This window comes from Pipistrellus kuhlii, unplaced genomic scaffold (genome assembly GCF_014108245.1).
Source record: "Pipistrellus kuhlii isolate mPipKuh1 unplaced genomic scaffold, mPipKuh1.p scaffold_m20_p_2, whole genome shotgun sequence".
NCBI classification, from domain to species: domain Eukaryota; kingdom Metazoa; phylum Chordata; class Mammalia; order Chiroptera; family Vespertilionidae; genus Pipistrellus; species Pipistrellus kuhlii.
In genome coordinates, this window is record NW_023425515.1 from 49,764,618 (window position 1) to 49,908,796 (window position 144,179).

The window sequence follows — 144,179 nt, forward strand, 5'->3', positions numbered from 1 at the left end:
ACCCAGATTATAAAGTACATATTTCCCTTCTGAACAATTTGTGAGAAAATACTTTGAGAGCAGAATACCTTTTAAAATCTCATCAGACTTTGATACCAGTTATTCCTCAGTGACCCGATACTAACAGAGCCACACTAAGGCTATAACCAAGGAGTCACATCCTAAATGCATGACCCTCTTAAGGAAGGCGGTTCAGATGACTACCCTTGACTTTTTCATGGCTGCAATGGTCAGAGAGCATGCCATGCCTGCCCTTTCCCCTATCACCCTTCCTAATGGCTATAAGTAATCAATAACTATACCTAAAGCTTACCCAGGTCTTATTTCCGGTCTTGTTACTGGCATTAACCCTCCACCCCTGCATTTTTTTTTAAATTCTCACTTGAAGATAATATTTTCTCATTGATTTTTAGAGAGTGGAAGGAAGGGAAAGGGAGTAAAAGAGAGAAACACTAATATGAGAGAGATACATCAATTGGTTGCCTTGGCATGTTCCCCAACTGGGGCCAGGGATTAAACCTGCAAGCAAGACACATGCCCTTGACCAGAAATTTAATCCACAACTCTTCAGTCCCTGAACGGTTGCTCTAACCTCTGAGCAACCCAGCCAGGGCCATTTCTTCATTTTTTAGAGTTTCCAAAGTGCATCTCTATGTACTCAAGAACTTCTCTCCTGTTTTTCATCTCTTCCCCCACTTCTTTTTTTTTTTAATCCTCACCCAAGGATATGTTTTCATTGATTGCAGAGAGAGAGGATGGAGAAGAAAAGAGAGAGAGAAATTGGTGTGGTAGAGAAACATTGAGTGGTTGCCTCCAGTACACACTTGATGGGCCATTGAACCCTCAACCTGGGCCTGCGTCCTGACTGGGGATCAAACCCATGCACAAGATGATGCTGCAGCCCCCTGAGCCACACTTCTTTTACTCTATGACCACACCGACATCTGTGCCAAGGCGGGTGGCCCATGGAGCTTCCAAAGCTACAAATTCCCATAGTGGTCTTGTGATCCCGAGTCTTCGCTGGTTAAAGCCACACTGAGTTGATGTGAAGTGGGGAAGAAGACCTCTGTAGGACACATTCTCCCAGATGCCGAAGTGACACCTCTGTTTGGGCTCCTCTGTATACAGTATCAGTGGAGAAATCATATCCTTCCGTTTCTGTTTGAGTCACAGAACTTGGCTCATCACAAATACCCGGTAGGCACCTTGCTCTCTCAAGATGCCTCTTTTCTCCCTGGGTGCCTGAGCAAAAACACCTTCCCACTTCCTTTAGCCAAATCAGCTCCTAGCACCCATGCCCACTTTTCTCCAGAGGGCTATGAATCTCATTTAAGCTCCAGATGGGACAACCAGTCATAGTCTAAGGGAGAAACTCTCAGTAAAAATTACAGTACCTAAGGGAGAGACACAGTAAAATTTCCAAATTTTCTTCTATGTGTCTGTACGGCTGTAAGCCCAATGGCTATCATGTAATCAAAGGATTCCAGCTAGGTCTTAAGGTTTATTCCCATGATGGATAAAGAGAGACACTTCTGTTATTATAATAAAATTGGCTATATTTCACTATGGGTACTAGACTTACCAGGGTAATCACTTAGTAAAGTATATAAATGTTTAATCACCTGAAACTAACATAATATTTATGTGAACTGTAATTGAAAAATAAATTTTCTGCCCTAGCTGGTTTGGCTCAGTGGATAGAGCATTGGCCAGTAAACTGAAGGTTCCTGGGTTCAATTCTGATCAAGGGCACATGCCCAGGTTGTGGGCTCAATCCCCAGTAAGGGGCATGCAGGAGACAGCCAATCAATGATTCTTTCTCATCGCTGATGTTTCTATCTCTCCCTCTCCCTTCCTCTCTGAAATCAATAAAAATATTTTTTAATTTAATTTTTTTCTTAAAAAGAGATACTTTTGACCTTTCGAAGAAAAATCCCTGTATCTCACAGATGAAAGGAGGAAGCTGATTATGCACAAGTGGTGTAAAATTTTAAATCATACAATTTTTAGAAGGAAACACTGGAGAAAACGTGAAACCTTAAGTTAGGCAAATATTTAAAATTTCTTAATTACAAAAAAACAATAATGATTAAAAACTTAATAAATTGAATCTAATCAAAATTTTAAAGGTTGCTCTTTGAAAAGACACCATTTATCCCTAGCTGGTTTGGTTCAGTGGATAGAGTATCAGCCTGCAGACTAAAGAGTCCTAGGTTCATTTCTAATCAAAGGTATATGTGGGTTGCAGGCCCAATTCCTATTAGGGGCATGCAGGAGGCAGCTGATTAATGATTCTCTGTCATCATTGATGTTTTATCTCTCTCTCTCTCTCCCTTCCTCTCTGAAATCAATAAAAATATAATATAATATGAAAAGACACTGTTTAAAAAATGAAAAGTTATGCCACAGAATGGGAAAACATATTTTCAATATACATATCTGTCAAAGGACCTATATTCAGAATATATGAGGAACACTTACAGTTGAATTATAAAAATACAAACAATATAAATTTTAAATGGGCAAAAAAAATTGAAGAAACATTTCACCAAAGAAGATATATGAATGGCCAATTAGCACATGAAAAATGCTCAACATGTTGAGCATTAGTCATTCTGCTAATTAAAATCATAATGAGAAGGAGAATACAAGATAGCGGCATAGGTAACACCTAACTGCAGCCTCACACAACAATTTCAATAAAATACAACTAAAATATAAAATGGACATTAACCAGAACTACAGGAAAGTCAACTAACTGGAAAATCTACAACTAGAAAAAAAGAGAAAACCAGAAGGAAAATCAGAGGAGCTGTAAAAGCCTAAGGTATGGAGACATGTGCTCTGAGAGGATGGAGCCGGAGAGTAGGGGGAGGCTGAGTGCCAGGCTGGCATTCCCTAGCGGGAAGGAGATAAAAGCTCTGAACTGTGCAGATCCGACAGCACTGAACCCCAGTTCTAGGCAAGACCTTGGGGACCCAGGCTCATACAGAGGGCGCCCAGGCTGTAAGACGGAAACCCAGGGAAGCGGCAAAAGGAAGTCCCGGAGGTGCGCACATTGCACGCAGAGAATGGGCGGTTGACTGTGCCGCTGAATTGCCCTAGCGGGAAGGAGACAAAAGCTCCAGACTGCTCTGAACCCACTTCCAACTGAACTGAACCCCAGTTCTGGGCTCATTGGGGGAGAGCCTAGACTCTTTGGTAGCAGGCGAAACTCGAGGGCACCTTTCTCTCAGAGGTGCTTGCAACGAGTACTGAAGGACCCTGAGGAATACTGAGACTCAGGAGCCTCATAGGGCGTGGCTGATGGAAGCCAAGGCTGTAGGCTCCACCCTGAAACTCCGCCCCATCCAAGCTGAACACAGAGACTTTTAAGGCTACCAACTCAGGGAAACTGCGAAAATGCCAAGACAAGGAAACATATCACAAATGAAAGAAAGGGAGGACAAAAAGCAGCTGGATATATAGAGTTCAAAACCACACTTATAAGGTTTTTCAAGAATTTCCTAGAAAAGGCCGATAAGACATATGAGGATATAAAAAGGGATCAACAAGAAATAATAAGGGATCAACAAGAAATAATAAGGGATCAACAAGAAATAATAAGGGATCAACAAGAAATAATAAGGGATCAATAAGAAATAAAGAATACATTGTCTGAAATAAAAAAATATTATACAGAGTCCTAAAAACAGAATGGAAGATCGCAAGAATCAAGTCAAAGATTCGGAACATAAAGAGCCAGAAGACACTCCTCTACAGAAGCTATAATAGAAGGCAAGAGAATCCAGAAAATAGAAGATAATGTAAGAAACCGCTGGGACAACTTCAAGCGAACCAGCATCAGAATTATGGGGGTCCCAGAAGAAGAGAGAGAGCAAAAGCTCTGGACTGTGCTGAGCCCCAGTTCTGACTGCACTGAAGGAAATAGTGACAGAAAACTTCCCCCACCTGGTGAAAGAATTAGACCTACAAGTCCAGGAAGCGCACAGAACCCCAAACAAAAGGTATCCAAAGAGGACCACACCAAGACACATCATAATTAAAATTCCAAGAGCAAAAGACAAAGAGAGAATATTAAAAGCAGCAAGAGAGAAACAGGTAGTTACCTATAAAGAGCACCCATATGATTGTCAGCTGATTTCTCAACAGACGGGAATGGCAAGAAATATTCAAGGTGATGAATAGCAAGAACCTACAGCCAAAATTAATCAACCCAGCAAAGCTATCACTCAGAATCAAAGGCCAGATAAAGAGCTTCACTAGTAAAAAAAAAAAAAAAAAAAAAAAAAGCTAAAGGAGTTCATCACAGCCAAACCAGAATTATATGAATTGCTGAAGGGGGTTCTTTCAGAAAAGAAAGAAAATAAAGATAAAAATTATGAACAACAAATACATAACTATCAACAAGTGAATCTAAAAACCAAGGGAATTAAAAAACCTGATGAACAATATTAACTGGTGAATATAAGAGAATCAGAGGTATGGAAGGGGAGTGGACTGATGATTCTCAGGGAAAAGAGGAGTGGGGGAGTGCAGGAAGAGACTGAACATAAACTGTGCACCTATGGATGAGGACAATGGGGGGTGGGGAAAGGACAGAGGGTGGGGTAGGAACTTGTTGGAGGGGGGGGGAAATGAAGAACTTTTGTAATAATATAAACAATAAAGGTTTATTAAAAAAATCATAATGAAATGCCATTGCACACCCATTAGAATAGTAAAAAAAACTTAAAAGACTGACCATATACCTATTGTCATGGTTGTGAACCAACTGGAACTCTCCTGCAATGCTATTGGGAATGTAAAGTGGTACAGCCACTTGGGAAAAGAGTGTGACAGTTTTAAAAAAATTTTAAATATACACCTGTAATTTGGTCTAGTCATGGAACTCCTGTTTACTGGAGAAAATTAAAGCAAATACAAAAGTTGTTCATGGCTGAAACTGGTTTGGCTCAGGGGATAGAGCATTGGCCTGTGGACTGAAAGGTCCCAGGTTTGATTCTGGTCAAGGGCATGTACCTTGGTTGCAGGCACATCCCCAGTAGAGGGTGTGCAAGAGGTAGCTGATCAATGATTCTCTCTCATTGATGTTTCTAACTCTCTATCCCTCTCTCTTCCTCTCTGTAAAAAATCAATAAAAATATATTTTTTAAAAAGTTTGTTCATGAATATTCATATTCAGCATTAATCAGAATAGCCCCAAACAGAAAACAACTCAAATGTCTCACAACAAGTACGTAAACAAAATGTGATATAGTCATACAATGGAAATACTATTCAGCAATAAAAATGAATTATTGATATTTTTATAAGATGAATGAATCTCAAAATAATTATGCTGAGTGAAAAAAGCCAGACACAAAAGAATCCTATATAATAAAAGCCTAATATACAAATTGTCCCCTTTACCAGGAGTTTGACAGGGGGCGGGACCAGCCAGCCAACCACAGGAAGGGAGGCCCCGGCTGGCAGCTGGCAGCCGCTAAACATCCAACCTGTGCATGAATTTCATGCTCTAGGCTTCTAGTATCTTATATAATAAAAGGCCAATATGCAAATAGATCAAATGGTGGAACAACTGAACAACCAAACAACTGGTCACTATGACCTGTACTGACCAGCAAGGGGCGCTTGGAACATGGCAGGCATCAGCTGCGGTGGGATGGTGGAGCAGGTGAGCAGGGGTGCCAAACCAAGGTGGACCGCAGGTCACTATCATTGGGGCAAGCCTCCTGTGGTTATTGAAAATTCTTTGCTTGCACGCTCCATAGTCTCTTCCAGCACTTGCACCTGCTGCTGACGCCTGGTACCAACCCAATCGCTTGGTGCTGTCAGTGAATGCAAGCAGTGGTTGCCGCCCCGATCACCCCTCAGGGCTTCTCCACCTTCCCCTGCTCCTGAGGGGTGATCGGGCAGCAGCCCTCACTTGCACCTGCTGCTGGTGCTGACCCCAATCACTCCCTGCTGTCAGTGTGTGCCAGGGGGCCAGCACCATCAGTGTGTGGGAGCGGTGGTGGTAGGAGTGGGGCTGCCAGCAGACAGGAGACAGGAGGCCACAGCAGGATGAGCCAAGACCCACCCCTATGCCCACCACAGCCTTGCAGCCCACAGTTCCTTTCAAGGTGCACGAATTCATGTACTGGGCCCCTAGTATACTATAAAATTCTACTTATGCAGAATTCTGGGGGGAAATGAACTTCCTTATAGTTACAGAAAACTGACCAGTGGTTCCATGGGGCAGAGGGCAAGATGGAAAGCAAACATGTCCAAAACTTTGGGGGATGAAAGAAATTTTCTATGTGTTGATTACGGTGGTTAGTTCCTAGGGATATGCATCTGATAAGACTCATCAATTTTATAAATTGTATAAATGTACAAAGTGACAAAGAGTCTTAAAGAAGAGAGAAGATTGGGAGCCAAAAGCCCCTCAGATTCCCAGGGAAATTCAGAAAAGACGTATTTCCTTAGGTGGGAAGGTGAGTGAGAGGCTGGAAGCAGACTGGACTGAGTGCCAGAGAACTATGGCCTGAAATCTCCCCATCCATAAGGACCATTCAGTGGTGATTAGTCTGAGAGCCCGCGAGCCCTGCACACATCCTGCCTAAAAAGCTTTCACCTTCCCAGCCCATCTGTCACTTCTTGTAAGACTCACTTTCTCGAAGAATTATTTTCTAATTTCTCTCTGCCCAGTCTGCATTCACAGCATGATTTCCACTAAGTCATCTATATACTTCCTTTCACAGCTAGTTGTTGCCAACAGCTATGTGTGCTTTTTGGGTCAGATGTTATTACCAAATGTTGGCAAGGAAGTGAGGAAATAGGACCCCCATCCACTGCTGGTGAAGCCATTCTGAAGGACAATCAAGTACTTAAAATCCAACAAGTTGACCCCTGAGTGTACACCTGGGAAACTCTTTCTGGGAACACAACGAGGTGGACATAAGGGAGTTTAGTGCCACACTGCTGAGGGTTACTAAGTGTCCATCTCTAAGGAGTGTGCGAGTAAAACATGGGGCATGCACACGACAGGATTATAAATTAGATTTTTATATAAGCAACCTGAATTGATCTAAAAAACAGAGTTGAGAGAGGAAAGTAAAAACAAAGTGAGATTTATAATGCAATGTATTACATAAAACAGGCTTGTATGCTTTTGTACAGGTGGCCATATATCTAAATAAGCATCCATCAGATGGATTGAAAGGACTATATTAAATATATTAGAGTGAATTCCTATGGGAGGAGGGCAATGGAATTGGGAGTGGTGGAGGAAATAGGGAAGGAAAGGGAAGAGGGGAAAAACAATAACATGAAAAAAAAAATTTTTCTAAAAAAGAGAGAAGGTTCTTCCATGCATAGGTGATGAAGGTCCATAAACTGAGAATGGGACTAACTGAAGCATGGGCACCTGAATTCCAAAGGATATTTTAAAAATTAGATAGTTTTTTATGTGTCTGATTTTCATATTCAAAATAAATGAACTGTTTGCTAGTATCATGTATTAGTTTCCTATTGTGTCCATAACAATGTACCCCAAACTTAGTGGTTTAAAATAACATAAATTTAGCCGGGACTGGTTTGGCTCAGTGGATAAAGCGTCGGCCTGAGGACTGAAAGGTCCCAGGTTCGATTCCGGTCAAGGGCACGTACCTTGGTTGTGGGCACATCCCCAGTAGGGGGTGTGCAAGAGGCAGCTGATCGATGATTCTCTCTCATTGATGTTTCTAACTCTCTATCCTTCTCTCTTCCTCTCTGTGAAAAATCAATAAAAATATATTTTTAAAAAATAATAATAAAATAACATAAATTTACTGTCATACAGTCCTCTAAGTAAAAAGTCCAACCCAGATCTTATGGGGGGGAGGGAGGAGGAGGAGGTTGCAGGGAGGAAGAGTAGGGGGGAGGGGTGCATTCCTCTCTGGAGGCTCCAGGGCAGAATCCATTCCTGCCTTTTCCAGCTTCTAAAGGTTACCCACATTCCTTGACTAATGGCCCTCTTCCTCCATCTTCAAAGCCAGCAAGGGCAGCTCTAGTTCTTCTCACACTGGTTTCTCTGATTCTGACCTCTTTGGCCTCCCTCTTTGGCTTTCCAGAACCCTGGTGATTATAAACCAGAATAATCTCCCTGTGTTAAAATCAGCTGACTAATTCTCCTTTGCCAGGTAAGGTAACATATGCACAGGTTCCAGGGATTAAGACATGGATTTTAGAGCATGGCAAACAGTGAAAACTATAGATTCTTCATTATTGTGAATCACTTGTTTTTCAGCCAAATAACAACAAAATGTGTTGAGTCCTGCTATATGCCAGATCCTTGTGATAAGAGCTGAGTCTAAGTAGGGATCAGAGATTGGGGTTTGATGATTTGCCCCCCGCCCCTCCCTTTCAAATAAAATGCCCATTCTGGCTAAGGGATAAATGAAAAATAGTCTGATTAAACTGTAGTCATTACATTGTAAATGACTGGCCCATGGTAACCTTCTAGAAGAGACATTTAGATTCTTTTTAAAAGAAGCACCAGCCCTGACTGGTTTGGCTCAGTTGGATAGAGCATCGGCCTGCAGACTTAAGGGTCCCAGGTTTTATTCCAGTCAAGGGCATGTACCTTGGTTGCGGGCACATCCCCAATAGGAGGTATGCAAGAGGCAGCTGATCGATGTTTCTCTCTCATCAATGTTTCTAACTCTCTATCCCTCTCCCTTCCTCTATGTAAAAAATCAATAAAATATATTTTAAATAAATAAATGGAATACAAACCCAGTGCTTCTTAAACTGGAATGGACATACAAGCCACCCTGGAACCTTGTCAATGCAGCTTTGATGCAGGAGGGCTGGTGTGGGCCTGAGACAGTGTAGTCCCAACAGGCTCCCAGGATATACTGATAGTATTTGTCTAGGGCAGCAAGTAGAGGAGCAGCAAGTAGAGGAGCCAGGCCCTTACTCAAATAAAGCTCTAATCCTGAGCAATACTCACTCTGACTTTGCCATCAACTGATGTGTACAAAACGTTTGCCTCCTTCAAAGAAGTTATGGTAGTCAATCAGTTTGCCAAAACACCACATTTTGTCACTAACAAAACATTCTTAGCAGAGGGAACAATCTGCCTTGTGGTAATGGCCTTTGTTTTCCATGAGGACAGTTTCTGACCAAGACCCACATTCATCCCCAGAGATATGGAGAATACTTTTTACAACCCTAGATATAATAATGAGTCTCCTGCCTCCTAGACCAGGATTCCCAGCATCCAAGGCTTATACCCACTCAGACTCTGAGTGACCCAGTGACCCAGTTCCTGGCTTTATACCTCTGTTGGAAATTTGTAAGGTTTGAGCTATTTCAGAATTCCCCTAATGGACAAGGTAATAAAGGCTGATAACATTCAATTTATTTCTCTAATGGGGTTGGGTTTTGCATACTCATATTTTCAGGGGGGTGGGGGGAATAAGGAGGTGGGAGAGAGATGACCAGGATGGCAGAGCAGAAACAACAGAATCTCTACAATAATTTAGGTAATCTTTATAGGGATCTCTGGGCAAGACAACCTTAGTAATGCTCATGGGAGGACACATTGTTGCCTCAAGGTGAATTGAGCATGTAATTTTTAAGGAAAAGATAATGCAAATTATATATATAATATATATATTATATAATATATATAATATATAATATATTATATATGTTATAATATATATATATTATATATATTATAATATATATGGCTGTTCCTAATCAATGAGTTTGGACAATATTATGTCATAGTATAGTTGTGAACACTGATGTACTTGGTGTCCCTATGACTTCCCCAAATTCGTTTTCTTTTAATAAATATAATTTTTATTGATTTCAGAGATTAAGGGAGGTAGAAACATAAATGATGAAAGAGGCTCGTCAATTGGCTGCCTCCTGCAAGCCTCCCTCTAGGGATGGAGCCCACAACCAAGGCACGTGCCCTGACCAGGAATTGAACCAGAAACCTTCATAGATTGATGCTCAACAACTGGGCCCCAAATTCTTATTTTAGCCTCAGAAAGACCTGTTATTTCAGGTAAATGAAGCAGAACCATACCTACAGCTACATGCCTTCTACTTGGAAGATTAGGTACATCTCATCTCCTCTGAAGAGAGAGGGTATACTGTTTCTCTCAAGACCTCCTTGAAGAACCTTCATTTTATGGCATCCATAGGCTTCCCTCCCACTTTATCTTGGGTGGGTAGTTGCTAAAAACGCTCCTGCATGGCCTGACTCCTGGAACTCGCTGACACAAGTAGCATAGATCCAAACCGCAATGCAGAGAAGTGGTAAGAGGCATGAGTCTCTGCAGTACAGAAGGAGATGGACTCTGGCTAGCCCAGGATTTAAGGCTACCCATTTAAGGCACAAAGGTGGGGAACTTTTTTTTTTCTGCCGAGGGCCATTTGGATATTTAAAACATCATTCACTTACTATAATGTATTTCCTATAAATATATGTGGCTGTGAAAAAAAGCTTCTACATTTAGTGAATTTCAAGTCCCTCCTGCAGTTGATTCTAGAGCCTTCTATGGTTCCCCACCCCTGATCTAGCACTGTGGCTGGATGTTCTCCATGAGAGCTGTGTCCTATTGTAGAACAAATTAAGTGGGAGGGAGGGGTGTCACTATTCTCTCGCATCCAAAGCATTCACCCAAGTATTAAAAAGTAGAATTTTCAAATACTGAATCATTATGTTGTACACCTGGAAATGATATGTCATATGTCAATTATACTTCAAGGAAAAAAATGTAGAATTGTACAGCAGACAGCTGCTTTTTAAGACACAGAGCCTGATATCCATCACTGTTTGGAAAAGGAAAAGGAAATCTAGATAAGGAAAGTAAATAGATCAAGATCAACTAGGCAATTCATGGCTGTCCATGTTCAAATCCAGCTCACAGGAGGCTAGTCTGGTGACTTGTGGAAGGTTACCTGTCTGCTTAGTGGTGACACTGGGACTAAAACCCATCTTCAACTACCAGACTGTTTCCCTTCTGTAGCTATAGTTAGAAGACCCTGATAGAAGGACACCTCATTATGGATTCACTAATGTCTTTGAAGATTCTCACCTTGAGTGCTAAAGGTCACTGTCAGCCTTGGAGTAAATGGAGCTACCTGGAAATGCTAATAATTATATGAATTCTGGCCTTTCATCTCAGTCATATCAGCCTTCCACCTAATTCCATTTTTATGGCTTACACTTTTTAATTATTTTCCTCCTTAATTTCTCTTCTGGTCACATGTGATTACCATCTTGTCATTTCAAGTTTCTCTCCAGCGAGGTAAATCTTCATTCTTGGTTTTAGCACTGGCTTTTTCTCTTTGGTTTCATCTCATCTGCCATGGGGAGCCAGTCTATCTTCGCACCCCTCTATTCGTATCTCACTCAGTTCTTTCCGTCTCTCCACTTTCCACCATTTTCATACTTCCCACTTCCTCTCTCCCTACCACGTCTCTTGGAATGATGACTCCTGAATTTCTTGTCCTCACCAAAAGGGAATGGCTTTCTCCCTCTGCTTAAGGAAGGAAGAGCCGAGAAAGCCCTAAATGCCATCTTTCATCTTATTTCCTATTTCCAGCACACATGCTATTTATAATTCTGCCTCCTTCTTAGCAGATTGACACAGCACTCTGCTTGCTTCCCAGAATAAGGGCAATTCAAAAATGAGAGGCAAACCCAGGCTCCTGGGATTCTGTGCAGTCAAGCACTTGTAGGCGTTTCTCTGCCAGCATTTGAGACATGTCTCTGCTGGCGGCTGTGCTTCTCTGAGCTGTCCTCCTCTGTCCTGGGAAGTCCTTCCACACAGGATTTCCTTCACAGCAGATTTCCCTTCCTGGTCACGTGTGGGCCAAGTTTATATTGGTTTTTTATTCCTTTCGCATGCATTGACTATACCATAAAAGATAGTTAAGAAATATTAGTTGGGTAAATAAATGTTGGCATATTAATAATAGGTCATAAGTGAGTTTTTAGGAAGCCAATATGGAATTATAGCTGATTCAAATAGTGAAGAAGAAAAAAAAAAAAATATATATATATATATATATATATATATATATATATATATATAATTTTAAAAATCAATTTCACATTATACCCAATGTCTCTGATGTCCCCATCACTAAATCATTATAAAACCTGAATGAAGGAGCAGCATTTATAAAGCGACTTCCACTATTAGGAATTATGCTTTGCTTAAATGATTTCATTTATTCCAAAATCTCTGAAATAGGTTTTATTATCCCCATTTTGTAGGTAACAAAACTGAGGCTCAGATAGGTGAGTAGCTTGCCCTACGGAGCATAAATAGTAAGTAGATTCAACCCACATCTATCTATCTGCCTAAAGCTCACAAAAAAAACAAAACAAAACTAAAAGCATATTTGGAGCCTTTGAATACAGTATTTGGGTAGCACATGACGACCTTTAGTTCAGCCCATGCCTATTTCTTTCCTGCTTGGCATGCAGTAGGTGCCCAAATATTTGTTAACTTAAATTACTGAATGTACCACTTAGACTCAGTTTATTAACCTGGTATTCTTCTAATATACAGGGCTTGACACAGACACCCAGCAATACCCAGCATCGAGCTTCAGAAGGTTATCAGATGGGGACACAGGAGCCCATGTTCTCTGTCTTCACCAAGGAAAGCGGATCCGGGAGGAAACCTTAGTTGGCAGGAATGAGGTTAAAACTAAGGAAAACATTGTAAGACACTGGGCCAGGCCACTGGGGAAGACAAAATATTTTGTCTGCGGATCCCTATCTCTCCAGGATGAGCCAGACGCCTGCCTGCTGGGAAGGCTCTGCCTCTGAGGGTCTGCAGAGGCACCAGGAGCTGCTCTTTGGCATTTGTGGCCAAAGTGAGAAGAGGCTGCTGTAGAAACTGCCTGTTCAATGGCATCCTCTTCCCAGTAAAGTGTGGAGTTGTTAGTTCCCTTGATGGTTCTCTGATTCGTAGTTTTAATTGTATCCTTGCTTTTAGGTAGAGAATAGAAGCATGTTCTCAAGGGAATGGCTCTAAAAACCCACTGCCAGCCTCAAATACAAAGGGAGCTTGCAAAAACTCTGCTTCATGCTCACAGAGAAAGAGAGGTGGAGGAAGGACAACTGCCTCCAAAGGTTTGGGGTTTTGGCATGGAAGGACCGCCATCCATCCCCTTTGCCCTCTTCCAGGAGCATAAACCGGCAGCAACATTATTCATAGGAAACAGCCTGGAAATTGCATATGAAATTGCCTGCGGGGCTGGGTTTATATGGTGCTGAAAAGCTACCACCCCCCCAAAAAAAAAGCTCTCCCTCACCCACACGGGAGCTTCTTTGGACTAATACCACTGTTGACATAATTATCTATTACTTTCCTCAAATCTGTATGCATGTTTCTATACAGTTAAGGTCACACGGTATGCAAATGTTGCAATATGCCCTCTTCGGTTAAGATTGTAGTTTATAAGCCTTGAGAAGGGGGTGGTGTAAGATCCAGCCATTTAACAGTAGAGGGTGACATCAGGCAGAAATAGCAGCAGCAGCCAGTAGTCCTGGTTCAGCTCCCAGGGTGGTGTGAGTCACCCGTTTACATACCTTCATGGGGCAGTGGACAGTGGTTGGTTGGCTCTAAGGTTTTAAAAGGTTGTTGGGTTGGGTTTTGTTTTTTTTAAATCTTCCCTCAATTTCCTTTATTTTCACATTTTTATATAATGTTTCTGACTTTTATAGCCAGAACGTTTCAAGTGTTTCTTCTTTCTGCTGCCAAGAAAGCAGGAAGGCATTAGAATCAGAATTCGCTGCAGCAGAGCAAGCCACGCAGGCTCCTCTCACAATCCCTGAGGCTCTCCATCTGTGAAGTGGGACCATCACCCTGGACCTTCCGGAGTAGAGACTGTAACACCATCTGTATCACACAGAGAAGGTACTGAGATAAGCAGCCCAGCCCTAGCCAGTTTGGCTCAGTGGATAGAGCATTGGTCTGTGGACTTAAGGGTCCCAGGTTTGATTCTGGTCAAAGGCACGTGCCTGGATTGTGGGCTTGATTCCCAGTAGGAGGCATGCAGAAGGCAGCCAATCAGTGATTCTCATCATTGATTATATATATATATGAAATAAAGATATATATAAAAACAAACAAATAAAAGAAAGAAAGACAGGAAGGAAGGAAGGAAGGAAGGAAGGAAGGAAGGAAGGAAGGAAGGAAGGAAGGAAGGAAGGAAGGAAGGAAGGAAGGAAGGAAGGAAGGAAGGAAGGAAGGAAGGAAGGAAGAAGGGAGGGAGGGAGGGAGGGAGGGAGGGAGGGAGGGAGGGAGGAAGGAAAGAAGGAAGGAAGGGAGGAGGAAGGAAGGAAGGAAGGAAGGAAGGAAGGAAGGAAGGAAGAGATAAGCAGCCTTTATCTGGGAGGTGGTTGAGCTTCAGCTGGTCAACTCTCCATAGCCCTCCCATTTAATTCATTCACCTTATTTATGACTAGAGGCCCCGTGCATGAAATTCGTGCATGGTGTGGGGGGTGTCCCTCAGCCCAGACTGCACCCTCTCCAATCTGGGACTCCTCGAGGGATGTTAAACTGCCCAATGGGATTGGGCAGTGGGACATCCCTCTCACAATCCAGCACTGCTGGTTCCCAACTGCTCGCCTGCCTGCCTTCCTTATTGCCCCTAACTGCTTCTGACTGCCAGCCTCATCACCCCCTAACCACTCCCTTGCCAGCTTGATTGATGCCTAATTGCTCCCCTGCCACCTTGTTTGCCCCCAACTTCCCACCTCTGCCAGCCTGGCCACCCATAACTGCCCTCCCCTACAGGGTTGATCACCTCCAACTGCCCTCCCTTGCAGGCCTGGTCCCTCTCAACTGCCCTCCCCCTGCTGGCCATCTTTTGGTGGCCATCTTGTGTCCACATGGGGGCAGATCTTTGACCACATGGGGCAGTCATCTTGTGTGTTGGAGTGATGGTCAATCTGCATATTACTCTTTTATTAGATAGGATAGAGGCTTGGTGCATGGGTGGGGGCCAGCTGGTTTGCCCTGAAGGGTGTCCCAAATCAGGGTGGGGGTTCCCTTGGGGCAGGGGTGGCCTGGGAGAGGGGCCTGAAATGGTTTGCAGGCCAGCCACGCCCCCCCTCCCCCCCCAGTGACCCACGCAGAGGCTTTGGTATCTGGAATTTATTTACTTTCTATAATTGAAACTTTGCAGCCTGGAGTGGAGCCAAGACCCCTGCTCACTCCAGCTGCTGCCATTTCTGTTTGGTTTTATGTATCTTCTATAATTGAAACTTTGTAGCCTTGAGTGGAGGCCTAGGCCAGCCATGGTCTATGGAAAGCTTAGCTTTCATTGCCAGGGAAACCCAAGCCTCTCAACTGCTCTCTGTGGCTGCAGCCATCTTGGTTGAGGTTAATTTGCATACTCATTCTGATTGGCTGGTGGGCATGGCTTAAGTGGAGTGATAGTTAATTTCCATATTACTCTTTTATTAGGTAGGATCATACCCTCCCCCAGCATAGGCATCATTGAAAACAGATTGGGTCCCAGGTATCTTTAAACCCTGAGAAAAGGAGTCAAGTGACTTTCTTTACCCATTGTTTACTTACAGCTGACTTATACATTAGGCAGAGAAGGCACAGTGCCTAGGAGTCAAAATACTTTTGTTTACGGATACACAAAAATGTTTTAATATGCAATATTAATGTATTTGTTATATGTCAACACAGTTATAAAATACTAGGGGCCCAGTGCATGAAATCGTGTGAGACCCAGATCCAGCGTGCCACAGGATGCAGAGTCAAGGCACCTCCTAGTGACCGGTCGTTAGTCGTTATGGTGTTCTGACCACTGGGTTTTTATTTTATTATATAGATAAGTTTTCATATTCGCAATGAAAGAAGGGGTCTACAAAAGCAAAAGTGCCTCAGGCCCATGAAAGTCACATTGTGGCTCTACTCAGCTTATATCGGCTTCATTATCCCCAAGCCCTTCCATTAAACCATCAAGGTGACTGTGGACCAGAATGTCCACCACTCCTCTCTATTCGTCTTCTTTATCCTTCTAATACAAAAGAAATTGAACATTTTTAGCATGAAAATACCCAGAACCATGAGGTCACACTGAGACCCTATGGCAGAACTAGGCAGCTGGAGACATATTTAGCTGAGAGCAAAGAAATAGCTTTTTTAATTGCCCACACAAACAACCATTACAAAACAGGAAGGATAAGAAGCAATAACTCTAGGAAATGACTTGGCATTTCCTCCCCTTTTTAAATTTTTGTTTATTGATTTTCAAAGAGAGGGGGAGAGAGAGAGACAAGAGAGAGATCTGTTGTTCCACTTATTTGTGTGAATATCTGGTTGCTTCTTGTGTGTGTCTTGACCTCACTGGAGATGGAAACTGAAACCTTGGTTTATTGGGACAATGCTCTGACTGAGCTACCTAGCCAGGGCATCACCTCCCTCTTTCTTTTTAACAATGATTACCTTTCACCCTAGCTGGTTTGGCTCAGTGGATAGAATGTGGCCTGTGGACTAAAGGGTCCCGAGTTCATTTCCAATTAAGGGCACATGCCAAGGTTATGGGCTCAATCCTCAGTAGGAGGAGTGCAAGAGGCAGCCAATTGATGATTTTCATCATTGACCTTTCTCTCTCTCTCTCTTTGTCTCTCTCTCTCTCTCTCTCTCTCTCTCTCTCTCTCTCTCTCTTTCTTTCTCTCTGAAATCAATAAAAAATATATTTGGAAAAAAATGATTACCTCCTCATTCCTTAGGATAAGATTTCTGTAAGATGTAAACATCTTCATCCAGCCAGTGTGGCTCAATGGTTGAGCATTGACCTATGAACCAGGAGGTCACAGTTCGATTCCCGGTCAGCATGCAGAAGGCAGCTTATCAATGATTCTTTCTCATCGTTAATGTTTCTATCTCTCTCTTCCTCTTTCTTCCTCTCTCTGAAATTCTGTATATATATTTTTTAATATGTGAACATCTTCTTGAATAACTTGGGTCTTTCTTTTCAAATCAGAGTCATAAATATATAAGCACAATTGCAAACCATTTTATTACGTCCCTGTACTTTCCCAAGATTCCCTAAGGAGGCACTTACACCAGTTTTTGCATCATTAAATATTTAAATAAAAACTCCAGATGAATTGCGGGACAAAAAGGCATTTTAAAAAGCACATATTTGGACACAACACAGCACCAAGTTTTAGACTTAGGCAGCAATAGAACCTTTGGTCCCTGCAGACCAGGATTACAGTAATGATGCAGCAAAGAATTTGAAGGAAGAGAATGTTGATTTCAAGGGAGGACGCCAAAACAGAAACCCCCAATTTTACTTCCAGTCCTTTGTCCAGCAGCCACAAATACACAGAATGCCATCAAGTACCAGGAAGCAAGCAAAACAATGCAGCTGTGAGGCCAACCTCAAGTCCCAAAGCCCATGCCTCAGTCAGTTTTATAACATCTCGAAAAAGTTATTGAGTGTAAGTCACCCCAAATGCTGTGGTACCAAATCAAACAAGCCATTTAAATTCAGAAAACTTTGTTTATAAAATCAGGTGATTTTTTTTATAATTATCATTGGCAAACATTTACTGGGCATGCCACTATGCCAAGAGAATATAAAGGATGTATCAAATAGTCCCAACCCACAGAAGTCTGCAATGTGTTTGGGAAACATGGGAAATATTAGATGGAAATGGGTCACAGTGGTAAGGGGGCATACACATGACAAATGGCACAGGAGGGGTCCAGACTCTAAGCTCTGTATGAGAGCCCAGAGGAAGGCGAATCCTCAAGTGACAGATGTATCACTGAGGATCCACAGGAAGCAGATGGCACACTCAAATCATTTAACTAAAAGAGTTTAACTAAGAAAATACTGAATGAGCTAAGCCAACTAATTGTCAGTGGTGAATATGGGGATTGCAACACTGGGAAGCAGTTACCATGGTAAAGAAAATAAGACATTTTTGGGGGGAGACCAGCATCCTGACTCTGTACCTAGTCAGTATAACTAATGCACATTTGTATTAGCTTATAATCAAGTCACTGCCCCTTCCTTAATTATCTAGTCTCTCAATACCTATTTACCTAAATACTCACATTTTACAGAGGCCATAAACCATGAACAATACACAGCCCTGGAAGGGGTTATCAGCACTGGCGCCAGGCCAGGCCTTTAGGTGTGGTCTCATGTCCCCCATCCCAACCCAAGGGGCTTTTTGCAAAGCCCACAAAGGGTCCACAAGTCTGATCCATATACAATATGAGGGACAAAGAAACCAAAGGGTACAAAAAGAAAGTTTCCTCCATATTGGTTTGCTCAGGATTTGGAAACAGGCTCCCCTGAGTCACGGCACTAGTACATCTGGAAATAAATGGGGTTTTCCTGCATCTCTGAGTACTCCTGTGTGTGTATTTTCTGGTTGCCAGGTAAATTCTGTAACAACCACACTACCACTCTAGGGCCTGACGAGGCAGGACAAGGGATGATGTTACTGCTTCCCCACTGAGAGCTGGTGCCATGGGAGAGGGGGTACCAGACAGGAGCTGAGGCTTTAAAGGCAGAGCAGGATGCTCAGGATGAGAGTTGGGGAATAAATACCCAACTTCTGTTCACTGGCTGATGCCTCCCCTCAGGCCAAACCCAACCAGAAACTGGAGGGCAAGGGAACCAGAAGATGCAGTTTGGGGGCACAGATCAAAAGAGAGAAGAGCGGGGAGTGGGCATAGGGGGACAAATGGAGACGAGCCTAGCACACAGGCTAGATACCTTCCCATGGGTTTTAAGAGAAAGGAGATCTTTCTTGCCATAGAAATGGAAGGGGGAGGACAGAGGAAGGCATGTATGTTTGGGAAATGAGCAATAATGTTTTTCTGCCAGCTCATGTGTGCAGAGTACATTTTCCTAAGAAGGGGTAGGCTACAACATTCAGGAAGCATGGAGGATTAGCCATGGAGGAAGGTTTCTTAGTCTCATATAAAAGAGTATCGATAAGCTCTGAGCCATAATGGATACCCACAAAACCAGCATCCACACCAAGAACTAGACCACCACCAACCATATCTACCTATATGCTCCTCCTTTTCCACTCCCTTGCCTCTCAGAATTTTGTGATTATCATTTTCTTGTAAAGTTATTCTCTTCGTTATATTCTGTTGCATTTATTGACTGATCAAGGATAACCTCACCGCTGTCCCTCAACTTGGCCTCCTGCAGGCAGACATCAGACCACTTGGGTCAGATGGTATCATGAAATTCCTTTCTTACATTTAACCTGCCACACGAAGATTGTATTTTTCATCTTCCATCTCCAGCCGGCTATTAGTTTACCAGAAACACCCCTTTCTTCTATGTGAAGATGATTATTCATTCCTGTCTGCATCACTTACTCTACATGAAAGCAGAGAGAGACCAGCATACCTTCTTCCTTCATGCACACACAGAACAGACCCCACTGGCTTTTTTCTCCTGGAAGATACACCTGCAGCCCTCAAACCTCTGGCCTCCCTCTCTAGTCCTAAGGCACACCCTGCTGGATAGGTGCCTACACCACTTGGTGGCACCTCCACAGAAGGTGCTGGAAGGCAATTGGAGGGCCAGTGATTAGATTTCTTTACTCCCCAAATCGCCTGTGGGTTAGTGGCCATCCCCAGATCATCCAGAATTCTCCAGAGTTTGGCCTGACAACAGACTGGGCCCTTTACAAATGGATGACAGCGGGCTCTGAAAAGCCCTCTGCATACATAAACTCAAGACCCAGCTTTGTTCACTGATGCTTGAAATTGCTTTAAGGAGAGACAACTGCTTTCATCTCGCAACTAGAGAAACCTATGATGACCTTGGATGAACTCATTGATTTAGAGTAGTGCACGGGACTGTATAGATGGGTTGAAAGATTGGATGGGCCTGACAGCCTGTTTGGGAGCGAGCCTCAGGTAGCAACCCGCAAGGGGAAGTGGAGGGAGGGGGCCACACCACCGTTATCTTTAAAAATGAGCGTCAAGTAACAAAGGGTGTACCAGAGAAAGTTGGGATTTTTCTCGCCTCCTTGAGAACTTGAAAAAGAAAAAATCTTAAAAATCATTAGACCTGGAGTACTATTTGGCTCTACTGCCAGCTGTTCCTCCGTAGGCAAGTTCCTCGAAGTTTTGAGCCTATTTCTTATTTCTGCAATGAAAGTAAATACCTACCCCCAGAGTTACTGTGAGACATTGATGCCATGCTACACCGTGAATATTTTTCTTCTTTCTCTATTGCTTCAGGCATCTGAAGTTCTATTCCTATCCATAGTAACTCTGTCTCCTTTCTTAGCATTATAGAGAACAAGAGTGAGGAATCTAGAACCACCTAACTTGGGTTCAAATCCTAACTCTTATCATTTGCTAACTGTAATCTTGGGCAAGTTACTTGACTGCTCAGCTGTTTTCTCATCTGTCAATGAAGATGATATAAAATGTGGTACTTGCCTCCTGGTCGTTAGGATTAAGTTAATATGTGGTATGCACTTAGGACGTGTTTTGGCTTTGCCATCCCTTTTATTAAGATTCAAATGATAGAATACACCCATATGCCCTAGGCAGGAAACTCCAATAAAAGCCTATCAGTGAATTTAGGACTAACAGGTGGGGGCTTCTTCAACTACCAATATCTAATAATTAGCGCTGACCCTTTAGAGCAATTAAGGATGACCAGCCCCCCGAATTCCCTGTCCTCAGCTATTATTAAAACAATGCTTGGCGTTTTTGGAAATTTTATAATGTAATCTTGATAGCTTTTACATTTTAATTATATGTACTAAACTATGACTGCTTTAGATTCATTACATAAAAGCCTCCTATTATTTCAATTAAAAAAGGGGGTGACAGTGGAAGAATATCATGTAAGGAAAAATATTCTGCGAGTAAATTACATCTAAAAAATTTGTACTTTAGGAAATTAACCTCCATTCAAAATGCTAACAGCAAGATATATGCACATGGTGTCAAAACAAGCCAGAGGAAAATCATTTGGAGGGAGGAAAAATGAAAAAGGATCTCAAGTCAAATTTATAGAAAATATCCCTTTATTAACTTTTGGTCGAGAATTTTTATATGTTTTCAGAAAACAACTCTGAGACCATCCGGATTTCTGCAACAGAGAGAGGAATAGACAGAAGTGCTCCAGCCATGAAGACAGAAGAGAAACAATTCAGAGATGGAAGATGCTGATGACACCTCGCCATACCAGCAGACAGCAGCTGCTTGTTGCTGAAGGATGCCCAGGACCAAATCAGAGACAGTTGGACCTGCATCACCACCATTTGTCCACCAACCAGATCTGAAATATCATGGCTGACATGTACACATAAGGAACTCTTTAACTTTAAAATTGGGACTCAAAAGAACTGGTGGCTCAGAAAGGAACTCACTACAGACTGATTCATTGGCCTCTCAGCATAACCATTACGGCTGTGTCAGTTTCGGTTTTTACAAGGGTATTTCTTGTATATCACATGATTTCAGTTTTTACAAGGGTATATCACATGATCTCACACATCTAGAGGAAATAATGAACAACATAAACTGATGAACAAAAACAGATCCAGAGAAAGAGAAGCAGAGATCAGACTCTCAAACCTCAGAGGGAAAGTAGGAGAGTGTGGGGATAAGGGGAAAAGATCAACCAAAGGACTTGTGTGCACACATATGGGCCTAGCCAGTGGCCATGGACAACAGGGGGATGAGGGCATATGTGGGGAGCGGTTTCAGATAGGAATGGGGGGATGAGGACAATTCTGTGATACCATAATCAATAAAAAAAATTAAAAATTAAATTAAAAATAAAATAAAAAATAAAACGATTGGCTTCCGGCACACTTCTGCTCCCTAATGTACAAAATCCCGCTGTAAGTTGACACACATCCCCCCAGGTTTCTTAACGCCCAGGCCCCGTCCTTAAACCAGCACCCCACCACACACACACACACACACTCCCCTCTCAAAGCTGTTTTCAGCCTCCCAGCCTCGTCCTGGCAGGACTTTGGGAACCCTGACGCCGCCGCATTGCAGGCGGTTGGGCCCAGGGGGCGGAGCCAGGCGGTGGGCGGGGCGGGGTCTGTGACGCAGAGCCCCGCCCCTCCGCCGCTGTTGCCACGGCAGCGTAACCGGCGTCAGGGTTGCCAGGCGAAGGCTGCGCGCTAACAAAGCCCCGTCTTGCTCCACCTCTCCTTTCTCTCCGAGCCGAGGCCCAGTACGGCCTTAACCCACCCAAGTTCTGCTGCTTTCCCTCTCCAAGGGCGCCAGGCCCTGACACTCCCCACACTCCCAGCCTGGTGCCCGTCAGCTTGTTTGGGAGCGAACCTCAGGTACCAGCCCCGAAGGGGAGGTGGAGGGAGAGGGCCGGGACCAGCTCCCGATGGCTGCCTGGGTCTGAGGGAAGAGTCCTGCCCATGAGCCCACCTGAATTCTGTCTACAGAGCAAGAGGAAGGGACTATGATCTTTAAGAGAATATGACCATGGGTGATTCTTGCCCTCTGTCTATCCTATAGCTATGTTTTTATACCTAGAACTACCATTTTATGATTTCTTACACAGAGGATAGTGATTTGGGAACACAACATATTCTGAGACCAGAGCCCCCAACCCTACTGACTAACCAAACCTCTTATTTTTCTTCTGTAACATGGATATAAGAATACCTAGGGAGTGGTTGTCATGAGGACCAACGAGTCTGACTAGCACTTTATAATTGGCTATCATTGATCCATTTTCCTAATATTTCTCGAGCACTGAGTATCCCAGTCACCAGGCTAGGTAGTGGGAATTCTACAGTGAACAGAAACTGATCGTTCCTGCCCTCGAGTTTACAGTCCATCGGGAGAGACAGGTGTTAATCAAATGATCATGCAAATAGTGTAAAATTAGAGCTAAGTGCTGGCAGTGAGAGTTGGGTAAAGTGGTGCTCTGAGAAAATATAATGAAACTAACAGCTCAGAGAGAGCTGAGCTGAGATCTGAAGAATGGGTGGAAAGGTGGGGAGTGCATCCCAAGCAAAGGTAACCATGTATCTGTATGTACAAAACTCACCACCTCCCATTCCAAACTCAGACAAGTACCCACAGTTGCCTGATCTTGGGGTCCAAGAGCTGTTCATAGAAACTTACCTCTGGGGGTTGTGGTGTCTGGATCCTCTCATTCATGTAACTGGAGACCTCATTTATATAACCGAAGCCCTGTTCAGTCCACACCAATAAAACAAAATGAGAGATTCCAGAACCATCCCTATTCCATATAGGATAAGACCTATTTCCTTCAGCACTGAGAAAGTATGTGTTGGCCACAATTCCACATTGGGAAGCATATGAGTTTTTTAAAAAGGGAAATCTGTTTAATTTTAAAGAGCTGGGGGTAAGGGGACTAGAATGGATCATTGAGGAGGGCCTGCCATACGGACAGCTTTAAGAATGGGAAAAAATGTTACAAAAATATCACAATCGTGGAACAGTAAGGTGAAATGAGCCTTTCTCCACTTCCTTTATCCGATGTGAAGAAATGATCCATATTACTCAGAGGCATAAAGGTTGGGCTTTGTGGCCTCTCCAGCCTAAAGAGCCTATGACTCTAATTCGAGTATATGGAGCATGAAACAATTGGACCTGTCCCTCCTTCAGTCCTCTCCATTTCTGCTGTGATCCACCATCTACCCTAGGGGTGTCGAACTCAATCAGAGTAGGGGCCAAAATCTAAAATCCAGCCTAAATCGCGGGCCGAATGGTTTACTGAACAGTCATAAACTGTCATTGTGATGGAAATGCAGCGGAGTGCAGTGATGACAGCGCGGTGCGGGCCACATTGCAAGGCCTGGCGGGACGGATTTGGCCCGCGGGCCTTGTGTTTGACACATGTGATCTACCCAGTCACCCACGATTGAAAAGTGGGGAGTCACCCTAAATTATTCTCTCTCCTCCTCCTCCTCCCTCAGTGATTACCAAATCCTGTAGCTCCTGTCTCTCCTATCCCTTCCCACTGTAACTGCTTTTCAAGGCAATGATGCTCAAGAGTGGTTGCCAAAAGTGCTGCCATATTATCCTTCAGTCCACTCCCTTTAGCCCATCTACACAGCTGTCAATCAACTCATATTTCAGAGTCCAATGAAGAGGAATAAATAATACAAGTCTAACAAACAGAGGGTAATATAAAAAATTTTTTAACTATAATGGGATTGGAGTAATGGAAGATTGGCAAGACATAAAGAGATTTAAAGCAGAGATACAAGAAGCAACCACAATCCTCGAGATGGATTACTCAGAGAAAGAGCCTCCTAAGAACTTGTTGCAGAGGGTGTGCCCACATCTCACTGGATGGTAGAGAAATTGCTGAGATGCCAGGGAGACAAAAATCTGTCTGGGACGCCAGAGAAGCCATTCATGAAAAGTGACAGACTCACTGGCTGCACTCTGCTGCGAAGCTTCCCCAGAGAGGGAAATGCCAGGGGAAGCTAGGAACTGCTGTCAGGCATTGACTAGGTCACATACTGTAGATGCTGGAGAATCAGGCACTATGGGATCCCAGCACAGGAGAAGCTGCACACTCCCGCACCTAGCAAAAAGATACATCTGTGGCACCCACAGAGAAACCCCTTCCTCCTCCGGATCCCTCCAGCACCCTCTCCTGAGGAAGCTGTACAGTATGGCCACTGACAAAATGAGAAATATTTTAAGGGTTTAGTTCTGTTTTTGCTGAGGAGGCAATGCAGGGTGGATTTGGAGCATCAAGATAACACCAAAATCTGATTGTATGACTAGTGCTTAAATTCTCTAGTCACACCCTATTGCATTTAATATAAAGTTCAAAAGCATTACCAGGGAATATTTTATATTCTGATCTTGGGCTATATACTGAGTGGCCATATTATTATATGCTCTCTGAACGCATAATAATCTGGCCACTCAGTATGTATGTATATATATTAGAGGCTTGGTGCATGAATTCGTGCATGGGTGTGGTCCAGCCAACCTGGCCAGAGGTAGGGGACATAGGCGCTTGGCCTGCCTGCCTGCTGGTCGAAGGGAACAATTTGCATATTAGCCTTTTATTATATAGGATATACACTGAGTGGCCAAATTATTACGCATTCAGAGACCATAATAATCTGGCCACTCAGTGTATATTCAGCCTTAGGCCCAACCACTCTCCCTTTGTCCCCTCTAGCCCACCACATTTACTCATAGTTCCCTGAATTCACTATGTTCTCTCATACCTGCACACCATTGTCTAAGTACTGTACCAGTAGTCATAGCCACAAAGAACTCCCTCCTTGCTCTCATCAGTGGGCAGATGTTTATTAAGTAGCTTCTCTGTACTATAAAGTAGTTCTGGGAGATAGAATAAAGCAATGGACAAACCAGGTTTCCTCATGTCTCTGTTCAAATATCATAACCCTTTGGGAAGTATTTTCCAACCTCCTTCTCCTACCTTCAGAAGGGTTAAACTCCTCATCTAGAAGTTTCTAGTCACCAATATCTAGTGCAGACTTATTGACATTTATCATACCCTGTTTTAATCATTGATGTTCATATTAGGCTCTTCCACTAGCCTATGAGCTCTCTGAGGGCAGGGTGTGTGACTCGTGTGTTTCTATATCCCAGTATTCAGTACTATTCTTCACACATGAGTTTTGTTAGATTAATATTTGCCCAGGATCATATGACGAGTCAGAATCCTGCCTTATAGTCAAGAGTGCTTCTCAACTAGAGCCTAATCCTCCCTATGAGGTCTATTGGGATAAGACAAGTCAATGTTGAGCATCATCAGGAATGGCAACAGAAATAGGACAAAAACATAGCCCTGATCTTATACTGAAAACTATGGTGCATTCCTCCCACCCCTCAGAGCCCTTTTATCCTTTGAGTCCCTGGACATGTTATAATGAAATCAGAAGTAGGAAGGACAAGTAGATAGGTGAAAATGATGTGGGAGTATTCTGACACTTTACTCTGAAAAAATGAAGACTCTCATATACTTAGGAAAGACAAGGTTAAGGTGACCCCAGACTTGTATATCAAATCAGATTTCCAAATCAGAGGACATGCTACACAGCTGTAGGGAACACAGTAAACATGGCAGACTGTAAATGGTAGCTTGGGACTTGTGGACCATGATGTGAATATGAGGAAATCATTGAAATACAAGCATGCCTAAGTTAAGATAAATCAAAAGAGGTTCACTTGTTAAATAATAAATGTGGAACTCATAACTTCCAAGAGATGGTACTAGCATGATATACAATAAATTCTGGGAAATTTGCTAATAACAGCCAAAAGCTCTATTTAAAAAAAAAAAAAAAAGGAACAAGGTCAGGTAGGGCTGCTCTTAGCAGTTTTGTTGTTGGCATCCAAATGCTGGGTTTGCTGGATCCTGGATTGGCTGAGGATAGAAAAAAGATCCAGACTTCTGTGAAATAAACTTGGAGAGGCAAGATAATATGAATAAGACAAAGTATGGAGAGCTTGAAAGCCAGAGCATCATGCTGATAAGAAATGAAAATGTGTTATTGCTTTATTCAGAGAGGGGCAGTATGTCATAGTGTGGAAAGAGCAATGAAGTAGACTTGAGTTCTTGATTCTGCTCTAACATAATCTGTTAGCTTGCGCCAAACACCTCATTTATCTGTACCTCAGTTCCCTCATTTGTAAATTGAAGATATTGAACTATTGTAAGCCAAATTAAGTCCCTTAACATCGATGTTTCTCTCTCTCTTTCTTCCTCTCTTAAATCAATAAAAATATATCCTCAGGTGAGGATTAAAAATAAAAATAAAATTGAAAGAAATAGAATAGTGTTGTTGGGGAATGGCAGAGATCACTACAAAAGCAGGAGTGGAAGAGCTGGAGAGTAGAGGTGATGTAAGGTTGGAGTTTGTTACACTAGATGACACTGTAAATATTACTATTATGTTATTGTTTTACAAATTAAAAATAGAATGAGGTCTAAAGAATAACCTGCATCCAAATATGATTGCCATTTAAGTGAAGCCTCACTTGATATAAGCCTGCTTTTCTGATTCTTTCAAACTCACTCAGTTTATCTCAATCTTAGAATCATATGACCATCTTAAAATTTGTTTATGCTTTGGTGTTTTATAGGTATCAGAAATTTTAAAGACACCCTACACCACCACCACCACCAACCCCAGCAAGCAGCATCAATTCTCCTGAGGCAATCCCAGATCCTACTTTCCTATTATAAACTAATACCGTTACATTCCTTTATCATGCTGCCTCAGTAAGAGAGTTAGTGGTTAGCTCCCTGCTATTTCTATCTTAGCTAGATGTTCTTACTTCTTGCTCTTGGCTTCCGTCTCCTTTAGGAAGTACCAGGTGCCTTTGGCCTGTGTGACATTCTATGAACTCTGCAATCACAATTTCCCTGTAATCAAGAAGAAGTTCATCTGCTTTGCTAATTTGTCTCAAACTTTCTTCCTGGCTTCTAATCAATATCTTAGTTGAGTAATTTAAATTAGAAGTTAATTGTTTACTTAACAAGTTTCTTTATAGTTCACTTTCTAATTAATATTCCTTTTAAATTATGTAAATCTCAGATTTTACTGGAAATTGATTTCAATAACCACAAGAATCTCTTCTATAACACATAATCTTAAAAGGTTGAAGCAAAACTATTTTTCAACAGAAGTACTTGGCACTGCACTATACCAGCAAAATAGCCCCTAACTTTTTTTTTTCTTAAATAAATTTTTATTGTTCATATTATTACAAATGTTCCTTCCCCCTCCCCTTCCCACCCCACCCTCTGCTCTTTCCCCACTCCCCATTGTCTTCATCCATAGGTGCACAGTTTATGTTCAGTCTCTTCCCACATCCCCCTCTCCCTTTTTCCCCAAGAATCATCAGTTCACTCCCCTTCCATACCTCTGATTCTATTATATTCAACAGTTAATATTGTTCCTCAGATTTTTTTTTAATTTTCTTGGTTTTTAGATTCACTTGTTGATAGTTACGTATTTGTTGTTCATAATTTTTATCTTTATTTACTTTCTCTTCTGAAAGAACCCCCTTCAGCAATTCATATAATTCTGGTTTGGCTGTGATGAATTCCTTTAGCTTTTTTTTATTAGTGAAGCTCTTTATCTGACCTTCAAATCTGAATGATAGCTTTGCTGGATAGATTATCTTTGGCTGTAGGTTCTTACTATTCATCACCTTGAATATTTCTTGCCATTCCCGTCTGGCCTGCATTGTTTCTGTTGAGAAATCAGCTGACAATCGTATAGGTGCTCCTTTATAGGTAACTACCTTCTTTGCTCTTGCTTCTTTTAATATTCTCTCTTTGTCTTTTGCTCTTGGAATCTTAATTATGATTTGTCTTGGTGTGGTCCTCTTTGGATTCCTTTTATTTGGAGTTCTGTGTGCTTCCTGGTCTTGTAAGTCTAATTCTTTCACTAGGTGGGGGAAGTTTTCTGTCACTATTTCTTTCAGTATGTTTTCGATATCTTGCTCTCTCTTTTCTTCTGGGACCCCCATAATTCTGATGTTGGATCGTTTGAAGTTGTCCCAGAGGTTTCTTACATTATCTTCAATTTTCTGGATTCTCTTGCCTTCTAGCTTCTGCAGAGGAGTGTCTTCTGGTTTTTTATGTTCCAAATCTTTGACTTGATTCTTGTGATCTTCTGTTTTTAGGACACTGTATAATATTTTTTATTTCAGACAATGTATTCTTTATTTCTTGTTGATCCCTTTTCATATCCTCATAGGTCTCATTTATTTTATCGGCCTTTTCTAGGAAACTCTTGAAAAACCTTATAAGTGTGGTTTTGAACTCTATATCCAGTCGCTTTTTGTCCTCCATTTCTTTCGTTTGTGATCTGTTTGGTTTAGGCATTTTCGCAGGCAGCTTTCCTGATGGGGCGGGGTTTCAGGGTGGAGCCTACAGCTTTGGCTTCCGTCAGCCTCGCCCTATGCGGTTCCTGGGTCTCAGGGTCCTTCAGTAATCGCTGCAAGCGCCTCTGAGAGAAAGGTGCCCTTGATCACCTGCTACCAAACAGTCTAGTCTCTCCCCTAATGGGCCTGAAACTGGGGTTCAGTTCAGTTGGAACTGGAGTTGGAGGTGGCGTTCAGAGCAGTCTGGAGCCCCTGTCTCCTTCCCGCCAGGGCAATCCCGCGGCACAGCCGGCCATCCCTTCTCTGCACGCAATGTGCGTGCCTCCGTGACCTCCTTTCGCCGCTCCCCTGGGGTTCCGCCTTACAGCCCAGCTCCCTCTGGATGAGCCTGGGTCCCCAGGGTCTGGCCTAGAACTGGGATTCAGAGCAGTTGGAGCTGGGTCCAGCACAGTCGGAGCTTTTATCTCCTTCCTGCTCGGGAACGCCAGCCAGGCACTCGGCCTCCCTCCTCTCCGGCTCTGTCCTCTCCGCGCGCAAAGCGTGTCTCCGTACCTTGGGCTCTTACAGCTCCTCCGCTCTTCCTTCTAGTTTTCTCCTTGCTTCTTGCTGTATAATTTCCAGTCAGTCGACTTTCCTGTAGTTCTGGGTAATGTCCATTTTATATTTTAGTTGTATTTTATTGAAATTGTTGTGTGCGGCTGCAGCTAGGTGCCTACCCGAGCAGCCATCTTGGATTCTCCTCAAAATAGCCCCTAACTTTTTCATGTCATGGCGCACAGAGAAAATGTTTGTAAAGCACACTAGAGTAAACTATAGGGTATTAGTGGTACATATGGTGCTTACAAAGAAAGTCAACATATATATATTTATTATATAACTAAGGATCCAGTGCACGAATTTGTGAACCTTGAAAGGAACTGTGGGCCTCAAGGCTGCAGTAAGCACAGGGGCAGGTCTCGGCCCATCCTTTGCACCCTCACCCAGCCTCCGGTCCTCTGTCTGCCAGCAGCCCAGGTCCCGGCATCACCAAGTGATTGGGGCCAGTGCCGGCAGTGGGTTCGAGGTGGCTGCAGTCTGGATCACCTCTCAGGAGCAGGGGGAGGTGGAGTGCCCTCAGTGACAATCAGGGCCGGCAGCTGCTGCTCGCACCCACTGATGGTGCCCAGCGATCAGGACTGGCACTGGACACCAGCAGTGGGTGCGAGAGGCAGCTCTGGTGCTGGCTGTGGGTGTGAGTGAGGCCAGTGCTGGCAGTGGGAGCAAGAGGCAGCTGTCGGCCCCGATCTCCCCTCAGGAGCAGGGGGCGGTGGAGAAGCCCTGAGAGGCAACTGGGGCCAGCAGCCACCCTTGCACCCACTGATGGTACCAAATGATCGGGGCTGGCGCCAGGCACCAGCAATGGGTGCAAGTGGGCCTAGCACTGGCAACAGGTGCAAGCACCAGGTGGGACCACGATGCATGGAAGCAAATAATTTTCAGTAACCACCAGAGGCTCGCCCCATGGCAGTGTCCGGCACCCTGCCTTGGTCTGGTGCCCCACTCACCTGCTCCACCATCCCACCATGGCCAACACCTGCCATGTTCCACACACACCGCTTGGTGCTCATCAAACATCATAGTGACCGGTTGTTTGGTTGTTTGGTTGTTCTGGTTGTTCCGCCATTCAGTCTATTTGCATATTAGCCTTTTATTATATAGGATTATAATAAAAAATAAAATATATAGTAAAAGTGAGGATATTAAACATTAGGTTTAAATCAATCTTTCCCCCTCCACCTCAAATTTTTTAAAGGAGAAATCAAGCTTGCTTTCTTATCATGAGTTTGCTTTATACTGTTTTATGTTGAGATGACTATATGCAGTTCCTTCACATAAAGCTGAAAAGCAAACATTTTAATGCTATGAGAAAGGTGGCCTCACGGATGGATCTCTGCAAATGAGAGAAGGGTATTTATTGATTTTTCTCCAATTGGCAGAAACTCCTTTATCACTATTAACCAGAATTTGGATAATGTGATTTCTCCTTTCATTGAAATTCTTGTGATAATGTGAATGGATTTCTAGTGTGCTTAAACTTTTTCCTATCATGTATTTCCAAATAATGTGACACTTAATAGATGTTTTGCTATTAGACTTCTTTAGTCTTGAAGTTAGAATATCAGTTCAGCTCCCCACTGAAGTAATTCTAACCTCACATTCCTTTGAATTCATGAGCATTGTTGGCATACTTTATTATATTTTCACACATTCCTTGTAATTTTGATTAAATTCAGTCCTGTGCTCTAAAATTTCAAGTGAGCCAATTTTCTGAAAACAATAAATTCTCTTCACCAACTCTGCAAGAAGGATCACTGCCTTTTTTTTTTTTTTTTTTTTTTTTTTACACAATTTTACTTTTAGCTCCCCACCTTCAGAACACCTTTTATTTTGGTAGCACTTTGGTGGGAAACATCAGACTGTTTCTTCACATAAAGCTGAAAACAGATTGACAGAACCATAGCAGCCTGGATTTTATTAGTCACACCCTCTGATGTGGAACTCACATCTACAGGCGAACATAGAGACTAGAACTCTGTGCCAGCCAAACAATGCCTTGCTTGCCTCCTAGGTGTTTAGAACATGAAGAACAAATACTAGTAAAAACCTTCCCACCTTCCTGCCATCACAGCTTTGCCTTCGGCACAGAAACCATTGTATTAATCCAGAAAATTGTATTTGTTTTAAAATACATAAAGTGTTCCAAATACTTCATCCTGAGTAGTTTATTTTGGTAATTTTTGGCAAAATGGTATTATTAGCAAAACTAGTTTTGGCAAAACACATTCTTCCAAGCATTCCTTTCTAAGGATTCCAACTAGGGCTGTTAACCTGTACGCTGTTACTGACATCTGCCGGTCCACTCCTCTGCAAGGAAACGCTGCGATTAATTAGTCGTGTAGAGAGCGTCATCAATGCATCTTCCAATAGCATCATCCAGAATGGCACTTACAGTTCCTTTACTTCACTTAGTCCCAAACGTGCTAATTTCCCAGGCAGGTTGGTAAATGGTGAATCTATAATTGTAAGAGTCATTTTGGCTTTGGTTCTTAATTATGTGACCTTTCAGTTAGCTTCTTGAAGCCAGACCCAATCTGACGTAAACTCTTGTTGTAGTTGTATATACTGTTGTAAACAGTTCGCAAAACAGTGGTTTTCAAAGTGCAGTTTCAGGGACTCTGAGGATCCTTGAGACTTTGGGTAGGCAAGAGTCTATGAAGTTAAAACTATTTTTGTAACAATGCTAAGACATTATATGTCTTTTTCACTCTCTTTTTGCTTAAGAATGTACAATGGAGTTTGCCAAAAGCTACATGATGTGTGATATCATATCAGATTGAATGAAAAACAAATATAAGCATCTAGTTGCCTTCTATTAAGCCAGACATTAAAAAATTAGTGAAAATGTAAAACAATGTCTCAGTTCTCATTAAGGAATTTTGTTTCTGGACACTATTGCATTTTTCATAAAATTATATTATTTATGCAAACAAGTAAAAGATTTTATTTTAAAGAAATACTTTTAAATTTCTAAAATGATAAATATTGATAGATGTAACTCACATTAACAAAAGTTCTTTAAGGTCCTCAATAACTGAAGAATATAAAAGGGTGCTGATGCCAAAACCTGTCATAATTACTGTCATAAGAGGCTCTGTAAAACACAGACATTTTCTATTAAGCCTCTGGCATAATTTACCTGGGACCATTTTTTTTTTTTTTTTCATCTGATGCCCTTTCGATGAAAATAAGATATTTAGCTGAAACCGATTTGGCTCAGTGGATAGAGCGTCGGTCTGTGGACTGAAGGGTCCCAGGTTCAATTCCTGTCAAGGGCATGTACATTGGCTGCGTGGGGGGAGTGCAGGTGGCAGCTGGTTGATGTCTCTCTCTCGTCGATGTTTCTAGCTCTCTATCCTTCTCCCTTCCTCCTTGTAAAAAATAAATAAAATACATTTAAACAAAAAAAAAAAAGATATTTAGTCAGACAAAAAAATTATCAAGGCAAACAAATCCAAATTTGAAATAATCTTCGCTATATTACCTAATAAGTGACTTTATTTTTTAACTTCTGTATATGTCTTGTGAATCTCTAAAAAGTATTCAACAATAATTCAATATTTAAAAAATTATTAATATTTAGATTTAAATTATACTCTATGGTGGGAAAAATGAATACCATATTAAAGTACTTAAGGAAACATAGACCTTTTTTACTACAACAAATCAATATTCAAAGAAATAAGATTCATTTCCTTAAGCTTTTTTAACTCATTAAATTTTTGAAAAAGTAAGCATTTATAAGGGAGAACTTTGGAAATATTATAATTGAATTTAATAATTGAAATGCTAGCTTTTCCAAAAATTTTAATATTATTTATACTCAAGTATAGTTAAAACATTTTGAAAAATGTTTTCCATAAGCTATTAAAGGCCTAAGTCCCCTTTATTAAACCAATTAAATTATTTTCCATTATTTTTTGTTTTTAGAAGGAAACATTATTTCAATATAATTATGAAATCCATTAAGAATCAGATTTTGGATATTTTATATTAAAAGCCAAGAATAAAAACAAATATAAATCAAGGTACAACTTTAAAAGTGAACAAAATTAATTATGTTTTATTAGGAGTGATGATGATGATGATGATAATGATGATGAAGACATATATACCTTCTTAGTTGGGAGAAAATAAGGTTTTCAAACAAATTATTTCTTGAACAGCCTTCAGGAATGAATTAAGTTTGAGAAGCAAGGTTCCACAGTATATGCAGACAATCAACTTGTATTAGTAGCTTTTTAAGTTATTAAATATTCCACAATACAAAATCCAATGCATAATGTAAATATAGGCATAAAAATAATGAAATGAACATCGAGGCAGCCACCATTGAGCTTAAAATATAGAACATCGATAATAGTGTCAGGACCCCTATTTCATCTTCCTGATGACATTCCTTTCTTCCCAGACACAGGATAACAGCCATTCTGAATCTGGGTTTATTACTTGTTCTTTATTATAATACTAGAGGCCTGGCACACGAAACTCGTGCACAGGTACGGGCCCTAGGCCTGGCCTGGGACCAGGGCCATCTTCCCCAGCTGCCAGCAGCCGGCCCAGCCCCCTGCTGCCACTCTCCCCAGTTCCCCATTTGCCATAGGGGGTTCAGAGTCTGCAGACCTGGGGGAAGGACTGGGAGGTGGTCAGTGCGCCTCATAGCAACTGGTCAAGTGGTCATTCTGGTTGTTCAATTTGCACATTACTCTTTTATATATGTAGATGTGCTCCAATCCTTTGCGGGGGCAGGAGGGAATTGGGGGGGAGGGGGCGTGGAGGGCGGGGAGGAGCAAAGGAGGGCTGCTGAAAGGTGAGAGGCTCATTTGGCTGAGCAGCGGGCTCCGTGGGGCCAGGCCCAGAGTCCTCCACGAACCGAAAGCCCTGGGTAATTAGAGCTAATTACATGTGTGCAAACAGCCACAGGAGGCCTCTGGCCGGCCTCCCCCACCCCTCGGCCTGCCCCCTGCGATCTTGCCCCAGCAAAGGGGCTTTGCTGGCCAGCTGGGGCTGAGCGGGCCCTGGCGACATGGGCCCCAGCTTTTGAGTCCTTAGGTTTTTATTATCTTGGCCTCCTGAGCATTCCCGTCTCTGCGTCTCTGTGAAGATCTGAGAAGGTGCTTTCCTTGTATCCAGCCTCAGGGAGTGCCAGTCTGGAACTGAAGCTGCTGGATGAGGAAGGAACAGAGTTGGTGATCAATTTGTGCCTGCCTGGATGCACCATAGCACACCAATAGACTGACTTTTCTGAGCTTTCATTTGCAGGTCCGTACCGTGCAGGCCTCCTCTGAGACGCGGAGTCCAAGGAGGAGGAGAGAGGTGCGAATTCCTCACGTGTGAATAAGGCTTTACACTTTGAACTGCTAGCCTGAATCAGTGATCTATTTCATGGTTTCAGGAGCCTTTGGCAGGTTGGGTTGGAGTGGTGGTGGGGCAGCGTTTCATATTTCTATAGAGGCCCGGCGCACAGGTCGGGGCTGGCCGGCCTGCCCTGAGGGGGGTCCCGGATCAGGGTGGGGCTCCCGTTGAGGGGTGGAGCTGGCCTGGGCCAGGGGGTGGGGGTCCCTCCTGGGGGGCTGAGCTGCAGGCAGTTTGCATGCGGGCCATACCCACCCCCCATCAGGGTAAGGGTGCCTGCTAGGGAGCAGGGCCAGCAGGGGCGAGGGTCCATGGTCATTGTGATCTCTGGTCATTCTGCCATTTGGGTCGCTGGGCTTTTATTATATAGGAATATGACATAAGTATGTAACACTAAACAATGTATCGCCTTTCCAGCCAGCATCACGAGATTGACCCACGGTGACGTCTGCAGCATGCTCATGGAGGTCTCTGCTATCTTTCCAATCAATGAAGCTTTCACCACTCTGCAGTGGCCCTCTTTATTCCTAATAATGCACTTTGCCTTAAAGTTTCTTTTGTCTGGTATTAACATGACTACATCAACTTTCTTTTGGTTATTATTTGCCTATTTAATCATATTTTCTTTTACCTTCGGTCTTCCTGTGTCCTTAAGTCATGTCATATGTGTCTATAGTTAAAGTTATTTAAAAAATCCACTCTGCTAGCCCTGGCCACTTTGGCTCAGTGTTAGAGTACCAGCCTGGGGACAGAAGGGTCCCAGGTTCGATGCTCGTCAAGGGCACGTACCTTGATTGCAGGCTCCTCCCCTGGTCCATGTGCATGCAGTAGGCAACTAGTCAATGTGTTTCTCTCACATCGATATTTCTCTCTGTCTTTCCCTCTCTCTTTCATTCTCTCTGAAAATCAATGGGAAAATATATTTGGGTGAGGATTTTTTTTAAAAAATCTACTCTGATAATTTCTGTATTTTAAGTGGGACATTTATCACTGTTTCTTTTTATCATAATTACTGATATACTAATATATGGATTCTTTTCTGTCACGTTATTTATCCCTTTTTTTCTATGCTTTTCTCCTTTCTTCTTTTCTATTATCAAGTTGTTTTGCTGTTGGTGTTTTTAATTCCTATCTCTTCTTTATTAGTTTGGTGATAATATTACATTTTTAGTTATTACCCTTGAAATTTTACTGTGCATACTTGCATACTTAACTTTTTACAAAGTCTAAAATATCTTTATATTCTGCTTCCTCCAAATAAAAGAACATAAAGTAAAATAGAATGGAGTACCACCAACCTGAGACCACTTACATTTTTTTTGCCTTGGTATTCTCCAGCCAGGCTGGTGGATGGAATAAATTTAAAACTTAGACCTAGTTTGTGGCTACTAGGAATAAGAAGCAATAAGAAGCAGCAATGGAAACATATTTCCATGTCACTTCCCCTGCCAGTAATCAATCCCATTCTTTCACACTAAGGGCGTGTGAACCTTGGAGGGTCTCAGGCCGGGGAAGGGATTCATGATAGGAGAGTCCTTCAGTTCAGCTGTTTACATTATGGAGGCCCCAAACCTGGTCCATTTCCAACTTATTTGGTGTTTGTGTGAAAGCTTCTAGTTTCTGGCATCTACACTTGCCCTTCGTTTTGTCGTTTGTCATTCTGATTTCTGCTTTATTCCCTTGGCACTTAATTTCTCCTGCTGTCCTGCATCATAACAAGGTAATTTGAAAGGTACAGTTTGCTGGGACTTGCCTAACATCTAGGTGTTTTTTGAGGAGGGGCTTTTCAGACTACCTAGATTCTTTCTCTACTAAAAAGCAAACAAAATCTTTTAAACTGTTGTTTGTGCATAGAGCTTTATACTATGTATGGATTTTCATATTTTGTTTCAATTCATCTTGGAACTTTTTGAGTGAAATGTACCTATCTCCTTTTTTTTTTTAAACAATTAGAATAGATAAGTACACACATGTAAAGAGAGATGTTCATCAAATGCCTGCTTGGTGATTATTTTTATTTAGAAATAACTTAATGTCAAATAACAAAGGATTTACACAGTAAATTTTGCTACACTCTTACTTGGCCAATAAGAGTTGCATGATATGAAAGATGTTCATGAAATGCTGTGGAGTAAATAAGTTGTTTTGCATGACCCCATTTTTATTTATACAAATATATACTTTTTACATTGAAAAAATTCTGGAAGGAGATATCCAATATTTTGGGGTGACATCATTTTGTTTACTCCTTGTTGATCTCTACTTTTTATTTTTTTTAAATATATTTTATTGAATTTTTACAGAGAGGAAGAGAGAGGAATAGAGAGTTAGGAACATCAATGAGAGAGAATCATCGATCAGCTGCCTCTTGCACACCCCCTACTGGGGATGTGCCCGCAACCAAGGTACATGCCCTTGACTGGAATCGAACCTGAGAGCTTTCAGTCCACAGGCTGCAGGCCAATGCTCTATCCACTGAGCCAAACCGGTTTCAGCGATTTCTACTTTTTCAATGACTAAGTATTCTGTGTGTCTTTTTATGTTAAAGGATAGGATTACTTACAACAACAAATAGAAGGGTTAGTAAACCACGTTCCAGTCTCAGAGTTGTGTCACTATAGAATATATGTCTTGTGGGTGGTGAACTCCCCAGTATTGAGGGTGTCCAATAGACTGGGTGCCCTCCTGTTCAGGATTCCTGTCATTTTGTGACTCAGAGATTACCATTTTATTTATATATTTTTGTCTGCCAATAGGTCAACCAATCAATGCCTCAGACCGACAAGCAAATATGCATTCCCCCGGAACTGCCGGAATTGCTGAAGCAATTTACCAAAGCCGCAATTCGGACCCAGCCAGCGGACCTCATCCAATGGGCAGCGGAGTATGTGCTCCTCTCTCACCTTCAGCCGCCCACCCATTCCCACTGGAGGTGGAGAGGGGGGTGGAGGAGGGCGGGACCAGGAAAATTGTGAGGAGGTTGTCGTGGCTGCAGCCTGGGAGTTGGTTAGCATGATCTGTTTGATGTTCAGCCCTTACATTGCTTTGGTGCTTTAAACTCCATACATAAACCCATCATACTGGGTCTGAAGATGGAATGCCCTTAAGTGAACCAGACTGAACAACAGGAAGCTAGGGGAATAGGCAAAGTGTGCTGGGGCAATCAACGTGTTAGATTATCACCTCACATCAGCATACGCGCACACTACCAAGACCCTGCACCCCAGCTCCTATGCCAGGGAAAAGAAAAATTCAGCATCTGGGAGCTTGGCCTGCCTAACCAGCTGTAAACCAGGGCCTCGTTTCCGAGCCTCGCCGCTAGGTGGCAGCAGTGCACCGAGGGTGGGGCTGCCATCAGCCCATGCGGTGGGTAGCCTGGGACTAGTCCAAGCTGGTCCACTCCTTTCATGAGACAGCTTCCTCGTTGCTGCTAAAACTCTCGCCCCAACCAGTGACCTTTTGCATTTTGCCATTGGGGAAAATGTAATTTTCTTTCGTGTTTCTTTGACCTGACTTACCCATGCAGTACACAGTACATTCTAGAGACCTTAGGTAAAATAGCGATAAGGGCTGGAGAGCAGCTGGCCTGGCTGAAAATGTGCCTCAAACGCAGGTGCCCTCTGTCAGGCAGGTGCCCCAGAGGCTGCTCAACGGAAGGGGCTTACACAGCCATGGCTGCTGGCCCGGACTGAAACAGCTTAACACAGAAACCCTCTCAGCTTTGAAGTTGCTTTTTAGACCAAGTGCCTCCTTGAAACTGGGGAACTGGGACTTGAGGCAGGAGTTGGGAGCTAACCAGACCTCCCAGACCATTTCCCTGCTATTTTTACTGTGCCCGGGCCTCCTAGTAGCTGTCGAGTGGAGCTGGTGGGTTGCGGGAGGGAGGAGGTGAGTAGGTGAACTGAGCAGGTGGTGGGAAAGAGCTGTGGACACCTTGAGAAGGCGCACACAATCGAATCTAAGAGGGGCCTTCGAGAGGCGCTGAGCCAGTGCACTCAGGCTCTGGGGCTGGGCCACCATGACGCTTTTACAAACGGGAGGAAAATAAGCCAGTGGGGCTCATAAAGAGAGACAGAAATGTGGTTGTTTTGCTAGAAATGAGGCTCGTTTAGTTCTCCATTCTACATGTTACGTATGACCTCTACGTGTCAGAAAACTAACTTCTCTTAGGCATCACAGGCAGGCTTTGTTTTATACTATACAACAGTTTAGAATCTCATTTTATGATTCATGTGCCGCTGTTTTATGGCAAGAAAAATGACATTCCTTGGTATTGTCCCTGACATTTATGTAAGAAAACACTCCGCTGTTATAGCCTGCTTGCTCCCGTACTGTGCTGTGTGCTATAAACTTTTTAGCTCTCCGAGTGGAGTCAGTCTGTAGTTCCCTGCAATGAAAAAGGAGGGCGGGGCCTATAAGCGCACACTGTTCAGACACTGGAAAGCTCCTAGCACGTGGTTTTACGTGACTTACAAATCTGCAGCATTTTAGAGCATAGAACTCTACAAAATACACCTCTAATTCACCACAAGCAAGAGTTTCCTGCATATGTGCTGTCATTGAAAACACATTTTCCTTGCAGTTATTTTGGGGCGATGTGCCGCGGAGAGATTCCTTCAATGAGGGAGCGGGCTGAGCCATTCCCTTCGTCTAACTGGGCAGAGCTTACACCTGAGCTGTTGAAGATCCTGCACGCGAGGGTAAGGGTCACGCTGCAGCATCCAGCGGAAGGGTGGGGGCAATGTAGAGGCTGGGCGGGTCCGGATAGAAGCCCATTGTCCACCTGCCAAGTCAGCTGGCCACTCGGCAGCATCCTAAATAAAGTTCACTAAACCATGCACTGAAAGGAACTTTCCCTGAGGGAAATAGGAATGATGTTGAAATGGGCAGTAAGCTGAGTTGTCAGTGGGGTCATCCCAGATTTCCCTGGAGCTGGTGGGATGTCCAGGAGCTCCACGCAATGCTAATCCCTTCTCTCCAGAAAGTGCAGGTCCACCCCCACCCACCCACCCCCACCCCCACCCCCACCCCCGACAGTGTCTCCCTTGCTGATCAGGATCACAAAATGAGGACCATCGCAGGTTGGTGGGGGGGAAGGGAGGAGCATACTGTAGTTGCCAGATCTCTCAGGTGCAGCCAAAGACTAACTTTCAGGAGAGCACTGTCTCTCCTCTCTGCCGCGTTACCCTGGGAGCTGTCTGGTTTAGCTCCCTAGACCCTGCTTTAGGACCCAAGACGGAGCCGTTCGGGGTGACTCCGGACTGACTTAGCTTAGCATTTCACTAGAATCAGAGGGCCTGCGAAGGCATAGTGACACTTCACTGGGGCGTCTGGAGCCTTATCGCACTGTTGGCCAACACTGGCCATTTGTTCCTTTTCCCTCTTAACCACCCAGTGCCCTGTGCAGTGGGCATGGCAAAGATCTGGGGGACCTGGGGCCCAGCTACACGAAATATCTACACAGCACCCCAATGTTCTTCCTAGGAAAGGTGAGGGGTGCATGCGAAGTCTAGTGCAAAGAATTGAATGAAGTCTGGCAGCAAGAGACTTACCACCTAGTTCTAGTTTCACCACGAATCTGGGTCTCAAACAGTCTTCTGCCCCTTGGTTTCATTTCAGGCTGCCCTATCTGCCTTCTAGGGACAACGTAGGAGTGAAATAGCAGATAATAAAAGCATCAGAAAAAAGTTAAAGTATAATGTAAATGTGCATTATTCTCACAATTCTGACATCTGAAGTTAAAATGATTAAATTTGCCGCAGCATGCTCTTCATTGGCTGAATATTTATCTACCCTTGCAAGGATAACTGCCAATCAGAGTCCCTTTCACGCCCTGACACCCCGTCCTTTACTAGGTGCTGGGAGGACACAGAGCCTTTGCTGGTTGGGTGTTTCTCGGGGCGTGCTCTCACCCTGTCCCTCCTTCCCTGTCTTCCACCACCAGGTTGGCGGCAGACTGATTGTCAGTGTCGAAGAGCTGGCCCAAATGTGGAAGGTGCTGAGTCTCCCCACAGAGCTGTTCAACAGTGTGATGAACGTGGGCCGCTTCACGGAGGAGATTGAGTGGCTGAAGTTTTTAGCCCTGGCTTGCAGCTCTCTTGGTGTTGTAAGTTAGCTTTCATGCTCTTTTGTACTTAAGGGAAAGCCTCTCTTTGGGCCTGAACGGGCGATGATACCTCTGTACACACAGTCTAGCGATAAGCATGCCCCCTCTCCTGTCCACCCCCTCGCCTGTCCCAACGAGTCACTTCCTGGCTCATCAGCCAGAAGCAGGACTTAGGAGGAAAAGGGGAGAGGTTGACTAAAATATGGCTTTTAGATTATTTATGCATTTCCATCCTTGCACTTGGATTTATTTCCATTACCACTTTACCCACTTCATTCATATTCCTAGAGATAACCAAGACCCCGCTATGGAATCAGGTTTGCTTACACTTGGGTTCCAGTCACCTAGAAGATATACACGAGAGACTGTTAAAAGGAGGTGCAACTTTATATAAAACTATTTGATAAGCATCATTGGATTTAAAAAAACAGAGATAAGAGAGCAGGAAAGGAAAAATGAGGCTGTGTCTATACTTATAGTCATGATATTATCATGGATGCAATATGCTCATACAAATGTATGCCTTCTCCAAATTTAACTTGGTTTACAATTGGAAAAATCATTTTCCTGTTTTAAAAAAGAAGATACTGCAACTAGTTCATATATATATATATATATATATATATATATATACTTAAAAGCTTTAGGTATCCTCTTATATGTGACTCACTCTTGTTAAACACTGTTATAACTTAAATGAAGATTAATCAGAAACATGGTTTTTAAAAATCCCTGAAATACATACAAGTTTAAAAGTTAATGAGAAAAGTATTGCCTCTGCCAAAACCAATGGTATAAAAAGGTAGTTTGAATCATCCAGTGTATCTAAGCACGATTTTACTCTTTCTTCTCCAATATGCTTGAAATATATATTTGACCCTTTTGTTTCTGGGGAAAAGTACCAGAAATATTGTAGTCCACCTTTCCCTATGGATTTCCCCGCAACTTTCCTCCTAACCATTTCTTGGAGAGGAGGAGAGGAGAGGCCATTTGTGGTTTGTCTTCGTTGCTCTTTATGGCAACACTGTATAGTGAATAAGTGTTCTCCTCCAGAGACCGGAGGAACGCAGCAGGGGCAGGTGAGCTGGGTAGGTGAGCTGCCACTCAGCACCATCACACTTCTGTGGAAACAGCCCCCAGGACTGGGGGAAATCACAGAGGAGAAAATTTAAAAATGTCACTTTTATCAAAGTCTCACAGGGCCACAAATTTATTCATAGCACATTCAGAGATGTTCAGGGGGTGGGGAGAATTATTTTAGTTTATCTGTAGGCAATTCCAACTTTCCTGATCTACACCACCCACAAAGGGTGAAGTAAGAAAATAAGTAGATTCTTTTTTTTAAATAAATCTTTATTGTTCAGATTATTACAAATGTGATCCTCTTCCCCCCGCCTCAATTGCTCCCCTTCACCAGGTTCCCACCCCACCCTCTGTCCTTTCCCCAACCCCCATTGTCCTCATCCATAGGTGCACAGTTTTTGTTCAGTCTCTTCCCGCACCCCCACTCCCCTTTTCCCTGAGAATCATCAGTCCACTCCCCTTCCATACCTCTGATTCTATTATATTCACCAGTTAACATTGTTCATCAGATTTTTAAATTCCCTTGGTTTTTAGATTCACTTGTTGATAGCTACGTATTTGTTGATCATAATTTTTATCTTTATCTTCTTCCTCTTCCTAAATACAGTAACCTCCTTCAGCAATTCATATAATTCTGGTTTGGCAGTGATGAACTCTTTTAGCTTTTTTTTTATTTGTGAAGCTCTTTATCTGTCCTTTGATTCTGAGTGATAGCTTTGCTGGGTAGATTATTTTTGGCTGTAGGTTCTTGTTATTCATCACCTTGAATATTTCTTGCCATTCCCGTCTGGCCTGCATGGTTTCTGTTGAGAAATCAGCTGACAATCTTATGGGTGCTCCTTTATAGGTCACTACCTGCTTTTCTCTTGCTGCTTTTAATATTCTCTCTTTGTCTTTTGCTCTTGGAATTTTAATTATGATATGTCTTGGTGTGGTCCTCCTTGGATTCCTTTTGTTTGGGGTTCTGCGGACTTCCTGGACTTGTAAGTCTATTTCTTTCCCCAGGTGGGGGAAGTTTTCTGTCACTATTTCTTCTAGTACTCTTTCGGTATCTTGCTCTCTCTCTTCTGGAATCCCCATAATTCTGATGTTGGTTCACTTGAAATTGTCCCAGAGGTTTCTTACACTATCTTCAACTTTCTGGATTCTCTTATCTTCTCCCTTCTGCAGAGGAGTGTCCTCTGGCTCTTTGTGTTCTAAATCTTTGTCTTGATTCTTGCGATCTTCCAGTCTGTTTTTAGGACTTTGTATAATATTTTTTATTTCAGACAATGTTTTCTTCATTTCTTGTTGATCCCTTATTATTTCTAGTTGCTCCCTTTTCATATCCTCATAGGTCTCATTTATTTTACTGGCCTTTTTTAGGATATTGTTGAATAACCTTATAACTGTAGTTTTGAACTCAATGTCCAATCTTTTCTTTTCCTCCATCTCCTTCCTTTGTGTCCTTCTTCTTGTCTGCATTTTAGTTGTTTCCCTGATTTGATGGAATAGCTTTGTGTGCTAGGTGTTCTGGTAGAGCCCAGTAGCACAGCCTTCCCAGTTACCTGCAGTGGACAGTCTTGGTGTAGCCCTTTGTGGGCTGTGTGTGCAGTCTTGTTGTTAAGCCTTGCTTATTGTTGGTATCACTGGGAAGCATTGATCTCCAAGCCAATTGGCTGTGAGGATCAGCAGTGTCTCAGCTAGGAGGGTTTCCGTACTCTGCTTGAATAGGGCGGGGTCTCGGGGTGGCGCAGACAATCTTTGGTTCCCTGTCAGTCTCGCCTTAGAAAAGTCCTGTTCGTGGAGAGTTTTGGAAGATTGGTTGCAGGCGCGCGCGCGCACCTCTTTGGTAAAGGCGCAGACAAGCTTTGGATTCCTGCAAGTCCCTCCTTAGAGAAAGCCAGCCTCTGGGAGAGCTTCTGCGCTCAGCCACAGGTAGGGCGCAGTCTCGGGTTGGTGCAGACAAACTTTGTTTTCCCTTCGGCTCCTCCCCAAGTCCCGCAGTAATGGCCTCTGGCTTCACACACCTCCAAGAGATCTCTGCCCACTGCCTAACAATCTGGCCTCTCCCTGTCTGGGGCCGTTTATCAGAGCAATAGGGTGATTCTGTTTCTCTCGGACAAGAAAGCCAGCCGCGTTAGCTGTTCGCCCTCTCCGCGCCAGGAGTAAGCCAGTAGCGAACTCAGCCCGGCCCGCCCTCTCTGCGTGCAGGGAGTAAGCCAGCAGCAATCTCGGTCCAGCCCTTCCTCTCCGCACCGGGATTAAGCCAGCGCCTTTTCGCGCACACAGTTCTTCGTACCTTCACAGTTCCTGAGGTTCAGCATGCCTTCTCTCTCCTTCCCAGATGGCAGAGCCTCCTCTTAGCCAGCCATCTGGCACTTCAGGGCAATGCCTCCCCTGTTTTTCAGTTCTAAATTCAAATTTGTTGTGGTAGGCTGCATTCGGGTGTCTACCCTATGCCGCCATCTTGGTTTCTCCAAAAATAAGTAGATTCAATCCAATTTGGAACTTTCATCTGATGCAATAACTGAAACAGTTTTAAGGTAAATTGTCCAGTCCCTCGGGCTTCTCCTCACCGCTCTTTCTTTAAGATGACAGTGAATTGGCAGTTACTAAATAGTCCTGGGGATGTAAATAAAGCACAGCTTAAGGAATATAGTCAATAATATTGTAATAACTATGTATGGTGTCAGGGGTACTAGACTTATCAGGGGGATCTCTCCATAAGTTATACAAATGTCTAACCACCATACCGTGCACCTGAATTAATGTAATATGGAATGCCAACTATAATTGAAAAAAAGTATTAAATCAATTGACTATATTTTTTAAAAAGATAGCAGTTGAGTATATTAGGAAAGGGGTAACTAGGACTTTAGAACACCCAGCTGAAAGGCTTCCCACAACCCTTGGTCCCCTCTGGCACCTCTGATCTGCCTGCAACTAAATGCTCATCTTTGTGGTGGCTAGCTGTCTGCAGTGTAAATCTTTGGTCCCACCTCTCACAGCACAGCAGTCCCTGCCCTGGCTCATCTACATTCTTGCTGGTGCTCTCGGCCTCCTGGAGTTTCTTCCGGATTGCCCTCACCTGCTCCCTGACTTTTCTGGTCCTACTTGAGAGCCCCTCACCGCCTGGTGAGATGCCTGTGTCCTCTCCTCATCCACGTCCCTCACAGTAACCAAGAATGACTCTGGAAAGCCACATTCCAGCCCTCCCTCGGCTCAGCTCACTGTGCAGCTACTAGGTTGACTTTGATATGGCTGCCTCCCAAATTGAGGAGGGGAAACCATGAAGGGAACTGTACCTTTCTACCTCCCTGCCAAGTGATGACGTTAGGTTAGATGTTCCACAAGATTCTTGTATCTCTATTCCCCCTTCCCTGCTTCCTCTGAGACACACTCGGGCCTCACTCTGGAGAGCAATGTACCTCTCCGATTCTGGGAGGTCCTGAGGTAGATGACTTTGCCCCCTCATCGTTTCTACGTCAAAGGACATCCAGAGGTCAGCCCGAAGGTCTAGTCCATAAGTAAAGGGCACTGTGTGAATCCAGGAACCAATACTGTTATACCCATTAGTTTCATGTTAGACTATTGCTAGGAACGTAAGTGTGGGAGTGGTCAGGGTGTCGCCAGCTAAAGGAGGGTTTGCATTCTACTTAATCCAAATGTCCTTAGAGGCAAGCCCAGAAATCCCTCCCTTTTTTGCCAACTCACCAGCCAGCCATGATGTCTGTGCCACTTAGAAAATCCAGTTTCCTCCTTATAGAAAAGTCTAATGGCAGAGATTTTAGGCAGCAGGAACTTCAGTCGTGAGCTCTCTGAGTCTACACACATGACTCAAGATGCTACCTGAAGACCTGTACTCCTCTTCCTTTTCAGCACCCCCTTCTAGAATAGCCTCTCCACCTCCTGTTCCACTGAGACCAATTATATAGAAGAGGAGGTTGTGAAACTGTACTCCTGGAAGGAATGACATATCTTGTTAGCAAATAACTCACTTTCTGAGACTTTCACCTCTAAATTCGAAAACCAGGCTCATAAGATGCTGAAAGGCTATCTCTATCCACCACCCCATCTGACCAGAACAATCTGTGCCTTGGAATGCAGATTGCTATTGACTTTAGATTTATTTAAGCTAACCAAAACGCTCCAGTCCAGAGAGTTCTTTCTCTATTCATCCATATATTAAATCTTTTAATATATTTTAAAACTTCATGAGGGCAGTAGGATTTGAAGGTTCTTTGAATGCCCAATAAAAGACTTTGGGGTAGAAAAACATCTATATTCGTTTGCTAGGGCTGCCATAACAAAGAACCACAGACTGGGTGGCTTAAACAACAGAAATTTATTTTCTCTCAGTTCTGTAGGCTGGAAATCTGAGATCAAGGTGTGTCTGAGGCCAGTTCATTAGGCTTGTAAATGGCCAGTGTCTCACTCTTTCTGCATATGGTTGTTCCCGTGTACACTTCTCCCTCCCTTTCTACCTCCTTCCCTCTTTATTCTCTCCTTTTCTCCTATTCTTATATGGACACCAGGCCTGCATAATTAGGGCCACTCTAATGACTTCATTTTAACTTAATTATCTCTTTAAAGGCCCTGGCTCCAATTATGAGTTGGGGTTTCAACATATGAGGGAGACACAGTTCATCTCATAACAACACCTTAAATTGGATGAGACTGTAGGAAGAGAACAACAGGACAAAAGTGGCACAGGAGTAGGGTTTGTTGTTTTTTTTCCTTTTTCTAAAAAAAAAGAGAGGCAGAGAGAATGAGCTATGGATGGAAATTATGAAGTTCAGTGCATAAATGCCTGCAAATCTACCCAAAACCATTATCATGCTGACCTCCCCTACACGCATGCTCTTCATTCTCACTGACATCCTCTCACCCAGCTTCCCGCATGCCTGGCCTCCCACCCTCCTTCATGGTGATGCCTGGCTCACTCAGTGCTTCACAGCGATTTCTAGAAGAGGACTCCCAAGGTCAGGGAAGAATAAATGCTAGTGGCTTGCTGCAAACATAAATTTTATTTTACATCATGCAGTGTTATCATTTTAAAATTCATATATGTTGAAGATTTTGTTTCATTTAATAGCCATGTCTGTAAATCTAAAAAAAAATGTAATCATAGATCAATTATAATTAATTAATGCAAATAATGTTTAAATTACCTGGCATCAGGTAAAGCTGTCACTCCAGGAAGATGGGTCAGCTTTATTCAGCATCTTCACATATCTCCTGACATACAGATTTACATCCCTGGGTAACACGCACCACAGTTAAAGGAACATGACATTCATAATAACTCAGGGAGAGGAAGGCAGCAGAACAGCAAACAGAAGCTGCAAGTGAAGGACAATGCTGGCCAGCCACTTGGAAAGTTATAGAGCTGCTGCTGCTTTCACCCAGTTTCACCACTTGGGACTAACTTTTCTCTGATCCGTGGGGAGTATGTCAGGAGAATCTACACATCATCTGTTTTAGTAAACCACCAAGATAAACATGCTGGCCTGTCTTTGCTAACTCAGACCTAAGCAATCCTTTCTTTGAATCATGTCTTTCCTTTATCCCATCATTTCACAACTCTCTTGCTTGTGAAATGTATCCAAAGGGTAGGTGTATTTAAAGACAAAGCAAGCCACAGCTGGTGTGGCTTTACCTGCAGACTTAAGGGTCCTGGGTTTGATTCTGGTGAAGGACACATGCCGGGGGTTGCGGGCTTGATCCCCAATAAGGGGCATGCAGGAGGCTGCCAATCAATGATTCTCTCTCATCATTGATGTCTCTCTAAATAAATAAATAAATAAATAAATAAATAAATAAATAAAGATACCCAGTTGACCAAGATTTTTTGAGTGAATTAAATAGCATTTGGGTGTAAAAAATTCAAACTTGCCAGAATATTATATCATTCTCACTTCATTTTATAAGAGCAAATGTTTGTTTTCCTTCCTGTATCTAAACCAATCTGAGGAATCTATTCGGGAACAGTGACTCTCTCCTTATTTAATCTCACGGCTTTGTAGACCATTTCCAAAACTCTCCAGATAGCATGTGAAGTCTTATCATGTGACCACGACACTGGGCCTGCCCGGATTCCTTTCAGCACCTTCCAGTTCCTCTACACGTATATCGCTGAGGTGGACGGAGAGATCTCTGCATCGCACGTCAGCCGAATGCTCAACTACATTGAACAGGAAGTGTAAGCTTTTACCAGTGGGAGGGGAAAGACGACCAGGAAAATACTGTAAATCTAGCAGGCCAAGGCAGACTGATGTTCCTGTAATATACTGATCTGGGAACAGAGACATACTGTGAAGAACAAGAGGGAAGGATCTAGAAGAGAAGGGGCAAGGGAAAAGGAAGATCGGTATAGGACAGTGACAGAGTGTTGCCGAGACCAGTAGCACAGCATCACCCGAGAACCTGTTAGAAATGCAGTTTCTCAGGCTCTATCCTGAACCTCCCAATTGGTGATTCGGAGGCAGGGCCCGGGCATCTGTGTCTTACACGTCCTCTGAGTGATGCCAACTCAGGTGTCAATGGGTAGGAGTGGAGGAGGAGGGGCAGGCAGTCAAAGGTTGAGAGAAAAAGAGGGTGATGAGAGTGGGAGCTGCAGCAGAATTCATTTGGAAAATGTATATAATCTTCCTTCAGATTAATTGTCAAGTGGACTAACATCATATATATATATTTCTTTCCAAACAGAATTGGTCCTGATGGTTTAATCAAGGTGATTGACTTTACTCAAAACCCAAGGGTTCGGCTGGAGTAAAAGCAGAATTTTGGAGATGATTGTGCTTCAGAAGAGCTGAAACCCACACACCATCCGCTGACCATTTTCTTGTACAACTGGTACACACTAATAAACAATTAGGCCAACATGAAATCTGAAGTGTGTGGAATTAAGACATAAAACTATTGGGACAAAACACATTGACAGAAGGTTAGTATTCTTCCCACATGGATACTAAGGAACAGGGGTTGAGGAAGCATGGATAGAAAAATGCATCTCAAATGAAAACCAGATTGTCAGACTTTCAAAGTAGAATGTCAACCAGCCACAGTTTTGCTATTGTGAGGTTGTTAGGCATAATTTAGATGAGTATCTTCTTTTAAAAATTTTTTTAAATATATTTTATTGATTGTTTACAGAGAGGAAAGAAGAGGGATAGAGAGTTAGAAACATTGATGAGAGAGAAACATCCATCAGCTGCCTCCTGCACACCCCCTACTGTGGATGTGCCTGCAACCAAGGTACATGCCCCTTGACCAAATCAAACCTGGGACCCTTCAGTTTGCAGGCCAACACTTTATCCACTGAGCCAAACTGGTTTCGGCTACATAAATATCTTATACGTGGTCAATCCATGTTTTTACCAGTTTAATCCCACATTTGTTGGTATGATTCATTCATTCACTCACTCACCAATATTTACTGAGGTGAGCTATATGCCAGGGATAGGATTGCCAGGCAAAATCCAGGACACTGGTTAATTTTGAATTTTGGATAAACAATATTTTTATTCCCTACCCCCTAAACTCGGCAACCCTAGGCAGGAGCTATGCTGGCTTCTGAGCATATAAAAATAAGTCATATCTGGATTCTGCCCTCAAGGAGCTCACAGTTTAACACTAAGACAAGACATGAACTTCAATCACTTTAATGCAAATGGCCCAGAGATCAGAATTAGTCAATGTCAACAGATTCTGACACCCCGTAGAGATGAAATGGGACCCTCTGGGGAATACCTCCTGCCTGAACTTAAGAGACCGGCTGACAAGGTCACAGAAAGGTTTTTCTTTTTCCCATGAAGCAAGTGAGATTAACAGGCCTTATGGTTACTGTTCTCAAGCCCAGGTGTACCAAGGTTGCTGGGTCCCTTCTAACTGTAATACTACCCCTTCTTAAAAGTTATTTTTTAATAAAAAGCATGCTAGCTTACTTTTTAAAATATACATCTCTCTACTGAATTGGGGAGAAATTAGTGTCCAAAGAAGGAAAAAAAAGATGGTAATGGGGATAGGCCCTTGATTCTGAGCTAGAGTAAAACAATAAAAAGAGTTGAAACATATTCCATAACCAATGTCAACCCAATCCTCCTGCAAGGGCATGGCAACAACTAACCCTCTGTCTGCCATCTTTAGCCAAAGTGGCCGGTCAGGTCCACCCTGGGCCTTCGGCTGTTTGAAAGGGCTGACATACTGCAGGTGATCCTGGCAGTGTAATTAATGGGGCTGAGAGAATGAATGAACTCCTTTAACCTGCCTCAGTTTCTCTCTCATTATGATCAAATATTTAAATATGGCCCAGCCAGCATGGTTCAGTGGTTGAGCATTGACCTACAAACCAGGAGGTCACAGTTAGATTACTGGTCAGGGCACATGCCTGGGTTGCAGGTTGTGGGATCAATCCTTAATTGGGGGCCTGCAGTAAGCAACTGATCAGTTATTCTCTCTCATCACTGATGTTTCTATCATTCCTTCTCCCTTCATCTCTGAAATCAATAAAATACATATTTTTAAAATTAAATATCTTGCTTGGGAGTGGGGAGTTAGAGGGAGCAAAGGGAACAACCCCAATTTGAAAGGCCCTTAGACAGCAAATTAAGTTCATAAAAGTAATGTTTCTGGGGCAGTGTTTCCTCTAGGTCAGTGGCTCCCAATTGGGGCACATGTCCCACAGGGGGGCAATTTGATTTTTAAGGGGAGTAATTCGAGAATGAGTTATTAACAATGAATTTTTTTTATTTCTTATGGTTCTAAGGGCATAATTATGCATTTCAGTTCTGTATTATATGCTTTGAAATTTTATTTGCTATGTTTTATATCATTTCATATTATTTTTTTAACAATTTCTTAGTGATTTCTTCATCAGTACTTCAACTGTCCTTTTATTCTTTTATTTTTCTCTTTCATGGATGCTATGTTCTTTGGAAGCTTATTTAGACCAAATTAATGGCCTTTTAGGCTTCCTCCATGTGAATACGAGTTCACCTTTTGAATAATAAGAATTACGTATATATGTCACAGTGGAGGAATCAGGATTCTAGATCTGCTTAGGCAGTGCATGGTCAAAAAAAAGGTTGGGAACCACTACTTTAAATCATTGATATTGCTAAGCCCCATATGCTCATTAGACACCCAGCCTCTACAGCACATCTTCCAAACCTCCTTCAGCAGTCATCCCAAGGTTGGTAAACAGTTTTGCCCTCAACCTACACTATGCTGTATTAACAATATTATAAATGTATCAGAGGCCCAATGCACAAAGATTCATGCAAGAATGGGCCTTTCTTCCCATGGTTGCTGGCACCACCTTCACTCCAGCCCTGGAGCTACCTTTCCACCTTCCCATGCTGCCCAGAGGCCCAGAGTGGCGGGGGCAGTGCGGAACATCTGCATCGTCACCATGGGGATGACACAGGCATCCTGCCCCACCCCCAACTGTTTGGCACCTGCATATGCAAATTAGCCTGCTTTCTTTGTTGGATTAACTTGCATACTCACTCCTGATTTGCTATGGTCATTGTGGAGGTACGGTCAATTTGCATCTTTCCATTTTATTAGTGTAGACTAGAGGCCCAGTGCATGAATTTGTGCACAGGTGGGGTCCGACCAGCTCAGCCCCAATCAGGGCAAATCCAGGCAGGATCTGTCAAGAGGAGAATTAGGTAGGAGATTGGCTGGCCAGCCCACCTCGATCAGGGCCCAATCAGAGCCAAGCCAGCTGTGGGGAGGGGCCGTGGGTGATTAGCTGGTGGGTTCCACACCCTAATGGAATGGGGGGCAAATTAGACCAGTGCCAGGGTAGGGGCCATGGGAGGTTGGCTGGCAGCCCCACCCCCGATTGGTGTGGAGGGGGTTGATCAGGGGCAGAGATGGGTGGGAGGAGGGGCTGAGACCAAACAGGGTGGTGGGGGCTGATTGGAGGTGGGGCCAGACATGGGGAGAGGCTGGCCCCAAATAGGGTGGGGGGAGGTCGATCAGGGGCCAGAAGCCTGAGAGAGGGGCCATGGGTGGTTGGCTGCTGATCCTGCCTCTGATCAGAGTGGTGGGGGCTGATCACGGCAGAGATGTTGCGGGGGGAGGGATGGGGTGGTGGGGGCCTGTTGGGGGTGGGACCAGCTGGGGGGAGGTGCCACAGGTAGTTGGCCAGCCAGTTTTGCTCCTGATCAGGGTAAGGGGACCATCTGGGGTGGGGCTGGATAGGGGGGAGGAGCTGAAGGAAGTTGGCTGCTGGCCCTGCCCCTTTTTGGGTAAAGGAGTAATCAGGGGCGGGGCCAATGAAGGGAAGGGCTGTGGGCTGATCAGGATGGGGCAGGCTCATTGGGGACAGGGTTGGCCAGGGGAAAGGGCTGCAGGAGGTTGGTCAGCTGGCCCCACCCCCAATTTGCTGGTTTGCTGACTGCAGTGGGCATCATAGTGACCAGTCATTCTGGTCTTTATGGCGTTTCAGTTGCTGGCTTTATATATATATTAATATATAGATTATTGACAATAGTCAACATTTATTAAAGCACTTACTATGTACAAGCCATAATGCACAATACTTCCCATACATTCTCAAATATTTTTATAACCTGATCTAATGAGGTCATTTATTATCCCCATTTTATAGATAAAACAGTCTTAAATAAATTGTTCATTGTCACCGGTGAGTAGGAATTTGAATTCAGTCTTTTCCTCCAAACTCATGCTGCCTTGTATGCTCAATGCCGATCTTAATATGGAGTTTCCATACCCCAGAAACAGCCTCAGAAACAAATATTTAAGTGCCAGCAGCTTAGTATTTGGGAGGCAATCCCAGGAACAGTGGAAAGGGAGTAGAAAAAGTAAGTGATGGAAAGGAAGCTAATAGAGGTGGTGCTATCAAGCCAGCTATCCCTGGAGCCCAAGTCTTCTGGAGGACTCTGGGAGACCGTGGAGCACACATCTCAGAATTATCCCAACCTGAGGGGTGAGGGAGCTTTCCGCCATCTGCTAAGGGCTGCTTCCTCACCACGTTTCCATCTGCCACTGACTGAGGGCTGCTTCCAGAGATATTACTTCTTGGCATTTCCAGCTTACCCAGCTCATGGCCTGAGCTTGCTTCCTTGGCTCCAGAAAAGAAAGTGTTCAGGTAGGAAGTCATAACTGTTCACAATAGGCACATGGATTGGGGTACCACCAACATCTGCTGCAATGCCTTACAGAGATTTTAATGAAACAAATTCTTAGCATCCTAATTGCTACCACTTCTCAACTTGGGTCAGGGCAACAATTGACTGACACTGTACTCTGTATTAAAAGCACACTTGACCCTCAAACCTGGCACATTGCCTCAGACCAAGTCTTTCTTCCTTGTAATGAGATCATTCCAAAGGGGCTCTCTTAGTCCTTGCTGCCAATAGACCCTTGTCAGGCCCGTCCCACTAGTCTTCCTAGCATGACCAGAAATATCTGAATCCCAGCATGACCTAAATTAAGCTGTCAAGCTGAGGCCCCTGTAACATATGGTTTGTGTTTCTCCCTTAAAGAGAAAAACATTCAGGAAGCAATAAAATCAGGATTTTATAAAGAAAAAGAAGTGGGCTCTTTCTTTCCTAAATAAAGCTATTTTGACTAATGTGAACACTGCAGATTCTTTTAAAGTTTCCGTGGGAAATGCTAAGATTGTGGCTCAATTCCATTTTTCTCTGTGTTCTATGCTTTACTTTTTTTGATGCTGTTCATCCAGGCACCTCACTAGTTAACCAACAACTTCCAAGGTCCTCAGGGCCCTGCAATCTGCAACAGAAGGAACTGGACACTCAAGTTCTGAATTTAGATAAAAATAGGATTCTTAAATCCTAAAATCCTTGGAGAGATTCTGGAATGTTTCTGATAAATTATATATCCTATATAATAAAATCCTAATATGCAAATAGACAGAATGGCAGAATGACCAATTGCTATTATGCGCACTGATGACTAGGAGGCAGATACTCAACACAGGAGCTGCCCCCTTGTGGTCAGTGCACTCTCAGAGGGGGAGAACCACTCAGCCAGAAGCGGGGCTCACAGCTGGTGAGTGCAGTGGCAGTGGTGGGAGCCTCTCCTGCCTCTGCAACAGCATTAAGGACCCCTTGGGGTCTCTGAATGTGAGAGGGTGCAGGCCAGGCTGAGGGACAGTGTACAGATGTCATAAACCAGACCTCTAATATATATATATATATATATATATATATATATATATATATATATATATATATATATATATGTACACACTACATTATGAAGAGGTAATATGCAAATTAGGCCTGGTGCATGACATCTGTACACTGGGGGAGTCCCTCAGCCTGGCCATGACCAGACAGGAAGAGGTTATTCAAGCAGGTGAGGCCCAGAGTGGAGATGGAGACAGAGGCAAGGGGGCCTGCCCAAGCCAGCTCAGGGGCTCAGGCTGCCGGGAGCAGACACAGGGAGGGAGACCAGGGGACACTGAGTCAAGCACCAGTCCTGGCCCCCCGTGGACCCAGAGCACACACAGGCAGGGGCGCCAGAGACATTACAAGTCAGGCACAGGTCCCAGCCCACCACAGTGCCATCCAGCCTGACTCCCACCGTGGCTGGTGCTATTCGAGTCAGGTGTGTGTCCCACCCCCTGCAGGGTGCCTCCTCGCACCATGGGGGCAGGAGACAGGGTGCCTCCTTGCATGATTTCAATTGTGCACTGGGCCTCTAGAGTGTGTGTGTGTGTGTGTGTGTGTGTGTATTGCACATTTTTCTGAGGGGGGAAAAAAGCTTTTTAGCAAACTCTCAAAATTACATATGATCTCCAAAGACTTAAGAACCATGGGATTAGAAATTATTCCAGAAGACACCAAATGACTTGAAGAAAAGCAACAGGGCAGTCTCAGATCTTTCTAGGCAGATCTGAGCTCATGCTCCCAACATTTTTTAAAAAATATATTTTATTGATTTTGTAAGGAGAGGAAGGGAGAGAGAGAGATAGAAACATCGATGAGAGAGAGTCATCGATCAGCTGCCTCTTGCACCACCCCCTACTGGCGATATGCCCGCAACCAAGGTACATGCTCTTGACTGGAATCGAACCTGGGACCCTTCAGTCTCCAAGCCGATGCTCTATCCATTGAGCCAAACCGGTTTCGGCCCAACATTTAATTTATATTCCAGTATATAGCTTCTAACTTTTGAATCTTGACTATATACTGACTATAAATCTTAGCTGTGTTTTTGGTTTAACTATTGGTCTAATGCACTAGATTGTAAAACACTGCCTCAACCAAGCAGAATCATTAACCATGAAGCTAGAAGGATGTAAATGTCCTGGATAAACCTTAGTCTCAGAGCATTTAAGTGGTTGTCAGCTCCAATGTACCAAAGCAGTCCAGACACTGGTTGGTTCATTTATTTATTCAATAATTTAAAAGGTTCTACTATATACAAAGTATTGTGCTATATGTTGGGATACTATCGATACGTTAAGATAAGGTCCGTGCTTTCATAGTGATTAAATTCTATTTGGGAATACAGACATTAACAATCACACACGTGATAAGTGGAACAATAACATCCTACTACAGGGGCACATGACCTAGTTTATAGGAGTGGCATAGAGAAGTGGAAGTAAAGGCTTTCTTAAGGAAGCAAGCTGGAAGCAAACTCAGAAGCCTTTAGCTTCTGTTCCCACAGATGATTCAGGAATGTGTACCTGTATCCCATACCTCCCCACCAATCTCAAAACTCAACTATCTAGTAGCCTTCTTGCTATCTCTAGGATGACTTGAAGGCATCCCTAATCAATATGCCCAAAAATGAGCTTATATTTTTCATAATAAAACATGGGGGAAATGAGTTCATAAACTTCCCTCCAATCACCCATACAGATACAAAACCTAGAAACCAAGGCCAATGTAAATATCTCCCAAATCTTCACCAAGTCATGTTCATTTTACCTCCGATACAGAAGCACATCTGTCCTCTTTATCTCCCCTCACCCCACACTCCACTCCCCCCACACTGCACTCCCAGCTACCAACATATTTCCTCTGGACAATATGGTGACTTTTTCTATAAGTCTCACTATGGTAGAAAAAAAGAAGTCACCCTCAGCCAGTGGTTCAGTGATTGAGCGTTGTGGAAATCCTAATCAAAGTATGCCAGATGTTCGTGGCCAACTGGAGTGTGGGGTCCCTGTCCAAAGTATGCCAGATGCTCCGGGCCAATTTGTCATGCACAGGTGCAAAAGCAAGGACACAGTGAATGTACTATATGTACTGCACAGCGTGCCTTTCTGTAGCACAAATATTGATGACACAATTTGCAAGGAGTGCCGAAAGGAGTTTGGCTCAGTGGATAGGGCGTTGACCTGCAGATTGAAAGGTCCCAGGTTTGATTCCAGTCAAGGGCATGTACCTTGGTTGTGGGCACATCCCAAGTAGGGGGTGTGCAGGAGGTAGCTGATTGATGATTCTCTCTCATTGATGTTTCTAACTCTCTATCTCTCTCTCCTCCTCTCTGTAAAAAAAATAAAAAATATATATATTTAAAAAAAAAACAATTTGGAAGGAGCTTTCTTTGTCTAAGTAGGTGTAAAGATGTGTTACTGACCAGCTGGTGAGAAGCTGCTTTTATGTAGGGCACACCTGCTTGGTATGGCTCCTGTGTTTGCTACTGTATTAACAAAGGCTGCTTTGAGCGGCTGCTGAGTGAAGAAGCTACTTTGAAGAACTGCTTTGTCTAATGGCTCCTTAGTAGCAATGGCTACCTAGGTTACCATAAAGACTCCCTTATACTCCTATGACTGCTCATACCTTCTCTGTCTGATACCCGGCATCCATAAAGGTACAGTTCCTAGTAGAGGAGGACCTGTGCACCCCATAGTTGGCAGAGTTAAGCAGGATGAAGGTGTAAGTACTCTCACAACTGGCACTGTAAGCAGGATCAAGGAAGAACATACTCCGACAAACATCAACTTAGGAACCAGGAGGTCACAGTTAAATTACAGTTGGGACACATGCCTCCGTTGTGGGCTCCATCCCAGTAAAGGGTGTGTGCAGGAGGCAGCTGATAAATGATTCTCTCTTACCATTTATGTTTCTAGAAAACAAGATTTCAACAGTAAAAACTGTTGAACTAATAAAGGAATTCAACAAAGTAGCAGGATACAAATTTAGCACACAACTAACAACACTCTGAAAAGGAAATTAAGAAAACAACTATAGCCGAAACCAGTTTGGCTCAGTGGCTAGAGCATAGGCCTGCAGACTGAAAGGTCCCAATTTCGATTCCAGTCAAGGGCATGTACCTTGGTTGCGGGCACATCTCCAGTAGGGTGTGTGCATGAGGCAGCTGATCAGTGTTTCTCATCAATGTTTCTAACTCTCTATCCCTCTCTCTTCCTCTCTGTAAAAAAATCAATAAAGTATATTTTTTTACAAAGAAAGAAAACAATTATATTTTACAATGGCATCTAAAAGATGCCCTGTTGAGTCCTGTCGTCACTTCCCCCAGCCAATGCAAGGTGGCTATCCTCCACCAGAAGCCCTCACCAGCAAGGACTGTGAACTCAGATATTCCAGGTATTGTGGGAATAGCGGTGCTCAGCTCAGAGCCTAGACTCCTCGCCCCGCCCCCCCCATCCGGCCCCGCCCCTTCCCATCCGGTCCCGCCCCTCCCTGGCCCCGCCCCGTTCACAAGAGTGTAGAGCTGGGAGCCAGGAGAGGTCTATTGCGCATGCCCAGTGCCCTGCTGCCAGAAGCTCTGAGGCCTCGGCGGGGTGCGGCGCGCTGAGCACCATGAGGCGGGGTATTCCGCGGGCTCCTTCCCGGAAGCGGAAGCCCGGGAGGCGGGCCAAAGGCGGTCTGGAGTCTTCGGCGGTTAATTCCTTTTGTCGTGTGGTTCTGCTTCCTTCGGCCTGGTCTTCGCTGAAGCTGCAAGAGATGGTTCGGTCCGGATCTCGGCCGGGCCAGGTGAGGGCTGTGGGGCTGGAGAGGGACTTGAGGGGGGTCTCGAGCTGGGAGAAGTGCAAAACGGTGACCAAAGAAGACAGGAAAAAAAAAAAAAAAAACGCGCTGCATTAAAAATGCTGGGAAAGAGTGGGGGAAACCTGACATCGTAACACAGCCGCTCTGCCCATAGGTGCACATTCTGTTCGAATCGCAGCCCCCCGGAGCGCTGGTTTTGGCGAGGCCCGAGTTCGAGTCCGGCCTCGGCCGCAGTGTCGGGGGACTGAACCTCAGTCCTTGGTTGCAGCAAATCCAGGTTCTCGGCTCTCCCACCCACCGCCGCCGCCCTAGGTTGATCTTTCGTCACAATTGCTGGTAGCTTACTAGAAGTTAAAAAAGTCTCCTAGTTCGTGTCACTGCCTTTAGCCTTGCTCCTCTCAAATGCAGATCTTGTTGTAACTAAGGGATACTCTTAGAATCTGAAACCAGAGCACTTGTTTTTCAAGTTAAAAATCTCAGTTCTTCGGCCTGAGACTGCATTTCTTACCAGCCTCCGCCCCTGTCCTAGCATCGCCCAGCGCTGCCCACCTCGTCTGCAGTGTCCGGGACGCCCTGGTCCTCCCCTGCCTCCACGCCGGTGCTCTGTGTTCAGCCCCGAATGCCCTTCCTTCTCTGGGGTCTCCACTTCCCATCTCCTGACCCCCAGCTCAGTGGCTGCTTCTAGAAGCCTTCCTCTCACTCTCCCATCCGCATTGTTTGGGTGCCCCTTGGCTCCCCTCCCCTTTTGTGCTCTGTTCTAACCTTTATCAAACCACTTTTCAGGCTGGAGAAGTCGCTGATCTGTCTGCCTCCTTTCTACACAGTTTATGTCTATATCCTCAAGGCCTAGGACAGCCCCTGGCATGGAGTAGCTTTTCAGGGAATGCATCAACTCTTCCTTGTACAGACCCGCTACTTCTCCTTAAATATATTCAGTCTTCCCCCTTCTTTTTGGTCTTCCATCATTTATTAACTCACCTGTAATGCTGTTTTCCCCATTAATGGGAATCTTACCGTTAAGACTTCCTTATGAGTACTTCCAGACCAGCCTCACCTTCATAGACCTTTCCCTTATATTAATTCAGAATACACCCAGTCAGCAAGAGGTAATATCATGGTTTTGTAATGATAGTCACAGATTTAAATTCCTCTTCTGCCACTATTGTAGTGATAGTAAGCAAAGCACTTTTTACTTTTCTGAGCCTCCTCTATAAAATAGGTATAAAATTATGCCTCAAAGAATCTGGTGAAACATCTATCTCAGACTTGGCATAAATGTAACAAAATTTAGTCCCCTATAAAACTTAGTTTACTACCATCTTAATGATAACAGTAGCAGCTAAATTTAGATAGCAATGTGACAGGTACTATTGCAAGTACTTTTACATATAATTTCTCATTTAGTCTTCACAATAGGAGGAAAATACTATTATTATCTCCATTTTATAGATGAGGAAATTGAGGGATGGAGTAAATAATTTCCCGCAGTTACACCCGTGGTTAGTGGAAACAGGATTCAGACCCTCAGAGCTGGGCCGATTTCATTCTTTTGAACATTACACTATACTGAGAAAGGTATAAGGCTGAACAAGCCACCTTTCTGAAATTTAGGTTTCTACCTCTTACACATAATATCAGGATGTGGATTAATTGGAAGTAAAAGTCCCTAAATCATTCCACAAATGTAAATTTATCTTGCACTGGTTGGTAGGAAGTAGGACTTCTAAGAAATGCTTACATTTTTCTCAAATAGCAAGTAAGAAGTGGAAGAAAATGTGAGATATAACATTCTCTTGTGCATTGTGATTTGGAGCGTTCAGTTTGGAGAGTGCTTTTACAATTTGTTTCAATGGCCATTGAATAGCAAATAACCTATCAAATAAGCTTTAAAAAAAAAAATTCACCCAAGAATGGTTTTTGTTAGTAAATTTTAGAGAGAAAGGTAGAGGAAAACATCGATTGGCTGGCTTCCATAGGCACCCTGATTAGGGATAAAACCCTTAACCTAGGAATGAGCCCTGACCAGGAATCTAACCTGCAGCCTTTTGGTGTAGGGAACAACGCTCCAGCCAACTCAGCCACCTGGCCAGGGCTAATTAAGCTTTTGATCTTGAATATGAAAAGGCTATTTTCAGTATATGGAAAGATTGATTTCAGGTTCATTTTTAAATTGTGAGAAAAAAAATAAAAGCAAGCAAAGGGCACATCATATTACTTGCACTCAAGGAAACACTATGTAACCAGTAAAAAGTTTTGAAGACTATGTTAATATTGAAAAGACTTAAAAATAAAAACACAAGATTCAAAATTACAACTATCAAGTCATGATGACTAAGTAAATAATCATATGAAAGAGGATTGGAAGCCCCACTAGCAAAGAGCACATCTAGTGCCTAAATCTTGGTTTCTAAGGCGAGTGCGACAAGGAACCGCCAGACGAAGGAACCGCTGAGCTAAAGCCAGCCCTAAATCTTGGTTTCTAAATACTATTGTCCACTAAAAGGAATCACAGCTTCTTGGAGAAGAGGTTAATTCCACTGGAGAAATGAAATGGTCAATACAAGAGCTGAGATAGGGAAATCATAAGCAGAGCAAAGGGAATAATTAACAGTGAAAGCAGAAAGAATGGGGAAATATATTTGTAAAACTTATGTCTGATAAAGGGTTAATATCCACAATATAAAGGGACTCCTGAGACTCAAAAATATAAAGAAAGACAACCTAATTTTAAAAAGGGCAAAGAACTTCTAAATATTAATTGTAAACATACAAATGGCTAACAGATATGAAAATATAGTCATCACTAATCAGGGAAATGCAAATAAGTATCACAGTTAGGAGCTCTATGATATATATTAAAAAAAAAAAAACTCAAACAGGAAATAAGTATTGGTGAGGATGTGGAGCAATTGGAAACTCTTATATGTTGTTGATGGAAATGTAAAGAATACTGCTGTTGTGAAAACTGAAGGTTTCTCAAAAAAATTAATCCCACTGGGTATCCAAAAGAAAAACAATCTTGAAGTAGTAGTTGCATTCCCATGTTCACTACAGCATTATTCATAATAGCTAAGGTGTGGTAACAACCTAAATGTTCATTGATGGATGAATGGGTAAAGAAATATTATTCAGCTTTTAAAAAATAGGAAATTCTGCCATATGCAGCATAGATGAATCTTGATATTATGCAAAGTGAGAGAAGGCAGTCACAGAAGGACAAATATCATATTCCACTTATATAAGGTACCTAAGATAGTCAAACTTATAGAAGTAGAATAGAATGGTATAATAGTTGCTAGGGGCTGGAGTGAGGAGGAAGTGGGAGTATCTTTAGTAAGTAGAAAGTTTCAGTTATGCAAGATGAATAAATTCTAGAGAAGTGCTATATAACTATATATATAAAAGCCTAATATGCAAATTGCCCCCTCAGGAGTTTGACCGGAAGACTGGAAGTACGATCACTTGCTGTGACTTCTATTGACCACCAAGGCGTGGCGTGGAATGAAGGAAGGCCTTGGCTGGTAGCCAAAAGGCCCTGATTGGCCCTGATCTCTGGCCAGGCCTAGGGACCCTACCATGCACAAATTTCATGTGCACCAGGCCTCTAGTCATTTCTATAATTAACAATACTGTGTTGTGCATTTAAACGTTTGTTAAGAGATTAGATAGAACTCATGCTTTGTTCTTACCACAATTAAAATAAAATAAAAAAATAAACTTGGAGCCAGTTTGAAGAAACTCATACTGATAGAACCTGGGACAGTTTGAGCATCAAAATAATAATAGTGGACATAACCCACTGAATAAAATAGGAATCAACCAGTCTATAATAACAAGTAAATGAAGAAGGAAAAGTGCTTCAGTGAAGTCAAATCCAATTAATGTAGAAGGAATGGTATAAATTAGAAAAATCACTGTTTGGCAAGCAGTCGATTTAAGGGAAGATTCTAAAACTGCTGAGCAAAAGTTTGATGAATGGGATGTCCGCATGATCTAAAGTATCGCCTCACAAGATGCTTAATGTTTACAAAGGTAAAAAAGTAACCTTACAGTCCAGCTGTTGTAGCTCAGTGGTTGAGTGTGGACCTATAGAACCAGAAGGTCTCAGTTGATTCCCAGTGCGGGGCATGCAGGAGGCAGCCAATCAATGATTCTCTCATCATTGATGTTTCTATCTCTCCCCATCCTCTCTGAAATAAATAAAAACATATTTTTTAAGTAACCTTATAATAAAAACCCTAGCAAGCACCATCTTCAGTATTCCAAGTTTATATCACCAGTATTGGGACAGACTGACATCATGTGCCTACTCAGGTTGTATAGAGAAGGACATGGCATCCTTTTTGTGGTATTACTGCCAAAAATGCACAACCTGATTCTAATAATGAGGAAACATCAGATATGTCTAAATGTCCAGAAGGATACTACCAAAATAGTTGGTTTGTATTCTTTAAATATGCCAGGGTTGTAAGAGACAATGACAATTTAAAAAGCTATTTCAGACTAAAGGGGACTAAAGACTTATGACAACTTAATTCAACATATGATCCTGAATTGGGCATGGACCAGTTTTTTATAAAGGGCAATATTGGGGTAATTAAATGTGAATAGTCTGTAGCTTGGATTATAATATGGTATCACTGTTAATTTCCTGATTTCGATAATTATATTTTAGTTATATGAGAGTGACTTTGTTCTTTGGAAATCTTTAGGGTTAAATATTCAACTATAAAGGGATATGATGTCTGAAACTTATTCTGAACTTAACTTCAGACAACTATATATATATATACTAGTAGCCCTGCACAAGAATCCATGTGCCAGTAGCTCTCTGCGGGGCCTGGCAACTCCATGCTTGCTGCCCAGAGGCTCTCTGCAGCCCAGAGGCCCATCCGAGCCCCGGCCTGTGGTGACGAAGCAAGCATTCTGCTAGGCCACTCATGCTACCTGCTCAGTGACCATCCCCTTGGGGCTGGGGACTCTGGCTGGGCTGAAAGGACTGGGTGCCACCATCTTGTGGCTATGGGCACCGCCATCTTTGTGACAGTGATGGTTAATTTGCATAATACCCTTTTATTAGATAAGATATATTATGAGAGAGAATATGACAGATGTAATAAAATGTCAACAATTGGGGAATCTGGTTGAAGTATACGGCTTTTTGTACTATTTCAATTAGAAATTTTTTTTAAAATGATGGAAATGTGTCAATAAGGTAATTATTGTTGTAGGGTGTTTTAATCCTGGGTAATTTTCTTTGCTTGATTGTAAATAACCTCATGCATATTTTTTTGGAGAAACACTATATATAATCTTACAATTATACCATACATTTATTTCAGTACTTTTGATTTTGAAAGATAATAATTGTGGTAGTTGTTTTGGGCTTAGCAGACTCATGCTTTGGGTTTTTATTATGGTTCTGGCTTGGACACCAACATAGATAGACTGAAGAGAAAAACCCTGAGGATCTGCAGAGACCATTGGTTCTCACCGATGGCCGTGTGACTCCTTTGTATTCCAGCTTATCTCAAGGAGAAATATAACTCTGTCAATCCAACTTTTTCAGTGTATTTTTAGTAGCAATCTTAGAAAGAAGGAGTACATATTCAAATAAATAAAAAAACATTATATAAGTCCAGAAAGCTTAGTTACTGCTCAGAACTATCTTGGGATGAAATATGTAAACATGTCAAGAAAAATCATAAGTGTAACTGCCAACAGTGACTATACATGAGTGGTGATATGAGGGAGTAAGTAGAAAATTTAACCATGTCTTTAAAATTACATCTTAATAGAGATAATATATTTATCTGCTATAAAGTTGTCAAACTATGAAAGGAGATCCATGCAAAGTCTCACTCTTTGCTGTGTTCCCCAGATTCTTAGTTTCCATCTCCAGAGGCAACTGCATTGAACTGTTTCATGTGTAACTCAATATATTTGATGCATGTAAAAGCAAATGCATATTTTTTCTTATACACAAAAGGTAGCCACTTACATTTTAATTTAAAATTTAATAAAAACAGTATTGCTGTATGACTTTTAAAAGAAAGATTGAGAGAATGAGGTGTGGGTAAAGAGGAATGGTAGAGTTTTTGTGTGCTGGCCTTGTCAGGCATTATAAAGAACTAGAGGCCCGGTGCTGAATTCGTGCATGGGGTGGGGGGGGGGGGCAGTGGGCGGTTGGCGGCTGGCCCTCCCCCCTGTTTGAACTGGTTGAGGGAACAATTTGTATATTAAGGATGTGGATAAATAGAGTTATGGACTCTGCCCTATACTTAAATTACAGGCAGTCCTTGGGTTACATCAGAGATCTATTTCTACAGCATGACGTAACTCGATTTTCGACATAAGTTGGAACCCACCTACATAAGCACCTATGTCACTCACATGAAGCACATATACAGCAGTAATGAAGTGAAACAGTAAAAAAAATTTAAAAGAAAGATAACAATTTCTGACCTCTACTTGCGGTAAATAAATCATAAAAAACATAAAGCACAATGTACATACGTCAATATGACGGAATTATTTTTTTTTTATAAGCACTGTAATTGGGAGATGACGATGTAACCATGAAACGACATAAGTCGAGTCCGACATAAGCCGAGGACTGCCTATATATGTTTTGGAGAATTTGAGAAATGTAGAACATGTTCAGGGATTGGCTATAGTCCAACTTATGGTACTCTGATTGGTTACAATCATATTTCTTCAATCGCATAGATTTAAGCAAGTCTATGTTACTTGCTTGACATTTTATATAGAACAAATTGTCAGTTCAGTTGTAATTATGAGTTTTTAGAATATATCACATTTATGAAAAATTAGTATCATGGTGCATTCATAAAATGGAATATTAGTCCGCCTTAAAAAGGTCAGAAATTTTGATATATACTGCAACATGGATGAACCTTAAAGGTGTATTAAGTGAAATAAGCCAGTCAGAAAAGGACACACATACTGTATGAGCTCTAGAGTAGGCAAATCCATAGAGACAGAGTATTTGTCCGGGCTTGAGGGGAGGAAGGGATGGGAAGTTAATGTTTAATGGGTACAGAATTTTAGTTTGGGAAGATGAAAAAGTTCTAGAGATGGATGATGGCAGTGGTTGCACAGCAGTATTAATGTACTTAATGCCACAAAACTATACACTTAGAAATGGCAAAAATGGTAAATTTTATGTTTTACCACAGTAGAAAGGATACGAGCAATATTTCAGGTTTTGTCAAGACAGCATACTGAGAGTATAATAGAAAAATATTTGTGTAACTACTATAATATAATATAATATAATATAATATAATATAATATAATATAATATAATACTTTATTTCATAGATGTTATCTTCAGGAAAGCACACCGGACCTGCTAAATTAACACATGGAAAGAAGCAGTAAGTAAAATTAAAGAAGCTTACAACTTCAGGAAATCTCGAGATTTTTCAGGTCTTTGGGCTGGACTAAATTTAACTTACCCTAGAAAACTAGTGGGGCCTCTACCTTCACAAAACTCTAGGTAGGGACCTTCCATATCTAACCCTGTTGATCATTTTAGTGTTTAACAGGCTTTACAATCTTCATAAAGTGTTATATAAATCCATCTTCTTACATGGTTGGACAAGTTTCTTATCCAACCTTTGCTTAAAAGAAAATGATTACTTACAATATATTCTGGGGGGGAAATTGTGTATTTTTTTTAAAAAAAATATTAAACTTGTTTTCTAGGATCCATTTAAGAAAGATATCACGTTGTAATGCAGATTCTGGCTATCCCATCCATTCTGACTCAGAAAGTCAGGTAAGATTAAACTGATTTGATACATTGCACACTATTTTAATTCATCTTCAGGTAAAAGCTAACAAGTGGGGATAAAAATTCAAAGATAAACTATTAATTGCCCTAAGGAAATATGAATGCTTTTGCTTTAAAACATTTTCTACCAATACTAAATAGTTCCTAAAAGAAAATTTAAAACTATGCAATGTTTTCTTTTCCTGCATTAAAATTATATACAAATGTTTCCAAATGACTTTCTCCTTACAGACTGAAGCCGTACAAGGGCTTGATGGCTGTGCTTCTTTGCTGCGGAACATTTTGAGAAATGAAGATTCAGGTTTTATTTATTAAATGCTTCTATTCTGATCACCCTTTCTCAATTAGTAGTTCCCTTAATGCTTACGAATTTTTGTTTTAATTTTTTAATTAACAGGTTCAGAAATAGTATATTCAGAAAATAGATATAATCCCAGACTCTTAGAAGGCAAAAGACATGGATCTAAAAAGAAAGGACATGAAAGTCATACTGTTCCTTCATTAGTCCGGAAAGAAATTTGTAAGTCTTTTTTTACTTTTTTATTTAAATATAATACTTAATTCTGAGGGTTTAATAAATTATCAGGATTATGCAGTTGGTCTTCCATATTAATATGTTGGTTATTCAGGTGTGTGTGTGCTTATACCTCTCTCTCTTCAGCTTCTAATTGCGAAGTAGTTTTTATTGATTTCAGAGAGAGACAGCGATAAAAACATCAGTGACAAGAAAGAATCATTGATTGGCTGCCTCCTGCATAACCCTACTGGGGACCAAGCCCACAATCTGAGTACACGACCTCCTGATTCATGGGTGGGTGCTCAGCCACTGAGCAACACGGGCCAGGGTGATGGGGAACCTTTTTTCTGCCAAGTTTCCTTTGGATATTTATAACATCACACCTGGGCCATACAAAATTATCCACTTAAAAATTAGCCTGCTCTATTTGGTCAAAGATTTAAATAACTCACCCCTAATGCCTTGGCAGGATCAGACCAAATAATTAGGCCCGTGAGCCAGACATTCCCCATCCCTGCTCTAAACCAATGCTGACCAATACTACAGCCAGTTTAATTTTATAAATAATGTTTACTTATTTTATTTATTGTGTAAATAAAAGTTTATCAGAGCGTAGCCATACTAATTCATTTATGTATTTTCCATGACTGCTTCTGTGCTGTAATGGCAGAGTTGAGTAATTGTGACACAGAGCCCACCTGGGCTGCTAAGCCTAAAATAGTTATCCACTAGCCTTTTAAGAAAAAGTGTGCTAATCCTGTTCTAAACTCTTAAAGCAGAGGCCTATGTATTAAGGCCCAATGGACAAAGAAAGGATTGATAGTACCAACTGCCTATTCCTCCAGTGTCCTACTTTTTAAAATATATTTTATTGATTTTTTTACAGAGAGGAAGGGAGAGGAATAAAGAGTTGGAAACATCCGATGAGAGAGAAACATGGATCAGCTGCCTCCCGCACACCTCCTACTGGGGATTTGCCCACAACCAAGGCACATACCCCTAACCAGAATCGAACCTGGGACTTCTCTGTCTGCAGGCTGCCGCTCTATCCACTGAGCCAAACCAGCCAGGGCTGACCTACTTTTTTCTCAAGGCAGGTTATTTCTTGTCCAGGTCACCCTTCCTCAAGGAACTCTCATTTGGAATGTACATGGTTGACAGTAGTGGTGCCATGGTAGCAACTTGGATCCTAGCTTAACGCCTTAATACTCAGAGTTCTAACAGGAAACAGAAGGCAAGACTCGAATTAACATAATTCGAGAAGGGTTTATTTACCACAAAAAAACTCATTTCAGAGGTGTTAGTGGGGTATAGAGAGTCCACAAAAGATTGTATCAGCCCAGTGCCAGCAGCAGCAGCAGAACAGTTATTATCCATGGGCCTTAAAGGATGAGCTGATGGAGAGGTCACTGGGACTCAGAGATACTGTTGCCTAGGGTAGGCCATCTTGAGAAGAGCAGTGAGCTGCTTTAAGGAACAAAGCCAGCCCAAGGTGACCTCATAGAGTCGGAATAAACATTCTTCTTTCTTTTTTTGATAATGTCAAGATTCTGTTGGATTAAACCCAATTTGATTTTTATTCTTACAAGCTAATAAGTTAGCCTTACTATGTCACAGATACTGGCAGGAGATACAAGACTTCTGGGTCAGATACAAAGGAATTTTTATTCATACCACAGCAAGCACCATGTATGTCAGCATATTTGTTTGGTTCCCCTTTGCCATCAATACCCAGGAAGGAAGTACGATGGACACAGATGGATGTTGCACATGCTAAGGGTTTAAGTTTCAACTAAGGAACACTGAGTTGATGATTCCATTGCTTTGAGTGGTAAGAAGTAAGCAAGCCTGTACTTGTCTCAAGGGAAAACACTACTTTATCCCTCAAGATTGCTCAAAGTTTCAACCTTAGAAATGGCCCAGGTAAAGAGCTGAGGTGAAGGCCTACTTTCTTGGTACACAGCAAGACATGTAGGAGCAGAAGAGACTCATGAAGGACTGTCTCATAACAGTGTAATCCATATAGATCAGCAGCTTAGGGAGAGCAGGGTGGAGACAAGCAGAGGATGGACTTGGACTTGGACGAGCAGATGAGAGATATCCCGCAATCTGAGTCCCAAGCCTTAAATTCATATTTACAATATTTATTTATTTATTTATTTAAAATATATTTTATTGATTTTGTACAGAGAGGGAGGGAGAGAGATAGAAGCTAGAAACATCAATGAGAGAGAGAATCATCGACCAGCTGCCTCTTGCACACCCCCTACTGGGGATATGCCTGCAACCAAGGTACATGCCCTTGACCGGAATCGAACCCGGGACCCTTCATTCCCCAAGCCGACGCTCTATCCATTGAGCCAAACCAGTCTCGGCCTTAAATTCATATTTAGATTAGAATCAAATGGGCAGTTCTGGCCTGTGATCAGATTACAATATTTTTATTGTCCTTTCGTCATCAGAAGGTGAGACCTACTGCCCATAGGACAATAGGGCAATATTAGAAATTAGTTCTCACTGACTTATTTACTCCTAAGGTTGACTCATTAGAAGCAGAAACATCCTTTCCTTTAGGTCAGTACTCCATCTTTTCTAGTTTACCAAACTGTAGCACTATCTAGAAAGGATATATATTTTTTGTGTGGTCGCAGCTGTTTTTTTTTATATACTTTATTGATTTATTCACAGAGAGGAAGAGAGAGGGATAGAGAGTCAGAAACATCGATGAGAGAGAATCATCAATCAGCTGCCTCTTGCACGCCCCCTACTGGGGATGTGCCCACAACCAGGTACATGCCCTTGCCCGGAATCGAACCTGCGACCTTGCAGTCAGCAGGCCGACTCTCTATCCACTGAGCCAAACCGGTCCCGGCTGGTCGCAGCTGTTAATACTCTGTTACCACAGTGCTCAACAATACATAAAAAACCATGCTCTTAGTACTTGGTCTTTTCCATCTCTCCACAAGTGAAGTAAATCATAAATAGAATTTTAAGGAATCTATTAGAATATATTAATTAGTACATATGTAAAATCTTAATTTTAACATGCTTTATCTTACTATTGGAGATATTGCCCCATATGTGTTTTCTTCCTGGGACCTGTTGGCTCATTTAGTGTCTATGGAGTCGAGCTTGCCTACTTTGATGTATATTAGGAGTAAAGAGGCAGAGTGGCAGTTCCAGTAGTATATTGAGCTTACTTTTAGAGTATTCCTGACAGTTAAGGAAAAAAATCTTTAATTTAAAAAATTCTCTCTCTCTCTCTCTCTCTCTCTCTCTCTCTCTCTATATCTCTATATATATATATATATATATGTGTGTGTGTGTGTGTGTGTGTCTATATGTATTATACATTTATATGTGTATTATACATTTATATATGTATTACACATTTTTATATGTATTATACATTTATATATGTATTTTATATATATATTTTATATTTATATATATGTGTGTATATATATATACACACATATATATGCGCTAAGAGTCCAATTGTCTAGGTAATGATGTCACATAGCAACGCCTGGCTTTCTCTCCCTAGCTACTAGCCTCCTTGCAGTTTCTTCACCCCAGGAACACGGCTTGCATGATAGCTAGATGGAAATACTTTACACTGTAACCAAATGTCTGTGAGGCTTTTTCATGTGCCTCATCTCATTTGATCCTCACAGAAATCCTGGAATAGGTAGATAGGAGACCCGGTGGAATCCTATTTTCTTTTCATTAGCTGGAAAATGGAGATTTAGAAAGCTTAGAAACTTGACTTGATTGAAAAGAAGTAAGAAATGGTAGACCTTGAAAATGACTTCAGGTTTTCTCACTGTGCAGAAAAATATAGTCAAACTCTGCTGCAGTTAAATATTTTACCCTTTGTTCTCCCTGCATGAACTACAATAATAATCTGCTTCATATTGATATTTCCTGTTGTGCTGTTGACAATTACCTGAAAGAGAAGTTGGGGTGCTTTTACTGGGCTGGAAAAAGTTTGGCTAAATCAGAAAGCAGGTTTAATTAAGCAAGTTTATTCTATACATATATAAAAGGCTAAATTGACTCGCAAATGTATAATACATATAAAGCCCTTGCTGGTGCCAATCACACATCTGTGTTTCTATCTGTCATTGTCAATTGTGAATTTGATTAACACTTCTGTTATAGAGAAAGGGTAAATAGCGATATTAAAATATTCCTCTTAATTAATTTCCTTTCAATGTGCACGGATTCATGCACTGGGCCACGAGTTTTTTAATAAGCAATTTTTTAAACATTTGATAACTGTTGAATACTGTAGGCACATGACTCTACTTTCAGTAACCTACATGTATTGCTGCTTTCACCTTGGGGAAATAAGCCACTACTGACAGAATACTTTCAGCATTGATTGCCTCCATCTAGGCTAGGTATTCTTTACATATTTCAAATTATAATAGGCATCCAGCTGTTCTTATCTACAGTAGGTATTTGTTCTATATTTGGCTGGCAGGAATTATCTCACCTGTCAGGCAGTGTACCTAAGGAGCAATGCTGTATAGCAGCTAGAATTCAAAGACTGAAAAAGTTTTGAGGACTGATTAAATAGATGTATCCTTGTCATGATTCTAGTTATCAACTGACACCAATTAGACATATTGCCATCCTAATCTATTAGGTAAAGTTTTCATGTAGGTGCTTTGGTGTGATGAGCAAGAGCAAGAAAATATGCTTGTGAAGTAACAGGTGGTGTTTTTTTTTTGTTCATTTAAAAATTGTATAGTAGTATAAATAAGTCTTTTATATCCATTTTTTTGTTTTTAACTTTTTTTGGATAATTTGCTTTAAGATTTTTTTCTCAAATATAAATCTTCATTATCAGAGTGTCATATGGACTCAGTTAATAAAGGAGCAAAGTAAGTCATTTTAATTCTAAGGCTTTGATTTTTAAGAAATGTTCGAGGCTCATTAATTTATGTTGGATGATGACATCTGCTGGCAGAAGCGTAATATTGTAACTCAGCTTTATCATAAATTGTGGAAACCATCCTTTGAAAAGGTGAATCAGAGCCTGAAGCTTGAGTGTGAAATTTGAGAATTCCTCAAACCAGACAATTCTTATCTTAAATGAGGCCAAAGGAAATCCAAGAGCAAAAGAGAGACCCACAAATTAAGATGAAAGAAAGAACTATGTGCTAAATGAGCTGACTATGATCTCACCCTCCATCATTTTAGATTTCAAAGTTAAAATATATTAGAGGATACTACAACAAAATATTTTCAATAAGAAATATTTCTCACAGACATGTTAATTAACCAATTTTGTTGTAGATCACTTATTCAGATAAATAACTAATATTGCTTAGAGTAGGCAGACATACTTAGAGGTTTATTATTGTTATCAGATGGGAAATTTGTGAAATATTTACTTGTTTGTTTTAAGATTTTACACTCATTTGGTAATATAGGTAATATTTATTGAGTTCTTAAAATGTGTTAGATTACAAGTATTATCTCGTTTATTTCTTACCATAACCTTATAAAGTAGATGATACTTTTGTTATTATTTTTCTAATGAGGAATAGGAGGTCAGGTTAAGTAATTTACCATAAATTACTCAGCTAATTCATGTTCACAGGAATAGATCATCTCAAAAGGAGGCATATCCCAAGTCAAAATGGAACTATCTAATATCTCCAACCATTTTTATAGTCAAATTTTAACTTAGTAGTTTTTTCCCTTAACATTTTTTTCTATCTTCATTGGTTAATTTTAATTTTTTTGTCATTAATTTTTTGCTTTTGCATGTAAGTTTTATGCTTTTTTTAAAACTATATTTTATTGATTTTTTATAGAGAGGAAGGGGGAGCGATAGAGAGTTAGAAACATCGATGAGAGAGAAACATCGATCAGCTGCCTCCTGCACACCTCCTACTGGGGATGTGCCCACAACCAAGTTATATACCCTTGACCAGAATCGAACCTGGGAACCTTTCAGTCTGCAGGCCAATGCTTTATTCACTGAGCCAAACCGGTTAGGGCAAGTTTTATGCTTTTAGAAATGTTTTTATTTTCAATAAACTATATATTTTTTTGTGCAATTCCATACCAGAAATTTAACTGTTTCATTTTTTATACAGTTAAGGGATAACTTTTATAAAACATAAATCTCGATAAATTTTTGTATGTGTATACTCCCATATAGTCACCTCCCAGGTGAAGATGTAGAACAACTTCAGCACCCTTTCAGGCTCTTGCATCATCAGTATCCTCACTATTATCTATCTCCCCATCCCCAGGTAACCACTTCTTTGACTTCTAACTCAATTAGATAGTTTTACCTATTTTTGAACTTGATATAAATGCAATTGTACATTGTGCAATCTTGTGTCCGACCTCTTTCATAAATCGCTGTGTCTGCCAAATTCATATATAAGTAGTTGTGTATATCAGTAATCTGTTCTTTTCCATTTCTATGTAGTATCTGTGATATGAGAATACCATAGTTTATTCATTTCTGTTATTCATGGCTATGGGGTGTTTTCAGTTTTTGGCTATTGCAAATGAAGTTATTTGTGCACATCATCATTATATACAGGGATACAATTGCTGTGACATTGAATATTTGTATGTTTAGCTTTGGTAGGTACTGCGAAAAGTCATATATTTTTCTAAATGTATCTTGTACTCTAATAACCTGTGGTCAACCAAGACCACAATCATTTCTGTTAATAGTCCTTTTTTTTAAAATCATTATTGTTGAGAGTATTACAGATGTTCCTCTTTTATCCCCCATTGCCCTCATTCACCCGGTTCCCAACCCACATCGGGTCTTCATCTATTATCTGTATCCATAGGTAATGCATATATGCATATAAATTCTTTGGTTAATCTCTTCCCACCCCTTCCCTCTGAGATTTGTCACTCTATTCCATGTTTCCATGCCTCAGGTTCAATTTAATGCTTCAGTTTATTTTGTTCATTAGATTACCTGTTGGTTTATTTTGAGTTTTAGATTCAGTTGTTCATAGATATGTATTCATTGACATTTTATTCTTCATATTTTTCATCTTCTTCCTCTTCTTAAAGAATACACTTCAACATGGTGATAAATTCTCTTAGCTTTCTCTTGTCTGTGAAACTTTTTATTTGATCTTTAATATTAAATAACTAGAGGCCCAGTACATGAAATTCGTGCACGGGTAGGGTCCCTAGGGGCTGCTGGCTGCCGGCTGGGGCCTCCCTTCTCCAGGTCTGCTGGCTAGAGGGCATCTGAAGGAAAGCAGCACAGGAGGTCTGACCAGGACCCTGGTGAAGATCACCCCTCTCGCCCCACAGGGAGATGGCAGCATGGTGGAACAGGAACAGACTTTGTAAGAACCATGTCACAGGGTCCCTGCTATGACACTCTCCCCCTGCCACTCGCCAGCTCCTAATGTTCTGCTTTGTCATTTTGTGTCACTTAGGGGCTCCACCTGCCTGCAGGAGTCCCCACACAGTGACCACAAGCCCTGCTCCCTCTCCAGGTCAGGCTGGTCCTGCTGGACCAGTAAGTCTAGGACCGAGTCCCCTGGGTCAGCGGACTGCCACCTGGTGGAAGAGGTAGCTCCCTTTCTCAATGTGGATGAGGGTTTGGGGTGGGGGCAGAAGAAGGGAATGTCACTCCCAGTGACCCAAGCCAGTGGTCCTCCAGAGAAGAGCTTATTTCCCGCAGGCTTGATTCAAACCACGCAAGGGGCGGCTTCCCTGAGGCACTAGAGAAGCCATGCTCACCCCTTCCGGCTTCCGGTGGTGCCAGGCATTGCTCCAGTGTCTGCTCCATCTTCCCGTGGCCGCTTCCATGGTCCTTAGCATCTCAGATCCCCTTCTCCTTCCCTTCCTCTCACATGAACACCAGTCATTGCATTTAGAGTCCACCCTAAATCCCAATGATCTCATCTCAGGGTGAGATCGTAATCCCATTTCCCCCCTTTTTAAAAAAAACTTTTTTGTTAAGAGTATTATCGATGTCCCCCTTTTTCCTCCCATTGCCCTTCATCTGCTTCCTGTCCCACCCAGGCCTTCACCACCCCTTTGTCTCTGTCCATAGGTAAGGCCTGTATGCATATAAGATCTTTGGTTAATCTCTTCCCACTCCCAACCCCCTTTCCCTTCCTTCTGAGATTCATCAGTTTGTTCCATGTTTCTATGCCTCCGATTCTATTTTATTTATCAGTTTATTAGATTCCTTATTCATTTATTTTGATTTTTAGATTTAATTGTTGATAATATGTTTTGTTTTGTTTTGCCATTTTATTGTTTATTTTTACCTTTTTTTCTCCCCCTCTTCCTCTTAAAGAATACCCTTCAACATTTCATGTAATTCTGGTTTGGTGGTGATGAATTCCTTTAGCTTTCTCTTGTCTGTGAAGCTCCTTATCTGACCTTCAATTCTAAATGATAGCTTTGTTGGGTAGAGTAATCTTGGTTGTAGGTCTTTGCTATTTATCACTTTTAATATTTCTTGCCACTTCCTTCTGGCCTGCAAAATTTCTATTGAGAAAATAGCTAACAGTAGTGTGGGTGCTCCCTTGTAGGTAACTAACTACTTTTCTCTTGCTGCCTTTAATATTCTCTTTGTCTTGGCTTTTTAATTATGATGTGTCTTGGTGTGGACCTCTTTGGGTTCCTCTTATTTGGGACTTTCTGGGCTTCCTGGACTTGTAAGTCTATTTCTTTCACCAGGTAGGGAGTTTTCTGTCATTATATCTTCAAATAAATTTTTAGTATCTTGCTCTCTCTCTTACGTTACACACACACACACACACACACACACACACACACACACACATCATAATGTGAATGTTGGTACGTTTGAAGTTGTCCCAGAGGGTCCTTACACTATCTTCATATGAACACATATCTTTTTGCTCTTGTGATTGGGTGTTTTTTGCTTCCTCAAATTCCAAATTGTTGATTTGATTCTCAAAATTCTCAACTGTACTGTTGAATCCCTGCAAATTTTTCTTTATTTCAGTTAGTGTATGCTTAATTTCTGACTGTCTTTGAAATTCTTTTTTATGTCTGAAATTCTCATTAAGATCTTTGATAGTCTCACTGAGTCTCTTGAAATTCTCTAAGATCCTTGAGCATCTTTATAACCATTGTTTTGTACTCTGTATGTAATAGTTTATTTGCTTCCATTTCATTTAGTGTTGTTTTATTTATTTTATTTTTTTCTGGAGTTTTCTTCTTTTCTTTCATTTGTGACATGTTTCTTTTTCTCTGCATTTTGGCTCCTTCCCTGTGTTTGCTTCTATGTATTAGGTAGAACTGCTATATCTCTAGGAATTGGTAGAGTGGCCCTGTGTAGTAGGTGTCCTGCAGGGCCCAGTGGCTCAGCCTCCCTAATCACCTGATCAGGGCACTCTCAGTGTGCCCCAGAATGGGCTGTGTGCACAGTCCTGTTGTAGTTGAGCCTTGATTGCTATAGGTGTCACTGGGAGTATTTTACCTCCAGGCCAATTGGCTGTTAGGACCAACTGCGACTACAGTAGAAGAGCTGTTGTGCAGGAGACACCCCTATGGACCAGGACTTGCTTCAGTGGGACTGAGGTGTTCACTAGAGTCTGCCCCTTGAAAGTGTCACTCGTGGATGTGTAGAGTTGTAATCTGGTGTGGTCTGAAGCTGTCCACTGGGTGCATTGGCTCTGGGTCCTCCCAGGAGGTGTAAAGTCAGTCACTGCCTAGGGCCACCTGGCAGGAGCTACAGAGCAATCTGCATTTTGCTGTTACTTGTGTTGGGCTTGGAAGTGCCTAAGCAAAGCCAAGCTGTGAAGCAAGGCAGGCTGCTGCTAGTATTGGATCTTGCTGATGCCAGCTGCTGCTTGTCCGAGACATTTTAGGAAAGTCTGAAGTCTGAGCCAGGACAGGCCATTCATATGGAAAAGCTACTGCAAACAGCTTGAGTGGGGCTGCAGATTGGATGGTATGGGGTCTTAGGGAATCACCAGGGTGGAGTGAACAGTGTGAGCCAGGCTGATGGAAACTCAGATATGGCTGCCAATCAGCTCTGCTATGGGAACGCTCTCAGTATAGGAAGAATGACATTTGCCAGCACTTTTTTCTGGGAGAAAGCCACCTTCTAGTTCTTGCCTCAGTGCCAGACAATCCAGTTCCTCTCTATATGTCCCTGGGTCTCATCTCCTCCCCCCCAGCGCTGGAACTAAGAGGGAGTGGGACAGTATAAGTTTGTGTACCTACCCTTTAAGAAAACTGCCTGGGTCTCCTGAAGACTCCATGTCACTCAGTGACAATTCCTGCTGGTTTTTACAGCCCGAAGTTACAGAGGCTTCTCTTCTCAGCTCTGGAACCCTGAGCGACCTCTGCAGCCCAGATATTCCTCCCAATTAAAACACACCTCATGTGGGTGTTGGACCAGCCTGTTCTGCGCCTTCACAGCTCCTACCAGTCTCAGTTTGCTTTCTTCTTCTCTAGTTGTAGGACTTCCAGTCAGCCAGATTTCAGGTGGTTGTGAATGATAGTTGTTTTGTATTTTATTTTATTTATTTTTTTAGCATCTTTTTTAAAATTTTTTTTTATTTATTAAATTATTATCTGTGTACATATTTTAACATTGCCCCCCCCCCCCCCACATACCCTTCCTCCCCAGAGTTTTGTGTCCATTAGTTGTACTTATATGCATGTATATTATACAAGTCCTTCGGTTGATCTCTTATCTCCCCCAGATCTCCCTACTCTCCCTGGTGTAATTTTACAGTCTGCTTGTTGCTTTACTGTCTTTATATCTATCTTTTGGTTTGTCAGTTTATAATGTTTTTTAATGTCCATAAATGAGTGAGGCCATGTGGTATTTCTCTTTTATTGACTGGCTTATTTCACTCAACATAATGTTCTCTAGTTCTATCCAGGTTGCTGCAAATGATGAGAATTCCTTCTTTTTTATGGCAGCATAGTATTCCATTGTGTAGATGTACCATAGTTTTTGGATCCAATCATCTGCTGACGGGCACCTAGGCTGTTTCCAGATTCTAGCTATTGTAGATTGTGCTGCTATGAACATAGGGTGCATATATCCTTTGTGATTGGTGTTTTTAGTTTCTTGGGATATATTCCTAGGAGTGGGATTACTGGGTCAAATGGGAGTTCCATTTTCAGTTTTTTGAGGAAACTCCACACTGTTCTCCACAATGGTTGCACCAGTCTGCATTCCCACCAGCAGTGCACGAGGGTTCCTTTTTCTCCACAACCTCGCCAACACTTGTCGTTTGTTGATTTGTTGATGTTGGCCATTCTGACAGGTGTGAGATGGTACCGCATTGTTGTTTTGATTTGCATCTCTGGGACAATTAGTGACTTTGAGCTTGTTTTCATGTGCCTTTTGGCTTTCCTTCTGTCTTCTTTTGAAAATATTCTATTTAGGTCCATTGCCCATTTTTTAATTGGATCATTCATCTTCCCTTTATTTAGTTGTATAAGCTGTTTGTAGATGTTGGAGATTAAACCTTTATCAGTGGTAACATTTGCAAATATGTTCTCCCACACAGTGGGCTTTCTTGTTGTTTTGCTGATGGTTTCTTTTGCTGTAAAAAAGCTTTTTATTTTGATGTAGTCCCATTTGTTTATTTTCTCTTTAGCTTCCATTGCCCTAGGGGTAGTATCAGTGAAGAAGTTCTTTTGGCATACGTCTGAGATTTTGTTGCCTGTGGATGCTTCTAGTATTTTTATGGTTTCCCGTCTGATGTTTAAGTCCTGTATCCATTTTGAGTTTATTTTTGTGCATGGTGTAAGTTGGTGATCTAGTTTCATTCTTTTGCATGTATCTAACCAATTTTCCCAACACCATTTATTGAAGAGACTGTCTTGATTCCATTGTATATTCGTGCCTCCTTTGTCAAATATTAATTGAGCATAGTGATTTGGATTGATATCTGGGTTCTCGATTCGATTCCATTGATCTATATGTCTGTTTTTGTGCCAGTACCAGGCTGTTTTGAGAACAGTGGCTTTGTAATACAGTTTGAAGTCTGGTATTGAGATCCCTCCTACTTTACTCTTCTTTCTCAGGATTGCTGTGGCTATTCGGGGTCTTTTATTGTTCCAAATGAACTTTTGGAGAGTTCTTTCTAGGTCAGTGAAATATGCCGTTGGAATTTTAATAGGGAGTGCATTAAACCTATAGATTGCTTTAGGAAGAATGGACATTTTGATGATGTTGATTCTACCATTCCAGGAACATGGTATGTTCTTCCATCTGTTTACATCTTCCTATATCTCTTTTTTCAGTGTCGTGTAGTTTTCCGCGTATAGGTCCTTTACTTCCTTAGTTAAGTTTATTCCTAGATATCTTAATTTTTTTGGTGCGATGGTAAATGGAATTGCTTTTTTAGTCTCTGTTTCTATAAATTCGCTGTTGGTGTATAGAAATGCCATAGATTTCTTGGCGTTAATTTTGTATCCTGCTACATTGCCAAATTCATTTATTAAGTCAATTCGTTTTTTAATGGAGTCTTTTGGGGTTTTTATATACAATATCATGTCATCTGCAAATAAGGATAACTTTACTTCTTCTTTTCCAATTTGGATGCCTTTTATTTTCTCCTCTTGTCTGATTGCAATGGCTAGTAATTCCAGTACTATGTCAAACAGGAGTGGCGAGAGTGGGCATCCCTGTCTTGTTCCTGTTCTTAGAGGGAATGGTTTTAGTTTTTGCCCATTGAGTATGATGTTGGCTGTGGGTTTATCATATATAGCTTTTATTATGTTGAGGTATGATCCTTGTACTCCCACCTTGTTGAGAGTTTTTATCAGGAAAGGGTGTTGGATTTTATCAAATGCTTTTTCTGCATCAATTGATATGACTATATGATTTTTATCTTTCAATTTGTTTATGTGATGTATCACGTTTATTGATTTGCGGATATTGTAACATCCTTGCATTCCTGGAATAAATCCTACTTGGTCATGGTGTATGATCTTTGTGATGCTCTGCTGGAGCCAATTTGCTAGAATTTTGTTGAGGATTTTGGCATCTATGTTCATGAGGGATATTGGCCTGTAATTCTCTTTCATTGTGTTGTCTTTATCAGGTTTTGGTATTAGAGTGATGCTGGCTTCATAGAAGGAGTTTGGAAGTGTTCCTTCCTCTTGAATTTTTTGGAATAGTCTGAGGAGGATAGGTTTTAGTTCTTCCTTGAATGTTTGGTAAAACTCTCCTGTGAAGCCATCTGGCCCTGGGCTTTTGTTTGCTGGAAGCTTTTTGATGACTGTTTCAATTTCTTCCCAAGTCACTGCTCTATTGAGATTTTTAGATTCTTCCTGATTGAGTTTTGGAAGTTTGTATTTTTCTAGGAATATGTCCATTTCCTCCAGGTTGTTCTGTTTGTTGGAATAGAGTTGTTCGTAGTATTTTGTAACAATCCTTTGTATTTCAGCAGTATCTGTTGTTATTTCACCTCTTTCATTTCTGATTTTGTTTATTTGGGTCCTCTCTCTTTGTTTCTTGGTTAGCCTGGCTAGAGGTCCATCTATCTTGTTTATCCTTTCAAAGAACCAGCTCTTGGTTTTGTTGATCTTATGTATTGTTTCTTTGGTCTCTATGTCGTTTATCTGTGCTCTGATTTTTGTTATTTCCTTCCTTCTGCTTACACTGGGCTTTTTTTGTTGCTCTTTTTCTAACTCTTTGAGTTGTAGAGTTAGATCATTTGTTACCATTTTTTCTAGTTTTTTGCAATAGGCTTGTAGGGATATGAACTTCCCTCTCAAAACTGCTTTTGCTGTGTCCCATAGATTTTGGATAGTTGTGTTTTCATTGTCATTTGTTTCCAGGATGTTTTTAATTTCTTCCTTTATTTCTTTGGTAACCCAGTCCTTGTTTAATAGCATGCTGTTTAGTCTCCATGTGTTTGATTTCTTTGGATTTTTTTCATTGTAGTTAATTTCCAGTTTTATGCCACTATGATCTGAGAAGATGCTTGATATGATTTCTATCTTCTTGAATTTGAAGAGACTTTGCCTATGTCCCAAAATGTGGTCTATCTTTGAGAATGTCCCATGTGCGCTTGAGAAGAATGTATATTCTGTGGCTTTGGAGTGGAATGTTCTGAAGATGTCGATTACCGTATTTTTCGGACCATAAGACGCACCGGGCCATAAGATGCACCAGTTTTTAAAGAAGGGAAATGAAGAAAAAAAGATTCTGAAACAAATAGTGTCCTAAAATATTTTATGTGCATTAAAACCCAACATCACAGTCATAAACACATGTAATCAACCCTGTAAAGTAAGTAGCATTTAGAACCATTTTAGAGCCGGGCAAGCACACAGAGACCACACAGAGCCGGGCAAGTAAAAAAACTTTTTTTTTTAAGTATATGTGTAGGCTATATTTGGACCATAAGACGCAGGGACTTTTCCCCCCCACTTCTGGGGGAAAAAAAGTGCGTCTTATGGTCCGAAAAATACGGTAATTCCATCTGGTCTAGCGAGTCATTTAGGATTGATATTTCTTTGCTGATTTTTTGTTTAGATGATTTGTCAAAGGGTGATAGTGGGGTATTAAAATCTCCTACTATAATTGTATTGCTATTAATCTCTCCCTTAATGAGCTCCAGCAGTTTTTTTATATATTGGGGTGCTCCCGTGTTGGGTGCATATATATATTTACCAGGGTTATTTCTTCTTGTTGGATTGCTCCCTTTAGTATTATGAAGTGGCCTTCATTATCTCTTGTTATGTCCTTCACTCTGAGATCTAATTTGTCAGATATAAGTATTGCTACCCCAGCTTTTTTTTCATTTCCATTCGCCTGGAAAACCTTTTTCCATCCCTTCACCCTCAGTCTGTGTGCATCATTCTTTCTGAGGTGGGTTTCTTGTAGACAACAGATATATGGGTCTTGTTTTCTTATCCAATCCGACACCCTATGTCTTTTGATTGGAGCATTTAGTCCATTTACATTTAAAGTTATTATTGATGGATACTTATTTGACGCCATTTTTATTCTATACCCCTGTGTTCCTTCTTTGCTTTCTGTTTCTTTAATTTTACAGTAGACCCTTTAGCATTTCTTGCATTGCTGGTTTGGTGGAGATAAATTCCCTTAGTCTGTTTTTGTCTGTGAAGCTCCTGATTTCCCCTTCAATCTTGATTGATAGCCTTGCTGGGTATAGTATTCTTGGATTCAGACCCTTCCTTTGCATGACTTTGTATATTTCATCCCATTCCCTTCTGGCCTGGTAAGTTTCTGTGGAGAAATCAGTTGCTAGTCTGATGGGGGTTCCTTTATATGTAACTTTCTGTTTCTCTCTGGCTGCTTTTAAAATTCTTTTTTTGTCGTTGGTGTTTACCAGCTTAATTATAATGTGCCTAGGGGTTGGTTTTCTGGGGTTCATTTTGCTTGGGACTCTGCGAGCATCTTGGATTTGTGTGGGTTTTTTCTTCTCTATCTCAGGAAAGTTTTCTGTCATTATTTCTTGCAATACGTTTTCCATGTCTTCCTCAATTCCCTTTTCTTCTGGAACTCCTATTATTCTAATATTGTTTTGTTTTGTATTGTCCCAAAGTTCCCTTAGACTTTCCTTCTGTATTTTAATTTTTTTTCCTAGAAGTTGTTCTAATTGGGTATTTTTTTCCATCTTGTCTTCTAGCTCGCTGATGCGGTCCTCTGCTTCTTCTAATCTACTCTTGATGCTTTCTATTGAGTTCTTTACTATAGCAATGTCATTTTTCATTTCTTCTTGGTTTTTCTTCATTTCCTCTTGGTTCTTACTCATATTGTCAAACTTGTCTTCCATTCTTTTTAGCCATCTTATGATCATTACTCTGAATTCTTGCTCAGGTAGGTTGCTTGCCTTCATCTCATTTACTTGCCTCCATCTCATTTACTTCCTTTTCTGGTGAAGCCTGCTTTTCTTTCATATGCGGGGTGTTTTTTGGTCTCCCCATGATCTAGGATGTCTGGTTGTGTAGTTCTCTCTCTCCTGCTTTGATTTAAAGGCACAAAATACAACACAACCATGTACAACCATGTACAACACACAAGGCACTGAATAGAAATGTGTTTGCAATATTAATAGCCACCAATAAGGGTGGTTGTGTTGACTAGAACCCAGAATAACAAAGACATACAATCAAACAAAAAGCATAGGCAAATCAATCTTATAACAAAAAGCATACAACTTCAGTATAGTTAACATTCAACATACAACTTCAAAGAGTTAGAGAGAAAGACTGTTTTTTGTTTTGTTTTGTTTTTAGGACAACTGCGAGGGAGGTGTGAATGGGTTTGGAGCAGGTAGTTGGAAATTAGATATATACAAGTAGGGTGAAATTTTAGGAGGGGGTAGACAGAAGGAATGGGGAAAATCTACAGCAGTTAAGATAAACGGGGTACCAAAGGAAAAGATCGGAAAGAAGGTGAAAGCATAAAGGTAGGGTTGAGATAGAATAAAGCATTGGAGAAGGAAAGATAGATAAAGACTGTAGAACAGTAATCCTGAAATAAAAATATATATATATATATATATATATATATATATATATATATATAATCAAATATATATATAATCAAAATAATAAAAAGAAACAAAAGAAAATAAGATGAAAAAGGTAAATTAGTAGTAGTAATAATGTTGATTACATATACAATGTAATAATTATAATGATAAAATCAAGTGAGGAAAAAGAAAAAAAAGTTTCTTAGTAAATGTTGCAAATAATGAAAACAAAAATAAAAAACAAAAATTTAAAAATTTAAAAAAAAATTTTTTCAAAAATTTAAATAAAATTTGCAGTAATGAAGGTCATTCGCTTCCTCTATTGTTATGATCCAGTCCTGAGTTTTAGGCAGGTTTTGCTTTGTTTTTATTACACTAGAGTCAATTTGTGGATTAGCCTCTGGGGGCAGTGTTTCTAGGTTGACTTCCCAGACTCTAGAGTAGGGGTGTCGAACTCAATCAGAGAAGGGGCCAAAATCTAAAATCCAGCCTAAATCGCGGGCCGAATGGTTTACTGAACAGTCATAAACTGTCATTGTGATGGAAACGCAGCGGAGTGCAGTGATGACAGCGCGGTGCGGGCCACATTGCAAGGCCTGGCAGGACGGATTTGGCCCGCGGGCCTTGTGTTTGACACATGTGCTCTAGAGCCTCTCCAGCCCCCCCGCCCCCCCCCCCGCCCCCCCCCCCGCGCCGCCCCCCCCCCCTCTCTGAAGCAGGAACTAAGGAGGGGGGGAGGGGCAGGTCCGAGCAACTGCAATCTCCCGCAACTCTCCAATATCCCTCCAAGGCAGATCCAAATGTGTTACTCTTTAGATATCTCCCCTGTTAGGAGCCCCGTCCACTTTCACAGGTGACAACCGCCCAACAGCTGGGGCTTCTTTCTACGTGTAATCACCGCCCTTGTCCTCCAGCTTCCGCGCTCTGTGCGCGAGGGCTTTCTGTCTTCGCCACAAGCACTCTCCACCCTCTCCCCGCGAAATCTGACCTTTTTCGCAGTGGAGCACTCCAGTGCAGCCAGGTGTTTGCGCTGCCTGGGATCTGCGTTCTGGGGGTCACAGATGCTTGGTGGTCGCTGCGGCTGTGGATATTCAGGCCTCTGACAGGATCCTATCTTCCTCTCAAGATGGCGAGGTTTCCCGTCCAAGCTGGTAGGTAGCTCCGGGCAGGGACGTAGCCCGCGTGGGTGCTTCCCTGTGAAGGGCACCTCTGTCAGCGGCCCCCCAGCAGTTTCTTCTGGTGTTCGCTGTCTCCCAGCTTGCCAATAAACACTCACAGCACAAGACCCTCAGTTGCTCTCTCTTTCTGCTTCGGGAGAGGGCTCAGAATCCGCCCATCTATTCTTCTGCCATCTTACCTCCCCCTCTAGTAGCATCTTCGTTGTTTTATATTTTAGTTGTAATTTTGATGTGATTATGGGAAGTAGCAAGTACTGGTGTTTACCTATGTTGCCATATTGGTTCTCCTTCTCTGTTAATAGTCTTTAAAAAACATTTGGGAAGGAGAACTTAGTAAACAGGGATATAGAGTTTCATACTGATCTGTAGAGTACTGCTATGTGGAAAACTGTTTTTTTTCTACAACAAACTAATGCCAGGTTACTGCTTTGTACTACTTTGTACATAGACTAATAGGGGTCTTTGGGAGAAAATGAAGTATAAAATACATACAGTTCTGCCTTAAGAAGCTTAGTTTAGTCCAGGCGTCTTCAAACTACGGCCCACGGGCCACATGCGGCCCGCAGAGGAGTCTGATCCGGCCCGCCAGGTTTTTTGGGCAGTGAGCGCAGCCGAGGTGTTACAGTAGGAATTAGTAGTTCATATAGTCCGGCCCTCCAGCTCTCTGAGGGACCGTGATCTGGCCCCCACTTTAAAAAGTTTGAGGACCCCTGGCAGATAGACAAGAGAGTGGGAGATAAGCAATGTAGTGTAATCTGCAAGTGATATATGAATTGTATAAACAATATGTGCTCTGGGATTTTGAAGAGCAGTCAGTGGCCAGGAAGGATTGGAAAAGGCTTCATAGAAAAGGGAAGCCTTCAGATGAGCCTTGGAGAGCAGATAAAATTGCATTGGAAGAAATGCTTTGTCATGAGTAATGTTATAGGAAGATGGAAAGGCTTGTTGGGAGTCTAAATGGGCCTGATGAGCAAAAAAATTAAACTGGGAATGATGGGAAAATGTTTGAAAAAGTAGTTTATGGTCAAGCTTTGAAGATTTTAAATGTCAGGTTAGGGTTTTGTTTCATTGCCCAGAATGTAGATTAAGTCCTCTTTTGTTCTTGTTTTCAAAACTTTGATATTTTCACAGTCAAAGCATCAGAATTGTTACAGAGTTTTCTGGTTTTAAAATTTCATTCTTTCTTCCCTCCCTGCCGCCAAAGTCAAAGAATTTTATTGGATTTTAGAGAGAAATAACACCCTATGGGGGGGTGGGCAGGGGGTCTTGTAATTGAATGGGAAATTTGACAAATACCATTTAATAGAGATTTTAAAGAGATAGTTTAGATCATTTTTTACTGTGCAATTTAATTGATTACAAGAATTAATAACAAAAGAAGATGAGGTAATTTTCTTTAGAGATGATAGTGGTAAAACCCTTCTGTAAAGACTATAATGAGTTGAGCTACTTTGGAAAGTTATTTTGGCCATAATGTCTCATGATAAAAGTTTCTGAAGAATATTATTTTCAGAATCTTTTTTCCTTCTTCCACATTAGTATCTTCAGATTATAAGAAACTGATACCCAATGAAACTTCTGCCGGACATGAAAGAGACTCATCAGCAATACCGCAAAATTGGTCTTTTCAAGATCATTACAGAATGTATTCACCCATAATCTATCAAGCTCTCTGTGAGCATGTGCAGACTCAAATGTCACAGATGAACAACTTGGCTTCAAAGACGAACCCTAATGGAATTCCTGCTGTACTTTGCCACACTGTTTCTGGTTCTGGTTAGTATGAAGTTTTTTAAAAGCATGAATATAAACTGTAATTAAGTTGTTTGATTATTGTATGAGCAGTATGAGATGTGAGTGATATTTCTCTCCTTCTTGCCTCATAGAATCTCAGACCACTCCACATTCTAGTTATAGCTTATCTACTTCCACTCCAGTCCAGTTACCTCAGCCGTCACCCTTCCCTTCAATGGTTCATTCTGTAGGTACAGTTTATATACTACACAAGTAATTGGCTAAATTGTTATCTTTAGAAAGAAAATTAAAGTTATTGATTGTATGTATCTTAATGCCCTAGGATGTATAAAGACCAGTGATTTTTTTCCCCAAGTTATTTTTTATTACCCAAGTTGTTTTACTTATTTCTTAAGAACAATGGTGAGGGAAAAGTGGGAGAAAAGATCAACAGAAGAAAGAAATCACTCTTACCCACCACCCAAACACAATTGATGTTAACACATTGATATAGTGTTTTCTAATCATTTAATTCTCTGTGTAGATTTTGTTTTTTGGTTTTCATTTGTTAACTTTGATTTTTTAAAAATATAGCTATAATTAAATGTATAACTTTTATGTTTTGCTTTTTTCACTTAACATTTTATTGTAAACATGTTTATTTATATACATCCTATAAATTTTTAATAAGTTGATTATATTCTATTTAGTGGAAATACTTTAGTCTGTGTAATTACTCTCCTATGGCAGACATTTAATCAATAGTTTTTACTACAATAACATTTTTATAAGTTTGTGCAAAAAGCTTTTCATATATCTGAGATTATTTTCTTATTAAATTTCCCAAAGTAGAATTTTTTTTAGTCTCTAATTAGACTAATTTTTATCCTTTTCCATTAAACCATGTGTGATATTTATAAATAGTCTATTTTAAATGTGATTTTATAATATTCTCATATTGCAAAGTAAGTGAATTTACATTAAAAAAAAATATGTCAGTGCTCACATTTTTGAAACTTGTTTTTTTCTTTCTTTAGGAAGTTCAGACTGATGACCAATTTGTATCACAATATAACACAACTTCTGTGAACTGTACTGATATTCTAAGGAATTCCTTCAGTTCTAGTCTTGGAGTTCAGTGTAGCCTGCCTCAAACTGACAAACCAGCTATTCCAGCTTTTGAGCAGCTGGATCTTGCTAATGAAATTCTGCCACAACAAGAAGTTCCTAAGGAATCAGACATTAGTGTTGACTCAGCCAATGGAACGCCACTATTAAAGTGTCTCCAAACATATATGAATCTGTTACATTCTCAACCTAACCATCAGACAAACCGAAGCCCCACTCTATTACTGCCAACTTCCTTGCCCACTAATGAAGAAAATTGTGTCAAAGAACAAATAAGAGAGGCCACAACTGAGGAAAAGGATTCAAATATGCATGTACAAGATTCAAGAATAAAGGGTGTCCAGAAAGCAAAAAATGGGAACGAGAGTGATGAAAAAATTAGAACTATAATGTATTTGTTGGGAGAGCTGAAGGCCCTAGTAGCAGAACAAGGTAGATGAGTATCTATATATATATAATAGCCTAATATGTAAATTGTCCCCTTGGGAGTTCATTCCCTCGCTATGACATGTGCTGACCACCAGGGGGTGGCATGGAATGAAGGAAGGCCCCAGGCAGCAGCTGGCAGCTGGGGAAGGGAGGCCCCAACCAGCAACCCTGAAGGCCCGATCAGGTCTAGGGACCCTACCTGTGAACAAATTTTGTGCACTGGGCCTCTAGTTTCTTTAATAATAACCAACTGTCCTAATGCTTAAAAATCTCACTGTGAGAAGTGACCCAAACCTTTTTATGCCCTTTTCATTTAACTTTAGGGATTTTTTAAAATTAGATCAAGGAAAACATCTTAGGTGGAATTATGAGATATTTGAGCCAGGTTGTATTAATTGATTTGCATTATGTGTGTGTATTCTAAATAATGGCTTTTGCTTAAAGTGAGTTACAGAGTTGTCATCTTAGAAAGCGTAGTAATTGATTATAGAAGCACTGATAGAATGCCTAATATTTGCAGACTGACAAAATATCAAAGCTTTAAAAAATATCTATAGGAATATAGCACTATTATTCTAAAGGTTTGATACATTAATTTTCAGACCTGTAACTTGTCAGTTAACCAAATCATAGTAACAATAATGATAGTAACAGTATTCATTATTACTTCTTAAACATTCACCATGTGCCTGACACTGTGCTAAGTGTTTTACGTGCATTATCTCATTTAATCCTCGGAGCCACCCCCTGAGGTGCTGTTATTTAACAAATGAGGAAACCTAGGTTTGGAGGATAGTACCTTTAACCATGAAGGTACTATGAAGGAATTTAGGCTGCAGGAATTAAGTAATTTGACTAAAGTTATTTTGCTAGGAAGTAGTAGAGCTCATGTCACTGCTCCAATATTTATGAGTGAAACCATGGTACAAATGATTGGTAGAGGACTGCTTAATAATTGGGCATAGTTGTTTACTGTGTGCATAAACTTTGCATCAGGGTGTTAAAATATCTATGAGTTATTTTTGTGACAGAATATATTTCCTATCTCTCTTAGGTATCAGATAGTTAATATTATAATTATCAAATGTTTTCAGTCAACAAAATATTTGAATAGAAATGAAGGAAGAAAAATAAAGGACAAAAAGATCTAAATTCCACCTTCTACCTGTGTCTGCCACCTCCAAAACCATCCAGTTATCCCAATTAATAAAAAGAATGGGTATTGCTATCAAATGAGGTGTGACTAGTTGTGTTAAACTCCTTTAGGGGGGGGGGGGCATATCTAGGGAGGGGTTTGGGATGGGAATGGGGGAATGAGGACAATTATGTGATACCATAATCAATAAAAAAATAAAATTTAATTAAAAAATTAAAAATAAAAATAAATCTCTTTTATAAAGTTAAATAATAAAAACGTCATCTTAGTATACCCTATCTCAATATTTTGCCAAATTGAATTTCCTAAAGTGAATTATTTGCAATAGAATAAAAGATTGTTGTAGATATGAACACTGTATTAATTATAAGAAACCCAATAGCAATTATTGAATTCTAGTAGTCCTTTGGCAGTATGAACTAAGAGACAAGTGTAAACTATCTTCCTATTAGACACTTCAACTGAGGAATATCACTAATATAACAATACTGTGGTTTAAGATTAATCTTTAGTGTCTGAATTTAATTTCTTTAGATTTTTTATGAATAGGCAACCAGCAGGAAAGAGGACAATAGGGTCTGTGTATTAAATTTAGAAATAATTGAATTTATTTATAACGTATGTACATATCTGAAAATTTTTCTTATCTAGTAATACACATAAATAATCTTATTCAAAACCAACTTACAGTATGTTTTTACTCATTTCTTCTGCCTTTTGTAGAGGATTCAGAAATTCAGAGATTGATTACAGAATTGGAGGCATGTGTATCTCTACTTCCAGCAACAAGTGGAAACAAAAATAGTCAAGTTGAAATAGCACTGGCCATGCAACCACTAAGAAGTGAAAATGCTCAGTTACGCAGGTGAGAATTGCTCTGAATGTTTTTGTCTCTATTGCAGAGATGTCCCATGGCCAGAACAAAGGGCCCCATCAGAAAAGATTTACTGTTTCACTGTGTTTCTGCTTCTCTGCCTCACCCCCTCCCTCCGCTTTTTAAACATTGCTTAGCATTCTTTAACATTTCCATTACTTCTGCCTACTGCTACATATTTACCTTCAACTCTTGCACCTCTGTTATCTCTTGGTTGATGGTGTATAGAGAGCAAAATGAAATATTTCAGGGTATTTTTTAGGCTAGTCTAGGCCAGTGGTCGGCAAACTCATTAGTCAAAAGAGCCAAATATGAACAGAACAACGATTGAAATTTCTTTTGAGAGCCAAATTTTTTAAACTTAAACTTCTTCAACGCCACTTCTTCAAAATAGACTCGTGCAGGCCATGGTATTTTGTGGAAGAGCCACACTCAAGGGGGCAAAGAGCTGCATGTGGCTCACGAGCTGCAAGTTTGCTGACCAAGGGCTAGGCTATGCAGCAGAAGCAAAGTCCAAAATCTCAGTGGCATAACATAGCAAAAGTTTATTTCTCTGGCACAGCAAGACCACATGGGTCATCAGAGGCTGTCTTTCATCTTATGGCTCAGGATTTAGTTTCCCTTTATTATAAGGCCATTGTTTTCCAGGAAAAGGAGAATATGGATACGAACAATCTCATTTCGTATGTTTTGTAGGCTGAAAGGAGGCATATGGCCCTGCCTTATCTAAACATCTGGGACATAAGTTTTCCCCATATTTCCCATTCAGAAAAGGAGAGCCTGATAGGGTTGAGCACCAGTAGCCCCATCACAAGTAGATAGAAAAACAACTCATTTCAATTGCTTTTTAAGATTTATTTAGAAAAGATGTAAACCAGGGACCTGATCTTGAAATCTAGAAATCACTTAACATATTATCAATAATATCTTAAATTTGACTGTTTCAGTGATAACCACAAAGGTCACCACCTCATTGTCTGTTTATCAATATAGTTTGCAGAGAACTGGAGCACTTCTTCCCCTCAGGGGGCATTGCAGTTGCATGCGCTGTAAATGTTGTATCAATAGGTAGGACCTGGAAGGACCTGCACAGAAATTGGAAAGCAATAGAGTAGGATTCTTAGTTATAAAGTAGCTTACGTTCCTGGATATGGAGCCTGCAAAGACACCACATCCAGTGTGATTTACTTGCTTAGGATTATTTCTCTTATAATCTTTAGTCTCTAGATACTGAGATATATGATAGGGTTGTGGGGTTTAAATTCTTAATACTATTGTCTTCATTTCTTGTCTAAATAATCTATAATAATAGGATTAGTTTTTCTAAATCAAAACCAAATGTAAATAATAATAATGTTAAAAGCCAGTACTACATCTAACATTTATTTTTAAATCCTTACCCGAGGATATGTTTTATTGATTTTAGAAAGAGAGGGAGGAAGAGGGGGAGAGAGAGAGACAAAGAGAAACATTGATGTGAGAGAGAAACATCGATGGGTTGCTTCCCGTGCATGCCCCCACCAGTGATCCAGTTGCAACTTGGATAGGTGCCCAGACTGGAACGATGCTCCAACCAAGCCACACAACCAAGCCAGGGCTTAACAACTTTTATACGTGTCATCTCTTTACATTCTAACAGCAGCTCTATAAGGTAGGTATCATGTTATTCTCATTTACAGATGAAATCAAGGCACAGAGGTTATATAAATTGCCCAAGATCACCTACCTAAGAAGTAACAGAAATAAGACTCAAACCTGGGCAGATTGAATTTTTTAGAGCATAATCATCTTAATTTCTATACTTCTACATTGCCTCTGCTAGGAAATAGGGATTAACTTATTTATACTTCAATATTTAGGTATATTTTGTGAAACAAAAGAATATGCTATAAGCCATTTAAAATAAACAAGCATGTTTTTAAAGATACCACTATCAAATAATTGGTTAAGTAAATGAGCAGAACTTATTCCCAGATACTATTTTAACTTTCTGATCATGGGAAATATCAATAGTTATTAGCTATTTCTATTCCTTAGAACATTTTAGAGTTGTTTTAGGAGCTTATTTATAAAACCCTTTAGAAAACAATACTCACCACATTATTGGTTATTTGCTTTTAATTCTTTTAAAATGTATCATTTTGATATTTTGAACTAATTCTTCAGATTTGGCACCAGAGTCTTTGGCTCTATGTCCTTAGAGAACTAAGATTATCCTATCTAATAAAAGAGTAATATGCAAATTGACTTGTTACTCCAACACACAGATGGCTGCCCCCTTGTGGACACAAGATGGCCGCCACAAGATGGCCAGCAGGAGAAGGCAGTTGGAAGGGACCAGGCCTGCAAGGGAGGGCAGTTGGGAGTGATCAAGCCTGCAGGGGAGGGCAGTTAGACATGAATCAAGCTGTCAGGGGAGTAGTTAGGGGGTGATCAGGCTGGCAGGCAGAAGCGGTTAGGGGCAATCAAGAAGGTAGACAGGTGAGCAATTGGGAGCCTGCAGTCCTGGATTGTGAGAGGGATGCCCGACTGCCCATTTAGGCCCGGGATCAGGCCTAAACAGGCAGTCAGCATCCCTCAAGGGGTCCCAGATTGGAGAGGGTGCAAGCTGGACTGAGGGACACACCCCCTGTGCAGGAATTTCATGCACTGGGCCTCTAGTATAGTATAATATTGCCAACTGTTTACTTGACTTTCTAAAAATGAAATTATTGAAAAAATGAAGAATTTGTCAGATATATGCTCTTTTTTAGCAGAATGAGGTTTCTAGCACAAGTGTAGGAATTTTTGTGCCTCTTTGGAAATCTTAATTTGGAAAGAATCATCTGTAATCTCCATTTTACGATGAAAGTTGGAATGCATTGGTTCATTCAAAAATTTTTTTTAGCATTTGCTAATAAAATGTTTTCTTTCTGTTTGCACATTTAGCAATTACATCTTTCTTTTTAGCCAGAAAGTGATCTTTCAGGGTTTTCTAAGAGTTTATTGCCATCTTGTGGCTTTAAAAAATAGCTAGGAGCATTGTTTCTATAGCAACTGGGCAATTGGATCATTGGTAGCTGGACAGTTTTTATGTGGATTCCTGAGACAGCTCCACATTTAGCCCTCCTGGTCCTTACCCACAAAGTATCTTCAGTGCCCCATTCATGAGACCTTCAAAAGCTCTGGCACATTTTCAAATTTCCTGGATGTGGGTTGGAGGGGTACTACTTCATTTAGGAGCCATCAGCTAGAGAATGCCTTAATATTTATAGAGCAAGTTAGAATTCATGACCACTTCCTGAGTTTAGATAAAAATATAAGATCATTATGTACCCACGCAGAACAAAAAGTGAAATGCAGCCGGGACCGGTTTGGCTCAGTGGATAGAGCGTCGGCATGCGAACTGAAGGGTCCTGGGTTCGATTCTGGTCAAGGGCATGTACCTTTGTTGCGGGCACATCCCCAGTGGGGTGGTGCAAGAGGCAGCTGGTCGATGTTTCTCTCTCATCGACGTTTCTAACTCTGTATCCCTCTCCCTTCCTTGCTGTGGAAAATCAATAAAATATATATTTTTTTAAAAAGTGAAATGCAGTAGCATTCACACTTTTGATTTTATCATTTGACAGATGGTAACATAATTCTTCCAGGTGGAAGCTCCAGAGAAAGACTATATTATTTGTTTTTTATTTCACTTTATTTTTGAATTCAAATATGTAATGGGAAAGAGCCAGTGAGTTAAGATTTAGACATGCTGAATGTGTCATTTAGACCATCTGGACATATGTATGGTACAAATGGAACATAGGAATATGACTCAGGATAGAAATGTAGACTTGAGAGTAATTCACTGAACACATGTTTATTGAGCTTTTACTAATTGGCATTGCATTTGACACTGAAGTCATGGTGATTAAAACTAAGTGATTTTTTATCAGTGTAGAAGTAGTAAATTCACCAGGAAGGTTTAAAGTGTGAACATAGCCAGGAGTGAATTGCTGGGGAATAACAGCTTTTTAACACAGGCAGAGGAATCTGAGATGGAACTAATAGCAAAGTAGCAGGAAAACTAGGAAAGAATGTTACAAAAGCTATGGGAAGAAAAAATTTATAGGAGAGATCACAACGTAAAAAGGGACAAAGGTGCATCAAGAAAAGACATCACAAGATGATTGCCCAATGAAAACTTTGGGAATATTCCATAATCTCCAGGAAATTAATAGAACCTTTTTTAAGGCAGAAAAAGATATTGAAAGAGAAGGAATTCTTAAAGAAGATCAGAGAGTAAGAGAGAGAAGGAATTGTTAAAGAAGATCAGACAATAGTAGTCCTTAAGAACCTAAGCAGTATAAATACTGTTGTTGTTGTTTGGGTTTTGTTTTTCTTCTCCCCCAAATAATCTTTCTGCTTCAGTTCCTACTAAATTAATAGTGTCTCCTAATAGTCTTAGCTTGCTTTTCTTCTCAAACCCTTTTTAAAAATAATTAATTTATTTTTATTGTAATAAAGTATATGATATAATATTTCTTTTTAACCATTTGTAAGTATACATTTCAGTTGTATTAAATATACTCATAATGCTGTCTTTTCATAACACTATTTATATCCAAAGCTTTTTCATCTCCAATATAAACTCTGTACCTAATAAACAGTAATTCCCCTTCTCCCCCAGTAACCTTCTCTGAATTTAAGAAACTGAATTTTTCTCTTTGGTTGCTGTTTTTCCAGTGCTGAGAATTGTGCCAAACACCCACTCTAATAAATACTTGTTAAATGACTGAACACATGGGAAATAGGCTTGAAGAAATAAGATAAAACAAAGTAAAAAAATAATAATCCAAAAATTATTATAAAGAAGAGGATACATATGGAAGAGAAGCAAAAGAATACAAAATTAGCATAATTAGTGTTCCTGAAAAAGAGAACAGAATAAATGTATTAGACAATATTAAAATTACAGTAGGATTTAATAAAAAAAAATTAAATTAAATTTAAAAAATAATAAAATAAAATATACAGTAGGTCCTCAGGTTACGTTGGAGATCTGTTCCTTCATTGTGAGGTAACTCAATTTTTGCCGTAAGTTGGAACCCACCTACATAAGCACCTACATCACTCACATGGAGCACACACACAGCAGTAATGAAGTGAAACAGAAAAAAAAATTAAAGATAACAATTCCTGACCTTGTGGTAAATAAATAATAAAAAACACAGAGCACATATTCACATCAAAATGATGGGACTTTTTAAAAATAAATATTGTAAATGGGAGATGGTGATATAATCACAAAATGACATATGTCAAGTCCAACGTCACCCAAGGACTGTCTGTATGGTATCTTTAGAAATTAAAGATACCATATGATCTAGTCATTTCCTCCTAGGTTTTTACTCAGAATTGAAAGAATATGTACTTGTTTTGAATGTTCATAGAAAACAATCTAAATGTAGATACCATACAATAGAATACTACTCAACAATAAAAAGAAAGGAACTATTGGTGCATGCAACAGCATGGATGAATCAATATTATGCTGAGTGGAAATAGCCAGGCTAACAGTACATATTGTGTGATTCCATACAATTATATATTGTGTATATGTGTAATATAAAATTCCAGAAAATCCAAACTGATCTGTAAATCAGTGATTATGTGGGTAGGAAGTGATATGAAATGGGGCATGTGGACATTTTAGGTGAGGAAAACCTTAATTTTGGTGATGGCTTCACCATATCATAGAGTAAAACTCATCAAAGTATATGCCTTAAATATGTGTAGTTTTATTTATCTCAATAAAGCTGTATTTAAAAAGAATGAATGAACTGCCCTGACTGGTGTGGCTCAGGATTAGAGCATCTTCTTGTGTACTGAAAAGTTGCAGATTCAATTCCAGATCAGGGCACATATCTAGATTGCAAGTTTGATCCCTAATTGGGGCACATATAGAAGAAAATCAATGTTTCTCTTTCACATCAATGGTTCTCTCTTCCCTCTCTAAAATCAATAAGCATATTTTCAGGTGAGGATTAAAAAAAGAATGAATTAACTAAAAAAGAAACATTTGCCTAAGTGTCAACAGTTCTTTTGCTTTGTTAAAGTATATATATATATATATATATATATATATGTGTGTGTGTGTGTGTGTGTGTATATATATATATATATATATATATATAATTTTAATATATTTTATTGATTTTACACAGAGAGGAATTGAGAGGGATAGAGAGAGAAACGTCGATGAGAGAGAGAAATGTCGACCAGCTGCCTCTTGCACACCCCCCACTGGGGATGTGCTCTCAACCAAGGTACGTGCCCTTGACCGGAATGGAACCTGGGACCCTTCAGTCCCCAGGCAGACGCTCAATCCACTGAGCCAAACCGGTTTCGGCCATAAATATATATTTTTAAAAGCATGCATAATTACACTTTTCTAAAGGAGTCTTTTGTTATTTTTTTATCATATAATTTTAAAAAATACAACAATCATGTTTTAAAAGGCTGACCTTGAAAGCTTATAATCGGAAGAAGAAGAGCAATGGTACAGTTAGGTTGGAGGGAATTTTTTTTTAATTATGAGAGCCATTTATTATGCTCCTCAGCTCAGGCACATGAGCCAAAAAAGAGGGAGAAGCTGCAGATGAGAAGATAAATGGAATGGAGTAAGAGCAGAATCCTGAGGGCCTAGGAGGAGTTGGGTTCCAGGTAGTTGATGAGACTAGATAAAAAGTTAGGATTAGTACACATATGGGTAATCTTGTACACCCTGGGACAGAGGGATAGCAGATTTTGTCCCCAAACCATGTTATTTTTTAGTGAAAATGAGAAAATACCCTGTTGAAAGTAATGAAAAAAAAATATTCATTACAAATGTGAGGTTTGTAATGAATGGTAAGTTTAAATTGGCTATGTTGGCGAAAGAAGAATCTGACCAGGGACATATAAAAAGATTGCCAAGCAAAGCTTCTATTACCTACTTGGTGTGTAAGAGGACCTTGGCCCCTGCTGTTTATCTGGAATATACCAAAAGAATTGATCTATTTGGAGTTATGGATGACCAGTTTGCTACCTTTTCTAGATCTGCTCTCTGTTGCCAAAGAGAAACTTCAGAAAAGCAGTATTGTGTGTTTTTTTAATGGAATTATATTATGCTGCTGTCTGTTATTTTTCACTTCTTAATGTATCTTGGAGATCTATTCATGCTAGTAAAAATAAGTGTTTTAAAAAAATATGTGTGGTGAAGATTAGTATGAATATACAATAATTTTTGTACCATTTTCAGTTATTTTCAACTTCTCAGTATTAAATACTGCTGTTGTGAACGTCCTTATATGTATTTACAAGATTGTAGAAGTTTTGCACATGTATAGCTATTTCTGAGACTAGTTTACTTAGAATTGTTTTGTTGAAGATTATGAAACGGTTTACATTTTGTTACCAAAATGGTTATTATACCACCAATTGAGATAATTTATTTCCCTATACCATGTTTTCCTCATCAACAAATAATGTTATTTCCTTGTGTTTTGACTAATCTTGTGACCATAAAATATCTCCTGGTTGTTTTTTGTTTGTTTGTTTGTTTTTTTACTATGTTTTTATTTATTTTAGAGAGAAGAAGGGAGAGGGAATGAAACATTGATCGGTTGTCTCCTGCACGCACCCTGACCTGGGATCATACCTGCAATCTGGCTTTGAGCCCTGACCAAGAATTGAACTGGCCATGTTTTGGTGCATAGGACAACACTCAAACCAATAGAGCCACACCAGCCAGGGCAATAGCTTCTGTTTTAAACCTGCATTTCTTCATATTAGTGAGGCTGAGCATTTTTCACTATGAAATAGACCTATGTGAATTACCCATTCTTATCCTTGATCACTTTTTTAAGCTTTCTTACTGATTTGCAGGAGCTTGTTAAATGTATGGACCTCTTGTTTGTGATATATGTGGAAGGTATTTTTCACTTCATAATGTGTCTTGGAGATCTTTCCATGGCTGATTTGCAGGCTTGATCCCCAGTACCCCTACTTGCAGAAGGCAGCCAAGCAATTATCTATTATCATTGCTGTTTCTATCTCTCTCTCCCTCTCCTTTCCTCTCTGAAATCAATATATATATAATATATATATGTAATATATATATTATATATATATTTTTTTTATATATATTTTTTTAAGTTTCCAATTTTGACATAGTTAAATCTTTTATTCTTTCCCTTTATGGTTGCTAGATTTTGAGTCTTGTTAGGAATGCCTTCCTCACTTCAAGATGTTATAGCCTTCTTTCTAAAACTTGTATAGTTGGTTTTGTTTGTTGTATATTTTATGTTTCGTTCTTTAATCTGTCTGGAATTAACACAAGTACATGATGTGATTCATTGACAAAAATAAATAATCCAGAATACTTTCAGGTAAGTAATTCTCGAAAGATACTACAGAAAACCTTTAATGTTAACTTCTTATAAGCAAAACACTTGTAGTTCCCTCCATATGTTCATATTTGTGAAGCAGTTGTACATAGTGTGATGTTCATTTGTAGGGCAAAGTTGCTGCTTATTAGCATTCTCTTTATTTAAACAGGCCATTAATTTCTCCATCCAACAAAGAAATTATTAAAAGCATAGATAAGTTTCCCAATTTTTTTCAGTATGTGGCAAACTAACCAGATATCTGATAGCAGTCAGACCTGTAGGTATTCTAGTATATAGTTTGACAGATACGTTATAAACTAGATCATTGCTGTAGTAGTGAAAATGCAGAGAAGATAGAAGAAGAAGAAATAGGAAATAAAAGAGGGAAAACAAGGAAATAATTAAAAATGAAAGAATTTAAGAAGTAAAGAGGTAAAAATCAGAAGTTAACCTTTTAATCTCAGGCCTCCAAATAATGGTAATAGTGTGGTTTTGTTGGGGGTTTTTTTTGTGCTTTTTTTCTTTTGGGGATGATATGGACTTCTGCTCTCCTCTTGGGTACCACTGTTTGTGTTACCGTTTTTAATAGGCTGTCAAGTGTACACTGTTAAACGAGCTTGGGGTTCTTGCATTCATATTCATATTTTTTCATTATTTCCTTTAGGCAATTGAGAATTTTGAACCAGCAACTTAGAGAACAAGGAAAAAGTAAAAAGACATATGGTTCTCAGGAATGCAACCTTGAATGTAGGTAAAAGAACTTTAAGAACTGCCCTTGCTGGTGTTGCTTAGTGGTTATGGAGTTGGCCTATATACCAAAGGGTTGTATGTTAGATTCCCAGTCAAGGGCATGTACCTGGGTTGCAGGTTCATGCTAAGAGGTAACCAGTCAATGGGTCTTTCTCACATCTTTGTTTCTCTCTGTGTCCCTCCCTCCCTTCCACTCTTTCTGAAAAAGCAATGGAAAAAATATCCTCTGGTGAAGATTAAAAACAACAACAAAAGGAACTTTAAGAATTCAAGGTAAATTCCTTGTGGCTCTGGAAATATTGATAAAAATTGAGCTTTCTTAATTTTTTTGTTGTAAGTAGACTTACTCTTTTTTAATCCTCACCCAAGTATGTTTTTTGTATGTGTTTATTTAAATATGTTTTTATTGATTTCAGAGAGAAGGGAGAAGGAGAGAGAGAGAAACATCAGTGATGAGAGAGAATCCTGATTCATAGGTCAATGCTCACTGAGCCATACCGGCCAGGCAAGGATACGTTTTTATTGATTTTTGTTGTTGTTGTTATTGACAGTATCACAGATGTCTCCCAACTTCTCCCTTTTTGCTTTCCTCCACCCAACCTCCACTCCATCCCAAGCCTTCCCCACACTAATGTTTGTGTCCATGGGTTATGCATTCATGCATATATGTTCTTTGAATAATCTCTTTTCGACCCTCCACTTCCCTCACCATTGAAATCTGTCATTCTGTTCCATGTATCTATGTCTCTGAACCTATTTAGTTTGTCAGGTTTTTTTGTTGTTTATTCCACTCATAAGTGAGATTATGTGATATTTGTATTTCTCTAACTGCTTAGCATAAAAGTCTCCAGGTCCATCATGCTATCTCAAAGGATAAGAGGTGTGTGTGTGTGTGTGTGTGTGTGTGTGTGTGTGTGTGTGTGTGTATGTGTGTGTGTGTGTGGATTTCAGAGAGAGGAAGGGAGACATAGAGAGGAATAGAAAAATCAGTGAGAAAGAATCATTTATCAGCCAACTCCTGCATGATCCCCACTGGGGATTGAGCATGTATCCTGGGCATGTGCCCTGAACAGGAATGGAATGGTGAGTCGATGTTCAGCTGCTGAGCTGCACTGTGGGCAGAGCTTCTCCCCCCCCCCCCCCCCCCCCCCCCCACAGCTGTATAGTCTTCTATTGTGTAAATGTACCACAGCTTTTTTTATCCATTCATTTACTGATGGGCACTTGGGCTGTTTTCAGATCTTAGCTATTATAAATAAACACTGCTTTGAACATAGGGGTGCATCTATTCTTTTTGATTTGTGTTTTGGGGTTCTTGGGATACATTTTCAGAAGTAGGATTGCTGGGTCATACGGCAGTTCCATTTTTAATTTTTTGAGTGGCTGTGCCAATTTACATTCCTACTAGTAGTGTACTAGAGTTCCCTTTTCTCCACATTCTTACCAGAACCTGTTTTTTTAATGATGGTAGCCATTCTGGCAGATATGTGGTGATACCTCATTGTAGTTTTAATTTGCATGTCTCTGATGACTAGTGAAATTGAGCATTATTTCTTGTCTGTTAGCTATCTGGATGTCCTCTTTGGAGAAGAATCTATTCAGGTCCTTTTCCCGTTTTTTAATTAGATTGTTTGTCTTTCTGGTGTTGAGTTATATGAGTTCTTTGTATATTTTGGAAATCAATTCCTTATCAGATGTATCACTGGCGAATATGTTCTCCCATATAATGGGTTCCTTTTTCATTTTGTTGATGTTTCTTCTGCTGTGCAAAAGATTTTTACTTTAATATAGTTCCATTTGTTTAGTTTTTCCTTTATTTCCCTTGCCTTAGATGTATTGGTGAGAATACTACTACGTGAGATGTATAAGATTTTATAGCCTATATTTTCTTCTAGGACTTTTATGGCTTTGTCAAAAAGACTTATGTTTAAGTCTTTTATCCATTTTAAGTTTATTCTTGTGTATGGTGTAAGTTGGTAGGGTAGTTTCATTTTTTTTACATGTACCTGTCCAGTTTTTCCAACAGCATTTATTGAAGAGGCTATTTTTACTCCATTGTATGCTATTATTACCTCTTTTCTCAAATATTAATTGAGCAGATTGCCATGGGTCAATTTCTGGGGTCTCTGTTCTATTCTATTTGTCTATATGACTGTTCTTTTGCCAGTACCAGACTGTTTTGATTACAATGCGTTTGTAGCATAGTTTGATATCCAATATTGTGATCCCTCCTATCTTGTTCTTCTCAAGATTGCTGAGGCTATTCAAGGTCTTTTTTTGGTTCCATATAAACTTTTGGAATATTTGTTTTAGATCTGTGAAATGTGCCTTCTTTTAAAAACTATTTTTTTTTTTTATTTCCCTGAAGAGAGGAAGGGGGAGAGAGGAACATTAATGATGAGAGAGAATCATTGACCTCTTACACACCCCACACTGGGGATCGAGCCCTCAACCCAGGCATATGCCCTGACCAGAATTGAACTGCGACCTTCTGGTTTATAGTTCAATGCTCAACCACTGAGCTACAGAGGCCAGATGCCATTGGTGTTTTTATAGGGACTACATTGATTCTGCAGATTGCTTTGGGTAATATGGACATTTTAATGATGTTAATTCTTCCAATCCATGAACATAGTGTATGCTGCCACTTGTTTATATCTTCCTCTATTTCCTTTTTTAATGTTGTATAATTTTCTGAGTATAGGTCTTTTACCTCCTTGTTTAAGTTTATTTCAGTTTATTTCTTTTGTTGTAATGACAAATGGGATTTTTTTTTCCCTACTACATTTTTATTGATTTCAGAGAGGAAGGGAGAGGGAGAGATAGAAACATCAATGATGAGAATCATTGATCTTCTGCACAAACCCTATTGAGGATCAAACCTGCAACCCAGGCATGTATGTGCCCTTGACTGAAATTGAACCCAGGCCCCTTCAATTTGCAGGCTGACACGATCCACTGAGCAATCCAGCTAGAGTGGGATTGGTTTTTCAGTTCTCTTCCTGAGAATTCATTGTCTCCATATATAAAAGCCTAAGTGACCAAATGGCCAAACTAGTCTATCAGTCCCTATGACATGCACTGACCACAAGGGGGCAGTGCACTTAATGCAGGAGCTATCCCCTGATGGTCAGGGCAGTCCCCAGCCCCTCTCATGGCCCCTCCCCCAAGCCGGCCAACAAACCTCCCACACCCCTTTCCCTTACCAGCCAATCTCCCACAGCTCCTTTCCTTGGCTGACCAACCTCCTGCAAACCTTCCCCATGGCTGGCAACTTCCCCCAGGCCAACCTCCCGCGGTCCCATTCAGCCCTGATCGCCAGCCAGACTAAGGGGACCCCACCCATGTACAAATTTGTGCATCAGGCTTCTAGTTAGTGTGCAAAAATGCCATTGATTTCCCGGTGTAAATTTTGTATCTTGCTACTTGCCAAATTTATAAAAATCTAGCTGTTTTTCAGTGAAATCTTTAGGGTGTTCTATGTACAATATCATGTCATCTATGAATAGTGAACAATTGTATTTCCTCCTTTCCAATTTGGATGCCTTTTATTTCTTCTTTTCGGATCACTGTGGCTAGGACTTCTAGTACTACCCTATAGAATAAAAGGTAATATGCAAATTGACCCTAATGGCGGGAATGACTGGGAACAACAGGTCACTATGATGCTCACTGACCACCAGGGGCAGAAGCTCAATGCTGGAGCTGCCCCCTGGTGGTCAGTGCGCTTCCACAGGGGGAGTGCAGCTCAGCCAAAAGCTGGCTCATGGCTGGCCAGTGCAGTGGCAGTGGCAGGAGCCTCTCCCTCCTCTGCGGCAGTGCTAAGGGTGTCCGACTAATGGCTCTTGACGGGCTCCCAGGCTGCCAGAAAGATGTATGACTGCCAGCTTAGGCCCAATCCCCCAAGGAGTCCCGGAATGCGAGAGGCACAGGCTGGGGTGAGGGCGATCCCCCCCACTCCGAGTGCATGAATTTTCGTGCACTGGGCCTCTAGTGTTGAATAAGAGTGATGAAAGCAGACATCCATGTCTTGTTTCTGAACTTCAGGGAACACTTTTGGTTTGGCCATTAAGTATGATATTGGCTGTAGATTTGTCATATATGGGCTTTATTAAGTTGAGATATGATTGACTATTCCTTCTTTGCTTAAAGTTTTTATCAAATAAGGATGCTTGATATTGTCAAATGCTTTTCCTGCATCTATTGATATGATTCTATGCTTTTTATCCTTCATTTTGTTTATGGGATATGTCATATTTATTGATTTTTTAATATTAATCCATCCTTGCATACATGGAATAAATCCCACTTGGTCATCGTGTATGATCTTTTTAATGTATTGCTAGATCCAACTTGATAATATTTTGTTGAGGATTTTAGCATCTGTGTTCATCAGGGATATTAGCCTGTAATCTTCTTTTTTGTAGTGTCTTTCTCTGGTTTTGGAATTAGGATAATGCTGGCCTCATAAAAAGAGCTTATAAATGTTTCTTCCTCTTGGATTTTTTGGAATAGTTTGAGGAGGATAGGTATTAGTTCTTCTAACGGAGCACACACCTCATAAATGTGTTCAACTTCACCAGTGTAATTTTGGGAAAGATCATTTGAATCCTACTCTAAATAAATGATAGGTTTAGGAAGGATGGGAGGGGGAATGTGAGTATATATAGTAAGTGGTTTCCATTCTCAGTAGCTTATCTCTTTTTATTCTCTATGCATTTACTTGTTGTTTCCTTGAGAGCATTTTATGCTATTTATATTACCTGCTTGTTACCAGGTCCCTGAGAGCATGGACCTTGTCTCTTATTCACCACTGCACACCCAGATTCTATTACAATGCCTCAAACAAAATAAGCCTTCACTTAAGGCTGCATTTTTTTTTTTTAAGTAAGTAGTGTCATATATTTTGATAGCCATTAAAAGGAATGTGATAGCCTGGCCTGTTTGGCTCAGTGGTTGAGCGTGGACATATCAACTAGGAAGTCACGATTGGATTCCAGGTCAGGGCACATGCCCAGGCTATGTGCTCAATCCCCAGTAGGGGCTGTGCAAGGAGGTAGCTGGTCAATGAATCTCCCTCATCATTGATGTTTCTCTCTCTCTCTCTCTCCCTCTCCTTTTCTCTCTGAAGTCAATAAAAATATATTTTAAAAGGAATGTGATAGCTCTATGATAATATATAAAATCTTACGGGGGGGGGTGGAGAGCAAATTAGAAACTATTGCTGTATTATAATGTGATTCATTATGTTTAAATATAGATTGTCCCAAAAATAATATATACAATATTTTGTATGATTATAAAGTTAGTGTTTAGTAACATATAGTTAATTTTCAAAATTTAAAAGAATGTACAGAAATGAATAATTTTGCAAACATCAAGAATCATTTCTTTCAGTATTGTGCACTCTCAATTCAGCAGCTGTTGCTGTTTTGTACCATAAACTTTATCTTTTATGAATCCCCATTAAAAAGCCTAGTGGATAAATGTTTTTTGTTCAAAACTTAGTTTGGCATCACCCATTATTTCAAATCAGCGAACCCTGAAAAGAAGTGGAAATTAAGTGCGTTACCAGCTGTTAAAGTGTGTATACATTTTTGGGGGATACAGGGTGTCCCCCCGCAAAAGGCAGTGTTTGTACTTCAATGCGTTTCAAATTTCCAGTAGCATTTTAGGATGAATTTCCTTTGCTCAAAGCTTATTCTGGCTGAGAAGAAATATCAATTGATTTATAAGCTGTTAAAGTGTGTATATATGTTTTTGGAACATGCTGTATTTATTTTATGAAAAAGCATTTTCTAGAAAGATACCGAAGTTAATAGTGATTGCCTCTTTCGGGGAATAAAGGAAGGGGGGCGGGAGGGAGACTTCACTGAGAATCATGATTATCATTGGTAATATATGGTGTGCGAATTTTTTTAAAAATTGTGTATTAATCTTTCATTAAGAAAGCTAATAAAGCCGAAAACGGTTTGGCTCAGTGGATAGAGCGTCGGCCTGTGGACTGAAAGGTCCCAGGTTTGATTCCAGTCAAGGGCATGTACCTTGGTTGCAGGCTCATCCCCAGTAAGGGGTGTGCAAGAGGCAGCTGATCGATGATTCTCTCTCATCGATGTTTCTAACTCTCTATCTCTCTCTCTTCCTCTCTGTAAAAAATCAATAAAATATATTTTTTTAAAAAGAAAGAAAGCTAATAAAAAGACCCACCCGGAGTGCTCAGTTGGTTGAGCATTGTCCCATGCACTGAAAGGTTGCTGGTTCAATTCCTGGTCAGGGCACATCCTGGGTTGCAGGTTTGATCCCCAGTTGGGGAGCATATGGAAGGCAGCTGGTCGATATTTCTCACTCAATCAGTGTCTCTCTCCCTTTCTCTCTCTAAGCATATCCTTGAGTAAGTGTTTAAAAAAAAAAATGTTTTAATGCCCAAAATAACTATTTGAAAGGAAAGGCATGACTTCTGCCAAACAACTTAAAAACAACAAAATAATTTAGTATTAACACAGAACTGCTCAAGTGTGCAATTTTTAAGTAAAACCAACATATTCTAAGCCTTTTCTTTTTTAAATGTAACTCTTTTCCAGGTTTATACTTTTTATGTTTAAATTTATTTTTATTTTTATTGATTTCAGAGAGGAAGGGAGAGAGAGATAAATGTCAACGATGAGAGAGAATCATTTATCAGTTGCCTCCTGCGCCCCCCACTATGCCCTGATGGGAAATCAAACTGTGACCACTTGGTTCAGAGGTCAATGCTGAATGACTGAATCGATCCACACCCACTAGGCCAAGTTTGTGCTTTTTAAATTGGGGAAACAATTATTTGATCTGTTTTGTCTTACAGTGTTTTCCCTTCAATCATTGAATAAGTCACTTCAAAATCAATTACAGGAATCACTAAAGAGCCAGGAATTACTACAGAGTAAAAATGAAGAGCTTTTAAAAGTGATTGAAAATCAGAAAGATGAGAACAAAAGATTTGCTGGTATATTTAAAGAAAAAGATGAAACTATACTTGAAAATAAACAGCAATTTGACATTGAGACAACCAGAATAAAAATTGGTATGTATTTGAGCTGTAGTTATGGTCACATTTTAATAAAGGAATAAGGAAACTGAAACTTATTTGTTGTTTTAGAATTGGAGGAAGCCTTAGCCGATGTGAAAAGCTGCCGGTTTAAGTTAGAGGCTGTTGAGAAGGAAAATCAGATACTGGGAATCACATTACGTCAGCGTGATGCCGAGGTGACCCGACTGAGAGACTTAACTAGGTAATACTGAAACGTGAATAACTTACTCCTTTTAATAGATATATCTATGAACTTTAAAATAATTTTAGACCTGTTCTCTTTCCCTTATTTTGTTAATTTTTTTGCTAACTTCTAATGTTTACTTTTCTGTTCCAAATCAATTAGTTTAGAATTTGAAACCTGGCAAATGTTTTTTTAAACCACCTGATTCCAGGAAAAGGGCTCTGATGAGGAGCTAAAGACTTATTTAGCAAAATGGTCAAGAGCATTCTGACTCTAAAGCTAGAGAGACCTGAGTGGAACCCTCGCTATGTGTCTTAGCTATATGACTTTGAGCAAGTTGTAAAGTGGGGACGTGAGTAGGGTTGATGGGAGGACAAAGAAATAACTGAGGAGAAGCAGCACAGTATCCTTCCTGCCATATGATGATGGGTAAGTCATTAGCCTCTTTGAGTCCCATTCATCAGTAAAATGAAAGTTGGCACCTACCCTTAAGATTCCTATGTACCTGAACAAATCTTTACTCAATAAAATCACCTCAATTTTATATAATATACTAGAGACATGGCGCACAAAATTTGTGCATAGGTATAGTCCCTAGGCCTGGCCTGAGGTCAGGGCCATCTTCCCCAGCTGCCCACAGTCGGCCCTGCCCCCACTGCTACCCACCCCTAGGTCCCCATTTGTCATCAGGTGATCGGTGCCTGACAGCTGGGGGAAGAGACCAAGAGGTCGGCTGTTCCTACCAGCTCACCAGGCCTGCCCCTGCAGCAGGTGGCCATCAGGTATTGGAGCTTGCCAGCTGGGGAAAGGGACCAAGAGGTGGCCAGTACGCCTCTTTGTGACTGGTCCAGCAGTCATTCTGGTCGTTCTGTTGTTAGGGTCAATTTGCATATTGCCCTTTTATTATGTAGGATAGAGGCCTGGTGCACAGGTGGGGGCCCGATTAGGGTGGGGCGAGCCTAGGCGAGGGGCCATAGGTGGTTGGTTTGCAGGCCGGTCACGCTCCCAATCAGGGTAGAGGGTCCCCAATGGGAAGTGGGGTCAGCCTGGGCAAGGGGTCAGAGGACTCCCTGATAGGAGTGGGGGTTCCCACTGGGCTGGGCCAGCCTGGACAAAGGGCTGCAGGGGAATTTTAGGCTGGCCATGCAACCATCAGGGTGGGGGTCCTAGTGGAGGGTGGGCTGGCCTGGGCAAGGGGCCAAGGGTGGTGTGCAGGCTGGCCATGCCCTTGTCTTTTTCAGGAAGGACGTTTGGAAGACATCTAGTCTAATTAGCGTATTACCCTTTAATTAGTATAGATACTTAGAAAGTTTAATTTTCTCTTTCAACATTTAGCTTTGGATTGGATTTTCAACTACTTTTTAAAATCCCAGAAGAGAAGTCCATTATTTTAGACCTGAATATCCTTAGATCTGAACATCTCTTTGAATGACCCTAGAAGTTCATAATTTCAAATATAAAACAATCCTGAATATAAAACAATCTCCTTTGTATTTCAAATGAAGGAACATTTTGATTATAAACTTTTAAGAAATTAGATGAAATAGTAATTATACATATATATAATTTAACTTATAAATTAATAAGTTAAATATTTAACTTATTAATTTAGTTTTGTAAACATTTGAAATGACTTTTATAAGCTATGTTAGCATAGAAATACTGCCTTTTGTCCACAATTATATTTCAAAGAATTCTTTGATTCAAACTTTATTTAACAAAGGGAAAAACAAAAGATATTTCTTGTATCCATGTAGTATTATAATTAATCAGGTTTTCATCAGTGTTTCTAAAATGTTGGCCTATACCACTCTTGTTCAAAATAATTGAGAAATTTTCTCTTCTTATGAAAGTCTGTATAAGGTTTCCAAAGAAGTAACATCTCTTCGAAGGATTTTTTTGGGGTGAAAAATCTATTATAATCAAGTATTTATGGTATAAAGAAGCCAATCACAAAGGCCATTGTATCCTATAATTCCATTTATATGAAATGTGTAGAGTAGACAAACTCATGGAAATAGTAGTCAAATGATTGCTCATGGCTAAGGAAAGAGGGGAAGAGTAGAGAGTGACTGCTAGTGGGTATAGAATTCCTATTTAAGGTGATAAAAATATTCTGAAATTCAAAAGAGGTGATGGTTGTACAACTCTATAAAATACTGAAAACCACTAAGTTGTTTACTTTTAGAAGACAGAACAGCAAGTGAGCATGGTCAAGGTCGATGAGTGGTTGCTTAGGTGTCACTGGGAGCGTCTCTGCCACTCTAAGGCGCTTGATCCTTAGCCACAAGTAAAAAATGAAGCAGAAGATTTGGTTCCTGGAGAGTGTTCTTTTCTCACAATTTCTTTAAAATTTTCATTTACTGATTGATTTTAGAGAGGAAGGGGAAGAAAGAGAGAGAAATAAAGAGAAAGAAAAACATGGATTTGTTGTTCCACTTATTTATGCATTCATTGGTTGATTCTTGTATGTGTCCTCACTGGGGATTGAACCCACAACCTTGACATATTGGGATGATGCTCCAGCCAACTGAGCTACCCGGCCAGGGCCTCACAATTTTTTCTTTATATCACAAAATCCAGGCATGAAATCAGAAGCTATTATCTTTTATTTATAAAGTACTTTGGCATTTATAGGCATGAAATCAGAAGCTATTATCTTTTATTTATAAAGTACTTTGATTTCTTTTTAAGTTCTCTCTCCCCCATATTTATTGTTTTCTTTGTCCTCAACTCTGGAAGGAAGATTTTAATATCTGCAGTTTTATAGATGGGAGAACTAGTATCATGAAAGTTAAATATCAATAGAAACTTAATGACAGAGCTGAGACTATCATTTCTTGATACCTAGCCATGATATATATATATATATATATATATATATATATATATATATATATACATACACACACACACATATACACACACACACACACACACACACACACATACTTCAGAGAAGAAGGAAGAGGGAGAGGGAGATTGAAACATCAATGATGAGAGAGAATCATTGATCAGCTGCCTCCTTCATGCCCCCTACTGGGGGTTGAGCCTGTAACCTGGTCACATGCCCTTGACCAGAATTGAACTTGGGACCCTTCAGTCTGTAGGCCGACGCTCTATCTACTGAGCCAAACCAACTAGGGCTGTCTTTATTTTATTTTTAATAATCCTCACTCAAGGATATGCCTTTATTGACATGCCTTTATATGCCCCGACCAGGGATGTGTATGTGCCCTGACCTGGAATCAATCATGTAACCTTTTGGTGCAGGGGACGAAGCGCCAACCAACTGAATCACCTGGCCAGGGCAAATTAAATCGCCATGTTTTCTTTCACTCTTGCATATGTCATGGCATTAGATAAAATAGTTTATTCCTTATAACAATTCTATGCTAATGTAGTCTAAGTAAACCTTAGCATTTTTTAATCTGAGAGATAGATGGATGGATTCATTGCTAATTCATTTATTCAACAAACATTAATTATATATTTTGTTTCAAATCTATAATATATGTGTGAAAAACACACAAAAACCTTTAATCACTTTAGTTGCTAAACATATTATCAAGCAAATGTTTATTCCAGTACTTTGTAAAGAGATAACGTAATTTTTTAAAGGATAAAGTGGACTAAAAGCTATTTAACATACGTGGAATAAGTGATAGTATAATTATTCTAGAAATTAGCATAAATGGAACCCCAAAGAAATGAAGGGACTTACCTGACTTTCTCAGCTAGTTGGTGCCTAAGTTTGTACCTTAGCCAAGATTTTGGATTCCCTCTTCAGCCTTGCTTACTGCTTTGAAAAGAACAGCTAGTTTCTCTTGAAGAGAAAATGACTCATTATTGAGAGATTTTTCTACCTTTGTCCCTATGTATTCTTTAAAAAATAACACAGTCTGCCTTTTCTGGTGTTCATTAGGAATGAAAAAGGATTCACTTACAAATGGAGTCTTCTCTTAACATTACCCTAACACAGAAGCATAGGAACTGAGAAAGCTTATTTTTATATCGTGTATTATCTGCTATTAGGAAAGGCTGTCTAAACTATTGCACAGTTGTTTTGTTCTCCTTTTCCTAAGACTCTCAAAAATTTTCCTGCCAGTTTTTTCCACTGTTTTCAAGGACTTTTTATTTTTATGCTGGAATGGATCCTGCCTTCCAGCTCATCCATTAGATTAACTTTAAATGATCATAGGATCATTTGTGGGCTGGCTTAGCATAATGTCTTATAAAGATTAGTACTACTCATACATTTTCTGAAGATTGACTAACATCTTCAAAATGCAAGTACGTATTACTCATTGATGCCAATGTATTTTGTCCTTTAAATTAAAAAGCAAAACAAAATTTTAAAATCTATCTTGGAGCTTACTTGCATCTAAATTTACCATGTTGGTCATGTGTAATATGTTTGTTGACACCCTATGCAATTCAATTAATTAGGAACATCTCCAGTACTATACTAGGCTCCTGTGACTACTTTGTACTTCGACATTAAAAAGTAAACTAACAACAGCTAGCAGTACAGATAGATAAATCTTCTCATTCATCTACCTTGTTTCTTGTTTCTGCAATAATTCACTTCAGTCAGATAGATGATGTCTTTTTATGTGTGTTTTTAAGAATCTCTCAGAAAAGAGATTTCACAAAATTTCTGAAGGCCTTTCTTAGACTATTAGGGAGGGATAATGAAACTAGAAGATACACATATAAGTTCTAAACAAATATCCCCCTAAACCATCTCTCTCTTCTTTCTCCAACCTTAAATACATTAAAGGTTTTGAAATACATTTATATCATTTTTTTAAAATATTTTTTTTACTGATTTCAGAGAGGAAGGAAGAGGGATAAAGAGATAGAAACATCAGTGATGACAAAGAATCATTGATCGGCTGCCTTCTGCATGCCCCTCACTGGGGGGCCACACTCGAAACTGGGCATGTGCCCTGAACGGGAATTGAATTCATGACCACCTGCTTCATAGGTCAACGCTCAACCACTAAGCCAGGCTGGCTGGGCCATTTTTATCAATTTTTTAGATTTTTTCTATAACATATAAAACCAATAAAATGTTGGGGAACATTAATATATTTTCAGTAACTAGTAAATATTCTAATGACTTCTTGGTTTCAGACGCAACCAGAGAGGAGTGAGCCCAATTCCTCATGGGGCCGCACGATTCCACCTTCGCCCGTGGGTTATGTTGTTGCTGGGGCACTGTTGGCCCCAAATCTGGTTTACCACACACTTCTGTTTGCGTTCCACACCCTGTACGACAGCAACTTTGCAAAGTGCCCTCTCACACTCTGGGACCTCTCGGGGATATGAGAGAGCCGGTTTCTGCCAATCGCTGCAGGCCAGGCCAAGGGACCCCACCGGCTGGAGGGATCCCACTCACTCAGAAAACGCCTTTTGAGCCATGGTGCCACCCGAGGTGCAGCCCACCAGGGAAGGTTGGCTCCAGGGCATGTCTGGCCCATCTTGCCCAGTCCCATCCCACCAGCCACCTTCTACTTAATTTCCTTTTAATGTGTATGAATCTGTGCACATGGTCACTAGTATTTTTATAACTAGTTAAGAAAGATTCTTGCATGTGTTGTGAAATGTGCCAGTTGTGTTTTTTTGTTGTTTGTTTATTTGTTTTTATTAATCCTCACCCAAAGATATTTTTTCATTGATTTTTAGAGAGAATGGAAGGGCAGGGGAGAGACACAGAGAGAAACATGGATGTGAGAGAGACACATTAATTGGTTGCTTCCCACAGGTACTCCCACAAGCGCTGGGATCTAGCATGCAAACAAGGCATGTGCCCTTGAGAATCAAACCTGGGGCCTTTCAGTCTGCAGGCTGATGCTCTAGCCCACATGTGTCAAACACAAGGCCCGCGGGCCAAATCCGTCCCGCCAGGCCTTGCAATGTGGCCCGCACCACGCTGTCATCACTGCGCTCCGCTGCATTTCCATCACAATGACAGTTTATGACTGTTCAGTAAACCATTCGGCCCACGATTTAGGCTGGATTTTAGATTTTGGCCCCTTCTCTGATTGAGTTCGACACCCCTACTCTAGCCACTGAGCCAAACCGGCTAGGACTATGCCAGTTTTCTAAGTTAAATATCACTGGTTTAGCTGTATTTCATGTAATACAAACACAAATATTTTCTCCTTGTAGCTATTTTAGGTGCCTTAAAATTCCAGTTTCTTTAATTACCGAGATTTTTCTTTTAATTTCAGAGACAGTAATGAGTCACATTTTGTTTAAACATCAGAAACTTAATGGTTGACATTAATTTCCATAGACTAAGACAATGTCATTGTCTCTTCTTTTTTTTCTTGATCACTATTTTGTCCACAGCAAAGATAAAATTTTTATTTAAGGGAAGAAACCTCATCATAACTATGTATTCCTTTTCCAAAAATAAATAGAAATTTCAGTATATAGTTCTGATTGAATTAATTTGGGGGTTATTATTCATTTTAGCATTCCTTTAAAGATATGTTCCTATAGCATTTTTTTTTCTTTTAATAATAGCTCATTAGATTCTTGGAAGTGATGTGAGAAAAATAGCAGGAGCCATTGCCATCTGAAAAGCAATCAGAACTCAAAATAGAGCCTGACAGTGTAAGCCAAGTTGGAAAAATAATTTTTTTTTCTTTTTTAGGGAAAAAAAATCATTCATTCTGTATTCAGAGATATAATCACTGCTGTTTAATATAGAGATTTCCTTTTAGTGTTTTATTTAGATGTGTGTGACTGTTTATAAAAATAGTATTATATGCATATTACTTATGGCCTGCTTTTTAATTTAACCTCATATAATGAACATTTCCCCATCAATATTCATTCTTTACAATATTACTGCAAATGGTTATGATGCAGTTATATGATAATTTACTGTATTTGAAGATAAAGATGTTCAATCCATCTGTTTTTTTAATTATAAATTATATCTTTGTAAGCACATCTTTGGGTGCAGCCTCTTTTATATAGTTATATCAATAGGACAAATTCCTAGAAGTGCAAATTGGTTTAGTCAGAAGTGTGGGAGTTATACCAGTGTACACTCATGGTACCTGCTGCTCCAGGCTTCTCTAACAATGGTGCTTTTATTTTACTATGTTAATTTGGTAATCCAAAAAAAGCACATTTAAAAAATTTTAATTTTTCTGATTAAAAGTTGAACTCTTAAAACATGCTTATTGGCTGGTTGCAAGCTTTTAAAATTACCTATTGATGTCCTTTGTATCTTTTAAAAATTGGTTTCTTGTCAATATGGACAAATGTGATTGAATTCAAATAGACTAAGGCTTAGTACAAAATGGCTTTAATAGGACCAATAAAAGTTGCCATATATGAACACCTGTTTAGCCCGAAACTGTGCTAAACACATTATCCTTACATTTTATTATTTTATCTTATTTAATGTTCATCATAATTCTGTAGTAGGCATTTTTATTTTGCAATTGAGGTACTTGAGCTTCAGAAAGGTTAGGTAGCGCTAGGATTTGATTCCATATCTGTCTGACTTCAAACCCTGTGTGGTTTTCCTTAAATCACACTTGTCCTAGTGCTTAGCTGTTGTTTGTACTGATTTATGCTAGATAATTTTCCTTTTTTACAAGTATTGCTCCAGTGTCCTTTAAATATATATTTGAAATTGAGAGAAATAACTTTATTACTAATAGGATCAACTGCCAAATAACAGTATAGTTACTATTTTGCAATGTTTCTCAAGAATAAAGCATCTCTTGCTGAGACCAGTTTGGCTCAATGGATAGAGCATCGGCTTGGGGACTGAAGGGACCCAGGTTCGATTCTGGTCAAGGGCATGTACCTTGGTTGTGGGCATATCCCCAGTAGGGGGTGTGCAAGAGGCAGCTGATCGATGACTCTCCCTCATCGATGTTTCTAGCTTTCTATCTCTCTCCCTTCCTCTCTGTACAAAATCAATAAAATATATTTAAAAAAAAAAGAAGAAGAATAAAGCATCTCCATACCTTAAGAGAAAAAAATGCTGTCTTTATTTTTGGATATAATAATATTAAATTTGATGCACTCCAGAATCTTTTGTAATTTGTTTTTTTGTGTGTGTGTGTGTGTTTTTTTAAAATATATTTTTATTGATTTTTTACAGAGAGGAAGGGAGAGAGATAGAGAGCTAGAAACGTCGATGAGAGAGAAACACCGACCAGCTGCCTCTTGCACACCCCCTACCGGGGATGTGCCCGCAACCAAGGTACATGCCCTTGACCGGAATCGAACCTGGGACCTTTCAGTCCACAGACCGACACTCTATCCACTGAGCCAAACCGGTTTCGGCTGTAATTTGTTATTTTAATTAACTCTTTGGAAAGGAGCATATTCTATGATTTTGTGGGGCTTTGTTTGTTTGTTTTGTTTTTCTCCATATTAAGAACCAGGCCACTTGCCTCAAATACTTTTTTTTAAACTATATATATATATATATATATATGTATATATATATATATATAAATGTAAGAAATGGGTAAAACATTAATTAATGTACTAAATTCTTCTTAACAGAACTTTACAGAGCAATATGGCAAAGCTTCTCTCAGATCTTAGTATGGACACTGCTCGCTGCAAGTCTGGGACTAATCTTACCAAGTCACTTCTGAACATTTATGACAAACAACCTCAGCATGACCCAGTCTCTGCTCAGACTTCCATAATGAGCTACTTAAATAAGTTACAAACAGATCACACTTTCATACCTTCAGAGCCACTTTCTGCAATTCCCAATGAGGAACTCATAGAGCCAGGTAGGCCCTATGAAAACGCCCTGCCTTCCAGAAGCCCTCAACACGGTCACACCAGGAGAAGAGAGGAAGTATCAGCCCCTGGAATCATTTCCACCCTTCCAAAACAGGATTCTGAGGAGAGCGAAATTCCGAGCCTAATAGAAGGTGAGTGTCATCTGGATAATACAATTTATATTCCCTTGGCTAGAAGTTCTTCTAGAAGGAAATCACCACCGTCTACATCATCCCCCCAGCCTCCGATCAGTGTGGCTCCACGACAGCCGCTCAGCAGCAGTGGGTCTGTCTCAGAGAAAGAAAGTAAGCCGTGCGCACCGGGCGTCTGTCCTTCCAAAAGGGAGGCAGACAGCGCCCCTGAGAAGCTTTCCAGAGCAGCTGAAATGGAGGACAAGCAGCTCCTCAAGAAAATAAAGGAAGCCATCGGCAAGATCCCCGCTGCCCCCGCGGAGCCGCAGGAGCGGGCTGCGTGCCACGTTCAAGTGAAAAGCAGCGCGGTCTCCGATGGCAGCTTTTTCAATTCTGACTTGACGTCCGACTGGAGCTTCTCTTCTTTCTCAACATTCACCTCTCATGATGAACAAGACTTCCGAAACGGCCTCGCAGCCCTGGACGCCAACATTGCTAGACTCCAGGAGTCCTTAAGGTCTGGCCTTCTAGAGAAATGAACTCGGAAGAAAACAGATTGAATATCAATGTAACGTGGTTACGTTGAATGTATATTTTAAATTTCTTTATAGAGAAAATGATGTTTTATATTAATTATGTGGGGAAAATAAATTGAATAATACATTTATTACTGGAATATATTGGTACTGTAGGGCTTATAAAAACAAGTCATCTTAAATTGTCAACTGCTAAGAGAAGAAAGGGAGCTGTAGATAATTAGAGAAATATAAATAATATTTTATTTTAGTACTTAGCAATTAGAGTTCTTTTATTGCCCTGCTGGGCAAAGGTTTGCAGGTTGGAAGGATTCTCTAAAGAATAATTGGAAGGGAATCTCTGGGTTCAATTTACTATATTCAAACTAGAGTTTCTCTTTTAGGAGTCCTTTTTTTTTTAAGGCATTGTGGTTTTTATATGTGATGCTCTTTGCTAGAGGCTAGTGTTTTTAGTGAGCTATATAAACATTTAAGACAATATTCCACTTCTTAAAAAACATTAAGTGGTCCAATAAAATATAGGTAACATCCTAGGTGAGCATATGGGTTTTTTAAATTTTGGCACTTTTTTTTTATCCTGATTACATGTTTAAGATCTTTAAAAAATAAAGTCAGACTGATCGATGTTAACAAATAAGTTTTAGCTTGGGCAAACTGTTTTTTAATAAATGGTATTTATTTGCTTTTTGTCCTTATTATATTTGAACATGATGGTGTTTGTAAATCTGGCACTGGTTGTAACTGCCTTTCTGGACCAATTATCTTCAGTACTTGAGCTGATGTGAACTAGGTTGGACTCTGCTTCTCTATACTAACACCCCTAACTACTCAGTATCTCTTCCCTCCATGTAAGCAGCACATTTTTTTCTCTTAGAAGATGGATGTTTTGCATCACTAATACTCCATACAGGTCACCTGCATGGTCTCATGTGTTTAGTACTTAAATAGGCTTTAGCATTACAGAGCGTTCTGGTCCCAGAAACTCTTTCTGCTGGTTTTTAAGTGTTGGTGCTACAACTTCTGAAGTACCCAGATATAGTCTGATTTTATAGATAGAAATTTATTAAGTCTAAAAATATTAGATGAATTCTAGGCTATTTTCACAGAATTATCTGTTAATACTTTTAATTTTTCTTCCAGTATTCATAAATAAATATGTTAGTATATTTGGAGGTAAGAAGTCACATAAGTTCTTTGAGTTCAGAAGTATAGTTCAGAAATACAAAATAATAAAGCAAGGAAGAAAATTGTCATCTGTCTACTCCAAAATATTAAGCTGTTATTCATATGCAGAAGTAATGTCGTAAGATTATTATATGATAATACAAAAAGGTCATTCTATTTAGCCCATAATATAGGATGTGAGAAAATTTTTAAATGCTTATGAGTTAATTTAATTAGGGCAGATGTCGGCAACCTGCGGCTCCGGAGCCGTATTCGGCTCTTTTTGTTAAGTGAAAAAATCCTTTTTCTGCACGATCCGGTATATAGCATTAAGGTAAGAAACAATATATGCAGTGTTATATTTGTTTTAAATGTCGCAATGGTTTTGCGGCTCCCAGGTGTTTTTTTTTTCCTTCGAAAACAGGTCCAAGTGGCTCTTTATGTCTTAAAGGTTGCCGACCCCTGAATTAGGGGGTTAATAAGAACAAATGAGATTGGAAAATCTTCAAGAGACTGTTTGATATAAGATGAGGGACTATTTATTTGATATACACAGCATAGAATCATGAAGCGTTCAGTTAAATTTCAGGGTGGAATATGATCCTAATAAAATGGAGGGAGATAGTGGGTTTCATAGAAGTTTAAAGAAAAGAGCTACAAAGTGGTAGGGAGAAACCTAGAAGGGAATAAATTTCATTTGGATCATTAAGAATGTATAGGATTTTAATAATTCTGTGAGTCTCCTCAAAATATCAACTCCTGTACAAGGCAATATCACAAAACCTAGGTGTTGATTGAATAGTATATTAAGAGGATGGTGGGTACATCAGCCTGACTAAAATAGAAGAGTTGGAGTCAAACTCTAGAATGTCTTAAGCTCCAGGCTGAGGAATAAGCATTAAACATGAAGTAATTGGGGTTTGGGTAACTTTGATGGTAATGCTTTTTTTTAAATGGAGGATCACCAAATGAAACTGGGTGTTCCTAAAGTTGCATAGAGTGATGGTAAATAAGAAGGATTAGGGCAATAAAAGTGAAAAGGAGAGAGAAATTGAATTTTTTTTTTCATTAGGCTTGATGATTTACTAGAAAGGGAAATCAAAGATGACTCCGACATTCTCATTTGTTCACTTTGAGTCACCCTGAGCAACATCTAAAATGAAAAATCAAGTTCTTGATTAAGTTCCAAGTTAAAAAATTATAAGGTTAGCCAAAACCAGTTTGGCTCAGTGGATAGAGCATCGGCCTGTGGATTCCGGTGAAGGGCATATATACCTTGGTTGTGGGCACATCCCCAGTAGGGATGTGCAAAAGGCAGCTGATTGATGATTCTGTCTCATCGATGTTTCTAACTCTCTATCCCTCTCTCTTCCTCTCTGTAAAAAATCAATAAAATATATATATATTTTTTTTAATTACAAGTTTAGTCTTGATAACAGTACTATAGCAGTAAATGGAGGGTGAGATAAAAAGGAGAGGAAGATTTCCCATTCTCAGTAGTCCTCTTTAGATCTTCACATCAGGAGTCCGTATAACTATCTCATCATAGAAGGGTCATTCTGATTCCAAATCTCAGAAGCTTTAGTGGAGTATGCCCTAACCTCTGCCAGAGTAAATTCAGTATCTCCTGATATGATAGATAGTGAGTGTAGAATAGAAAAGAACCTCCAGCATTCTGTCACTATTCTGCTGCCTTTGGATTCGTGGAAACTTAACAATGGATATAGTATTTGTGAATACCACTGAAGATGAAAGAATCTGATCCTGTTTGACCAAGTGTAGAGGTGCTAGGGGCAGGGCTAAAGAAACCAATGAAATTACGTGATACACATTCTTCCTTTATTCCTACCACTCTTGGAGTTAGCAACTTTTCCAGCAATCCTTATTTTCACGAAGGATGGCATTTATGTCAAGTGCTTTAAAAAATTTTAAAGGCCCATTTAAACTACATAGAAAGTAGAGCAGAATTGCAAGGCTATTCAATAGGTAGGGCATACAGCCAAGTCACATCTTACGAAGTATGTATCTAGTGTCAATGAATGAAATGAAAGCTCTAATATGTACCAGGTCCTAGTCTAAATTCAGATTACAACAAAGAACAAGACAGATATTCTCTGCCCTCAAGGAGCTGACATTACAGTGGGACACAAGAAAAGGAACATATAAGAAGAAAAACAGTGTAAAGGAACAAAGAATGACAGAATGGACAAGTTTTTATTATCGGAGTGTAAGAGGCTCTTCCTCAAAAATTATGTTCAGGGGCCTAGAATTTAAGCATACTACTAGATAAACTGGATATGATTTACTATCTAACAATCATTTTTCAAATCTGTTAACTCTTTTCTTCTGCTCAAAATTGCTTAAACAGATGAGCTCTATAACTATATTATACCTCAAGGTTTTAGTATAACACTTGTAGAGAACAGGGTACTATTTTATTTAAAGCATTTTATTTTAAGTAGGACCTCCCAGAGATTTATTAGAAACTGGGGGCCCAGTGCATGAATTCGTGCACCTTGAAAGGAACTGTGGGCTGTGAGGCTGTGGTGGGAACAGAGGCAGGTCTTGGCCCATCCTCCACGCCCCTGCCTGGCCTCTCCTGCTGCAGCTCTCCAGTCCCCTGTTCCCCTGTCTGCCTGCAGCCCCACTCCCACTGCTCCCACATGCTGATGGCATCGCCCACTGATGGTCCCGCTGATGGCAGTTGGGGCCAGTGCCAACAGCGAGTGCCAGCAATGGCTGCTGCCCCAATCACCCCATGTTCCACGTGCACCCCCTGGAGGTCAATGTACATCAAAGCAACCAGTTCAGCCTATTTGCATGTTAGGGAGATTTTATATATATATATATATATATATATATATATATAGAGAGAGAGAGAGAGAGAGAGAGAGAGAGAGAGAGAGAGGGAGAGAGAGAAAGTTTTTGGTACTTCTGAAGGGCTGAGCTTATAAGCTGTGTTTTTTAAAGGACTTTAGAAGTTGTGTATCTCACTTATGTCCTTCCTACCCTATATGCTTCTTAAGGGCAGGGACCAGGATTTAGTCATCTTTAATATCCCCTGTGACATTTGGTGTCTCTCGTAATAGGCAGTTAATAACTATTGTTGGGCTTAATTAAATCCCTGACACAGCCATCTAGGCTTCACTTGATTTTCTCTTGGTGCTGGTAAGTTCATGCAGCAGCATCTTGAGAGCTTGTTTGGAGGTTCCAGCAGGGTAGCAGAGCTACACGAACATCCTTGACTGCAGACCAATCCTCTCCTCTGGGGGATGGTCATCCTCTTCGACCACGTGTAGCTTCAGGAGGGACACCCATGGACACTTGTGAGGGAGGAGGGGAACACCTGCCTAGCCAGCCAGATCAGCCGAATCAACCCTGGTGATCAATGGAATGACAGACGTTGCAGCCAGATTACCCTCACATCCCAACAGCTTCTTTATAGCTTTGTTATACACACCTAACCTCATTGCATTAGCCTTCCTGTAACTCATTCTTTATTTCTATAATTTACTTATGAAAAAAATTCACTTTTGCTTAGCAAACACTTGTACACTATTGCTTGTCCTGAGGAGAAGTGGCAGATTGTTAAATATTTAGGATGGGAGATGGGGCAAAACCATTTTTTAACTGTCACCAGTGCAAGGATAATCTATCCCGCCGCCTACCTCACCGACTTGTAAAAGGAATAAATGTAGGCAAAGCACTTTGAAAACTGGGGGTCACTGAACAGTTTGACTTTGTGACAACATTTAAAGAGCCCTCAGCATCCTACTTGCCCTCGTTTGATGTCCTCCAGTTGTGAATGTCTTAAAATTTAAATCCAGCAATGAACTCCCGATGTGATGTGATCAAGCACAGTACAGTTAGGTTATCATTTCCTATAATTTTATATTTTAAAATGGAAAAAGATTGAATTGGCTATCTTCAGCCATCATATATTACTGCAAATCATATTCAGGCTTCTAGTTAGTTTCCAGATAGAAATATTCACATTGCCACCAAAACTGGTTTGGCTCAGTGGTAGAGCGTCGGTCTGTGGACTGAAAGGTCCCAGGTTCGATTCCGGTCAGGGGCATGTACGTTGGTTGCGGGCACATCCCCCGTAGGGGGTGTGCAAGAGGCAGCTGGTCGGTGTTTCTCATCGATGTTTCTAGCTCTCTATCTCTCTCCCTTCCTCTCTGTAAAAAATCAATAAAAATATATTTATATATATATGAAATATTCACATTGCCATTCTCAGTGTTGAGTGGCATCATGTTAGGGCAGCTTGGAGGGTGAAGTGAGGGACAGGTCCTGTGCAACCAAAAATGAGCAGTTCCTCAAAGACTCAGGTTCTGACCAAACAAGTGGCCTCCATACCCCTAAAGGAAAAACTCATGTTTTCTACAAACTGGAAGGGCTGTTCTTGAAGCCAAGTCTTAAACACCATAAAGAATAGTGAAAAGAACTAGACTGGAAATCAGGAGGCCTGGGTTCTTGCACAGGTTCTGCTGCTGTTTTCTTTACTAACTTTATTTTTCAATGATAAAATGTGAGGATTTGACTAAAACTTCTCTATAGTCACTCCATGATTCAACAATATTTAATCATCTATTTTAGCATTTTGACAGGACATTTCTTTCAATTAGTCAACTGTGAGGGTTCTTACTCAAGGTATTTAGAACTCTATATGAAGTTGACATGCCATTCTTCCAACTAATAAGATGATGGCCCTGTCACCTGAGAAGATTTTATAGAAGATTTTATATTTTACATATGATTCAAAAAAACTGTGACATTCCTGATATCTCTTTTAAGAATTCGATCTATCTCAGGACTAGTTTTTAAACATCATTTCTATTAACATTTGCTACTTAGAAGCTTGAAATACTGGCATAAAAATATTATGGTTAACTTTTGCTTTATATTTTACAGACAGACTTTTATAGCTGAAAGGTACTGTACAATCATCTAGCTCAATCTTATTTTTAGAAATGGAAACAGACCAAAAAAAATATGTAAGACACTTGCTCAAGGCCACACAGATAACACCTTGAATCAGATATTGTTTCAGTCTATTTTTTTCCCTATATTGTCTTCCCACTATTAGCTAAATCTCATAACTATTTGAACCCCTGGGAACTAACTTGTTACCAGAATCTAGTTGTATGCCATTCTCTCTACTAGCATGATCACATAAGGAATTTCCTCTGAGATCTGTGAGGATTAAATAAGTGAAAATGCTTTGAGAACTATAAACATTAAATAGATTTAATGATCACTAATTATATATAGGCGGTCTATGTGTATACATGTGCATGTACCATACTAGACACTTAAGGTTTTGCTTTTGCTTTATGAAAGGTACACAATGTTCTTAAAATCTGTTTAGCATGTGATATAATACTAGCAAAACAATTTTTCCACCTGTCACCTGACCAATTCCATTTAAGCCACTATTTATACTTATTTTTTAAGTAGATAGAGAAAGTTACATGAGTGTTTCTTCCTTTAACACTGACATTTGCATTGAGTTCTGACATTTCTGGGAACCCAGCACCATCTTCTGCTCACCCTAGAGGTTAAGAGGGGTCATTCTCCATGGAAGCATCCAAGAGTCACGCAGAGACATCACACACTATCCAGCAGGAAAAATAAAAGTGGCTTTGGAGCTGGAGACTTACACATTTGTTGGAATCTATAACAAGGAATGTTTCCTACTGCTCAGTGGGGAACACACAGCCAAGTTACGTATTTTCACCCCATCATCCTTTCCTGATTATTCTGTACTTGGCTGTGAGCTCTAAGCCCAGAATGGAGTCAGAGACTAGAATCAAATATTTTAAAAGTCAGCAGGTCCAAAACAAGCAGAATGGACCACTTGGAGGGTAGTAGTTTGTGGTTTGGCAAGAAGAAATGAATAAAGGAAAAACAAAATTTGAAATCCAGAGTCTGGAGAGAAAAATTAACCTTTTTTTTTTTAGGTCATTCAGTACTATCAAAATTTTGTCTTAGGATATGGAGCTGGGTTGGTGGAAGATGAGATAAAAACTAGAAGTCAACAAATAAGTATTTGAGTAAATAGGTCTTCCCTATTTGAACCATGACATGTATCCCACTACTCCACTCTTCCCTCACCACAAAGCTAATGACTATTTTTTTTCACCAGACACTCAGACCATTGTCATCACCTCTTCCTTCTCCTAGCCCAGCCAGTCTAATACTCTGGTCAGATTGCTGGAATAATGGATAATTAACACATCAAGCAACTTTTCTGGACCCCTAACTTATCCAGAAAGAATGTGAGAATTTTAATTGTAGTTTTGTATCTTTGGCCAAAGTTTGAGAAAAAGTTATTGATAGATCATTGATGAATATGAGACACTTAAACAGGCAATGATATCTGAGTATGTGGGAAAGTTCATTTAAATAATGATGCATTAGAAGCACAAGAATCCTGGATGGGGAGTCATGACCTAGTGACTCTGTCTTCTTGTTCTATGTGATCTTCATCTATATATATATATATATATATATATATAAAAGCCCAATATGCAAAATGTCCCCTTGAAAGTTCAATTGCTTGCTATGATGTGCACTGACGACCAGGAGGCGATGCGGAACGAAGGAAGGCCCCAACTGGCAACTGGTAGGGAAGGGAGGCCCTGGCCAGCAACCACTAGGAACCCTACCTTGTGCATAACTTTCGTGCACTGGACCTCTAGTTTGTTTATAAATTACCAACTCTATATTGTGTGCTGCACATAGAGCATTTAAAGATCTCAAAGACCCTCTCCATCTCAAAATGCTATCTTTTTCAAGGAGAAATCTCCCAACACCAAAAGAAGTAGGCACATAGCTCTGATATATAAACTCATACTATGTTTGGTGTCATAGAAACTTTTAGCTATGGATTGCTGTTCTTTCTCTCTCTCCCTTTAATAATCTTATCTTAGGTGCCCTCCATATTTACTTGATGTCACATTCAAAGAGTATCTTTGTGTGGTAACTCTCCTAAGACTGGAATTTTTGTTTTTATTTTACCCTCATATTAAAATGTTAGTTTCCATTGTATTTCAATGTGAAGATCATCATGTAGAGTTGCCCCTTCCCCCTTCCTTTGTAGACATAAAAACTAACGAGGAGAGTATAAACTGCTTTTATGGTGGAAAATAGGAGAGAGCTCTAAAACCAAGCCACAAATTAGCTAGAAGGACTGCCAAAAGCAGTACTTACCAAGCAGGGTGCTTATGAGAGGAAACTGAGAGGGGATGCTGTGGCTTCAGAGAGCAACTAGAGCTAGTAGGGTACAATTCTCAGTGATGAGCAGTCTCACCCAGAGGGACAAGTTTTAAATCCTTAGTGTATGACACTGGAAAGAAGATCCACAGATTCTATACTAGGGGAAAATGTAGATGCCTATTGCCATATGGAGATGTAAACACTAAGCAAATTAATGCCAAAACTAAATTGTAAGGAAAATTCCAGCCCTTCTTACAAGAATCCTGTCAATTGCTGACCCAGAAAAAAACTTCCTTTTCCCCTTCAAAAAGGTGAGTCATCAAGAACTACTATGGAACCCTAGCCAGTGAGGTTGAGTTGGTTGGAGCATCGTCCATTATACCAGAAGGTGGTGGGGTTGATTCCCCGACAGCACATACCCAGGGTTTTGTTTCAATCCCTGGTCAGGGCAACCGGTCAATATTTCTCTCACACTGATGTTTCTTTCTCATCTTTCCCCTCTTTAAAAGATCAACAAAAAACTTTGAAGTACCATCAGAGGAGCTTGCATAAAATAGATAAAAGTTATGACTAAATATTTCACCATGAATTTTTTTAAACTGAATTAAAAAGCTGCTTATTCAAATCAAGCACATTGAGCAGAAAAGCAAGAGTTAGGTACACAAGATGATGAAACAACAGAAGGAGATGAACCAGAAGCTGGCAGAGAGCTTAGGGAAGAACTAGAAAAAATGAAGCCATTTCAGAAATGAAGGAAAAGTTGAAAGGCAAGGGAAAAATCAATAAATTTAAAACATGAAGTTTTGGCATAAAATCCTAGGTTCACACTTATTTTCCTTCACCGCTTTGCATATTAGACCTTTTCCTTCTCACTCCCAGTGTGGCTATTCAGGGGTCTGTCCTGGGCCAGATCCGTGGAAGTTTTGAAGGTGAGAAAAATGTTTTTCTCAAAACCTTTAGAATTTTCTCTGGCTTTGATAATCTTAAATTTCCCTCTAATAAGTATGACAATATATTTTTTATGTTTAATTATTGGTTTATTTTATTTTTTTAGAATAAGAGAGAGAGAGAGATCAATTTGTTGTGCCACTTATTTAGGCATTCATTGGTTGATTCTTTTATGAGCCCTGACCAGGGATCAAATGCACAATCTATGCATATTGGGATAACACTACAACCAACTGAGCTACCTGGCCAGGATAGCTTGTTGTTGTTGTTTTTTTAATATATTTTTATTTATTTCAGAGAGGAAGGGAGAGGTAGAGAAAGATAGAAACATCCATGTTAAAAGAGAATCATTTGATCGGCTGCCTCCTGCACGTCCCACACTGAGGCTCGAGCCCTCAACCTGGGCATGTGCCCTGACTGGGAATTGAACCTGATCTCTTGGTTCATAGGTCAACACTCAACCACTGAGCCAGGCAGTATTGTGTTTTTTTGTTTGTTTTTTGTTTTTGTTTTTAAATATATCTTATTGCTTAGGTGAAGAGAAGAAGGGAGAGGAACAAAGAGTTAGAAACATCGATGAGAGAGAAGCATCAATCGACTGCCTCCTGCACACCCCCAACTGTGGTTATGCCCAAATCCAAGGTACAAGCCCTTGACCTGAATTAAACCTCGGACCCTTCAGTCTGTAGGCCATGCTCTATCCACTGAGACAAACTGGTTAGGGCAGTATTGATTTTTAAAATGCCTCCTATTATTGCTCTATTTGCTCTTCAAATCAGTGATCATATATTTTTTTTCTAATTCTGGAAATTTTTCAGTCAATATTTCTTCAAATATTTCTTATAACTTCTTTTTCTCTCTCTGTAATTCCTATTAAGCTTCTACTTCAAACCTTTGTGTTTCGTAACTTTTATTTTTACCATCTTTGTGTGTCTATGCTTAACGTTTCTGGAGAAAGTTTTCTGATCTGATTTTTCATCTCTGATTAGTTCTTCAGCTATACAAATTTATTGCTGATAAATTTATTTATTGCTTCCTAGTTTCAACTGTTATATTATTCACACAGTTTGTTCTTCCTTATAATTGCCTGTTCCAGGTTCATATATCCAATATGCTCTCTTATCTTGTAAAACATATTTATTATGTGTATTTTAAAATCTCTATGTGGCCAAAACCGGTTTGGCTCAGTGGATAGAGCATCAGCCTGCAGACTGAAGGGTCCCGGATTCGATTCTGGTCAAGGGCATGTGCCTTGGTTGTGGGCACATCCCTAGTGGGGGGCATGCAGGAGGCAGCTGATCGATGACTCTCTCTCATTGATGTTTCTAACTCTATCTCTCTCCCTCTATAAAAAAAATCAATAAAATATATATTTTAAAAAGATATAAAAAATAAATAAAATAGAATATCTGGTCCATTGATTTTGTTTCCTTTAGCATGACTGTTAAGCATGAGCACCTTGTTTGTATTATTCTTTCTCCCTGTACATTTATATTTCTTTGGGAATATTAGTTACCTAGATAGATAATGTATAATGTATACCTGAGAAAGGTAACGGAAATCCAGGCTATAACTTCAACCCCTTCATGATGACTTTATAGAATGTACATGATGTTGTGGAGTAGTGGTCATAGAAATAGAAATTTTTCCTTAGACTGATGACTTCTGTTATTTCAGTCTAGACTTGATCACTGCCTGTTTATCAACTTGACTTGCCATATGACTTGACTTTTCCTGTATCTTTTCCCCTAGCTCTGCTCTTTTTCAAGAGTTTTCTCCCTCAGGATTAGAATAGGATGTAGGACTGCACAGAGGTCAAGACCTTGATCTTCACCTGTTATTAGCTGTTCCCCACCAACCAAAGTTCAACTCTGCCATAACATTATTCAGACATCCAGTGGCACTGTGTTGGAATTACTCTTTTGCCTCACACAGGTGATCAGGTGAGTAGTGACTCAGAACAATGTGAAAGAGAAGAAAATACAATGAGATTGTTCTTTCACAATCCTTCATCTGCCTAGCCATCTTCTATCCAGGTTGCCATATCCCATATTCATAATGGAATGCAACCACTTCATGACTTCCTAAAAATTTCTCAATATTTTTATATTATATTAGAGGCCCAGGGCACAAAATTCGAGCACTGGGGGGTGGGAGGGGAGGGAGTCCCTCAGCCCAGCCTGCACCCTCTACAATCTGGGACCCCTTGAGGGATGTCCAACTGCATGTTTTAGGCCTGATCCCAGTAGGATCGAGCCTAAATGGGCAGTAGGACATCCCTCTCACAATCCAGGACTGCTGGCTCCCAATTGCTTGCCTGCTTGCCTTCCTCATATCCCCTAACCACTTCTACCTACCAGCCTGTTCACCCCCTAACCACTCCCCTGCCAGCCTGATTGATGCCTAACATCTCCCCTGCCAGCCTGATTGCCCCTAACTGCCCTCCCCTGCAGGCCTGATCACCCCTAACTGCCCTCCCCTGCAGGCTTGATTGCCCCCAACTGCCCTCCCTTGCAGGCCTGGTCCCACCCAAGTGTCCTCTGCTTTCCATCTTGTGGTGGCTATCTTGTATCCACATGGGGGCAGGATCTTTGACCACATAGGGACAGCCATCTTGTGTGTTGGAGTGATGGTCAATTTGCATATTACTTTTATTAGATAGGATAGAGGCCTGGTGCATGGGTGGGGGCCGACTGGTTTGCCCTGCAGGGTGTCCCAGATCAGGGTAGGGGTTCCCTTGGGGCGTGGGGTGGCCTGGGCGAGGGGTCTGTAGTGGTTTGCAGGCTAGCCACACCCCCCAGCAAAGCAAGTGGAGGCCCTGGTATTTGGGATTTATTTATCTTCTATAATTGAAACTTTGTAGCCTTAAGCAGAGGCCAAGACAGGCCAAGGCTGGAGAAAGCTTGGCTTCCTCCATCTCTGGGGAAACCCAAGCCTCCTGCTTGCTCTGTAGCCACAGCCATCTTGGTTGGGTTAATTTTAATACTCTCTTCTGATTGGCTGGTGGTCTTGGCTTGTGGGTAAAGCAGAATGATGCATAATTTGCATATTACTCTTTTATTAGATAGGACTAGAGGCCCAGTGCACAAAGTTGGGGCAGGGGGAGGTCCCTCAACCCGGTCTGTGCCCTCTCACAGTCTGGAAGCCCTCAGTGGATGTCTGACCCGCTCCCCACGGCCCTAAGCTGTCAGTCAGACATCCTTAGCACTGCCATGGAGGAGAGAAAGGCACCCGACACCACAGCTGTACTCACCAGCCATGAGCTCGGCTTCTGGCTGAGTGACACACCTCCCCTGTGGGAGCGCACTAACCACCAAGGGGCATCTCCTTCATTGAGCGTCTGCCCCTGGCGGTCAGTGGACATCATAGTTATCTGTCATTCTGTTGTTTGTTCGATTTGCATATTAGCCTTTTTATTATGTAGGATTTTGTTATTGCCCTGTTTGTCACTTCTAGGGTCGGTTCTGAAAGGAAGACAGCAGCCCATGTTTGTTTGCCATCCTGACTTCCACACTAATGCCTAATGTCACCTCTGTCACTTGCCAAGTTCTGCAGTATCTGTGGGTCTGTGTCTACTCTCTCTAGTCTGTTTCCCTTATCTATTTTCTACCTCTATGCAATACCACACTTCTAATTATTGCAAATTTATAATATCTTAATATCTAATAAGAAGATGCTTTTATTCACCTTCTAAATTGTCTTGGGTATCCTGGAGTCTTTTATTTCTCTCTTTGAATTGAGGGATTAGTTTGTCAAGTTCTGTGAAAAAAATCCTCTTGATATTTTATTGGAATTGCTTCGACTTAATAGGTTAATTTGGAAAATTGCCATCTTAGTATATTGAGACCTTTAATCCATTAATGTTGTATATTGCCCCATAAATACCTTGCTAAACTTTTGTGAGGTTTATTCCCAGTTACTTTGTAGCTGTTACTACTATTGTAAATCACTTTCTTGTGGCCTTTTTTTGCAATAAAACATCTTTTTTCTGATATATAAAAATAAATGCTCTTTGTAAAAATTTGACCATTATATCCTAATATGCCCCAAGGGAATCCCCACCCTGATCCAGGACATCCTTTAGGGCAAATTAGCCGGCCCCCACCCATTCACCAGGCCTCTATCCTATCTAATAAAAGAATAAAATGCAGATTGACCATCACTCCAACACACAAGATGGCTGCCCCCATGTGGTCAAAGATCCTGCCCCCATGTGGACACAAGATGGCCAGCATAAGATGACCTGCGGGGGAGGGCAGTTAGGGGTGACCAGGACGGCAGAGGAGGGAAGTTGGGGGCAAACAGGCTGGCAGGGGAGCAGTTAGACATCAATTAGGCTGGCAGGGGAACGGTTAGGCCAGGGGGTCATCAGGTTGGCAGACAAAAGCAGTTAGGATCAGTCAGGAAGGCAGGCAGGTGAGCAGTTGAAAGCCAGCAGTCCTGGATTGTGACTCAGTGGAATCAGGTCTAAATGGGCAGTTGGACATCCCTGGAGGGGTCCCAGATTAGAGAAAGTGTAGGCCGGGCTGAGGGAAACCTCTTCCCCCCCACCCCAGTGCACAAATTTTGTGCACCGGGCCTCTAATAAATATATAAAGAAGAAAGTAAAACCCCTGAAAGCCACCATACTGAGATTAACCTGTTGATTATCCTTTCAAGCATTCTTTATACTTGCAATATTCATACATAAATAAATTTACATAATTTTAAATTAATACCTTTCCTCTCCACCTCCTTTTCTTATTCCCTAGCCACACGCTTGTAACCTACATTCATAACCCATTGTGTGACCTTCAATATTTTCTCCAGGCTCATAAAATCCTATATAGATCTTGGTATTTATATAAATTTCAGGGAGTTGATTATTGTTTTACAAAAGTGGATCATATTGTACTTTTCTGTCTCAATTTTCTCATGCTTAGAAGTTCCTATGAAAATCCCTTTCGATAACATCTAGAAAATCATTTAGTGTGGATCTAATGCATTATTTTCAATGGCTGCTTAATGTTCCATGATAGGGAGATATAATGCTCCAATTTACATAATAATTTGGTTCAGTTGTATATAACGAAAACTAGTTATTTTAAGTAGAAAGGGACTTAACGTAGGGAATTTGAAACTTACAAAATTATGAAGGGACCAAGTAGCAGGCTTCAGGCTGGGCCTCCAGGATGACTCCTACACCACAGAACCTGCCCAGCAAGGGAGTTGCTACATCCATCTCAGAAAGTTGCTGTCCCAGCTGCTAGTTCCAGAATCACATCACCTTAAATGCAACATGGGTGTCTGGATGCTGCCACCAGAACTTTTGATCCCAATAATGTCTGTCAGGTCTGCAATATACCTCTGATTGGTGAACTTAAATCACCATCTAGACCCCTAGCTTCAGGGAGTCTGGGAAATATATCTTTAGCTTTCAAGCCTCTGCAAAATGGAAAGACACACAAGAAAAGTGTTCACTGGAAGAAGATGGGCCAATCCCCCAAATCTGCTGTGAGCATTCACTTCATTTGCAATTTGGGGTCTCCTGTGAACAGTCCCAACACAATAAGCATACTTCTTATGTGGCCTCATGTGTTTCTACTTCTATCTCTAAGGAATAGTGGCTCAGGAGAAGAATTTTGGGGTCATAGGATATATGTATTTTTAACAACAGATCTTACCAAATTTGCCTTCTAAAAACGTTACAATACATTTCTGTTAGCAATGTGTGAGAATTGGTACCAGCAATCAGCAATGGAAACTATGGCTTGGGATGTGTGTGGTGTGTGTGTGTGTGTGTGGTGTGTGTGTGTGTGTGTGTGTGTGTGTGTGTGTGTGTGTGTTTCCTTTTTATTATGGAGAATTTCAAATACACACAAAAGTGTTGTGTGTAAATAGTATAATGAATTCTCATGTTCCCCATCAGCCAGCCTCAAACACCTTCAATCCGTGGACAAACCTGTCCCATCTACTTCCCCATTTTATATGATTTTAAAGCAAATACCAGACACCATATCATTTCTTCCATAAATATAAATGTATTTCTAAAAGAGAAAACAAGCACAATATTATATCTAAAAAATTAACAAGTTATTTATTAAATATTCAGTGTTTTTATTTTGTATGTGTAAGGATTCAAACAAGGTCCACAAATTGCAATGTCTTTTTAATTTACATATTTCCTCCTTCATCTTTTAGTTCCTTACAATATACAGTATTTGTTGGAAGAACAAGGAACTGCAGGTTGCACCCCTATCTTGTAGTAGAATATTTTCCTCATCCTAGTTATTTCATGAGAATTGATAGTATACTACATAAGCTTGGTCAAATTTGGTTTGACCTTTTTGGCAAGAGTAATTCATATATTGATGTTCATTCTTCGATCTGAAGTCACATAATGTCTGGTTGTGACTCCCTTTATAATGTTAACAAACCTTGCTCAGTATCCTGATCCATTAGGGTTGCAAAATGGTCATAGTCCGATTGTAATCTTTTTCATTGTGACATGGAATACAACTATAAAGAAAAACTTCCTCACCTCTAATTTTCATTTAGCCAATAATGCAGTTCATATACATAGACAAGAAAAATCCTTGGTTCTTTCCAGTTATTTACCAGTTTTCAAAATAATGAATTGGTTCCCCAGCATCTTTCAATGGTGACTTTTTTTTTTTTAGTATCACTGTAAATTCATGAATTAAATTTATTTGATGTATTTCAATCCAGGGCAGCTATGATTCTTACTGTTGTTTAAATTGCCACATGTTTGATCAGTGGGAGCTTTGCTGTGGTTGTTTTTATGTTTGCCAGTGTTAAGTAATTTTATGTTCATTTTTATTTCCCTAGTTTTCAGTGAATTAGAGCGTATTCATTTTTGCTGGGCTTCTGGGGTTTAATCACTAGTGAATTTTTCATTTGTGTCCTTTGCACAATTTTCTATCCAGTTGTTGGTTTTGTCTCATCGATTTTTACGGGTGCTTTGCATAGAAAGCAATACTTTTTGAGAATATACAATAGTAACACACTTTTCCAGACATGCTTATTGATATTAACTTTGAGTACCTTTGCCATACCAAAAGAGTTATTTGTATATGGTCAAATATATCTGTCTTTTATTTTATACACAGTTTCTTGTTTTTTAGTAAGTAAAATCTCCCCAAATCATACATTGTATATGTAATCTACTAGATATTTTTCTTCAAATTTTAAAATTATTTTCTCTTACATTTAAATCTTTAACATATTTGCAATTTACTTTTGAATTTACTATAATATGGCAATCCAGTTTTATCACTTGCCCTATTTTTAAAAAAACCATCTTTTTCCCATTGAATTAATACTTTAGCATGCAAACATTTCTAATAACCACTGTGATATAATTGTCAATTATTTATTTTTTTCAATAAATATATTTTGTTCCACAAATGTCATATTGACTTAAGTGCATAAACTTCATAGTAAAACTGATATTTCACTAAGTCCCCCTACATACACACTCTGTTTTATTACATTTTTATATTGTTTTAGCTATTCATTATTATTCTTTTCCATAATCATTCTAGCTAATTCCAACAAAAACTCTGTTGGAGTTCTAATTGGAACTACATTAAATTTGTATATTAACATTTTTTAAATTAACATTTTTATATTGTCTTTCTTTCCAAGAACACAATGTAAATTTCAACTTATTCAAATCTTGTTTGGTGTCTTTTAATAGTTTATTTCCCCCCGTTGTTTTTCTTTTCAGTATTGATCCTGAGTCTATCTTGTTAAATTTATAAGTATTTAGAATTTTTGTCACATCATAATTTGAGTGGATTTTTATTAGTGGCATAAGAAAGAACTTTCCGGGTAGAATGTCCAGTCACTGGAACTCATAACTGAAGGCTCCTTCCCATCGCCAGGAAGGAAAGGCCAGTATGCATCTTTCTAAGGACCATCTAGTTAGTCTTGCTGAGCAGTAGGGGGAGGGACAAGAGGAGATCCTGGAAAACCTACTAGCACAAAGAAGAGAAATCTGAAACGTTGCTATTTTAGCCACCTCCTGATTTCAAGCTTCTGTTCGTAGGAGAGCTCTTGACTTAACTGTACAGGTTTTTCAATAGGTACAGGGATGTGTGGGAGACCAGTTTAAAACATGCTGGAATAATCCAGGCAAAAATTTCCCAAAATGAATTTCTTCTGTTTGTTTATTCCTCTTGGACATTCCATTTTGTTATTATGATATAGATTGGTTGTTTGTTTTTTCAATGAGTATCTTTTTGTTGTTTTAGCTTATTTCCACAGATAAGTAATACAAGTGGATTTTCATTAACTTTGTGTTTTCACAAATAATGAAAAGAACTTTAGCCCACCGGAGGCCAGAGTATTGAATTTAACATGGCATGATTGAATAACTAATGGATACTGCTCAGAATAAGAGTTAACATTTGTGGGATAATTATTATGTGTCAAGCATTCTGTTCATATGCTTTGCAGTGCACCTTCTCATTCAACCTTCAAAACAACCCTATGAAATAAATAGGGCTTATTTCATTTGATATTGTGTCTAACAATTAGGAAATTAAGACCCAGAGAACTTAAATGATTTGTCCAAGGTCACACAACACATTAATGGCAAAACTTCAATGCAAACCAAGTGGCTGACTCAGAAGATCTAACCATTATATTGTACTCCTTCCACACAAATAATGTGAGGTAGTAATGTATTCCTTACCCTTTAATCTCCATTTCCCCTTTCACAAAACAATGGATTTTTAAAGGAATTAATTATATCATCTGGCTGTGGATTCTCATTGTGCAGAAAATTGAGATTATAAAATTCATAAATCAAGGGTCATACATATAAAAGACCCCTAAATTTGCTTTATAAGAGAAATGGATTTCTTACCCATGATCTTTCTGTGTTCTTTTTGTCCTTAAATGTGGTCTTTGCTGTGTTGTTGTTGTTGTTTTTAATATATTTTTATTGATTTTTTTACAGAGAGGAAGGGAAAGAGATAGTTAGAAACATCAATGAGAGAGAAACATTGATCAGCTGCCTCCTGCACACCCCCTACTGGGGATGTACCTGCAACCTAGGTACATGTCCTTGACCAGAATCGAACCTGGGACCCTTGAGTCTGCAGGCCGATGCTCTATCCACTGAGCCAAACCGGTTTTGGCTGTACTGGGTTTTTATTGCACCTCCTTCTGCGGTTCCTAAGATAAACTTCTACAACATGTTTGGAGGTGAAGGAGCAAATAGAGAACCTATAGATTATATATTAGCAGTAGAATATGAGGAAAAATGATAAATAGAATATGAAATAATGTGATCACTTGAGTTTATACGTTTGTTCATTTAAACTGTTGTTGCTATTCTTTCAGACTATATAAAAGAGTGGATTTAAAGGTTCTGCAAGACTTGTTTTACAAAGTGTGACATGGGGGAAAAAGCAGAGCTGCTCTGGATAAGGAGTGGGTGGGGAGCTGCGATCCTGGCCCCAGTCCCCATTCCATCCACCCCAATCACCTTCCTGGATTCTGGGTTCCTGTAGCTTGAAATCAGTGGTTTAGATTTTAAGCTTGTATCTAATGTAATATTAACCGTAGGAAATTTAAAATAACAGTGTAGACTACATTTTAGAATTATTATTATAATAAGTGATCTAATGAAACAGTCCTTTCCGGAAAGATGCCCAAGAAATCCTAGACAGAGGTTACTTGGGAGATTGTAGAGGGTGTTTATGGGGGAGATGACAGTTACTTTTTATTTCTTACCTTCTGTTTTTTCTTTCCTCTTTAGCAATTAGAATGTGTGATTTTTATGGTTAAAAATTTAATTGAAAAATATTTCTGAATTATATTTTCATTAATGGCTTTGCAGTCAAATATTTTCCCCCAAAGATTAACTTTTTCAATTATATAATTACTAGAGGCCTGATGCATGAAATTCGTGCAAGAGTAGGCCTTCACAGCCCTGGCTGCCTTGGCCCTCGCAGCTTCATCCAGAAGGCGGTCCGGATGGTTCTTCTGCTGTTCGGCTGTTTGGTCAATTTGCATATTATGCTTTCATTATTATAGATTATTATAGATAATGCATGAGATAATAGGATTCAAAGTGAAGAAAATCAATTTATAGTAGATATATACAGGAATAAACCACAAAAACATTCTAGAGTTTAGCATGTCTATTTTCATATTTTAATGCATTTGATCAAAACGTTGGTATTTAAACAAAGCCTTTAGAACTGAAGAGAAAACAGAAGCACATTTAATTTCCAAACTGCTCTTTCTGCTTTGAATTTTACCTAAGCTATAAGTAGTTGTGAACTCTGGTCACAACAGAGGAATTTTTTTTTTTTATTTTATTTATTTATTTATTTATTTATTTATTTATTTATTTTTGAAATATATTTTATTGATTTTTTATTTTTTTACAGAGAGGAAGAGAGAGGGATAGAGAGTTAGAAACATCAATGAGAGAGAATCATCTATCAGCTGCCTCCCACATACCCCCTACTGGGGATGTGCCCGCAACCAAGGTACATGCCCTTGACCGGAATCGCATCTGGGACCCTTCAGTCCCCAGGCCAACGCTCTATCCACTGAGTCAAACCGGTTTTGGCAGGGGGAATTTTTTTTTAAAGTCATGCTTCAGGCCCATCCCAGACCACTGAGTTCATTTCGGGGGGTGGCACCCAGATATAAGAATTTTTTAAAAGCTCCACAGGTGAGTCCAACATGCAGCCAAACTTGCGAACCAGCAAGTCTTTAGCCTTAACCTGCCAATGCTGAGCTAGGGGGATTTAATAAATTCATAAACGAAAGTGATGTCTTTATTATTTAAAATTTGTGGGAGGGTAAGAAATTGTGACATTTTGCCCTCCCTTTCTTCTCTTTTGGGTTTCCTAACAAGGACTCAGCAGTAATGGGGGGACAGGGAGAAAGGCCAGAGAAGGGATCCAGAGATAGGAAGTGCAGAGAATGTGCTCAGACAGATGAAGGCCAGGGCTCGCTGATTACACTTCCCAGGGAGGCAGTAAAAACAAACAGGCACCCATCCTCACCAAGCAAAGGAACAGGTTTTACAACCAGTGTCTTGCTTTGGGGCAACGGGACTAACCTGCGTCGTTTCAGAATGTTTAAGGTAGGGGTGTCAAACTCAATCAGAGAAGGGGCCAAAATCTAAAATCCAGCCTAAATCGCGGGCCGAATGGTTTACTGAACAGTCATAAACTGTCATTGTGATGGAAACGCAGCGGAGTGCAGTAATGACAGCGCGGTGAGGGCCACATTGCAAGGCCTGGCAGGACGGATTTGGCCCGCGGGCCTTGTGTTTGACACATGAGGTCTAAGGGAAGAAACAGCCAGTTTCTCTCTGAGGTTGATGTATTTATCGCAACAAACCAGAAATCATGTGCTGGCTTTGTGTGTTTGGACTACGGTATTTTTTTCAGGTTAATCTGTGTATTTCCTAGAACTTTGTGCAAAATCTCCTGATCTTTAGTCACTAGCCAGAGTTTAGAAAGACTGGGGTGGTCTAGCCCTCATTAACTCTTGAAACTGTCCAGCCAGAGCTCCGTTCCAGGACAAGACTGCACACTAAGGAGACATTTGGAAGTGAAATAAAATTAACATAATACAGAAGGATACAAAATGAATAAACAAATATATCAGTGGTATTTCTATATACCAGTATTAGCAATGAATAATCTGAAAAGGAAATGAAGAAAACAATCTCATTTTCGGTAGATTCAAAATGAATAAAGTACTTAAATATAAAATACCAAGGAAATGAAAGATTTCTATACTGAAAACTATAGAACATTGCTAGAAGAAAATAAAGAAGACCTAAATAAATAGGAAGACCTGCCATGTCTGTAGACTAGAAGACATTATTATTAAGACATTAATACTACCAAAATCAATCTACAGCTTCACTGCAATTCCTATCAAAGTCCCAGTCTCAGTTTTTGCAAAAAAAAAAAAAAAAAAAAAAAATCTAAAATTTATATGACATTTTAAGGGTACCACTCCCAAATAGCCAAAATAATATCAAGAAGAAAAAAAGGAATAAAGTTGTAGATCTCAGGCTTCATGATTTTAAAACTTAATACAAAGTTACAGTAATCAAAACAGCATCATATTGTCATAAAGGCAGACATCAAGACCAAGCAAATAGAATAGACAGTCCAGAAATTAACCTTTGCACATGTGGTCAATTGATTTTTGACAAGGGTGCTAAGACTATTCAATGGGAGAAAAGACAGTCTTTAACAAATGGTGTTGAAAAATGGATATCTAGATGCAAAAGAATAAAGTTAAACTCTTACCTTACATATGCAAAAATTAACTCAAAATGGACTAAAAACCAAAAATTAAGAGCTAAAACTATAAAACAGAATTATACATAGAAGGAAACCTTCATGACCTTGGATTGGCAATAGTTGAAGTATAGCACTAATAGCACTGGCAATAAAGAAAAAATAGATAAATTGAATCCCATCAAATTTTTAAATTTTTGTGCAGATAAAGATAATCATAGAGTGAAAAGCAATCTGTGGAATGGAAGAAAATATTTGCTAATCATATATCTGAGGAAGGATTAATACTCAGAATATATAAAGAACCCCTACAACTCCATGACAAAAAAAACAAACCCAATAATCCAATTAAAAAATGGACAGGCCCTGGCCAGGTAACTCCTCTATTGGTTAGAGTGTCAGCCCTATATGCCAAGGTTGTGAGTTCAATCCCTAGTCAGGGCATATACAAGAATCTACCAATGAATGCCTAAGTAAGTAAAACAATAAGTTTCTCTCTCTCTCTCTCTCTCTCTCTCTCTCTCTCTCTCTCTCTCTCTCTCTCTCCATTTAATAAATAATTTTTTTTACAGTGAGCAAAAGAAATCAAAGACATTTCTCCAAAGAAGATATACAAATGGTTAGTAAACACATGGCACATGAAAAGATTCTCAGGCCGAAACCGGTTTGGCTCAGTGGTAGAGCGTCAGCCTGTGGACTGAAAGGTCCCAGGTTCGATTCTGGTCAAGGGCATGTACCTTGGTTGTGGGCACATCCCCGGAAGGGGGTGTGCAAGAGGCAACTGGTCAATGTTTCTCTCTCATCGACGTTTCTACCTCTCTATCTCTCTCCCTTCCTCTTTGTAAAAAATCAATAAAATATATTAAAAAAAGAAAAGAAAGAAAAGAAAAGATTCTCAGCATTTTTAATTATCAGGGAAATGCAAATCAAAATCACAATGGGATATACTTCACTCTTGCTTAGATGGGTATTATCCAAAAAGTCAGAATATTTAAGAAGTTGATGAGAGACATCCAGTTTTTGGTCTGGCATGTAAGAAGTTTGGAAATCATCCTAAGAACTAAAAAGCTGAACAAACAAAAATCCACAACCCTTCTTAGATCTGTAAGAAAAATTATCTCCTAGGACAAACTGCTGACTTACATACTGGAGAGACAGACAGGTGGATACAGAGAATTACAATTTACCACAAGCAGAAGCCTCCACAAGAACTAGTACCCACATGGAAAAAAACCTGAATTGTAACTGACAAACTGATGATAGTTCAGTGTGGACAAGTCTGATAGTTAAAAACTTCAGGGGGACCCAAACATAGAAAGGGAGGGGCCCACACTTTTTTGAGTTTTACCTCCAATACCCCTACTGGGCTCTCACAGTGACTATCAGAGAAAAGAACCAGAGCACCAAATAGAAAATGGTAATAAATATGGTGGCTATTAATTCAACTATTTCAACAACCATTTTGAACATCAATGGTATAAATGCACCAAATTAAAAGACAGAGATTGCCAGGGTAGATTAAAAAAGGAAGACCTAAATATATGTTGTCTACAAGAAACTCACTTTAAATATAAAGACACATATTCACAGTAAATGGTTGGAGAAAGATATAATATGTTAACACTAATAAAAAGAAAGAGTAGTTACATTAAATTTAGACAAAGCATACTTCAGAGCAAAGAAAGTTATCAGGTATAATGAGGGCATGCCATGATGACAAAGGGGTAAATTCTCCAAGAAGATACTAGTAAAACAATCCTTAACAGGTATATACTTAATAATAAAGCAATAAAATACATGAGGCAAAAAATGATAGAACAGCAAGGGGAAATACTGTGTTTCTCCGAAAATAAGACATCCTCTGAAAATAAGACCTACTTACAGATTTCCTTCTGAGTGAAATATAAGGCATCCCCCTGAAAATAAGGCCACCCCTAGGCTCTGTCTCAGAATGCTATTGCTAAACATGAGAGATTTGGTCCACTGATTCTGAAAGAAATGGAGTCATAAGAAATTCACCAGGAAATTCAGGAATTGGATTGTTATGATGATGTTCCAGAAGATGATGACATGATTGTCATTGAATAAATGAGTAAATTCTTGATACTGTAGGATTCACTGTTTGGTTTGTATTGACAACTACCATACTACCGTACCGTATACAGGTAATAAATTTCCTTTATTTTCATTTAACAATAAATGTATACGTATTCTTCTTCATGGAAAAATAAGACATCCGCTGAAAATAAGACCTAGAGCATCTTTGGGAGCAAAAATTAATATAAGACACTGTCTTATTTTCAGGGAAACAGGGTAGATGAATCCACTACTAAAGTAGTAGATTTCCTCACACTTTTATCAGAAACGGACATATTATCAGGCAGAAAATCATCAAGGATGGAGTTGAACTTAGATAACCAAAATGACTAAATTAGAGGGACACAAGGAACTGAGCATTAAGTATATATTAACCTATAGAGCTAAGATTAAGTGAGGGTTAAATTAGAAAGGTAATGTTATGTTATATAATAGAAGCTGATAACTTGTAGAGTACAACTATAAAACAATAAAATAAAACATATGCACAACTGTTTTCAAGATTCATAGTTATTGTTAGTAGTTTTATATTGTTATTTTGAAATAATTGTATGTTTAATGTGGGGGAAAAATTAGCAAATTGGGATATCCTAATTTCATCACCCCTATATCCTTGAGAACCAGAATTTTCCATGTGGGATTTCTTCAAAGATTCTGAGTAATATAAAAGAGGTTAATTAAAGACCCTGTAATTCTGAAATTAAATGAGAAATATTATTATGAACTCATGAAGCATTCTCAGTCTATCTATTGAAAAGAACTAGAAACAGCTACCAACCTAGTAGCAATGAAAGCCCCTAGTGCTCATATTGTCATCTTGAAATCTCAATAAAAGAAATTAAAACTTCTTAGAGAAATGGCTGATTCCAGTTCTGAAGCACCATATGTACAAGATGAGGCTGCATAATTTTGCCACTTCAAGCATCAAAGGAAGTTATGTTTTGGCCAAAGATGGGACAATTTGAGATTTAATGAAGATTAGAATTGCAGTAGATTAAATCCATCAAACATATTTAAATCCATCTGTATATATAAAAGGCTAAGTGACCAGCCAACTGGCCAACTGGGGGCAGACGCTCAATGCAGGAGCTGCTGAGCGACAGCATCTTTGCAGAGTGCCCTCTCACATTCTGGGTCCCCTCAGGGGATGTTGGACTGCCAGTGTCAGCCCAGTCCCCACAGGCCAGGCTGAGGGACCCCACCTACCAGAGGGACCCTTCTCACTCCGAAGATGCCCTCTGAGCCCTGGCACTGCCCAGGTGCAGCAGGCTGGGGAGAGACCACAGGAGATTAGCTTCAGGGCATGTCCAGCCCATCTCACCCAGTCCTGCCCCACCAGCCACCTTCTACAATAATTAATTTCCTTTCAGTGTGCACAAGTCCATGTACTGGGCCTCTAGTTAATTTATAATGACACTGAGAAACTGAATAAGTAACTTCTGAGTATGACAGATAACCAATTTATTATCTTGAAAACTGAGTAAATTAAAAGAAAGAAGCAGAGGATCCAAGATGGCTGCGCCCAGGTGAACACCTAGCCGCAGCCGCACACAACAATTTCAATAAAATACAACTAAAATATAAAACGGACATTGCCCAGAACTACAGGAAGGTTGACTGACTGGAAATTCTACAGCGAGAAGCAAGGAGAAAACCAGAAGGAGGCGCGGAGGAGCTGGAAAAGCCCAAGGTACAGAGACGCGGCGCGGAGAGGACGGAGCCAGAGAGGAGGGAGGCCGAGTGCCTGGCGGGCGTTCCCGAGCGGAAAGGAGAGAAAAGCTCCGACTGTGCTGGGCCCCCAACTGCTCTGAACCCGGTTCTGGGCCAGACCCCAGGGACTCAGGCTCTGCCATAGGGAGCCGGGCTGTAAGGCGGAACCCCGGGGAGAGGCGAAAGGAGGTCCCAGAGGCGCGCACACGGCGCGCAGAGAAGGGACGGTCGGCTGTGCCGCGAGATTGCCCTGATGGGAAGGAGACTGGGGCTCCAGACTGCTCTGAACGCCACCTCCAACTCCACTTCCAACTGAACTGAACCCCAATACCGGGCTCATTGTGGGAGAGCATAGACTGTTTGGCAGCAGGCGAAAATCAAGGGCACCTTTCTCTCAGAGGCGCCAGCAGCGAGCACTGAAGGACCCGCATAGGGCGGGGCTGACAGAAGCCAAAGCTGCAGGCTCCACCTTGAAACCCCGTCCCATCAGTAACTGCGAAATGCGACAACAAAATAGATCACAAACGAAAGAAATGGAGGACAAAAAGCGTCTGGATATAGAGTTCAAATCTACGCTTATAAGGTTTTTCAAGAATTTCCTAGAAAAGATGGATAAGGCCTATGAGGATATGAAAAGAGATCAACTAGAATTAATAAGGAGTCAACAAGAAATGATAAGGGATCAACAAGAAATAAAGAATACATTGTCTGAAATAAAAAATATTTTACTGAGTCCTAAAAACAGAAGGGAAGATCGCAAGAATCAAGTCAAAGATTTGGAACATAAAGAGCCAGAAGACACTCCTCCACAGAAGCTAGAAGGCAAGAGAATCCAGAAAATTGAAGATAATGTAAGAAACCTCTGGGACAACTTCAAGCGAACCAACATCAGAATTATGGGGGTCCCAGAAGATGAGAGAGAGCAAGATATCAAAAACATACTGAAAGAAATAGTGACAGAAAACTTCCCCTACCTGGTGAAAGAATTAGACTTACAAGTCCAGGAAGCGCACAGAACTCCAAACAAAAGGAATCCAAAGAGGACCACACCGAGACACATCATTATTAAAATTCCAAGAGCAAAAGACAAAGAGAGAATATTAAAAGAAGCAAGAGCAAAGAAGGTAGTAACCTACAAAGGAGCACCTATACGATTGTCAGCTGACTTCTCAACAGAAACCATGCAGGCCAGAAGGGAATGGCAAGAAATATTCAAGGTGATGAATAGCAAGAACCTACAGCCAAAAATAATCTACCCAGCAAAGCTATCACTCAGAATCGAGGGCCAGATAAAGAGCTTCACTAATAAAAAAAAGCTAAAGGAGTTCATCACCACCAAACCAGAATTATATGAATTGCTGAAGGAGGTTCTTTCAGAAGAGAAAGTAAACAAAGATAAAAATTATGAACAACAAATACATAACTATCAACAAGTGAATCTAAAAACCAAGGAAATTAAAAAAATCTGATGAACAATATTAACTGTTGAATATAATAGAATCAGAGGTATGGAAGGGGAGTGAACTGATGATTCTTGGGGTAAAGGGGAGAGGGGGGCGTGGGAAGAGACTGAACATAAACTGTGCACCTATGGATGAGGACAATGGGGAGAGGGGAAAGGGCAGAGGGCGGGGTGGGAACCTGGTGGAGGAGAGCAATGGTGTGTTGGGGGGGGGGGGAAGGAACATTTGTAATAATATGAACAATAAAAACTTATTAAAAAAAAAAAAAAGAAAAAAAAAAAAGAAAGAAGCAAATGTTTATCCAGATTTCCCTATATAAACTTATACATGGTAACTAAATCCTGGATGAGAGGAAGAGCTCCTTATAAACTTACTTAGCTAATAAAAACAAAATGATAGAATTAAAATATACACTGAGTGGCCAGATTATTATGGTCTCTGAAAGAATAATAATCTGGTCACTCAGAATATATATATATATATATATATATATATATATATATATATATATATATATATATATATATATATATTAGATATATTAGAGGCCTGGTGCATAAATTTGTGCATTGGTGGGGTCTGGCCAGCCTGGCCAGGGGGAGGGGACATGGGTGGTTGGCTGGCCTGCCTGCTGATTGAACTCCTGGTTGAGGGGACAATTTGCATATTAGCTTTTTATTATACAGGATATACACTGAGTGACCATATTATTATGCATTCAGAGATCATAATAATATGGTCACTCAGTGTATTTTTCAATGCTCAATGAGTTTATGGATGCAGAAACCTCATAAGTGTCAATAGCTGTTACCCTCAAAAAAGAGTAATAGCACACATCATATGCCTCTTGATGACAGAGCACACCGCCACCTCTGGTCTTGCCAAAGGGATCAAAGCTCAGGCTGATGAAGCCTCTGGATCAGCTGCCAATGTGCAGGGAATGCAGAGGTGGAACTGACCTAAGAAAATGTGAGGCCCAGAGTGTGGGAAACTCCACAGATTAAAAGGCCCAAGTTCTTGAACAGACCGTTGCAACAGAAGACTTAAAAGGCACATCAAGCCAAAACCGGTTTGGCTCAGTGGATAGAGCGTTGGCCTGCGGACTGAAGGGTCCCAGGTTAGATTCCAGTCAAGGGCATGTACCTTGGTTGCGGGTGAAATATGGTGGCACTCATACTTGGGTAAAAACTGCTGTTTGAATTTTAACCTTGCTATCTGACTTCGACCTTCGATTACTTGCTTGAACAATAGGGTAGTTGCAGGAGATTGACTCCCACTGACTCAGTAGCTTCAGGGGTAGAAACTGTAGATAACCTTTAGTTCTGCTTTTGTATTATGGGCAAGATAGGGCCACATTCCAATGTCAAGCAGGGTGTGACTGGGAACCGACCCTGCTGACTGTCCCCAGTCTTTAGAATTTAGTCCTGAGGGGCCAATCAGGGTTAGCCGAGGCAGTGACATCACCGACCTGAGTAAAACCCCTGGACTGGGCGAAATTCGCTCTCTTCCGCCATGCTGCCTGCATGAGTGGGATAGCCCATGCTAGCATGGAGATGGCTCTTTTGTTTATTGCATCGGACTCGGCTCCCTGGTGGTCCTTGGGGATCATGACTGGAATCCCCAGCCAGAACCATGAGGGACCCCCATTCCGAAGAGCCTGACTGGCCGCGGTAGGTGTGTGTTTGTCTGTGTTTTTGTGTGAGCGCTCTGGAGGGACTGCCCCTCCATCAGGGCTCTTACCTGGGTGTTTACTGGCTGCTGCGTCAGCCATGGTTTGAGTCCAGATTCGAATCTGTAATAAATTCTAGCATGCTTAATCAAATTGGCTCCGGTGGTCCATCTCTTGGGGACTCGCTTTGTAACAGCGGGCACATTCCCAGTGGGGGGAGGGGGGTGGCAAGAGGCAGCTGGTGGATGATTCTCTCTCATCGATGTTTCTGACTCTCTATCCCTCTCTCTTCCTCACTGTAAAAAATCAATAAAATATCTTTTTTTAAAAAGGCACATCAAGTTTTTAAAAATGGGCAAGATGCACAAGGGAGATAAACTGTAAAGAAACTAGCAAAAGTGATAATATGAAAGTCTATGGGGAAGATGAAAAATGGTGGCAGAATAGAGGATGATGTACAAACACACTCCCAGGAACAAGCTGGAATTACAACGG

At 40.3% G+C, this 144,179-nt stretch overlaps 2 protein-coding genes across 5 annotated transcripts; both read left to right on the forward strand.

Moving 5' to 3' along the window:
* The first annotated feature begins 22,190 nt into the window (after positions 1-22,190).
* Positions 22,191-48,882, forward strand: ROPN1 (rhophilin associated tail protein 1). Its single transcript, XM_045585196.1, has 7 exons — positions 22,191-22,345; positions 35,247-35,296; positions 37,586-37,713; positions 39,412-39,529; positions 40,774-40,935; positions 48,027-48,202; positions 48,709-48,882. The coding sequence occupies exons 2-7, from the start codon at positions 35,285-35,287 to the stop codon at positions 48,773-48,775; spliced, it is 663 nt and encodes a 220-aa protein (XP_045441152.1). The 5' UTR covers positions 22,191-22,345; positions 35,247-35,284; the 3' UTR covers positions 48,776-48,882.
* An 8,902-nt stretch (positions 48,883-57,784) lies between these two features.
* Positions 57,785-116,492, forward strand: CCDC14 (coiled-coil domain containing 14). Of its 4 annotated transcripts, XM_036446743.2 has the most exons (14): positions 57,787-57,956; positions 65,316-65,371; positions 65,703-65,775; positions 66,022-66,091; positions 66,188-66,310; positions 85,497-85,733; positions 85,844-85,938; positions 86,729-86,932; positions 86,963-87,251; positions 89,128-89,269; positions 98,336-98,418; positions 105,263-105,481; positions 105,557-105,689; positions 114,222-116,492. In XM_036446743.2, exons 1-14 carry the CDS (start codon positions 57,927-57,929, stop codon positions 115,120-115,122), a joined length of 2,655 nt encoding a protein of 884 aa, XP_036302636.1. In that variant the 5' UTR covers positions 57,787-57,926; the 3' UTR covers positions 115,123-116,492. The 4 variants fall into 4 exon arrangements, with proteins under 4 accessions (XP_036302635.2, XP_036302636.1, XP_036302637.1 ...); XM_036446742.2 differs by having other exon boundaries at positions 57,785-57,956; positions 86,729-87,251; XM_036446744.2 differs by lacking the exon at positions 57,787-57,956 and adding an exon at positions 58,179-58,307 and having other exon boundaries at positions 86,729-87,251.
* The last annotated feature ends 27,687 nt before the right edge of the window (positions 116,493-144,179 follow it).

What these genes read in the sequence shown, in the direction of transcription:
- ROPN1 (XM_045585196.1), top strand. An exon ending in CTTGCAGCTCTCTTGGTGTT is followed by an intron (nt 40,936 to 48,026) that starts GTAAGTTAGCTT and finishes ACGGCTTTGTAG; the next exon opens with ACCATTTCCAAAACTCTCCA. An exon ending in AACTACATTGAACAGGAAGT is followed by an intron (nt 48,203 to 48,708) that starts GTAAGCTTTTAC and finishes CTTTCCAAACAG; the next exon opens with AATTGGTCCTGATGGTTTAA.
- CCDC14 (XM_036446742.2), top strand. Translation starts at nt 57,927, where the DNA reads ATGGTTCGGTCCGGATCTCGGCCGGGCCAG. An exon ending in TCAGGAATGCAACCTTGAAT is followed by an intron (nt 98,419 to 105,262) that starts GTAGGTAAAAGA and finishes TTTGTCTTACAG; the next exon opens with TGTTTTCCCTTCAATCATTG. An exon ending in GACAACCAGAATAAAAATTG is followed by an intron (nt 105,482 to 105,556) that starts GTATGTATTTGA and finishes TTGTTGTTTTAG; the next exon opens with AATTGGAGGAAGCCTTAGCC.